At 44.2% G+C, this 142,288-nt stretch overlaps 2 protein-coding genes across 2 annotated transcripts; one reads left to right on the top strand and one right to left on the bottom strand.

Moving 5' to 3' along the window:
* Positions 1-21,132: 21,132 nt before the first annotated feature.
* ube2g2 (ubiquitin-conjugating enzyme E2G 2 (UBC7 homolog, yeast)) lies at positions 21,133-62,286 on the bottom strand. Its single transcript, XM_078551509.1, has 6 exons — positions 62,176-62,286; positions 42,175-42,210; positions 40,052-40,097; positions 25,688-25,806; positions 25,369-25,509; positions 21,133-22,042 (listed from the first exon to the last, which is right to left on the bottom strand). The coding sequence occupies exons 1-6, from the start codon at positions 62,216-62,218 to the stop codon at positions 21,930-21,932; spliced, it is 498 nt and encodes a 165-aa protein (XP_078407635.1). The 5' UTR covers positions 62,219-62,286; the 3' UTR covers positions 21,133-21,929.
* A 121-nt stretch (positions 62,287-62,407) lies between these two features.
* On the top strand, positions 62,408-83,839 carry pofut2 (protein O-fucosyltransferase 2). The gene is made up of 9 exons (XM_078551508.1): positions 62,408-62,562; positions 63,639-63,889; positions 68,123-68,267; positions 70,803-70,913; positions 74,458-74,524; positions 75,376-75,501; positions 75,961-76,141; positions 80,890-81,013; positions 82,561-83,839. The coding sequence occupies exons 1-9, from the start codon at positions 62,417-62,419 to the stop codon at positions 82,712-82,714; spliced, it is 1,305 nt and encodes a 434-aa protein (XP_078407634.1). The 5' UTR covers positions 62,408-62,416; the 3' UTR covers positions 82,715-83,839.
* The last annotated feature ends 58,449 nt before the right edge of the window (positions 83,840-142,288 follow it).

The raw sequence follows: 142,288 nt of genomic DNA, 5'->3' as shown, positions 1-142,288 counted from the left end.
AACACTTCACCTGAATAATATTAATAATGAAAGTATCTAATAAAGGCAAGCGTTTTCCAATTTGACCTATTCATTTGTCAAACGGTGCTGCTAAAAGGCATTTTCTACACTGACTGGCCGGGGGTGCTGTGAAGTATAATTTTCATTTCTCCTCTTTGAACTCTTGATCTATCCATCTTGCTAAAGCTCAGTTAGTTTCCACTTCCAACATTTCCAATTTCCTGCTCTTCGACTCCTCCTTTCATGGCCTCGGGCTGGGGGGAGGGGTAAGGTCAGAGAAATCTGTGCAGGTGAAGTAATCAGGCATTAACCCTTGCCTCTCAAGACCATGCAATTTATGAGTTGTGTGTAAAGTCACCCAGTACCCATCTCACTCCATATTAATTAGGAGAGGTCAGTAAGGGAGCACTGCGCAGCCTACAGAGCAGATTTTTAGCTCTGAGTGTGTAGAACCATGGACCATAAAGGCCATAAAGGAGGTGCAGGAATAGAGGGACCTCAGTGTATACGTACATATATCATTGAAGATGGCAGGGCCTGTTGAGAGAGCAGCTAATAAAGCATATAGTATCTTAGGCTTTATTAATAGGGGCAATAAGTACAAGAATAAGGAGGTCATGTTGAACTTGTATAAGACACTAGTTAGGCCTCATCTGGAGTACTGCATTTAGTTCTGGGCGCCATACTTGAGGAAGGATGTGAAGGGATTGGAGAGAGTGCAGAGGAGATTCACAAGAATGATTCCCAGGATGAAGAACTGTAGCTATGAGGATAGACTGGAGACGTTGGCACTGTTTTTCTTGGAGAAAAGGAAGACACCTGATAGAGGTAGTCGTGATCCTGAGGGGTATGGACAGGGTAAATAGTGAGAAACTGTTCCCACTCAAGGGAGCATCAAGAACTAGAGGGCACAGATTCAAATTAATTGGCAAAAGGAGTAAAAGTGAGATGAGGAAAATTTTTTTTCACCCAGAGGGCGGTTGGAGTCTGGAAGGAATTTCCCGAGAGGGTGTTGGAGGCAGGTTCGATCGGGATATTCAGAAGGGAATCGGATTGCTACCTGAAAAGAGAGAATGTGCAAGGTTACAGAGATAAGGCAGGGGAGTGGTACTAGGTAGAAAGCTCTTTTAGAGAGCCAGTGCAGACTCGATGGGCTGAATGGCCTCCTGCACTGTAAAGATACTGTGATACTGTGCACCTATGTGTTGAACAGGAAGTTATGAATCCATGACCTGGAGAATCTTGCAATGGCTGCAGAGCATGAGATCATGGCTTCTGTATGTAGCTTAAACTGCACACAGGCATGACAAATGTTCTTTACAAACTTTAACTATTGCGGATATCATTTGCCAAATCAATTTCCATATAACACAGTGAAACATGATCAAAGACTCATACAGCATAGAAGGAGATCATTCATCCTATCTCATTGAAAGAGCTTTCAAATTAGTGTCACTCCCCTGTTCTTTCCCCAATAGCCCTGCACTTTTTTTTCCAAATATACATCCAGTTCCTTTTTGACAGCTATTGCTGAATCTGCTTCCACCGCCCTTTCAGGCAGTGCACTCCGGATTATAACTCGTCACGTAAACAATTTTCTCCTCATGCTGGATTTTTTGCTAATTATTTCAAACCTATATCCACTGATTGGTGAGGCCGCACCTGGAGTACTGTGCACAGTTTTGATCCCCTTACTTGAGGAAGGATGTAGTTGCACTGGAGGCAGTTTAGAGGAGGTTCACTAGATTGATTCCAGAGATGCAGGGCTTGTCTTATGAGGAGAGATTAAGCAGTTTAGGCCTATACTGGCTAGAGTTTAGAAGGATGAGAGGAGATTTAATTGAGGTATATAAGATGCTAAAGGGGTTAGACAAAGTAGACATGGAGCAGATGTTTCCCCTTGTGGGGCCTTCTAGAACGAGAGGCCCTAGTTTTAGGCTAAGTGGTGGTAGATTTAAATCAGAGATGAGGAGGAATTACTTTTCTCAAAGGGTCATGAATCTGTGGAATTCACTACCTCAGAGTGCAGTGGATGCCGGGACGCTGAATAAATTTAAGGAGGAGATAGACAGATTTTTAATTAGTAACGGGTTGAAAGGTCATGGGAAGAGGGTGGGAAATTGGAGTTGAGGCCGAAATGAGATCAGCCATGATCGTAATGAATGGCGGGGCAGGCTCGAGGGGCTGAATTGCCTCCTCCTACTCCTGGATCTTATGCTCTTATAATTGCCAATCCTCCTACTGATTTGCTCTGTTGTCGCTACCTGTGATGTGTACTGCTTGGACACCATTAAGCAGCCTTGCAGAAGTTACCAAGGAGTCTTTGTTAACATTACTGAACTATGTACTTATTTACAGCAGACGGTAAAGGTATGGAAAGTACCCCATACTAGGTCCTTACATGTTGCTACCTATCTCTAGACTGACCTTAGCTCTAGGTCATGCACATTCTTACATCACTGTGTAGGTGATACTATACTCAGTCCCATATTAATCCTTTAGGTACCAAATCCTTCTCCTATACCTACAACTGGAAACAGTTTCTCCCTATGTGCTCTATCACCATGTCTCGTAATTTTGAAAATCCCTGTTAAATCTCCCCTCAACCTTTTCCACTATAAGTTGAAAAGCTCCAGCTTCCCCAGTCTCTCTACATAACTAACAACCCTCATCCCTGTTACCATTCTGGTAAATCTCCTCCTAAAGTTGTTGCATTATTCCCATGAGCCTGTAAGAAGGGAAGGCATGTACCATCTACAAGATGCACGGCAACAACTCACCAAGCTCCCTTCCAAATTCACAACCTCTAACACCAAGGAGGACAAGGGCAGCAGGTGCATGGGAACACTACTGTAGTATAAGGGACCAGTATATACAGGGTTGATGTGGGACTGAGTACAGTACCGCCCACACAGTGATGTAAGGAGGCACATGACCCAGACCAGTTGGGTAGAGACGTGTTAAGAAATAGAGATGGAGATAGTTCCGTGCCTGTACCCTTACTGTGTATAAGTATACTACAACTTGTTAATAAAGACTTGCTGTTAATATACAGAAGGCTACTAAGGCTTCCTTAACAGACACGTTCTGTAACCAACACCATTACAACAGCCGCCAACTGCAAGTTCCCCTCCAAGTCACACACAATCCTGACTTGGAATTATGCCACCACTCCCTTACTGTCAAAGTCCTGGAGCTCCCTTCCTAACAGCACTGTAGGTGTACCCACACCACATGGACTGCAGCGGTTCAAGAAGGCAGCTCACCACCACCTTCCCAAGTGCAACTATGGATGGGCAATAAATGCTGAACTTGCCAGTGGCGAATGAACAAAACAGGAGGTATTGCTGAAAAAAAGAGACATACAATCAAAACTTTTCATCTTGCACCTATCAGGATAGTTCACAAGGATTTTCTAGCCGTAACAGGGGAACAACAATTTATACTGCATGAGAAGAGAGTGCAGATTGGTTGGCAAGTGGACTCTGATTGGTGGAGGCATCGCCATGGAGAATGCAGCATGGAGGAGTTAATTGCCCAGCCTTGTTCAAATTCAAACCGGGCAGGTCGACTCTGATTGGTCAAGGCATTGTCCTGGGGAATGAACCAGGGAATGACTGTTCTTTAAGCTTCTGTTTTGTTGACAAAGGCGCAAGGTGAACAGAAACAGAAGATGTTCATGTTGTTAAAGTTGGATTTGAAGCTGAGCCCTAGAAACTAATTGCAATGCACTGTGCCAGCCAATCCCTTCAAACCAGGCACTACTCAAGTATAAAGAATTACTACAAAGTCAAGATTATAAATTGCAACTTGGTACATACTTAAAGTCCTCCGAGAAATGAAAGCTTTCACTGAAACGACAATCCTGCAAATTAGGGCACAACAGAATTTATGAAAGAAAAGAAACTTGCATTTATATTGCGCTAGTCAAGACTGGCATATGTCTCAAAGTGCTTTACAATCAGTGAAGTACTTTTGAAGGATAGTCACCCTAGGCAGCAGCCAATTTTGCGTATGTCAAGCTCCCACAAATAGCAATGTGAAAATGACCAGATAACATAAGAACATAAGAACTAGGAACAGGAGTAGGCAATTCAGCTCCTCGAGCCTGCCCCGCTATTCAATACGATCGTGGCTGATCTCATTTCGGCCTCAACTCCAATTTCCCGCCCTCTCCCCATAACCTTTCAACCCGTTACTAATCAAAACTCTGTCTATCTCCTCCTTAAATTTATAACCTGTGTTTCTTAGGCATTGTTGCTGAAGGAATAAATATTGGCCAGGGCACCAGGGATAACCTACCTGCTTGTCTTACAAACAGTGCCATGGGATCTTTTACATTCACCAGGGCAGGCCTCAGTTCAATGGCTCATCCAAATGATGGCACCTATGACAGTACAGCTCAGTATTGCATTGGAGTGTCAGCCTTGACTTGTGTGCTCAAGTCCTGGAGTGGAACCTGAAGCAGGAACGTTGTCACTCGGGCGAGAGTGCTACCAACTGTGCCATGGCTGACACATAGGTGCAAAGGGAAGCAGGGGATGGGAAAATTTGAATGGAAACATCTATTTGGAACTACTTTGTTGCTTCCATGTGCAATGAGAGCTGTACCAAGTGCTAAATGACATCAAAATCTTTGAAGCCATGCGCTTTGTAAGTGCCTAGATCCAAAAGTTCAGATCATCACATTGTTGGGGTGTGATTTTAGCACAAAGCAGTTTTTCCCTTCCCCTGTGATTTACACGTGAATTTCTGCTTTAGATGAAAGCACCTTGGTGTAAGTACCATCATGGGCTTAAACACTATTCTTGTGGTTTGTGTAAAAGTCCATTAAAAATATGAATGCTTCTCCTCCACAAGGAGATCCACGCTCTCCCATGGAGCTGGGCGGAGAGGGAGTCAGACAGGACACTTAGTGAGGCACCTCTGCTTTTAATCTCCCAGATCTTAACTCATGATACTGTGCTGAATGCAGATATATTGCAGGTGCAGGTATCAACTGTCAATGTTGGAAAGTGTCAGATTTCCATCACTTCAGAATAAGGAACATCAAACTATTTGATATCGTGAAGAAGAAACAGATGAGTCACACAACCCAAAAGAATCAAATCTTATTATGTCTTTAAACAACATCAAGGACTAGGAAGAGAGTATTAGCACATTAGGAGTATCAGGGTTCTTTAAATTGCATGGGAGGAGGGTGGGGAGGAGAAAGGTTTCAACAATTTCCTGTATGATGCTATAAGCATTAGAGCCCCTATGTTTTTGTGTTTCAATGTACATCTGTGTTCAAACAGGCATCCAAGATAAGATTTTGTTTCAGCTGCCTAGAACAGTCTGTCCATAATCCAACAGAGAAGATACTAAAGTCAAATCACTGCATTTCCAATGAATATCACTTCGAGGGACTCAGTAAGATCTTTAGCTGCAAACGTTAAGGCATTCTCACTATTGGATGTTAATCAGGGGCTAAATCCACCTCCTTTGCTGTATTACTGAACATCTCTGTGTAGAATAGAATAGAATCATAGGGGAGAATTTTCCCCATGTCGGGCGGGCCGGTGGGGAGCGAGCGAGGGCAGGCACTGAGCCGATCGCCGCCCGCGATCAGGTCCGCGCCGCCATCTTACGCAGGTGGGCCGATTAAGGCCCACCCAGTGTAATGTGCGACTCCCGAGGAGAGCGGGAGTGGGCGGGCGGTGGAGGAACTGCAATGACAGTCGGGTCCAATGGTGACCCGGTGGCCTGTTTAAATGAAGCACTGGCAGACTTGGAAAGGCTGATCACAACGGCCAGTAGAAGGGCTCACCAGAGGGCTGCAGGAGAGCAGGCCAGGCCGGAGGGTAGGGGAGTGGGTCAGGCCAGGCCGGAGGGTAGGGCAGTGGGTCAGGCCAGGCCGCAGGGTAGGGCAGTGGGTCAGGCCAGGCCAGAGGGTAGGGGAGAGGGGCAGGCCAGGCCGCAGGGTAGGGGAGTGGGGCAGGCCAGGCCGGAGGGTAGGGCAGTGGGGCAGTGTGCCCCTCGGATTTCCGATGAGTGTCTAGCTGCCCTCCTGGAGGAGGTGGCAGCACGGCGGGAGGTCCTTGTTCCGAGGCGGATGCTCCCCCGACATGACCAAACGTGCCTGGGAGGAGGTGACGGGGATAGTCAGCTCCCATGACGTGGTGCAACGCACGTGGGTCCAGTGCTGCAAGCGATTCAACGACCTCTTGCGCTCGGGAAGGGTGAGCACCAAGTTGGCAGAGGTCACTTAATACAGCCGGTAGCCTTTCCCCCCAAGGCCCCTCCCTCCCCCACCCCGCCACAACTCTGAGAGCAGGTACAGCATTGAATCCTTCGCGGCATGTGTCCCTCGCTGGGTGGGCCAGCAGATATTGCCCATGCCTAGCTCACCCTGAGATGGTTGTGCTGAGATGGGTTCTGCACCCGCAGCATGTGGTAGACTGACACCTAGAGTAGTGTTTTGGGGGCTACCTCAAGGATCTGCACCTAGACGCAGTGTTGGAACTGCAAAACATGTCAAAGTCAGGCTGCTGACATGCTGGGAGGGGAGCTTCCAGCTGGCGGGGAACCCATCCATCTGCTGCCCTTGGCATTGCACGCGCTTGTGCATCCTTGCTTTGCAAGGTTAGACCATGTGGTGGCAAATGTGGAGGCAGAATGTGGGCAAGGGGGGGTCAGCCCTGGCTTCTTGGTGTGAGTGTGCGGCAGCTGCGGGGCCACGATTCACTGGAGCCCTGCAATGTTTCACTCGGGTGGGGGTGGCAGAGATGCGATGGGAATCCAGGTACAGGCTGGACTAATCAATGCTCCTCTCTCCTTTCCAGGAGAAGACTGCACACAATGCTGCCGAGCGGATGCAGACTGGCAGAGGCCAGGCCCATAATCACCAGATATGAGCAGGAAGTGATGGAGCTGGAGAGGCGCCATGCGCCCAGGTCCACCGGTGGCGGTGAGGCTGGGGTGCCATGGGGAGGTAAGATTGCCGTGCACTGAGGTCACCATGTGTGTCACAGCGGCCAATGAATGAATGCTCAGTGATTGAAGCTTCCAACATGGGCTGACCATTGATTATGGAAGGAAGAGCACATACTGATCTGGGGGCCAGGGATGCACATTGACATTGTCTCCGCTTGAACTAATCAAATGTCCTTGTTCTTCCTGTCAGCATCACTGCAGCTGGGCCAGGAGGAGGAGGCAGAGGGGCCACCTCTAACATCTGAGGGCCCAGAACAATTAGAATCACCAGCATCACACCATCTCTGCCAGGCAGGCACCAGCGCAGATACAAGCACCTCAGTGGGAATTAGATTGTCGACTATTGTCCTGGGGCACAACGGTGAGGGCACTTCACACTTACTTGAGGTATGGGCGGAGATAGAGAGTGCCCATGGCGCTGGCAGTCGGAGGACTGCAGGGGAGCAGGCACATGCTCAGTCGGTGACTGATGATGTGCCTCTGGAGTCATCCGTGAGGCAGCAGACCCTGGAAGTCCAGCAGGGTATGCGGGAGGATCTGGCGGAGATACATGAGGGTTTGCATGGTATGGTCTCAGTGCTGGAGGAGTCCACACGGAGCATCACCGATGCAATGAGCCTCATGGCCGAGCGCCATGCTTCCTCCATGGAGAGAATGCCGACTCTCACGGAGAGGGTCCTCCTGCAAGCCCTCACAGCGGCATTGACCTTAGCTGGTCAGTGCCAGTGTGGGAGATGGTTTGGGCACCAAGTATCCCAGTTCGGTGCCCATCCATCAATGGTGAGCAGGGAGGTCTGAAGCGACCTCACGTTGGCGCACGAGCTGCCTGTTGTCTCTGTGGGATCCTCTTAGGGCACTCCAGATGAGGGCAGCAGCTCCTCCACCCCTCTGCCAGTGTCCATAGGTCCCATGAGGCTGCGACGACTGGGGAGGTGCCAGCTGTGGAACTGGCCGCTCCCTCCCAGGCGGGGCCAGCACAGGCTCCACGGGCCAGAGGATGGCCGCCAAGGTCATCGGGGCCAACAGGACAGCAGAGTGAGCAGGCTGTCTCAGATGCCAGTGCCAGCAAGGGGACAGTGTCTAGGCGTAGCACCCGTAGGCGTAAACTTAAAGCACCTTAGGCACACCACGGGTTTCTCACTGGTGGTTTTATGTTGCCCTGCTATTAGTTCATGACCACTTGGTGTGATGCGTAACACCTTTGTAATTATTTTTTTCTGAACTGCATTTTGTTAAATCATTACATTTTTATATGTAAACAAGGCTCAGGGTGATTCCTTACTTCTGCAGGTGGACGGGAACCCATGATATTATGAGTGAGTTGTTTGACATTGAGCTTTATTGACAAGGCACATAGTTAATGTCCTAACCAGGCAGATTTTGCACTCGGGTATTGAGGATAAAGCCTGCAGCCCAGGCCTCCGGTTTCTGCCTCTCCTGCAAGTAGGAACTGTTTCTCCTTATTTACTTTATCAAAAACCCCTTTTAATTTGAACACATCTGTTAAATCACCCCTAAATCTTCTCGGCTCTAAAAACAACCACATTTTCTCTAAACTCTCTCAGTGACTCAAGTTCTTCAAACCTGGTACCATTCTAGTAAATCCCCTCTAAGGCCTTGACATCTTTCCTAAGCTACAGCAGAATCAGAGGATAGTTTCGTTTCACCCAAAAATTGACATCCAGCACTGAGCGCTGTTTGTTATTTACCTCCCAGTTTGGTTTCAGCAAATTTTGTCACCCAAAATGGTAATGACTGAACTGTAGTGAGTGGTGCATAGCTACATGACACAAATGATGTGTGTAAAATCAGTCCCAAACATTTCCAGCAGTGCAATCTCCGGGCCTGATAGAGAAGAAGAAAAAAAAGACTTACATTTATATAGCACCTTTCACAACCATCAGACATCTCAAGATGCTATACAACCACCGAAGTACATTTGAAGTGTATTGTAATGTAGGAAATGTGGTAGCCAATTTTCACACAGCCAGTTGCCATAAACAGCAATGTGATAAAGACCAGGTCAACTATTCTTTTGTGGTGTAGATTGAGAGATAAATATTGGCCAGGAAACCAGGGAGAACCCTGCTCTTCTTTGAATAGTGCCATGGGACCCACCAGAGACGGCAGACAGGGCCTCGGTTTAACACCTCATCTGATAGACTGCACCTCCGACACTGCAGCACTTCCTCAGCGCTACACTGGAATGACAGCTTGATTTTTCTGCTCAAGTCCTCAGGTGGGACTCAAACCCACAACCTTCGGACTCAGAGGTGAAAGTGCTACCCACTGAGCCATTTGGACAGGGAAATAATGGCATCACTATATGCAACACTTATTACAATGACATATGTGCTAATTGGAATTTGATTGTGTTTGGTAAAATAAACTCATACAAAACAAGCTCCTATAATCTGCCCTCATCCCGCCAGGATTTGTTTAGTTGAAGACGCACCGTGGGTTATTTTCTAAAATTGTGATAGCTTTACTTTCAGACAGTAATAACACTCCCTCCAGCTAAATTGGACTGGCAGTTCACAATCCAGTATAATCCACTCGAATTTACAACACTTAAACAGGCCACGGCTACGTAGCAGGACCTGAAATGGATTTTGCATTAATGATCACAAAAAGGACATGAATCATCCTGCAAATTATTTCAAGCAGTTCACCCGACAGTGTCTCTTGGGACAATCAAAGCGGTAACAGAAAAATTCCAAAATGAGAATTTTTTTCTCCAGTCTGTTCTGAATGCATGAAAGCAGATCTAGAATTCGCAATGGATTGGGTTAGGTTGGATACATCTTAACCAGATTTGAATTGCTTTGCTGATGTTAACAGTCATGGTTTAGTGGGTGGCACCCTCCTCTCTGATTCAGAGGGTTCAATTCCCTTTTCCAGAGAATTAAGTATAAATTTGCTCTTGTGTGGTACTGAGATAGTGCTGCACTGTCAGGAGTGCTGTTTTTTTAAGATAATTTGTTAAACAGAGACCTTTCAAAACTTCAGGACATCTCAAAGACCTTTTCAATCAATGAGATGTGGTAATGTAAGAAATGTAGCAACCAATTTGCGCATAGCAAGCTCAAACAAACAGCACTGAGATTATGACCAGATAATCTGGTTTTAGAGATGTTCATTGAAGAATAAATATTATTAATAGTCATTTGGCAGTACAGAACTTGAGTATTATTGAAATTCTTGCATCTGTCCTGATGAGTGCAAGACAAAAAGCTTTGACAGCATGTCTTTTACCAGCGATGCTAAATATTATTCATATTCATGGCATCCTGGGTGTGAAATAATACTTAATCTGGGAGGCTGTCTTCATATGACTTCCTCTCTTCAACTGTTGAGGTTTATAAGTAGGCGTTCACTCTTTAAGGAGGGCACAAAGTGATTCGAGAAATTATAGTCAATGCACTTTAGCAAACTAAAAGATTTGAATTAATAGTTTTAATTTCTAACAGTTAGGGCCAAGGGACAGTATCACTATTAGAAGTACCTGGTACAATCTCCATTAACAGTAAATATCTTTGCACTCCTGCTAAACCGAGGGCTTGTAGCACACATTTACCTTCTGTGGTATCACTAAGGACTAAATAGGCAATACTCTTGAGGGATGTATTGCGATAAGGGAAAGGATATACGACTAACACAAGATGGCATTAGAGAGATTAGATTTTACTCTTATTGGAGAAAAGTTTAAGCAGAAACATAATTCAAACTTTTAGCAGAAGGGAGTCTATAATGTGAATGATCAATTCCAGAACTGAGAGCACCTTGATAACCCAAAGATGCTACATGTTAAATGTAACTGTTACTCTTACAGTTGTCTCTGTATGTCATGGACTACCTGTTGTTGCAGCATATGCTCTCTTCAAAATGGACTTGTACCAATTCTTGATATGGCAGGGTTTGCAGAGATAAAGTTTTAAGATTAAAATAGATTTTGTTTTAGAAAGTCAACTTAAGTGACTTGAACTAAGCATAAATGAGATATGTTCTGTACTACCAAATGACTCTAAGTATTACTGAAGAAAGAAACAATTCGAAGCTTTTTGTCTTGCACTCAACGGGACTATGCAGTAGCAACACAAGTGGCGTCGCCATTAACAGGATGCTGCTGTCAAACCAAAAAGATGTTTGGCTTATCACACAAATGAGTAACGTCGTATATGAATTTCAGTGCTGGTGTGATGCTAGGAATGTAGGCCATACGTCCTAAAGACTGGTGGATCTAATCAAACAACATGTCCCTTCAGCTGTGCGCAACAGGCAAGGTACTGACCGCACCCAACAAGCCTGTGCTTGCAAAACTCAAAACACAGTGTCCAACATTAGATGTGATTCTGCGATTAGACAACATTTGCTAAACAATCCTGAGTGTTCTAAGAATTACACTGACAACCAATTTAAGATTATCAGTTGGGCTTGCTGTGTGGCACACTTACGTGCTAGAAACTACATATTACTACACAAAGCCCTGTTTCTTTGCAGATAGAAAGAACATGTACACACACTGCATTTGTTTCAATGAACAAAATAGGTGACAGCCATTCTCTAGTTCATTCCCCAGAGCAATGTCTTGACCAGAATCAACCTGCCTGGTTTGAATTTAAACAAAGCTTGGCAGTTAAATGTCAGTCATCAGTTAACTGGCGCATTCCCCATAGCAACGCCTCGACCAATCAGAGTCCACTTGCCAACTAATCAGCACTCTCTTCTTATGAAGTACAAATTGTTGTTCCCTTTACACTTGGTATTCTTCCGAATTTCCTGATGAGTCTCTTTTTTTCAATATGTCTCTTTTTTCAGCGATACATGAGATAGATGCTATAACATTTTCTCAATCCTACATCCTTGTGAAGATACACCACATAAATAGCAAAAGCTTGCTGCCTCCCCAAACATGCAGGCCAGATATTTAGAGGAATCAACACCTACACCACCATTCAACCTGGGAAGCCAGTTAGAGAATGGTAATGGATTTTCCTCTACCCCCTGGAAGGTTTTCTCAGCCTTAAAAGACTTGTATTTACATGAGCACCATCCACAATCTTATGATGTCCAAGATCACTTGACAGCCAATGATATACTTTTAAAGTGTGGTCACTGTTGCAAAGTAGGAAACTCAGCAGCCAATTTGCACATAGCGAGCTTCCACAAACAGCAATGAGATAATGACCAGATAATGTTTTAGTGATGTTGATTGAGGGAGAAAAATTGTCTGGAGGAGGGTTTCCTGGTTCTTTTGTGAAATAATGTCACGGATCTTGATTTCACTTCAGAGGGCGGACAGGGACCTTAGTTTAATGTCTCATCCAAAGGACCACACATTTGAATGTGCAGCATTCCCTCAGTACTGCACTGGGAATGTCAGCCTGGATTATGTGTTCATGTCTCTGGAGTAGACATAAACCCACATCCTTCTGACTCAGATGTAAGAGTGATACCAACAGCTAACTCTCCAAATGATTTTTTAAGTAACTGTCAGAGCAGCAATATTAAATAACGAGCTGCTGTTATTCCTGTTAATTGGTGCTTCATTATTTACATTATTTTTATGTCATTTAGAAGCCTATTACAGGAGGTGCCTTGGTTTATGTTACTCCCAATAAATGGAGCACAGAATGACTGCCCTCTGTGAATGTGCAAGTCTAGTAGCGTTCACCAAAAGGAAAAATAAGAATAAATTGTGAATTTGTTTTGAGTCAGGCACGGTTTACGATTTCTAGAGTACACTTTCATGGCGACTCCAGGGCACAGTATGAGGTGGAGAGTGACAACGCTGTAATCTATTGTAGACTGCACCAATTGCTGATGTCAAGCTACTGTCATAGCCCTTTCTGTATCTGAAAAAGCAAATACAGTATGGCACTGTATAGTAAACTGTGCAACATTCTACAATGCAACAGAAAATGAAAAAAATAACACGAGTCACACTGAAATAGGTTTAACCTAGACAGCTGAATCCCAAAATCACTCTGTTTTTGGAATGACATTAAACTGCATCTGAGCCCCTTGCCTTCAGCAAGATAACACAGTTGGAGCGTTCAGACTCTTAGACCCTTTGAAGTATTATCCTTCTTTCCAGACATAGCTTTACTAATCTGGCTTTATTAATTTACGCAGACTCAAAAAATGCTAGAATTAAGATTTACACCGAATTGTCATTATGGCATTGTAAAAACAGAAGGATGGCTGTTTGCCAATGCATTATTAATACCAGAACAATTTCATTCAGTCATGACTCATCATGCCTTGTGATTTTTTTTTTCACTTTGGAGAACTTTGTAGCAAGTGGTACTCATTAGCTGCACTATTAATGCGGGGATAACACTGAAATGTCACTGCTTGCAGATGCCCCAGGTTAACCAATATAGTTGTCAGTATGTCAAACTGGGAGCTACTGTCTAAGAAATAACTTGCTTTTATATAGCACCATTCGCAACCTCAGATCACAAAGCACTTTGCAGCCAATGAAGTACTTTTTTTAAGGTTAGTCACTCTTGTATTCTTTATGTAATAGAATGACAATAGAGTGTGGAAATGTTTTCTACCTTACATTTATTTTCCAATTAACTCTATAGTTTGGGGATATTTGCATCTTTCATGCACATGTTTTCAAGTTGCAGTGTCTCATGCTTAAGGGATCTACAAAGGGTTCAGTAGATCAGTAGGTTTCTGTTACGGCTTTGGCTTATACTAATGATATTAAGTTTCCTTTTACCTAGCAGTCTTTCAGAAGATAGGACTAGGGGTCACCCAGAGGGTTTCAATAGTTGCAGACAGAAAAGTTTGAAAACCAATGCCCATCAGTGAGATTATATGCAATTGACCCACTTTCTTTCTATAAGACACAACTGGTTTGTATGATTATAGCATTTGCAAATTTTAAACCCAAATTATCTATCATTGTGAACCAGCCATCAATGGCAGGATGTGGTGATCCTGACTTTGGAGAGAGGAGATTCTTCCATTTATGAAGAGCTTATTTAAAAGAAAGAAATTCATGGATTGCACATAGTTTTCACACTTGTGGAAGTTAATACAGCTAGTCTAAGCCCATTTGCTTGCTCATTCCCTTAATATTGCTCTTAATCACGCAAATATATAATTCGTTTTTAAAAGTTCTGATTGTCCCTCCTTCAGTAATGGTTTGCGACAGAGAAATGCACATTTTAACCACTATAAAGTCCTCTTTAATTCATTCTGTAATTATCTTAAATATGTATCTTCACAATAAAGTCTCACCAGTAATACATGAATCACAAAACGTTAATATGTAGGTACAGCAAATGATTAGGAAGGCAAGTGAAATGTTGTTGTTTATTACAAGGGGAATAGAATATAAAAATAGGGAAGTTTTACAACAGCTGCACAGGGCCTTGGTGAGACCACATCCTGGAGTAGTGTGTACAGTTTTGGTCTCCTTACTTAAGGTAAAACTCCATTAGAAGCAGGTTAGAGGAGGTTCACTCAACTGATTCCTGGGATGAAAGGTTTATCTTATGAGGAAAGGTTGAACAGGTTGGGTTGATGCCCATGAGAATTCAGAAAAATGAGATGATCTTATTTAAACATAAGATTCTGAGGGTACTTGACAGGGTGGATACAGAAAGGGTGTTTCCCCCTTATGGGAGAGACTAGAACTAGGGAACAGAATTTAAAAATAAAGGGATGTCCATTTCAAATGGAGATGAGGAGAATTTTTTTTCTCTCAAAGGGTTGTTAGTCTGTGGAATTCTCTTCCCCAGAAAGCAATGGAAGTTGGGTCATTGAATGTATTCAAAGCTGTGTTAGATAGATTCCCGATGGGCAAGGAAGTCAAGTGTTATGGGGAAGCAGATAGGAAAATGTAGTTGAGGCCACATTCAGATCAGCCATGATCTTATCAAATGGCAGAGCAGGCTTGTGGGGCCGAGTGGCCCACTCCTAATTTGTATGTACTATGACGCCCAAAACTGTGCACAATATTCCAACTGCAGCCTTTGTTCTCGTACAAGTTTAGCATCACTCCCATGTTTTGTGAATAGTCTTGTGGCTCTAGATACAAATCCAAGGACTCTTTTTGCCTTGTTGCGTAGCTTTTATCTAACGTGTAGTTTGCACACTAATGGAACCTTACCTATGACTGATGTTTTAACTCCACCTCAAGTTAAATGAAAGGCTGAACTACAAAAGAAACTGAATGTCTGCCATTGTTCCTTCAAAGGTTTGTCACGAGGGTGGTAGATGCAGAGACAATCAATGGTTTTAAAAGGAAACTGGATGGACACTTGAGGGAAATGAACTTGCAGGGGATAAAGCAGGGCAGTGGGACTGACTGGATTGCTCTGCGGACAGCTGGCATGGACTCGATCGGCTTAATAATTTTATAACTTGGCTTCCTAATGAGGAATCAGCAAAAAAGGGTTAACAGAAGCCTAGAAAATGCTCACCTTTGGAGGAATGATGAAAGCTTTGAGTCATTAATTATTCCTTCCCTGCAGTTGTCAAAATGACCACCTGGATAGTCAGACATGGACATGTCCTCCCATGTAGAAAACCAACAGAGTTAATCAAGCTATCTTCTGACGCCATGAAAAGTTCAATCCGGTTGCACAATAGGAAGGTGAAACTTCAATACTTTTTTCAGGAATGGGCATCAAGACAAATCTAAGCTGGTACAGGGAAAAAGAGACACTCTCTCAGCCCAGGAGGTAGAGACTACTGGGAGCAGTCTTCAGTTTGTACACTCCTGTACAAACAAGTAGTTACTAACTCCAAGTCAAATGATGAGGGTCAAAGCTGAGAAAATGAAGAGATGCACAAAGACTCATCAAGCCACCCTCTGCATGAAACACCTAGAAATTTATTTCATTTATTTATATATAGTATACATTTTTTACACAGAAGAAAAATAAACCTTTTACTGCTGGGTATCTTTGAAACCAGCCAAGAAGTTAATATGAGGTAAAAGCATCCCCAATCTGTAGTCTTTAAACGGGATGAGCAAATTATGGTTCCTTCTGAACCAGTTATTTGTGAACATTGATCTGTCCACCTCTTGTCCTTTAAGACTGTCCTCAAACTCCACCTCTGATTAATTTTTGGTCACTCTCCTAATATCTCCTTCTTTGGCTTGGTCCTCATTTCTTTTCCTTATGCTTTCTTCTATGTTAAAGGTGCTGCATAAATGCAAGATGTTGTTGCTGAGTAACAGCACAGGGAATACAACAGTCCATGCTTTATATTCTGCGTAGGCATTAAGCAGCCCCTAGACAGGTAAGACACAGGACAGAGGTAGCGCAGAGCACTCTAACCTTACAAAGTGCCTGTGAAAAATTAACAGCAGGTGGTTACCACACTCTGCTGTAAATAACTGTATATCTAATATAATGCTTCTCACTGGTACAGTGATGGATGACACCACGTCCTCCCCGACCACCACCCCTCCCCCCCAAAGCATCCTGATTTCTTTTGGATCCGAGGGACTGCAATTTTTACAATTTTCCTTTCACTAATATTTCTACAGAGCAATAGAGAGAACAAAGAATTCATCAGCAGTGTAAAATTCACCTGAAATTTGTTCAGTTATAATTTTGCCTAGTTTGATTCGAAACCAGAAGTGTACAACGGTTAAACTTCGCCAGTTATGACTGAAAATTCAAGATGTTACTCCGTGATGGTTTCATCATGCCAAAGTTTGAACTGAATCACAACAGGAATGTAGCCATGGAGATGTCTTTTTGAAATACAACGCTTCCCAGTTGAACTCGCTACTCAGGCACACAATTCTGCTGTACTACTGGACAGATTTAAAAATATTTCAATCAGCATCAGATGCTACAGAGTGGTCAGAACGTGGAACTCGCTACACAATAGAGTGATTAAGGTCAGAGGAAGTTAGATACATACATGTGGGAGAAAGGAATATAAAGATATGTTAGTAGGGTGAGATAAGAAAGGTGAGAGGAGGCTCATGTGCAATATTAACACTTTCACAGACTGGCTGAACCAAATAGAGTTCATATCATGGAAGCAGGCAATGTAATACAATAAAATGTAACTTCTCCATTTTAATAATGTAGATTCAATTTAATTACCTTTAATGGTAAATATTTACAATGGAGGTTAAACTCTATTAGTCCATTTTATAGGCTACTGTCTACTTGGTCATTATAAAGTAACTAAGATTTGCCATAAGAAGCATCAATAGTATATTTCATAAGGAAGTGATGTGAATGGGGGCTGTGAATCCAGCTAAAATGGTATGACACTATACCAGTGCAAGTGAATTTTATCAAGATCCTGCCCGTGACTCCTGAATTATTTAATTAAAAATTAATTACAGAATCTTAAAATAAAATTCGCTTTCATTGGTATAGCAATATAACATTTTAACAGGAATCACAAGCCTCATTCACAACACTGCCTTACAAGCTTTACTGTGGATTTTGTAATGAACTCAAAATCTGTTGAGTCTAGGGGTCAGCTGAGAAATTAAAAATGGAGTGTTAGATTTTTGTTAGTTTAGGGTATTAAGGGATATGAAATCAAAATGGGTAGATGAAGTCCAAGATGCAGATCAGCCATTCAATGGCAGAACAGGCGCAAGGGCTAATTGTCCTACTTCCGTTCCTATGAATTGTTGGGTCCACCTTACCACTGGCTCCTGTCATTGGAGCCCTGGTTCTTGGCGACTGGGCTAACAGACACAGGTTCCATTACATTACGCGTTAAGCATGGAGTCCAGATTAGCTACAATGCAGAGATGATGTTGGAATCCTGAAACCACCAGTCCAATTTTCAGCATCAGAAATAATGCACCAGTATGGAATTCCATTTCTTGCACTGTATACTCCTTCTGTTTGTGAAGCGAGATTGTCAAATTACTAATAAAATAATAGCAGTTATGTGCTGTGGACTATAGAACACACAAAATTGGACTGAGAAGGGCCCACCATTTCCTTTTGGAAATATGAAAAGCCAGCTAGCACAGGCATGCTTCTTTGAAACTGGGTCCCAGAATACATTGTGTGTAGGTCTATCGAGTTTGCACTTTGCTCAGCCTCAGAAATACATTACTGCAGAATATAATGGGGGCAATCACAGGACAATGGAAATTAAAACACATTCTCAACCTTCGAACACATGGGACATTTCATTAAACATTAAATAGCAATATTGTCCCATCTATCCATGTCTACTGAAAAGCTTTATTGTAGTTCAGCTACAGATTTAGAAGGCTTCTTACCTACTCCATTAGCCCATTGCTACTGGTGTGGTGTTTACAAGCTGCATGCATTACTCCCATTCAAGCTGCTCTGATTGCTGGCATTGTTGATGCAGAGCTGTAAGCAGCAATGCCACTCTAACTGCTTCAGTTACTGGAATTCTAGGACTGATTACTGTCTGATACTTCACTTCCCCAATGAGTTCACCACTAGCATGTTCGCCACTGTTCAACAACTCGAGTAAACCCATATGTCTCCCGAGGAGTCTTAACTTCTGAGGATGACACAAGCAAATGTTTAAATTGACTGTGCCATCAGGAAAAAAAAAATTATTGCCATGATATCTTGCACCATAAAAGGAGAGGGATGCTACTGCTGGAGTAACAGAACTCAGATCCATTTGAAGTGCCGACTGGTAGTGACGAGCTCCATGGGCGAGTTGCAGCCAAGGTGCCACAGCAAATTACAGCCAAGGTGCCACAGCAAACCAGCTTCTACTCTGCCCCAATGTGTCTTAAGCCTAACTCGAGAAGGACATGTCTTAGAGCACCAGTGTGACATTTTTCAAGTGTTTAAGTCTCTAACAATATGGAATTCAGGAGAATCATGTTTACCCAGAGTGTAGAGAGAATTGAGAACTCACTACCTCAAGGAGTAGCTGATGCAAATAGCACATATGCATTTAAAGTTAGATAAGTACACAAAGGAGAAAGGAATAAAAGGATAAGTTGAGAGGGTTAGACGAAGTAAGGTGGGGAGAGGCTTGTGTGGAGTGTAGCCACTAGCATAGACTGAACGGACTGTTTCTGATCAACCTGCGCTAGAGTCAGACTAGGGACAGGAGGGTTGGCTCATTTCTACTGGCCACCAGCACCTTGTTTAAGTGATTTTCAAACTGGGGTCTGCCTTCAGAGACTTTCCAGAGGGTGACTGAAATATGTGAACGTCATGGTGTGGGTCAGGTGAGCACTGTTTATCATTATTTTAATTTGGTCCGTTTGAACAGCACAGATGAGAGTTCACACTTCAGAGAGTTCCACATCAGGTCCAGGGGTCAGCGAGACACTCAGAAGCGATTGCCCAGCCAGCAAAAGGGCCAGGGCAGTTCTGCAAATGGTCACAGAACCAGATTAGAGGGACCTTGGACTGACTGAGAATCCAGAGAAAGGAGACAAGAGGCCCCAGGGACATTCGAAAGTGGATTTGCAGGAACGGGACTATGGGTAGGTAGAGAGGAGACGCCACCTCAGGTTTGTCCAGGGGCATGGAAATGATAATCAAGCTGAACTTTGTTCACCGAGTACAGCAGCTGGGCCTGTGACTGGACCTGGACTAAGCCGCAGTCCAAGCTACTGGCAGTGTCACGATGGCGGAAATGACGCACACCAGGCAGTGTGTCAGCAATAATCCAGTGTGAGAAGGCCTGTAAATAGCAAGACGGGAGAGAAAAAACCCAAAACACTCAGCAGCAGTGCAGCGCATAGGAGGGCAGTGGAGCATTACACCTGAAGCAGCGCCACTGTTCCCAACAGGAGTCACCAGGCCTAATCACACTCCAGGGAGAGTAGGAAGGTGTTGTACAGTGAAGTACTCAACAGGTATGTTGCTAAACCAGTAGGGTTACCTTTCAGTTGTAGGAAAGATAAAAGCTTTCACATCACCAATCACATTAACCCTTGATAAAGGGTTTAACAGGGCACCGATGAACTTTACATTAAGAGTTTTTGCGTTATAATTTAAGTGAAGAGGTCTGAGATTACTGATCCGTTTGAAGAGGGATATTTCAACCAAACAGGTTTGAGAACATTTGTCCTAAATAACCCATGGCTTGTATTGCCACAATTGAGAGCAGTGCTTCTTAAACTTTTTCCCACTGTGACCCCACTTCAAGGCTGAAAATTGCCATGGGGGCTGAGAGAGCCAGGGGTGGGGTGGTGGAGGGGGTGGGGGGAGAGGGCAGGCAAAGAGTGTTAAATCTTCTCAGGGATTTTTAAAACCCTAACTTTTCACTGGCTTTTTTGGAACAGGAATCAGGCATCAAAGATCAGTTATGTAGATCATGTCCACTGTTTAAAAAACAACGCAAGGATTTAATGGGGCTGTTAACATTCAGTTGGAGCTCCATGGCAGCCAATGCTGCCTTGGAACTCACAACACCACAATCTCACCTCGTGAGCCACAGTTTGGGAGGCCCTGGTCTAGAGGCTGTCCTGCCACACTGACTTCCCCTAATGTACGGGCACCATGGCAGATGCTGTTCTCTTTTGTTTCCTGGTATCTGAAAAGTTCCCAAGTTACTGGTGAAGTTGTCATCCTGTCTTTCCGCTAACATAGGCTGCTTCTTACTTGAACCGTAAAAGGAGTGCAGCAGTTCAAGACGGTAGCTCACTACCACCTTCTCAAGGGCAACTAGGGATGGGCGATAAATGCCGACCTAGCCAGCGACGTTCACATCTCATAAATGAATAAAAATAAAAGGGCCAGGGAAAGTCACAGGAAAAACCTGCTACAAACAAAATGTAACAAGCTGCAGTGCGGGCTTGGAGTGGCAGTAAGACATTCTGTCCAGTGAGTGAGGCTACAGATTACAACCAGCATTATTCAAGGCCATACAATAAAACCACTTCAATATCAACCATGAATCAGGCAGGTATGCTGCTCACTTACTGAAGGGAGGAAGTGGGGGGAAAAAAAAAAGTGAGAGAGAAATGTCAAATTGGAAGTGAAGTGAGCCCTAAAAATGCTGGATTTTAGCCTCTTGCATATTGATTTCCTTCGCTCTGCCATTGGCGGCACACACATACGTGCACGCAGCGATGGATATATCGAGTGGAAACCAGAAGCACTTTTAGCAGCATAGGTAATCCATTTGAAATGCCGTTTTTGAGTTCTCCGTGGTTGGGGGAAGGAGGGATTTTCACCAGATACTTGCATCTTCATGTTGCTTTTTATTTTTAACCTCTAAAAGCTTTTTGCAGAGACCTTATATTTCACTCCATTAGAAGGGCCATCTATCCTGGAAAACATCAGCGTGCTGCAACGAGAACAAATGCAAATGCTGGAAAGAGATAGGAGGGTGCCCTGATCGTCTAGTAAATGATGTCCCCTATGCTGCAAAAGTCAAATCATGCTTCCCTCATCTCTACACGGTACTGTGTGCCATTAATGAGTAAGGGAAACTTGTTGATAGTACCCTTCTCCATTGTATACTGCAAAGGCAAGTCCACACAAGAAAAACAAAAACTTCCCAGTTGTGCCTGCATCTCTAACTCTGTCTGCATCCAATAAAGATGAATCAAATTCTAGGGCAGAGAGAGCCTCCCATCACTGTCCCCCAAGATTAAGATGCAAGGTCTTTGGGATCTGCACAGACCAGCTCAGTAGAAATACCACACCTAGTTCCAGTAACAGCAATACTTAAGAGAAAGAAAACTCACTGAGAAACAGTTGGAGCATCTTGTGGGGAAGTTATTTTATCCCTTCAGCTATTTCATCCAAGCAAGTTCAACCTCTATTTGCGTCAGAAATGGAAAATGATAACAGCCGTGAAAGCCACGCTACGCTCCGGTTAAGTTTTAACAGGAGGCCGATAAAGAGGCTGTTCTAATACCAGCTAGGAAAATGGGACAATCCTAACTTTATCCTTGCATATGAAAAGCAGGAGACAAACTGCAATGTGCAAAGAACCATTAAATACTGCAGGCGATCCTGTACAATTGCAATGCTCTCTGGTCAAAGGCCGAGGGATTTCTGCACGGTTTGCTGGGCGATTTTGTAGAATTGTCCCCGATCATCACGCCACATCTTTGAGGCGTCCACATTGGCCCCGCTTTCATCATTAGGCTCTGTAGAAAAAGCAACATTAAGACCGAATAAAATTACAGCAACGATAAGATCTGGAACTGTGGCTTTATTAATAGAGGAGTAGAGTACAAATACAAGGAAGTTTTTCTAAACCTTCATGTGTCAGAGTATTGCCCCAACTGAAATGCTGCGTCCAATTCTGGGCACCACAATTTTGGAAGGATTACAAAACCTCGGCGAGTGTGCAGGGGAGATTTATCGGAGCGAAGGACTTCAGTTATGTGGAGTGGTTGGAAACTGGACCTGTTCTCCTTACAGCAGAGAAGGTTAAGGGGAGATTTACCAAATGTGTTCAAAATCACAAAGGGTTTTAATAGAGTAGGTAGGCAGATACTGTTATTGCTGACAGAAAGGTGGGTAACCAGAGGACACAGATTTAAAGCGATTAGCATAAGAACCAAAGAAGAATTGAGAAAGTTTTTTTTTAAAAATGCAACAAGAGATCTGGAATGTGCTGCCTGAAAGGGGGGCGGTAGTTAAATTCAGTAGCAACTTTCAAGAGGCAAATGGAAAAATTTGCAGGGCTATGGGGAGAGGGAGAGCAAGGGAGTGGGGCTAACTGGATTGCTCTTTCAAAGAGCCGGCACAGGCGCGATGGTCAGAATGTCCTCCCTCCTTACTGTCATATTCTATGACTCCAGCGCATTCACTCTTAAATGACACATGAAGTAGAAATTTGGGGCCAAAGTTTTCGTAAGTTCTGACAGGAGTATGGAAAAGGGCTGTCAAAGCTGTTATAGACGTTGGTACAGCCAAGAGGCCAAAACCCTCCCTGAGCTTTGCAGTATTCCTGCCTCATGCAAATGTTCCCTTTTAATTGATTGTTTTATACCTTATGAATTAAATGTTTAAAACACTGGAGAAGACAGAATATGGCTGTGTAACTCATGCACCACTGATGACCAACATTGCTGAATACATTGATGACTTGAGATAGAAGTACTGTGTACCGTATCGGTCTTTTTATTTAAGGAAAGGTGTAAATGCGTTAGAAGCAGTTCAGAGAAGGTTTACTAGACTGATACCAGGAATGGGCGGGTTGTCTCATGAGGAAAGGTTGGACAGGTTAGGTTTGTATCCACTGGAATTTAGAACAGTAAATGGCAACTTGATCAAAACCTTTAAGATCCTGAAGGGCCTTGACAGGGTGGACGTGGAGAGGATGTTTCCTCTTGTGGGAGAACCTAGGGTCACTGTTTAAAAAATAAGGGGTCGCTCATTTAAAACAGAGATGAGGAGAATTTTTTTCTCTCAGAGGGTCGCGAGTCTTTGGAACATTCTTCCTCAAAAGGTGGTGGAAGCAGAGTCTTTGAATATTTTTAAGGCAGAAGTAGATAGATTCTTGATTAACAAGGGGGTGAAAGGTTATCGGGGGTAGGCAGGAATGTGGGGTTGAGGTTACAATCAGATCAGCCACGACCTTATTGAATGGCGGAGCAGGCTCGAGAGGCTGAATAGCCTACTCCTGCTCCTAATTAGTATGTTTGTAGACATTTGGGGAGATTATAAATTGGTATGAAGTAGCAATGCAAAAATGAAACTCAATTAGGCTAAGAACACAGTTAACAAAGTTAAGACCTACATGCATGCATATGTATTTGTGCATGTTTTGAGGTGATGCATACAAAGTTCACAATCCAAGGTTTTCAGTCACTTACTGATTCCTCCTTCAGCTTCTGTCATTCCTCTTTCTTCCTCTAAACCTTTCCACCCTCATTTACTTTATTCTACCTGCTCCGTTCATTTTCTACATTTAGCACTAGTGTGCTTTAATTTCTCTCCCTGCAGCCAGCTCCCATTCCCATGGTTTTATTTTCACCCAGCTCCTACTTCTCTGTTTATTTTGAACCAGTGATCTTAGTTTGTTTTCTCCTTCCCCACCTCTATTTTCTCATCGTCTTCCTTCTCGTATAGCAACTTTTTCTTCGAGGCTTGCTGGATCCACAATGTGCCAGCAGGCTACAGATATGGCCCAAGCCATTCAGCAACAACATTCAATACTATCTGTATTAATTCTGGAGCACAGCTTCTCGTTTCCTGCCTATATTAACCTCATTTCCTCTGCTTTTGTTCAGTTTAATTTTTATCTTATAACTGCAGGCCTATGGGCACTAGGTGACGGTGTGGTCCAGGTCCACTGTCATTTCTCTTTTCAACCAATCCTTAGTTGCTTTGGGGCCTTTGCATCAGTTTGTGTTTTTTTCATTTTAGTCTTCAATTTTGAAATTGAATATTTAAAATCCCCTCTTCCCTACTCCTCCAGCCACCTGCTCATACCAGGCTCAGCTGCTCACCCCAACACCTAACCCCAAACTAATATGGGGCTCAGCCTCCAAGTTTATTACCTTCACAGGTTTCCCAACCTAAGGCATGTGACCCTCCTTTATTGAGTCCCAGGAGATCGCACATTTCAGATGTTTTGGAAGAGCTGGATACACACAAACATTACGTAGGCTACCCTGACATCACCTTAAATAGTCATTCCCTTCACTGCTGCACAGTGGCTGCAGTGTGTACAATCTACAGGATACGCTTCAGTAACTCTCCGAGACATCTTCAATAGTGCCACCCAAACCCACAACCTCTACCACCTAGGAGGACAAGGGCAGTAAGCACATGGGAACACCATCACCTGCAGGATCTATTCAAAGTCACACATCATGTCGAGATGGGCATATATTGCCATTCCTTCACTTGTTGCTGGGTCAAAATCCTGGAACTCCTTCCCTAACAGCACTGTGGCCGTACCTACACCACATGGGCTGCGGCGGTTCAAGAAAGTGCTTCACCGCTACCTGATCAAGGACTATTAGAGACAGGCAATAAACACTTTTCTGGTCTGTGGTGCTCGCATCCCAAGAATGAATTTTAAAAAAAGGCCTTGTGAAGTGCACTTTGTTCTCAATTCAAATTTATTTAAAGTAATAATTTAAATTTATATAGACATTTCAGGTTGTTTTAAGTGCAGTCACTGTTGTTATTTAGGCAAATGCTGGTTTGGACACAGAATATCCTACAAACAGCATATGAATGAATGATTTAGATAATGTGTATGTAGGGAGAAACTGCTCCCACTGGCAGAGGGGCTGGAGGTTAAAATCATTGGCAAAAAGCATAAATGAAGAAGAGAATTTTTCCCCTTTTAATGGAGCTCCTCCACACTGTAAACAGGGTAGCTCCTCTGAAACACAAGGCAACTGGATCCAATGCTGCACCCAGATTACAAGCCCAGGTCTCGATTATATACTCCACCTCCCCCCACCCTCCTGCAATCCAGGTCAGTAGCAGAATCCACAGTGAACTTTACCTGCCAGCATGCTCACGACCGAGAGGAGGATCTTCTCCACGCTCTGAACGGGACTCCATCGCTCTGCACTGCTCTCGTAACCCATGGGGTCATCGCCCGGTGCGTGCAGGATTGAGATGCAAACCCTCCCATCTGGGTAAACTGCAGCAATAAATCAACTGTCAAATAGGAAAGGTAGCCTATGCGGATTGCACTGTATACATGAACATTTGCAAAGCAACACGATGTACAGACACTCACACAAACAAGGGACAGCCCACTAAATACTTGCTGCAATGATTTGGAGGCACCAGGATTGTACTTAAAACAAATCACTTACCATTCGGGTGAAACATCTCTCCAGTGAAACGCATCTTTGGTGGGCTCAGTGGGTAATCATGCGGGAAACTCAGGATAGCTGGAAATACGCCACCTTCAAAACAGGTGTCTTCAGGGCCCCTAAGCAACAGAACAGGGGGTCAGATTTGTGGCTCATTAATTATGAACAGGGATCACATTCATCGCTCCTCCCACCCCTACCCACCATTAAAGCTGCTAGAGCCTCAGTTCCAACTGCTTAATTTTTAATGGGATGAAACCATCTTTAGTTTCTCCTCAATTCCTTCAAAGGCAAAATCAGAAAGCAAGGACAGGCCACTCAGTCCATCAAGCTCCTTCCAACTCTGCCACCTTGTCACCCTGTGTGAAGGGCACCACGGTCTTGCTCCTACCTTGTTGGTAATGCCAATCAAGTTGTGCTAATATCTCTTTCACCTTCAACCCAACCTCCAACCTGATTCGTGATCCAGTTCCCTTTTAAAAGGTGTGAAGTGACTCCAGGTTGGCTATCTTATCCTAACCTGTCCTGCAAGGCCAACATTCTGTGGAGTTACTGAGAAAATTTTGGAATGTTAAATCTCAATCAACAACGGGGATAGATAATTGAAAGACATAAATGCACCACAAGTCCTTTGTCAACAGGACTAACTGCAATTTTCAGTCATGGTGTAAGTACTTCACTGCTATTTATTCAGCTATTCAAAATGCCAATGGAAAAACCACACCTGTAATTATGCCCTAAAAAAGGAGTAATTTCGTAGATATAAAACCTTAAGAAAAACAGGGGAGTTATAGGAACATGCTGCCAAAGCCAACGACAACCATTTGCATTTAGCATCTTTAATGCAGCAAAACATCCCAAGGCCAAACAGGTCTGTGCGTTTCTCCCTGTCTCCAGAAGAGACATTACACACTGCAACCATTTTCCTTGAGAAAGCTAAACAGGGAGAGTCACCTGGCTGTTCCATTGTGGGAACATCACAGGATAGTTGTCCTGTCCACACCCAATGCACATTTCTTGTTATGGAGTCACTGAAAGAGGCACTACCATTGCTGTAGTGGCTGTGATCACATAATCCCTGGCTCAGGGGTAGCATTCTAGACGGCATGGTAATGCTGGTACTACAGTGGAATACTGGAGTGCTGCACTGTCAGAGTTGCAGACTTTCAGATGAGGCATTGAATAGAGATCTTGCCTGCCCACTCAGATGGATCTTAAAGACATCAGTGTTGGGGCCTCAGCTTTTTACATTATATATTAATGACTTAGATTAAGGGACTGAGTGTAATGCATCCATTTTTGGCTATGATACAAAACTAGGTGGGGCAGTAGTCTGTGAGGACACAAAGAGGCTACAAAGTGATATAGACAGGTTAATGGGCAAAGAAAGTGACAGATGGGGAATGCTACTTTCAAGTGGGGAATTGAAAAAGCAAATTTTTTTGAAATGGTGATAAACATTTAAATGTTGGTGTTCAGAGGGATTTGGGTGTCCTCTTACACGAAACACTTGTATGAAAATTGGCTGCCACGATTGGCTAAAGGGGGAAAGAAAGTCTTGCACTTGTATCGCACCTTTCATGATCTTGGGATGCCCCAAAATGTTTTGCAGTCAATTAAATACTTTTAAAATTCAGTCACCATTGTAATATAGGAAACACGATAGCCAATTTCCACACAGCAAGCTCCCACAAACAACTACATGGTAATGACCAGGTAATCTGTTTTTAGGTACTCCTTGAGGGGTATACATTGGAAAGTGAACCCCTCAGCTCTTCTGCGAAAGGGTGCATGGGATCTTTTACACCCACCTGAGGGGACAGATGGGGCCTTGATTTAATTTCTCAGACTGCACCTCCAACACTGCCCTCCAAGCCCCTGGAGTGGTGCCTCTGAGGCGACAGTGCTACCAGCTGAGCTGCAGCTGCCACAATATAACAATTACTGGAGTTCATTGACTATGAAGCACTTCTGAGGATATCGTGAGGCTGTGCAATCACCACGTAAATCCAGGTTTTGTTTTCTTTGTTTCAGCATGAATCAGGAATCCGAGACACGACCAATGATCTGTCATTTTCCATGTGTGAAGTTTCAAATTAGCATGCACCCATACTCAGGTCAATTGTAGTTGTGAGGAGAGCAATGATAGTGACCCCACTGTCCTCCAGGACAGGAGCAGTGCTTTCAGCATCTACAGAATTGTTTCCACAGAGAACGAGGCCATTCAGCCTGCTGTGGCTGCGCTGCTCTCCGAATGAGCAATGCACCTAGTGCCATTCCCCCGTCTTCTCCCCATAACCCTGCACCCCTGTCAGATAACAATCCAATTCCCTCTTGAATGCCTCGATTGACTCTGCCTCCACCATACTATCAGACAGTGCATTCTAGATCTTAACCATTCATTGCATGAAAAGGTTTCGTGTCTTCACTGCTTCTTTAGCCAATTACCTTGTTCTCTTGTTCTCCTCTTGTTCTCAATCCTTCTACCAATGGGAACAGATGTTCCCTATCTACTCTGAGGCTGTTACTTAGGGTCCGGAAGAGACCACTTAGTCCCCTGAACACTCCACACAGGGACAGAAGGAGCCCATGAGCCCCCAAGCCTGCCACACAGGGACAAGAGGAGGCTAGCCAGCCCACAACCCCTGAGCCCAATACACAGGAACAGGAGGAGGCCACCCAGCCCCCTGAGCCTGCTACACAGGAACATGACAAGCATCAAGAGCATTAATCAGCACCTCAGTAAAATACACTTTGGATTCTTGACTTTACAATGACTACAGGAAAATTGGCCCTTTGGTTGAAAAACAATCATCCGTATCCAAGGTAAGCTTGCCATCCCTCTCAGAGTAGGCCAGTCAACCCTATGAGCCTGTTCCACTGCTCAGATCATAGCTGTTCTGTTCTTTAACTCTGTACCTTGATTCTGTCACCCTCATTACCAACAAAACGCTTAACAATCTCAGTTTTGAAATTTTGAATACACCCCCAGCCTCTGCAGTTTTTTCCGGAGTGGGGGTGGGGACGGGGGTAGAAAAGAGTGTTCCCCATTTTCATTACCTTTTGTGTGAAGAAATGCTTCCTGATATCAGCCATAACCAAACAACCTAGCTCTAATTTTAATGTTGTGCTCCCTTGTTCTGCACTACCCCTACTGCGTCCCCATCTCTGTGTCTATCTTATCAAATCCTTTATAATCGTTTTAAACACCGCAGGTAGATTACCACTTCTTCTGTACACTGGTCTGTGCAACCTGTCCTCATTATATATCCCTTTTACCTCCCTGTACTATTCAGGTGAATCTGTGCTGCACCCCCTACCTGGCCAATATATCCATCCCTGGGGTAAGGTGCCCAAAACTGAACACAGGACTCCAACCCGCTGAAGGAGAGCCTCTCCCCTACACACACATATACACATTTACTTTAAACACCTCGAGTTACTGCCACTGCAGAATAAAGTTTTCATTAAAAGACAGCTTTGGCTTTGAGCAGCCTGGCCAGAGCCTTTGAAACCCCTTCTGGCTTAGGAGGCCAAATGCACTCCCTCATTAACTACTGTTCTCTTCCACCCAGTCACTTCAGATAGGGCTTCATTCTCCGCCCACTCCAGCTTACAGGCATCAGAAAAAGAGCTTTAAAAGCTCTAATTTCAAGGCTTTTTAAGTTAAAAGCACCTCTCTCGCTCTCAAATAATTGTTTTTGATGATTATTTTTCATGCGATACAAGTCAACAAACACAACCTCTTTAGAACAAAAATGCCCATTACACATTCACAACTAGTGGTTATGAACTGACCACTGAAGGTGTGCCACATAGTTGAGGCTCCAATGATAGCATTGTTGGCAACAGCTCTAGAGCTGCTCAGGATTGTCACCTGACCTACAAAGTGTGCAAAACAAGGACAGGAAAAGAGCATCAGGCCTATTCACCACCCAGGTATGGTACAACTGCATGCACCCAACTCTTTTAAAAAAAATCTAAATGGGGTGCAGAAGCAAAGGGATCCTGGGGTACAGATACATAAATCACTAAATGCAGTGACATGAGCTAATAAGGCCATAAAAATGAAAAACACATCTCTACGAGGCTAAAATTGAAAGTGGCGAAGTTATGTTAAGCTTATATAGAAGCTTGATTAGACCACACTTGGAGGTACTATGAAAAGTTTTTTTTTCCATATTATAGAAAGGATAGAGAGGCACTGCAGAAGGTGCGAAAAAAGATTTAGAGGGACGATAACAAGACCAAGAGGTTAAACCTATCAGGAAAGGGCCAAGTGGTCTACTCCTGCTCCTAGTTCGTATGTTTGTAACAGACTATGGTTCCTTACGGTAGCAAAAAGGTAGCTGAGGGATGACCTGTCAGAGATCTTTTATATATTCAAGCGCTTGATAAGGTAGGCAGAGTGAAAATCTTTCCGCTGGTGGGAAATCCAAAACCACAGACCATAAGTATAAGTTGGTCACTAATAAATTCAATAAGGAGTTTAAGAGGAACTTCTTTACCTAGAAGGTAGTTCGAATGGAGAACTTGCTATCACAATTAGTAAATGTGTATGCGCCTGTGTGAGGGGGAGGCTCGCCTGCAGCGGGTTGGAGTTCTGTGTTCAGTTTTGGGCACCTTACCCCAGGAAGGATATAGTGGTTAGGTAGAGAGTACAGCACAGATTCACAAGTAGTAGTTGAGGCAAATGGCACAGTTGCATTTAAGGGAAAGCTAGCTAAATGTGCAAGGGAGAAAAGAATAGTGGGTTATGCTGATAAGGTTAGATGAAGGGTGGCCTGTTTCTCTGCTGCTGCATTAATCTCGCGCAAAATTTACAAAATCAGCTGGTTTGATCTCAGCTGGAGTATTGTGCCCATTTCTGGGCACTACAATTTAGGGAGGGTGTCAAAGCCTTGGAGACGGTGCAGAGGAGATTTACTAGAACGTCTCACAGCCCATTCAACATCCATGCTGCTCCTATTCCTTACATTCTTATGTTATTATGCACCAATGTCCTTGCTAACCACTGGCTGAGTCTTAACTTCCAGATTTCTTTGCATTGTGACCTCTGACACTACCCAAAAACCTTTGTCTTTGGAACAGGAACCAAATGTGCCTCAAACTCGCCCAATTCTAGTTTTGACGGGGGTGGCAGGACAACAGGTGGGGTGATCAACCCGCTTGCAACAAGCAACTTGATGATTTAAATATTATAATGAAACTCCATACCTTCATTTCAACAGTCATTTTATTTTAAGCCACAGGTGGTCAAGTTTCCTGTGCCTCAGGAAACTGGACAGCTTAAAAGGAGATGAGGAATCGAATCGATGAAGTGTCTTTACAGTACTGCTTGTGGGCCAAGAGGGGCAGATGTGCTTCCACCAGGTGCCGAAGGCTACATGTTAAACCACCATCCCACCCCCACCGCACCAACCCCTGCAAATCGTCTGCTCCCCACTTACCACCATCCAAACCCCTCGGCCATCGGACTACCATGGGACCTCCCATGATAGGGGAGTCCCTCCTCCTCAAAGATCTCCTTCTCCCCCACAATCTCTCTCATTCCCACAATATATCTGCTCTTATAATAATATAAGAATGTAAGGAATAGGAGCAGGAGGCGGCCAAGGTGCTCCTCAAATATGTTCAGCCATTTAGTGAGGTCATGGTTAACCTTCTATCTTAGTTACACCTTCCCCATGTTCCTTGATTCCCTTAGTATCTATTAGTCTTTGATTTGAACAGACTTATCGACTGAGCATCCAAAGATTCAGAATCCTTTGAGTGAAGAAATTTCTCCTTATCTCCTTAAGTTGGAGACTGTGATCCCGTGTTCTAGCTTCCCCAGCCAGGGGAACTTTTTCTCAGCATCAACCTATCAAGCTCCTTAAGAATGTTGTAGGTTCCAACTAGATCGCCTCTCATTCTTTTAAATGCTTGGGAAATAGGCCTTGGCTACTCAACCTCTCTTCATAGGACCACCTCCTCATCTTAGGAATCAGTTTGTGCACTTAAGGTGCACTCTCTCCAAGGCAAGTATATCCTTTCTTAGGTATATAGGCCAAAACTCTACAAAGTAGTCCAGATGTGGCCTCATCAAGGCCACTTCTTTACTGCTATGCTCCAGTCCCTTTGTAACGATGATGGATTCTTCCATCGCTTTGATGGACGAGTGTCCAGCAAGTTAAAAAAAGAAAGACTGGTTTACAGTCTAGGTTGATGTTGCCTCCTGTGTAAAGTTAGGCTAAGTCTTTATCTGTATAATTGATTGCAAATACTGCACATGAAGTCAGTGTTGGAGGGATGGATCGAGGTACTAACTTTGTGCCGCACTCACTTGTCCTGAAGGCACTTTACTCTGCCCTCTTCAAATGTTGAAATCGCTTGATGACAGAGACTTCTCCATTTGGCTCTGTCCAAGGTTGTTTTTTCACCCTGTGGAACAAGTTCTTGTGCTCAGCTGGCTGTAGGATACTGCCTTTGGTATGTGGGAATTCTCCATGTGAACCACATGACCGACCCAGCGAAGCTGAGCTCTGATTGCATGCTCTCAATGCCAGGAATACAACACTTTGCAAGAACCTTGGTGATGGGGATTTTGTCCTGTCCCCTGATGTTGCAAATGGATCTCAGACAGCAAAGTTGGAATGCTTCTAGTCGCTTATGTGACACCAGTAGGTTGTCCAAGTCTTGCGCCCATAAGGAAGTGATGTAAGAGCCACTGTATGATAGACTTTGATTTTTGTTCTGAGACAAACTCCATGATCTATCCAAAATCTGCGAGTGAGCCTGCCAAACACTGATCTTGCTTTTGCCAGGTGATGGTTGATTTTGTCGTCCAGTGTAGTGTTATTGGACAGGATACTTCCAAGATAGCAAAACTCCTGTACTGAACGGAGGAGTGTTGTTGTTGATAGTGATTGTGAGGTCTTGGAGGATGTGGCCAGAGGTGGGTTAATACAAGATCTCTGTCTTCTTTAGACCAAAGTGTTCTGAGGCCAGGCCAAAGCGATCAACAAGCAGCTGAATGTCCTACAGAGTATGTGCTATGACAGCACAGTCATCCATGTCCCTTGTAATCAAGGCTAACATACGAACATACAAATTAGGAGCAGGAGTAGGCCACTGGGTCCTTCAAGCCTGCTCTGCCATTCAATATCATGGCTGACCTGATTTTAACCTCATATTCCCGACTACCCCCGATGACCTGTCACCCCCTTGCTTATCAAGGATCTATCTACCTCAGATATTCAAGGACTCTGCCTCAATCACCTTTTGAGGAAGAGAATTCCAAAGTTTTTTCTCATCTCTGTCCTAAATGGACGACCCCTTATTTTGAAACAGTGACCCCAAGTTCTAGATTCTCCCACAAGAGGAAATATCCGTTCCACATTCGCCCTGTCAAGTCCCCTCAGGATCTTATATGTTTCAATCAAGTCACCTCTTACTCTTCTAAACTCCAGTGGATACAAGCCTAGCCTGTCCAGCGTTTCCTCATAAGACACCACTCCCATTCCTGGTATTAATCTAGTAAACCTTCTCTGAACTGCTTCTAATGCAGTTACATCTTTCCTTAAATAAGGAGACCAATACTGCACACAGTATTCCAGATGTGGTCTCACCAATGCCCTGTATAACTGAAGCATAACCTCCCTTCACTTGTATTCAATTCCCCTTGCAATAAACTATAACATTTTGAGAGCTTTGCTAATTGCTTGCTGCACCTGCATACTAACCTTTTGCGATTCATGCGCTAGGACACCCAGATCCCTCTGCATCTCAGAGCTCTGCAATCTCTCACTGTTTAGATAATATGCCTCCTTTTTTATTCGTCCTGCCAAAATGGACAACCTCACATTTTCCTATATTATACTCCATTGGTAACATCTTTGCCCACTTACCTAACCTATCTATATCCTTTTGTAGCCTGGATGATTCATGTACAAGTACACCCAGATACCTATGAATACCAACATTTTTTCCCCCTATTTTTTCCTACCAAAGTGGATAGCTCCACAGCTCTTACTCATTATATTACATCTCCCACATTCTTGCCCTCTCACTTGGTCCAACTGCACCTATCAAGAAGTTAAAGCTAATATTAGATTATAAGCCCCCTCCTTTAATGTTCCCAAAACAAGTAGCAAACCCGAGGAGTAGGAGGATAAGAAAGTCACTGGGATGCCGGCCAAGACCACTTTAAAATCAGGGCCTGGATTCTTCCCAGAGAGTACAGATATTGGCCTAATTGAACTTCAGTGTTAGCTAAAGTCATGGAATGAGGAAACAGCCCTTGGTGAGGTTGTAGAAGGGATAATTACCTTTTCAAATCCACCTTAACTCTTCTCTTTTATGTTTATATAAATGCAGTTGGGAGACATCCATACACCATAAACTCAAACACGAGCCAAATACATGGGGAATTCCACAAGTTTAATTCACCCTATGCGCACTACTTTAGAGCAACATTTGCAAATATTTCCCTCCCTTTCCCACAAGAAAGGGATGAGAGATTTGTGAAAATTATTTTAAATGCAGCTGAAATACAGTAAGCAGACATATAGACATTATTGTAAGTCAGCCATGAAGAAGGGCCAACAATGGGATTCACTGGGGAAGGGGACTGGAGATATGTAATAACAAAAATAAAGGTTTCTAGCTTAATCAGGCCCTGTTAATATACAACTACACTTCCCAATTGCCCATCCAACTCATTTGCAATAAAACAGCAAGTCTGCTCGAAGGGTCACATGTTAATCAACTCTATTTTATGATGAAAAGTAATCGAGCTGAAACATTAACTCTTATTCTTTTCTTCACAGATGCTGCTGAATATTTCCAGCATTTTCTGTTTTTATTCCATTTTATGAGGACTGGAAATAAATTATCTTAAAAAAATCCTTTACCTTTGGGTCAAGTGCAAGGAACCACTGACCCACTCTAATCCCATTCATCATAACTGCAAATTAAACATACTTGCAGAAGAGCTTTCTAACAGGCCAAACTGCTGCCTCTGGCCACACTTACTTGCACTGCCCTTGATTCCTTTCTGTGACATCTAACCTGAAACTGAAATACACAAAATAGTAAGGAACTACCCCATAAACTGGGTAAGAGCAATGTGGGACCTGTTTAATCACTATGTACTCTAGCCAGGACAGGCAGGTAAAACCATCTCCCTCTCTTCAGGTACCATGCCGAGAGGGCGTTGGTGACTATGCACCTCCATGTTAATCTTGCTCTGGAGGTGTGGATCACCTTCTTTGGTGGTACATTCATCCAGCTTGCGAGGCTCTTTAAAAGATATCGTTCCTTGTCCACCTCGAACTCTTTTAACATCAATCTTTCCCATCAGCATCAGGCTTTCCAAATCATGATTTTTTTTAACACGTGTCCAAGAAATTCCAACTGTCTCTTCCTGATCTTTGTCAGCAGAGTTCTTTTGGTTTCAGATTTTACGAGCACTTGTCCAAGATAACTTCATTATTCACCTCAAAAACCACAACTCTGCAGCCTCAAATTTTCTGTGCATTGTTTCACTGATCCGTCCAATACTTGCTTCCATTTGTTAAGATTGGTGCGATGTAGCATTCCAGGATTCTCAGCTTTGTTTTCATGGCTAATTTCGAGTTGATCATAATCTTTTTCCTTTTTTGAAATGCATCTTTGGCCATTACAATCCTTCGTCTTATTTCTTGGTCGCACTATCCATCCGATTAACATACTTCCTAGGTAACAAAATTTTTCTACCTGTGTAACCTTTTCATTCTTCACTGTGATCTTATATTCCGGTAATCTTTTACTTTTTGGACACTACTAGGCATTTTGTTTTCTTACAGTTTATGCTCAGTCCTATCTTCTCACTTTCACTCACCACTCTATTTAAAATCTTTTGCGGCTTCTCTTCAGAGTCAGCAGTAAGAACGGTGTTATTGGTGTAGTTTATATTATTGAAGTTGCAACCTCCAGCTAATAATCCAGGAAGGTCTTCAATCCAAGAATATTTTCACTATACAAACTAAATAAATCTGGGGAGAAAGCATACCTCTGTTTGACCCCGTTTTAATCTCACAAAATCACTTAAATCATTTTCAACTTTTACAGCTGCAGTTTGTTCCCAATAAAGATTTCTTATCACTCTGAGATCTTGGCCATCAAGGTCAAGACACTCTAACATGCTCATCAGTTCTTCATGTTTCACTCATCAAATGCCTTACTATAATCAATAAAACACACAAAAATACATCTTTTTTTCATCTCTATAGCTCTTTCTGATAGCATGCATACTATAAATTTAGCATTTCTCATTCTTATATCTTCTACAAAACCACACTGAAGAACAGAAATTTCTGGTTTTATCTTGCTCTAGGCTCTATTCATCAGTACTCGAAGGAGAGTCTTAGTAATATGACTCAGACGGCAATGGAGTTCACATTCAATTGTTTGGGCATTTTAGGGAGAGCAATAATGTTGATTTACTTAGGTCTTCTGGGATTTCTCCCATGTCATAAACTTCATTAAAGATGAGAGTCAGTTTGTCTATTCCAAAGTCTTCTAAACTTTTAATTTGTTCAGTGACTATTTCATCTAGGCCTTTGGCTTTATTGTTTTTCATCTTATTTATTGCTGTTCTTACTTTGTCTTTGATGATCTTTGGAACATCCATGTTTTTATTTGTTGGCTTTTCTTCTTGTCTGTTGTCCTCAAATAAGTCTTGTATGTATTCAGTCAGTCTTGCAAGCACTTGGACACTTTCCATTATAACTTCCCATGAAGAGAAGTTAAAACCATTGCTTTCTTAAAGATCTGTCTAGATATAGACACCAATTTATTTCCGATCAGTTATAACATCTGAATTTCTGTACCTATCAGAAGGGCACTTCTTCAAATTATCATTAGCTGTGTTTGCACGCAAATATGCTCTTGTTTGCACAACAGCATGGGAACAATGCCCAAACAAAAATGCAGGCACCATACAGTCTGATTCAAACTTTATGCCCCCACAAAGGGATTTTTATTATTGGTTAATTTACAAGAAGCCTAAAAAATAGCACCATGCTGAGATGGGCAGCCTGGAAACTGGATGGTGAAATGGGCCAGCACACTTTGCAAGTGCTAATTGCTGCTCAGTGGGTAGTGCTCTCACCTCTGAGGTACTCCTGAGACTAGAGTACAAAATCTAGGCTCACACAACAGCGCAGTACTGAGTGTTGTACTTTTGGAAATGCCATCTTTCAGAGGAGGCATAAAACTGAGGTCCAGTCTATCCTCTCAGGTGCATGTAAAAAAAGTCCCATGGAATTATTTTGAAGAGCTGGTGAGGTTTTCCTCGGTGCACTACCCAATATTTATGCCTCCACCGAAACAAAATTATCTGAGGTCATTATCACATTGCTGTTTGTGAAACCTTGCTGTGTGCTAACTGACTGCCCTATTTCTTACATTACAACAGTAATTACAAAGTACTTCATTGGCTGTAATGCACTTTGGGGTGTGCTGGTATAAAGGCCAGTCTTTCTTTCTTTTTCTGTGACTTGAGTCCAGCTCTGACTGATGAAAGTCCCTTACAGATCCTATATGAAATGGACTTGGGCAAGCTGAATCCAGTTGTCACAGGGAGTGATTGGAGAGCACAAGCCAGAACTCTCTAAGCTCTCCCTCATGAGCATCCTCAAGAACTTTCTTCCCTACCACATGTTGCTCTGTCCATGTAATTTCAAATCCTAGCCATGATGTTCAAAATTACATGGGGTTTTGATAGAAGAGATGCGAGAAACTGATTCCACTGGCTGGAGGGTCAATAACCAGAGGAGATAGATTTAACGTAATTGCTAAAAGATGCAGCGGGCAGATGTGGAGTTTTTTTTTACATAGCGTTATGATCTGGAATGTACATGAAGAGGTAATGGAAGCAGATTCAATAGTAACTTTCAAAAGGGAATTGGACATAAAGAAAAATTTAAAGGTCTATAGGAAGAGAGTGGGCTTCGTGCGTAACTCTTTCAAAGAGATTACACTGACACAATGGGCCAAATGGCCTCCTCCTGTGCTGTACGATTCTATGACTCTCTAAATGTTGCAAGGTATCACTGGCTTTCAGAAAATTACATATGAACAGGGACAAATCCAAGTTATGACATAGCACTGGAACAATAGCTTGCCAGCTCACCAGTCCCTGCACGCTCCCATATACTTAACTCCATTATTCTACATTCAGAAGTCCTCATCCGAATAAAGGCTTAAATCCAAGGATAATTCCCTTCAATCACACAGTAGCTCAAACTCAATCTACTAAATACGGTCCCACTCATTAACAAACTTTACTCAGAAACCACAGTACATTTTAGAAGTCTTTCTTGATAGAATTGCCTTGCGCCTTCTAATTGCAAAGCCATTTCACTGATTAAGAGATTGGTTTTGTTATAGCACGTGGCATGTCATTGGCCAGCTCTGCCAATTTTTACATCACAAACCTTATTTGTATGGACTTGTTTGTTGAAACTGCTACATTAAGCGAGTTAACAAGTTGTAGGTTCGTTCCAATTTTTAAAAATCACATGGAATACACAAAAATTTTCTTCCTTTAACTTTCCTGGCGCATTATACAAATTTAGCTCAACTTGTCTTAAGTCATATCAATGCCCAAATAGAATCTATTTTAGTCTTTCCCCATAGAATCACAGAAACTCACAGCACAGCAGGCCATTTGAAGGGTCAGTCACATTTCGTTCCTCACCCCTGCTTTTTGTCCACTGCCCTGCAAGTTCCTCACCTCACATAAATCTGTGTATATGAGGTTTCTTAGGCAGAGGATTCAACAGCCAGCAGAAATCAAGTTCCAAATGGAAGGCGGCTTGAGATGGTTAGTCAAAGCACCAAAAGGACAATACAAGGAAGGAACCCAATACCACACAGACCTGCTCTGAGACCTTTTCAGGTCACAGACCTGAAACGTTAACTCTATTTTTCTCCCCACAGGTGCTGCCTGACCAGTTTAGTATTTCCAGCGTTCTGTTTTCATTTCACATAGATAATGCCAGTGCACCAACTTTGAATAGCTTGTATTCATCTGGTGCCTTTAATGTAATAAAGCATCCTATGATGCTTCACAGAAGCGTTATAAAAGAAAGACTGACACCAAGCCATGTAAGGAGATATTAGGGGGAATAATCAAAAGCTTGGTCATAGGTAGGTTTTAAGGATCACCTTGAAGGAGGAAACAGAGGTGGGGAGGTTTAGGGAAGGAATTCCGCAACTTTGGACCTAGCCAGCTGAAGGCATGGCCACCAATGCAGGAGCGATTAAATTTGGGGATGCTCATGAGGCCAGTATTTGATGACCACAGGGATCTCAGAGGATCATGTGGCTGGAGGAGATTACAAATATAGGGAGGAGTGAGGCCATGGTGGGAACTGAAAACAAGGATGTGAATTTTAAAATCGAGGTGCTGCTTAACCAGCTCTCAACATAGGTCAAGGGGCACATTGGTGATGGGTGAGCAAAACTTGGTGCGAGTAAGGACATGGGCAGCAGAGTTTTGGATGACCTCAAGTTTACGGAGGTTAGAAAGTGGGAGGCTGGCCAGGAGTGCAATCGAATAGTCAAGTCTAGAGCTAACAAAGGCGTGGATGAGGGTTTCAGCAGCAAACAAGTTGAGATGGGTACAGTCAGGTGATGTTACACAATGTCAAGCAGCCTCACAATAAAACTCACTTTTCTGAAAGAGAACCAGTGGAAAGATTCCTCCTTTGAATTAAGACTTTTTAATCACCCTTAAAACACTCTAGACAGGCATTCTGGGTTCTTATGGGCTAAACCATGGGAAGTGTTTATCCCAGTTTTTTTGGGAGTTGAAATCAGGAAAGTGTTCATTCCGGGTTTGAGATCCACCGTGCCTCATACACGTGCATTTGAAATTGGTTTATTGTGGTTTGTGTTATGATCACCGAGTAGACCACTGTTATACAGAATAAAAATAACAATACATCAATTTGTTTACCAGCTGCCTGTGTACTACAAAGCAAAAAATGTTCAGCTAGGAACTAATTTTATGTGGTTGCAAACATGGTAGGATTGCAACATTATCTGAATTATGCTAGTTTTCCTCTCTGAACACAAACACAACATATCAAGTTTTGCTCCTCTTTTGACAGATGTCCAATAAGGATGGTGTGGTATGCGTGGCTGTGGTTGCTAGTCCCATTCCCAGCAGATTATGAAGGGAATCATTAGAGGTCTTTATTGTTCACTAGCTTGTTGTCCTGACATTGTGAAAAGCACCAATAGTAATATATTGAACGAGCAAGTTACTTGGGACAAAGGTGTGGGGGGTTGCAGAGAGGGGAGATGAAAAATACTATAAGCTTTCTGTCTTACATGATTAAAGCCTCCCATTCGAAGAAGTTCTCCTCATTGATGGGACCTGTGAATAGCAGAGAACAGAATCACTAGGACACAAACCCTCGTTGAAAGACAATCACTGCCCAGCTGCAATGGGATGGATAAACCAATTTGGAACCTCATTTTGAAACAACTGGATCTCCTGTATGGTGATCGGAGATATGCTGTTATATGAGGGGATTTACCATTAAACATACAATGCATCAACAGAGCCACTGACAAGGTTCTTATTACCTAGAATTTCTGCTGATGTTTAATTGAAATTGAATTACCTGACTTTATTATTTTGCAAAAACAAGTGGTCTTGATTATCTACCTCTATTCATATGTTTTAAAATCTTCTCAATTGTTTCCAATTACACTCTCACTCCATTCCTTTGAGTATTCCCTTGAAGATTAAGGGTGATCTAATTGAGGTGGTTAAGATGATAAAAGATTTGATAGTGTAGATAGAGAGCAACTATTTTCTCTGCTGGGGAGAGTCCAGAACAAGGTGGCATAACCTTAAAATTAGAGCCAAACAGTTCAGGAATGATGTCAGGAAGCACTTCTTCACACAAGGACTAGTGGAAATCTTGAACTCTCTTCTCCAAAAAACTGTTGAGGGTCAACTGAAACTTTTAAACAGAGATTGACATGACTTTTGTTAAGTAAGGGTCACAGAAACAAGGCAGGTAAATGGAGATAAAATACAGATCAGCTGTGATCTAACTGAAGGGACTCAAGGGGCTGAAAGGCCACTCCGGTTCCTATGTTTCAATGGAAATGCTGCAATGGCACCAAAAGAAGATAAAGTTTAAGTGTGACAGGCTTATCTGGGCAGTTCCTATTATAAATGGGGACATAGGAATTTATAATGAAAATATAAAAGAAAGAATAGAATTTGTGTCTGTGGCACTCTGATCCAATTATCCTCAGCCTCCTAACTGCTTTGGCTGATGACTACACTGGTCTTTGACTCCTCACCAGGATATATAGAAAAGTGAAATACAAAGTGTATCAGGCGGTGGTTAACAGCAAGTAAACAGTAATTTGTTTTGGAATTATCCAAGTTGATTGAGCAACGCTCTCTCTATGAAATAACTTGACTGCAATGAAGAAAAGAATGTCCTGATGCATCATGACAAATTCTGCACACTAATTGTTGGGCCTCCCTTTACCTAAAAGAAGTGCATAGCATTTACAGCACCAAAACAGACTATTCCGTTCAACTGGTCCATACCAATGTTTATGCTCCACACAAGCCTCCTTCCACCCCTCTTCATCTCACTCCATCAACATATGCTTCCATTCCTTTCTCCCTTATGTTTATCCAGCTTTCCCTTAAATGGATCTAGGTTTTCTATTCACCTCGACAAAGCATTCCACATTCTACCCACCCCACTGGGTAAACAAGTTTCTCCTGAATTTCACATTGGATTTATTAGTGAACATCTTATATTTACGGCCCCTACTTTTGGATTATTCTACAAGTGGAAACGTTTTCTCTACATCTAGCCTATCAAACTCCTTTTACAATTTTAAAGACTTATATCAGGTTGCTCCTCAACTTTCTCTTTTCTAGAGAAAAGAGACCCAACCTGTTCAGTCGTTCCTGATATTTACAATCTCTCAGTTCTGGTATAATCTTTGTAAATCTATCTGAACTTTCTCCAGTGCCTTTATACCCTTTTTTTTGGAATATGACGACCAGAATGGTCTACCGTGTCCTAAGTGTGGTCTGGCCAAGGTTCCATAACTCCTAGCAAATATCAAGTTAAAAGGGCGGGGTGTTTCCAAGTAAAAAAATTCTCAAAGACACAAGAGACACATTTACAATTAAGTTTGATAATCTTATCGTGAAATAGGTTTCTATTCAAGGGGAAATCCATAACAAAAGAAAAAACCTCCTTCATTTGACCAGTGACTTTATGGTATCATGCCACTGTGAATCCGGTTCAACACAGTACACAAAGAGTCTCATACATACTTAAAGATATGCCTGGTATACATATTTCTTGACAGTACCTCAAATGCAATTAACTGTCTGCAGACACATGGAGGGTGGAGGCGGTTTGGGGGGGGTGGTAATGGAAATTAAACAACGTGGCATTGCTTACCTGCAACAATTCCTTCTGGAGGATTTAGCGTTAATTCTGCAAATGCACAAAACAAAGACGGATCAGACAGAGAATCTCTGAACATCCCCCCTACCCCGGAACTTCTGAACAATATTATGATTCATGCTTTAAACACAAGACTTGAAGAGTAAATGGAAAGAATAGATGCATTGTTTATAATGCAAGGCACACAGCAGGTTCCCATGATATGGTGTAGTCAGCTGCACGTTTATAATACATTACCTGCTCTCTGCAACACCCATCAACACCAGCCGCACAAAACACGCAAGATTGCGGCTGTGTGCTTTAACCGATGCGATTTTAATCCAGTCTCTGAAGTTCTATAAAATTGAGTGAACTGGATGAATTTTACTGAAGCCTCCATAAACTTCGGAAGAGAGTCTGGCAACTATATAGCATCGCACATCAAATCAAATCCTTTACGCAAACACAAACTACTCTTGAACAGTTATGTAGGCTAATTCAGTAACCATCCTGTGTCAACAACCTCCAACTAACAGCAGCAGAAGCTGTTTATTGGTGGTGTTGGCTGAAGGAGGAATGTGTGACAAACACTGGGGGAACTCCTCACTATATTACAATAGTGCCTACATTTCAACGTATTTCACCAGCTGTAAATCACTTTGAGATGGCCTAAGGTCATGAAAGGCACTATATGAATGTACGTTCTTTCTTTCTATTTCAAATCATGTCATTAGTATCGAACCAATCGACGAGGCAGATGGAATTTCAGCTTCGTGTCACTTAGGAAGGATAGCACCTCCTGTGGTAATATGCTGCAGATTTGGCCTAGTTTATGTACTTGGGAAAAGAAGGCTACAATTTTGTCTGTGTGCAACACAAAATACTTCCACAGAGTTTACTGGGTTCCCCCTCTCCCACAGAATGGACTTTAGAGGCTTAAACCAATTCCATAGTACTGACCTGATGCCAGGGATGAGGGGTTTCAGTTATGTGGTGAGACTGGAGGAGCTGGAATTATTTTCCTTAGAGCAGATTTAATAGAGATGTTCATATTTATAAAGGAATTTAGTGAATAAGAAACTAAGACACTTCAAAAAGGAAAAAAAAAGTGCAGGGCTATGAGGAAAGGGCAGGGGAGTGGGGCATCGGATAACTCTTTGAGCCAGCACAGGCACAATGGACCATATGTCCAGTCTATGATTCTACATCACAGGAAATGGTTCATTTCCTAATAAACCTAATTTTATCTGGTGGAAAAATGGTACCATTGATTAAAGGTTAGAATACAGCCAGACAAGTCGTTATAAAACTAAACTAAGGAGTGAGATACATGGCTAGCAGGTTAGGCAAGGATTGAAATTCCTGCAAGGATTGAAATGCTAGTACAGCTGTACACTTTTTTTTAATAAGAGTGGAACTCAGAATAGTGCAATAAAGGCTGGTTATTCTGAGGCTGGAAGGGAGATGTTCTAATGGGACAGGGGACAGGAAGCTTAATTCTGTATCTGGCCCATGAAATACCTGATCAGACACAAAGCAATAAAACAGAAAAAGTGATGCACTCCTTAATACAGATATTTTTGACTTTGATAGGCACAAACATTTATCCCTCCCTAAAAATGTGGTTTCCTTTTGTTTCTAAATAAATAGGTTGTTTATAGGAACTAGGGATTAAATAATCTGTTTAAAAAGGTAAGAGTCCTTTGGGGGAAATTGAGTAGAAATATTGTGATCTGAAAATGACAGGTATGGTAAATTAATTCTTTACATCTGTCTTCAAAAACAAAGACTGGTCAATCACCAGATCCATTAAAATTGCCTCAGGAATCTACAGTGTATGAGGTCGTCAGTAAAGCACGTATAGAAGAGAGTTCAAGGTATTAAAATGTCTATGCAGCACTTAGACACACTAGGACACTTAAGGAAATGTATGATGCCATGATCAGCAGCTTCATAAATTCCTTCAGCATTGAAGTGGCAGCCAAGGGCCAAAGGAAACATAATATTCACATAACGAGGCATGAATAAATCAGAGAAATGTGCACAAGAGCGTTTCAAGAGATGACAAGATTGTTCATCCAGAGTACATGTTACTTGTATATTAATTGTGTTTAATTGTATGCAGATGATCACTTGAGCTCTTATAAATAGACACAGAATAAAAACTATGGTGGTTGGGTTAGGCGGTGTACGTTTCTAATGTATAACTCTGTAAATAAATATAAAAGTGTGTAAAGATTGGCTCCAGTTCTATCCTTTCTGGCTTACTGAACAAAAACACAAAGAACCTGGTTTTTAAAAAATTAGTTACTTAAGGTACTAACTACATAAATAGACAGAGGCTAGGTAGGATATTATCTATTAGGATTCATCAGAAGGTTTTGACAAAGTTCAGCCTGTAAGATTTTTCGAGATGGAGGGTCATGGAATTAATGGCACAATAGCCAGTTGTTTGAAACCACCTTTGCAAGGGAAAGCAGGAGAGGGAGAATGGAAAATGTTCAACCTCAGGAGCTGCGAAGTCCTACTGGGATCTGTCATGGGTCTCTATAATTCACAAGTTGAGTGCTTAACCGGGGCTCACTGGTAACACTCTCACCTCTGAGTCAGAAGTCTGAGGGTTCAAGTCCACTTTTGAGACTTGAGCGCAATATCAAGCAGTACCAAAGAAATGCTGCATTGTCTGAGGTGCCAGCTTTCGGATCAGACATTAAAACCAAAGCTCCGTCTCCCCTCTTAGGTGGACGTAAAAGTTCCCAAGGCACTATTTCGACGAAAAGCAGGGGAATTCCCACCAGCGTCCTGGGAAATATTTATCCGCAACCAACATCACCAAACCAGGTTATCTGGTCATTAGCTTATTGTTTTGTTGGAGCTTGCTGTGTGCAAATTGGCTGCCACGTTTCCTAGATGGCAACAGTGGCTGCACTTCAAAAGCATTTCGTTGGCTGTAAAAGACACTTTGATGACGTGAATATCAATGAAGGAAATTAAAAGGTACGAGAGGATGACTGATAGTTTACTGAAAGTAACTAGTTAAACAAAACTACAAAAATCTTAGATTATCTCAATCCTATAAATATCATTGCCAAAGAGATAAATCACAATCTGGTAGTGTTTTTCCTGAGGTCGAGAGGACTCATGTCATATCTAATAAACTGAATTCAAGTTTCTTGTTCACACCCTGGGCAATGTTATAATACCACATAATGTGCACATACGGTCACATTTCGGTTTTTCCAAGACCGCATTACCTTCCAAACTGAAGTGCTGTAATGACAATTCAAAGAGGACGCAAGGCTAATGCACGGAGATGAGGAGACACTTCTGGAATGGAACTTGGTTGTATTAGAGATAAGGGATTGAGAGACACATGAGGCAATGTTTTGTTTTTAGACTTATACCAGATACATCATTCCTGGTCAAGGCTGTAGTTTCTCTTCTGTAACCTGACAGCTCACTCCCTGAAAACCAAAATGTGATCTTGGATGCACATTATCCAGTATTGTAGTTTTATCCAAGATGCGAACAAGAAGCCTGTTTTCACCTTAGTGTAGATGACCTGAACCTTCTCAATACCTGCTGGACCTCGGAAAAAACACCATCAGATTGTAGAACGGGTTAGTTAAAAGTAACAAGCAGTAGCAAGAGAAAATGCAGGATATTTATCGCTTTGTTATATTAAAAAAGTAATTTTTACTCATAATTCTTCCTAGGGAATAGAAATAACAGAAGACGTAGCCCTTCATTTACTGTATGCACATTATTAATGCCTGCATTAGCACCGGCACTGTAAATCTTATAACGCACAGAATTACATAAGACATATAGCGCAGAAAGAGGCCATTCAGCCTAACCGGTCCATACTAGCTTTTATGCTCCAATCAAGCCTCCTCCCATCTTTCCTCATCTAACTCTATCAGCACAACCGCCCATTCTTTTCTCCCCGATATGTTTATCCAGCTTCCCCTTACATATATCTATACTGCTGACCTCAACTACTCTGTGGTAGTACATGTGAACATTTGTAATGGATCACAAAGCACCATCAGAAGAACTTCCAAAAGTGCTGAGCTGCAGTGACACAAGACATGGGGTGGAAGTGGGACTACTTGGATCGTTCTTTCAAAGAGCCAGCACAGGCACGGTGGGTCGAACGGTTGCTTTGCAATCGAAAGATATTGTATAAAAAAAGACAGGCATTTATATGGCACCTTTCTCGACCTCAGAACATCCCAAAATGTGTCACACATAATACCTACTGAATAACTCTACAGTCTTTCCATTGGAAGGGTGATATCCTGGCGCTCATCTGCCCACCAGGCCACAGTTAACATGGTCAAGGAGACCATAAAATTGTGACTGGAAGCTGCAGTGTGGGGGAGGGGAATGGGACTTGCACACGAAATGCATGAAGATGATTCCCTTGATGTACAGACTACCAGCAGCAACTCTGACCGAGCAGACAACTACCCGGCACATTTGAATGTTTACACTGTCGCTTAGCTTGCTTGGGATGGGGAGAAAGAAAGCGAAACGTACAAATTGTTGCTACATACTGGTTCGGGGAAGAGATGTGTACAGTGGCCCTAAAATTCACTGCGGTAGTCAGCACGTTTACTAATGCACACTGCTGTTAGTACTTAAATAACCCAGAATCTGTGGCAAAGAGATGTAGCTCTTGTGGCAAAGAGATGTGGTTCTTAAGTCTCTGGCCAATTTAAGCTGCACCACTTTCATCTCCATGAAAATGGCTGCTCATCCTCCTCCCCCACTGTCAGATTCAGGAAATTATTGCGTTTGTATGTTAATTCCCAATTAAATTCACCACTGAAAATTAGGGCTTGTACTTAACAATGTAAAGACTGTGTCATGACATGATTTATGCTCTTGCAATGCCATTCAAGCTGCTCAGCTCAGAAAGGGGGAACAACTGAAAGTGTAAAGTCTTATTCCTACATGCAGTAAATTCTTTCTAGAGGATTTTTAAGTTTTAAGTCTTAAAATTTCTTACTTTTTTGTTGTCCTTTTTTCTCTCTAAATCCAATCTTCCCTTCCCTCTCTACCTGATTTGATCGTAATTCACCCAATTTCCTTCTCTATCATTCCTCTGTTTCTCAATCCTTAAATCATATTAAATCCCATCATTCACCAGGGTCCCAGGTACCACATTACCCTTGCCACATAGTTTTCAGCTCACACTTCCAGCAATCGACAGTGCAAAGAACATTCCAGCTGAAGGGTGGGGGAAAAAAAATTAACTAATGGGGCATGCCACAAGGTGCCCTGCTCTGGCCATTATGCCATCATTACTCTCATGGGGAAAGGGAGGAGAATGGAGTGTAAATGACTTGCTTCCACCTTTCCATTGGTGGGGGTGGTTTGTACAATGTTCTTGTGAAAAACAGATGAGGAATTTTTCATTATATAGTCTTCAATACACATCGGAGGGGAGTAGACAGTCACAATGTGCCAGAATCCTTTGTAATGACTGTTAGGGCAACTCGTTGGGTTTTGCGTGACTCAATTCATCCTCCAGTTGCAGGTTATAATAATAGCTTCCCTCAAACAGCTGGATTAACAATAAAGCATATTATTGAACCACTCAACCCATTAAAGCTGACACACAGCAGTCCTTTCAATCAACAGCATTGAGTTACTCAATCTAACCACACGATCAAAGAAACCAATACAAATATGTAAACAGCTCCTGGCCTATGGAGAAGTAGCCTTTCCAAAACTTCACTTCTTCAAACAGCTGTCACAATAAAAATTCGAGTAAGTCAGGAGCAGAGACAACTTGCAGAGTTAAAAAAAAAAATCCAGGTCTTAGAAGGTACAAGCCCATGCATCAGAGTCTGGGTTTTACATGTATATGCTGTACCTAGACCAAGGAAAAAAGGCTATGCTATATGTAAAATTAATTTGACAATTATTCAATGAGGCTAGAAAGCTGAAAGAACTCATTCCACCAGCCTGGTTAATAATTCTCCCAGGAAATTTTAACTTTTTTTTCAAATTAAGAAAGCAGTAAGATGCAGACAAGATAAATCGACAAATAATGGTTAAGTCAATCATCACCTCTGACTGACTATGAGTGATCTCATGGGGATAAAGGCACACAGACAAACACACACAATTTGTGCAGTTGCATTCCCCTGCATTAAACCCTCAGTCACGTTCCCCCCACCCACCCCCCAAAGTGGCCTCACCATTGGTGACATGACCATTGGCACCACACCCAGTACAATAGGATCCCCGTAGCAGGACACAAGGCAGGCTTCAGGTTTGGACCATCGGAGCCCATCTGGTTCTCAGGAGCCTCAAAACAGCAGTCAGTAATCACAGTGCACAAGAAACTTTATCCGTGCGTTCAGTATAATAACTGAGCAAGAAGCGTGGGAGTTGAAATCAAACTCTAATCCCAAACTGTGGAACCACGTGTAATGTTTACTATGTAGAGGCAGGTCAGATGATCTGCTACCGTCAGGGAAAGTGAGTGGCCTCGTCTAGTGCCAGTTTACTTGGGGACATCTGCCATGACAGTGTAATCATATAATGTCCCAGCCACAAAGGGACTGGTGAAACAATGAGATTTTGCACTGAATTCTCAAGTTTGACATTCAGAACGTTTCCATAATGCTTTGGAGCTAATCTTTCTTTATAAAATTACAGTTTTGTAAATCACCAACCGTGACAAACTTTTGTACAAATGACTACTGTATGCTCAAAAGAAAACGCAGCACCAAAAAAGACAATCACTCCTTTACTTCAAAGCCTAAGGGTGAAACATTAGTTACATACTCTAAATCCCTAATTGAACATTACATACACTGATGACTAAAATAACACATGCCCCAACTTGGTAAATTTTTGGGCGGGGGGAGTGGGGGGGTGTCAGTTTTAACACCCTGTCACTTCACCTTCACCCTGTCGTGCAGCTCATTTACATTACTTCCCTCTAAGTTAGCAAATTGAGAGTTTTCGTCCTGCTCGAGGGCTTGGAGCTATAATCTAGGTTGGCACTCCAATGCAGCAATGAAAGAGCGCTGCACAAAGAGTGATCTTTTGGATAGAACGTTAAACCTGCCCTCTCAGGTAGACACAAAAGATCCCATGGCACTATCTCAAAGAGGAGCAGGTAAATTTTCCCTGGTGTCCTGGTCAATATATATCCTTCAACCAACACCTAAAAACAGATTATCTGGTCGTTATATGTATCACATGTGGGAGCTTGCTGTGCACAAATTGGCTGCCCGTTTCCTACATCACAACAATGACCACACTTCAAAAGTGCTCCAATGGCTGTAAATGTTGTGCAAGTTTGCTAAATAAAAGCAAGTTCTTTCCAATTTGCACAGAAATAATTCCAATAAATGAGTAGAGTATGAACAGTTTCAATATTTCATGTGAAGGAGACAAGGCTGTTACTGGTCAGTCTGTTTTCTATTTCAAGCTGTTCCTGTTCTTAGTTCATATTTCTAACATGGGCTGTTTAAAAAAAATAATCTGTTAAAACCAAGAATCCTAGGCTCATTCACATTGCAGCAACCAGTCTCCAAATTTCCTGTGTGCAGATGTATTAAAGTCTCTTCTCAAAGATTATCAACTGAATTAAGCAGGGTTTGTAGAAGTCTAGTCTAGTAATTGTACAGTACTACACAAGGAATCAGGATACTCATTGATATTTACAGTAAAAATGAGAGGAGGAACTTTTATTTATATAGTACTGTCATGCTTCATGATATTGCAAAGCATTTTGTGATGAATTAATCCTTCTTGGAAGTGCAGTCACTCTTGTTTTGCAAGCTAAGTGCCAGCGAATTTGTACTCACTGAGTTAAGTTAATGATGTTGGTGGTGTGAGCTGTGGCAAGAATCTTGGCCAGGACACTGAGGAGACTCCCTACTCTTCTCAGCAGTGTCGTGATGTCTTTTACATCCAAACAGGTATGTGGGGTCTCATCTGAACATTGCATCTGATGGATGACGCCTCCAACAATGCAGCAGTCCTTGGGTACTGCACTTAAGTGTCAGCTTAAGTCTCTGGAGTGGGGTTTGAACCCACAACTGCCTGATTCAAGAGGAAAGGGTGCTACCCACTGAGCCAAGCTGACAATTAGCTTCACACTTGCATCAAAGGTCAGACTGCTACCATAGCCTCAAGCTTTCATTTGAAAAAGTATGACACAGCAAGTAAATGCAAGATGCGGTTTGGCAGAAGTCATGCATTTCAGAAGATCTTGGAAGATATCCGAAGTGCAAGCGTGAAGTATGATATATTCGAGGCATTAATGTTGATTGCCACACCATCTAAGTAGCCAAAGTATGGCTTGATTGTGCAACAGTAAGTGATCAAGAACACAGATGCTGTACTTGTCAAATCTGTTATTTGCCAAATTGTTACCACACTTGGCAAACCAACATGAATGTCAGGTGGAGGCATGATCAGTTGTTATGATGCTCCAGAGTTGAACATCCACCTATATCCAACACACAGGCTCACAAATAAAGAGCAGCAATTTGGATCGACACTATGGCACTTTGTGGAACCAAATAATGGAGGGATTCCGTTTCTTTTTAAAAAAAATATAGGCTAGGCTGCTTATTTTGAATGAATTCCATATAGGGGCATTCTTTAATCAGCACCCAATTAAAAAGGTTTAGTTCTTGTCATCTTAAAGGTTGTGTTTCACAATCATGGCCTTAGAAAAAAGTATGTAACAAATAAAAGATAATAGTAAGCATTCCGAATAATTTAACCCCATTTCTCTTTCTTTTCACATCTCCCCCAAATATTCCTGTTAAAGCAATAAATTGGCTAGACTTGAACTAGACTCTTGTCTGTGCTGAATTGAACAGCCAGAGATACAGACAGGAGCGTCCCGAGTTTAATGACAAAATGTAAATCTTGAGCCCTTGCATGGCTGGCTCAGTAATGGTTCTCTAGCAGAAACTTCTCCACTGTTTCCCATTCCTAGCAGTCAGCAATTAAACAAAACTGGTGGTCAGATACGAATCCCAATTGCAGTCAGATGGCCATGTCTCAGTTTACAAATGTAACACAAGAGGAATGTGATACTGCATTTGTGATCAGTGAAAAAAATCAGATGAACCTTGTATTCCGATCAGGCCCTGAACAAACACAGCAAGGAACCACACGTTCAGGGGAAAATGAATGCAGGAAGGCAGTATGAGAGGTGACAAGTAGCATGATCAGAATAACAGGTTTCCAACACATTTTACAGGTGAGAAAAGGATTAGAAAGCCTTATGCCTAGAACAGGGTTGGAACAGCTGAAAGGCCTGGCACTGATAGTACATCAATATTCCTGACCTCTACCACCAAGGAGAACAGGGGCAAGGGACGTATGGGAACACCATCTGCAAACTCCTCTCCAAAATCACTTGGAACTATATTGCTGTTCCCTCACTGTTTCTGGGTTAAAATCCTGGATCGCCTTCCCTAACAGCACTGTGGGTGTACCTCCACCACAGGGACTGCAACAGTTCAAGAAGGCAGCTCACCACCACCTTCTCAAGGGCAATTAGGGTTGGGCTATGAATACTGACTTTACCAGCAATGCCCACATCCCATGAATGAACGAGAAAAAGCAGGAGGTGTATTCCAGTGCACTTTATACTGGTAGAGGGTCTCAATTATATAAAAGCATATGGTACAAGGAGCTCTTTGAAGAAGTATCAGGATCCAAGGAAACACATACTGAAACTTTCAATCTAACAACTATCAAACAGTCTATCAGGTTAAAAAAAAGTCACAAAAATGTCGACAACTACATTTCTTCTGATAAGGTGATAGTAGGCACAGACTGAAAGTGTCTCTGTTCTAGTACCCCCATGGTTAAACGGCCCGCTGATGGGCTCACATGAAAACAAATCACCCATGCAACTGGTCGGAGTTCGGGGTGGGGGAGGAACGACCCCAACTTGAGTTCACATCTTTACAAAAGGATGTCACAAAACAGGAGAGAGAACTTTGTGGGGGAGGAAACCATTTACCCCAGTTTCAGCCTAAGCAACACAAGGGGCTGAGAAGGGGAGGTGGAGAGAGAGAGGGAACACCATTTTACAAACTCAGTCCTGGGAGCTCACTCATCTCTATTTGACAATCAAGCAGTGTTACAGACACTGCTGCCACAAAATATATCGCGGTGCAGTGCACAATTGGTGGGAGCGCATGAGGAGGTTAGACAGGCAGATGTTAGTACAATACATCTCCTTGAGTAAAACTGAAATAAACCAGCTGCTAGAATTAAGGATGATATCCAGCAGTTACAGAGCTGATCTGATAAAGCACGAGATTATACAAGGCACAGCAGCACCCTCTGGTGACAGAAATAAACTGCCACAGGAATTACAGCCAATAGGATTTCCCGTTTCACACAACTGACTTATAATCCATTCAAGTGATTCTGTGAACACTACCGATTGGAAAGGATTGTGTGCCAGCTCAGTTGGTAGCACTCTCAACTCCGAGTCAGAAAATTGAGAGTTCAAGATCCACTCCAGGACCTGAGCTCAATAATCAAGGCATAGTAACTGAGCAAGTGCCACATTGTCAGGGGTGCCGCTGAACAAAGACCCTGTGTCACCATTCTGAAGAAGAGCATGGGAATTCTCCCCAGTGTCCTCACCAATATTTATCCCTCAGTCAACATCGCAAAGACATTGCTGTTGAGATCTTGCTGTGGACAGGTTGGCTGGTACCTAACCTACATCACAACAGTGACTGCATTTCAAAAGTATTTCATTGGTTGTAAGGCAGTTTGGGACTTCTGGTAATCATGAAAGATGCGATATAAATGTAAGTGTTTTTATTAATTCAACTACTTCAGCATAAACTCTCCCAGTCTGCAGTAGGCTAGTTTCACAAGTACTAACATGCATTGCTAAGGCTCTAGTTACATAGGGACTGAAGGAAGTCATTTAGCCCCTCAAGCTGGTTCCACCATTCAATGGGATCACGGCTGATGTGCAACCTGACTCCATGCATCTGGATTTGCCCCATAGCCCCAACAAATAACAAAAATGCATCAGTTTCAGGTTTAAAATTAATAATTGACTTAACATCAATTAGCATTTCAGGAATAGAGTTCTAAACTTCCACTATCCTTTGTATGTAGAAGCATTTCCCAACCTCACTCCTGAAAGGTTTGGCTCTAATTTTTATATTATGCCCCCTAGTCCTACATTCCCCAACCAGCAGAAATAATTTATACATCTACCCTTTCAGTTCCCCTTTAATACCTCAAAAACTTCGATCAAATCTCCCCTTGACCTTCCAAGGAACGCAACCTTAATTTATATAATCTCGCCTTGAAGATTAACCCATGGAGTCCAGGTCTCATTCTAGTAAATCTACACTGTACTCCTTCCAAGGCCAATATATCCTTCCTCAGTGGTGCCCGGGCTGAACACAGTGCTCCAGGCGTGATCTAACGGAGCTGTTTTGCCTATAGCATAGAACATCCTAAAATCAAAATCAGAGACTTTGAGGAGGAGTGGTACACAGTGACATGCCCAGTGAAGTCTGCAAAGAGAAATTATATTTATTCACTCAACATTTCACACATGCGGCACAATTAATCTGTGTGGGGCCAAATCCTTACTTATTCTTTCATGGGATATAGCCTTTGCTGGAAAGGCCAACATTTTTGCCCATCCCTAACTGCCCTTGAAATGAGTGGCTTGCTGGGCTATTTCGGAAGGCAACTAGGGGTCAACCACATCACTGGGGATCTGGAGTCTTTCCCTAAAGGACATTAGTGAACCAGATGGGATTTTATTGCAATCTATGATAGTTTCACTAGACTAGCAATTTAATTCCAGATTTTATTAATTGAATTTAAATTCCACCAGCTGCCGTGGTGGGATTTGAAGCTGTGCCCCCAGAGCATTAGTCTGGGCATCTGGATTACTAGTCCAGTGACATTACCATCACCATCTCCTCAAACCAATACAAATGGCCTTGTTCTGAAAGGTGTGAAAATTACTTCCCAATATATAAAACACAACTGGCAGAAATTCAACCAAGTGCCTCCGATGATACAAGAAGCACAAGCAAAGAATAAGTAACTCAGAAGCACCATCCGTACAGTGTGGATGGGAAAGCTGCAGAAATCATAAGGGTCTTATTCAAGAATGAATTACAATGGTGGACGATGGGGATTTTTAATGATGTTGATTGAGGGACAGCTACTGGCCAGGACATCAGGACAAACTCCCTTGCTCTTCTTCAAAATGCTCAAGCCTCTGCAGCGGGCCTTGAACCCACAACCTTCTGACTCATGGTCAATTTGTCTCCTTATCCCTAAATGTTTTGATGACTACATTGAACTGTCAACTTGAACTCAAAACATTACCAAACAGAACCATCCAACAGAGCAGATTATCATCACCCTCAATTACTTTGACACTCTTATTATGTAATTATTATAGAAAGTCATTTGACGTGGTGGGGATGAGAGTGGAGCTTTATTTACTGTCAGGTTAGTCTGGGTGGAAGGGGAGGGGGGCAAGGAGAGGGTAAAAGTCAAAGTGCAGGAAGGTTAGGTGGCTAGTTTGATGGCTATTGCCTTTTTCATCTTGTAGGCCCAATATCAGTTATTGAGAACAGTCAGATTCTTAGAATTCAGCAGCAGTTAAACCGCATTTAACTGGAACTGCCATGATTGCTTTCTCAAATTCAGCTCCTGTTGCAAAGAATAAGTCAAAGGCTTTAAAGAATGATCCTAGAAAAACAAGCTACTGCAGTTCACCACATTTGGGACTTTAATTATCCTAATATAAACTGGGATAGTAATACTATAAAGGACAGAGAGGGGCAAGAGTTGTGAATGTGTTCAGGAGAATTTTCTTGATCTGTATGTTTCCGGCCCAACAAGGAAGGAATCTTGCTGAATCTGGTCCTGGGGAATGAGGTGGGTCAAGTGGGTCGTGTGTCAGTATGGGAACATTTAGGGGACAGTGATCATGGTTTGGTTGGCTATAGAAAAGGACAAGGAGCAATACAGAGCAAAAATTATTAATTGGGGAGGGCCAATTTCAGTGGGGTAGAACAGATCTGACCTAAATAAATTGGTATCAGATATTGACAGGTAAAACTGTAACTGAACAGCAGACTGCCTTTAAAGAGGAGAGGGTTCAGGTACAGTCAGGGTACGTTTCCATGAAGAGGACAGGTTTGGCAAGCAAAGCCAGAGCTCCTGATGATGAAAAAGATAGAGAGAAAGATGAAGCAGAAGAGGTTGGGGGAAGGGGGAGCGTCATATGATGGGTTGATAATGCAAGCGAGAACCCGGCTGAGTATAGGAGTTCAGAAGACAAGTGATAAAAATAAGGGAAGCAGAGAGTATGAGAAGAGACGGGCAGCTAACATAAAAAGAGAACCCAAAAGCCTCCTATAGGCATATAAATAGTAAAAAGGTACTAAGAGGAGGAATGGGCTCAATTAAGAACCAAATACATTTAAAGATCTTGGCGAAAGTGCAAAATGAGTACTTTGCATCTGTCTTTGCAAAGGAAAAAGATGCTGCCAATGTCATAGTGTAAGAGGAGGAGGTTAAGACACTGGATGTGTTTAAAATTAATAAAGAGGAATTAGAAAGGCTGGCTGCACAAAGTTGAAAGGTTACCAGGGTCAGATGAGGTGAGTCAAGGATACTGAGACGAGTAAAGCAGGAAAATGCAGAGTCACTGGCCATAATCTTCAAATCCTCCTTAAATACAGGCATGGTGCCAGACGACTGGAGAATTGCAAATGTTACACCTTTGTTCAAAAATGGGGGTAAGGACAAGCCAGCAATTATAGACCAGTCAGTTTAGCTGCAGTGGTGGGAAAGCTTTTAGAAATGATAATCCATGACAAAATTAACAGTCACTTTGACAAGTGTGGATTAATTAAGGAAAGCCAGCAATGATTTGTTAAAGGCAAATCGTGATTAACTAAATTGATCAAATTTTTTTGATAAGGTAATGGAGAGGGCTGATGAAGGTAATATGGTTGATGTAGTGTACTTGGGCTTCCAAAAGATGTTCATTAAAGTGCCATATAATAGACTTGTCAGCAAAGTTAAAGCTCATGGAATAAAAGGGACAGTAAAGGATACAAAATTGGCTGAGTGACATGAGGCAGAGAACAGTGGTGAACAATTGCTTAGTGGACAGCAGGAAGGTATACAGCGGGGTCCCCCAGGGGTCAGTACAAGGACTGTTGCTTTTCTAGACTTGGGTGTACAGGGCACAATTTCAACATTTACAGATGACACAAAACTTGGAAGCATTGTGAACTGTGAGGAGAATAGTCACAAACTTCACGAGGGAATAGGCTGATTGAATGGGTGGACAAGTGGCTGATGAAATTTAAAACAGAGAAATGTGAAGTGATACAGTATGGTGGAAAGAATGATGAGAGGCAAAACAAAATAAAGGATAAAACTCTAAAGTGGGTGCAGGAGCAGAGAAGCTGTGGGTATGTGCGTGCAAATGCAGGGTAGATTGAGAAAATGCTTAAAAAGGCAGGGAGGAGCCTGGGTTTTGGCAGAGTACAAAAGGAAGGAACCTTTATAAATCACTGAAACAAAAACAAAAATAGCTGGAAAAACTCAGCAGGTCTGACAGCATCTGCGGAGAGGAACACAGTTAACATTTTGACTCCGTATGACTCTTCATCAGAACTAAAGAAATATAGAAATGAGGTGAAATATAAGCTGGTAGAGTGGGGTGGGACAGGTAGAGCTGGATAGGGGGCCAGTGATAGGTGGAGGCAAAGAAGAGATTGCCAAAGATGGCACAGACAAAAGGACAAAGGGGTGTTGACGGTGGTGATATTACCTAAGGAATGTGCTAATGGTGACATTAAGAGTAGAAAGCAGGACAAGCAAGTGACAGATAGCCCTAGTGGGGGTGGGGTGGAAATGGGCTAAAAGATGGAGATAAAATGATAGATCGAAATAAATTTAAAAATAGGTGGGAAAAGAAAAATATCTTTATAAAAATTATAAATTATTGGAAAGAGGGGGATCGGAAAGGGGGTGGGGATGGAGGAGAGAGTTCATGATCTGAAGTTGTTGAACTCAATGTTAAGTCTGGAAGGCTGTAGAGTGTCTCGTTGGAAGATGAGGTGCTGTTCCTCCAATTTGCGTTGAGCTTCACTGGAACATTGCAGCAGGCCAAGGACAGACATGTGGGCATGAGAGCAGGGTGGTGTGTTGAAATGGCAAGCGACAGGGAGGTCTGGGTCATGCTTGCGGTCTCTAATGTAGAGGAAACCGCATTGGGAGCAGCAAATGCAGTAGACTAAATTGAGGGAAGTGCAAGTGAAGTGCTGCTTCACCTGAAAGGAGTGTTTGGGCCCTTGGACGGTGAGGAGGGGGGAGAAGTAAAGGGGCAGGTGTTGCACCTTCTGCAGTTGCATGGGAAGTTGCTGTGGGAGGGGGTTGAGGTGTAGGGGGTGATGGAGGAGTGGACCAGGGTGTCCCGGAGGGAACGATCCCTGTGGAAAGCCACCAGGGGGGGTGAAGGGAAGATGTGTTTGGTGGTGGCATCATGCTGGAGTTGGGGGAAATGGCGGAGGATGATCCTTTGAATGCGGAGGCTGGTGGGGTGATAAGTGAGGACAAGGGAGACCCTATCATGGTTCTGGGAGGGAGAGGAAGGTGTGAGGGCGGGTGCACGGGAGATGGGTCGGACATGGGGAAAAACCTCTTTACGCAGCATGTGGTTAGGATCTGGAATGCACTGCATGAGTGTGGTGAGGCAGATTCAATCGTGGCTTTCAAAAGAGAACTGGATAAGCACCTGAGAGAAAAACAATTTGCAGGGCTACAGGGAAAGGCTGGAGAATGGGATTAGTTGATTTGCTTTTGCAGAGAGCCAGCAAAAAACAATGGGCTGAATTGCCTCCTGTGCTGTAAGCATTAATGGTTTCTTCCTCCATGATCAGTAGGGTGCAAACCCTGTTTTCCATGTCACCTCCTCCCACCCACCAGCTAACACTAACACATGATTTCAAACTCCAACACTGTTGTCTTTTATGTCAGCTGCATCTCAGTTGGTAGCACTCCTGCCTCTGGCAAGAAGATTGTGGGTTCAATTCCCACTCCTGAGACTTGAGCACATAATCTTGGGTGACACTCTTGGGCAGTGCAAAGGGACTGGGGAGTGCTGCACTGTCAGAGGTTCTATCTTTCAGATAAGGCATTAAACAGAGGCCCACTCTGCCCTCTCAGGTGGATGTAAACAATCCCTTGGCATTATTTCAAAAAAAAAGCAGATGAGTTCTCCCTGGTGCCCTGGCCAATAATTATTCGTCAACAAACATCAATAAAAAAATGTCCACCTGATTGGTGAACTTGTTCTCACATTGAACAACAACTCAATTTCTCCAAATGAAAGGTGCTGCTTCGGGAACCCATATGGCTCTTAGCTATGCAAGCTTTTTCACATGATATGTGGGACAGTCATACTTGGGCCCCTTCCTTTACATCGCTTCTGGTGGCTGTATTGGTGTCATTTCCTGCTCCTTGCCTGAACTGGAAAATTTCAACTTTGCTTCTAATTTCCACCCTTCCCTCACCTTCACATGGTCCATTTCCAACACTTCCCTTCCTCATCTTCTCTATCTTCATTTCTGGCCATAGGTTACTGGGCATTATCTACTATAAGATCACTGAGTCCCACAGTTAACTTGACGACAGTTCCTCCCACCCTGCTTCTTCTAAGGACTCTATTCCTTTCTCCTTCTCGGTCACACCTGTTCTGACAATGGTACCTCCCATACCAGTCCTCCTGATAGATCTACCTTTTGCCTCAACTGAGGATTTCTTTCCACCTTAGTTAGCAGGACCCTCAACCAAGTCTGTCCTCTTTACCACACTTCTGCTCCCTCCCAGAACCGTGATAAGGTTCTCCTTTCGCCCCATTAGCTCCATATTCAATAGATCATTCTTCCTCCATTTCTCCCACCTCCAACATGATGCCACCAAACACATCCTCCCCTCCACTCCCCTTTCAGCATTACTTCGACAGTACCTTCCAAATCCATGACCTCTACCACTTAGAGGTACAAGGGCAGTAGATGCATGCGAACACCACCACCTGCAAATTCCCCTCCAAGTCACTCAGCATCCTGACTTGGAACTATATCGCTGTTACTTCACTATCACTAGTTCAAAATCCTGGAACTCCCTTCCTAGCAGCACTGTGGGTGTTCCTATAACACATGGACTACAGAGGTTCAAGAGGGCAGCTCACCACCACCTTCTCAAGGGCAATTAGGGATGGACAATAAATGCTGGCCAAGCCAGCAATCCCCACATCCCATGAACGAATATTAAAAAATTTCTGAAGGAACTGCACCCTCTGCGACACCCTGGCCCATTCATCAATCACTTCAACACAAACACAGGAGATGCAACACCTGCCTTTTTTCCACCTTCATTCCCACCCTTTTTTCCCACCTTCATTCCCACCGTCCTGCATGCCAAATCCAGTGATTTACTTGTACTTCTTTCAATTTAGAATGCTGTATTCAAAGCTCACGATACAGTCTCCTCTGCACTGGAGAGATCAAACAGATTGAGGGTGACTGCTTTGCTGAACACCTCCATTCAGTTCGCAAGAATGACCGTGATCGCCTGTCATTCTAATTCTCCACCCCATTCTGACTTTTCTGTCCTTGACCCTCGTACACTGTACCAATGAAGTTCAATATAAGCTCAAGGCACAGCACCTCATTTTTCAATTAGGCACTTTGCAACCTTGGATATATATCGAGTTTGACAATTTCACCTCATAAGCACTGCTCCCTTGTTTTCACCCAAACAGCAACTGTTGGTAATGATTCTGCCATTCCCATTTACACCACTTTCGGTCACACCTTTCTTTCGTTACTTGTCCCATTAACACCTCTATTTGCCTTGCATCTTCATTCCCTGTCATTTAATCACGGGACATCACTCTGCAAATCAGCATCATCTGTAGAGAGAGAAACAGGAGTTAACATCTCAGGTCGATGATCTATTATCAGGACATCAACTTGAAGCATTAACTCCACTTCCCTCTCCACAGATGTTGTCTGAACTGGAGTACTTCCAGCGTTCTGTTTTTATTTGATTTCCAGCATCTGCCGTATTTTGCTTTTGTAGCACTAAAGCAGAGGTCATCTGGTCATGATCACATTGCTGTTTGTGGGAACTTGCTCCATGCAAATTGTCTGCCTTGTTTTCTACACTATAACAAGGAGACATTTCAAAAGTATCTCATTGGCTTTGAGACACCCTGAGGTGCCACTTAAAATGCAAGCCTTTTTTGTTGGAAAGTCAGAAGTTTGGTTCATGCTTTGCATACAGAAACTAAATTCTATGCCAATATGCAAAGCAACCACACCCATCAATCCCACTCTAATTTGGGGTTTGTGATCATGATGATAATCAAACCTGGAATGTTCTCTGGCATAAATTAGCATTTAGCAGTAAGATAAAAGCAAAATACTGCCCATGCTGGAAATCTGAAACAAAAATAAAAATAGCTGGAAAAACTCAGATCTGACAGCATCTGTGGAGAGGAATACAGTTAACGTTTCGAGTCCGTATGACTCTTCATCAGAACTGTGTTCCTCTCCGCAGATGCTGTCAGACCTGCTGAGTTTTTCCAGCTATTTTTATTTTTGTTAGCATTTAGCAGGGTGTTAGCCTTGGGTCAACAGTAGCACTCCTACCTCTAGAGTCACACCCAACATATATTAGGAACCCATTGAAGGTCCAATTGAGGGGGACATTGGAGGATTTCCCCATCCCCCTGCTCAGGAGGGTGGCGACAAGGAAACTCCCTCAGTCCAATTCAGAGGGTAAGGAAACTCCCTCAGTCCAATTCAGAGGGTAAGGAAATTCCCTCAGTCCAATTCAGAGGGTAAGGAAACTCCCTCAGTCCAATTCAGAGGGTAAGGAAACTCTCTCAGTACAATTCAGAGGGTAAGGAAGCTCCCTCAGTCCAATTCAGAGGGTAAGGAAACTCCCTCAGTCCAATTCAGAGGGGAAGGAAACTCTCTCAGTCCAATTCAGAGGGGAAGGAAACTCCCTCAGTCCAATTCAGAGGGTAAGGAAACTCTCTCAGTCCAATTCAGAGGGGAAGGAAACTCGCTCAGTACAATTCAGAGGGGAAGGAAACTCCCTCAGTCCAATTCAGAGAGTAAGGAAACTCCCTCAGTCCAATTCAGAGGGGAAGGAAACTCCCTCAGTCCAATTCAGAGGGGAAGGAAACTCCCTCAGTCCAATTCAGAGAATAAGGAAACTCCCTCAGTCCAATTCAGAGAATAAGGAAACTCCCTCAGTCCAATTCAGAGAATAAGGAAACTCCCTCAGTCCAATTCAGAGAATAAGGAAACTCCCTCAGTCCAATTCAGAGAATAAGGAAACTCCCTCAGTCCAATTCAGAGAATAAGGAAACTCCCTCAGTCCAGTTCAGAGGGGAAGGAAACTCCCTCAGTCCAATTCAGAGAATAAGGAAACTCCCTCAGTCCAATTCAGAGAATAAGGAAACTCCCTCAGTCCAATTCAGAGAATAAGGAAACTCCCTCAGTCCAATTCAGAGGGGAAGGAAACTCCCTCAGTCCAATTCAGAGGGGAAGGAAACTCCCTCAGTCCAATTCAGAGGGGAAGGAAACTCCCTCAGTCCAATTCAGAGAATAAGGAAACTCCCTCAGTCCAATTCAGAGGGGAAGGAAACTCAGTGTCCAAAATGCCTGCTCAGTGTTGTGGGTGCGATCCCCGCGCCTCCAGACTGAGCTCCGAGGTGGTTTGCCTGGTTAAACCGCCACCTTCGGCCAGGAACAGGGTCCCATTATCCTCCCGGCCGAGCCGCTGCTGAGGCCTCGCTCTCTACCCCGCCGCCCCCGGGGCCTGGTGGGGGAGGCCCTACTCAAACCGCGGCCTCTCTGGTACGTCTCGTCCCCGGGCTCACTTTCTTTCCCCGCCCGGTCCACCCTCTTTCCCACTTACGCTTGTACTCGGCCATCAGCCGCTTCAGCGCCGTTCCTGCCATCGCCGCGACCGTTAACTACTCCGCAGATTGTGCGGTGGGGGTGGTTGGGGAGGGGGGACCGATTACACCGCAGCCACTTCCGGCCGGGGGACCGATTACACCGACACACCGCAGCCACTTCCGGCCAGCGCCGGGCCCGGGTCCGGACGCTTTTCTTTCAGCGACGCAACGACCCCGCTCCCTCCTCCTCCCGCCAACATGGCGGTCTGGCTGCGTCTGTCCGCTTTCCTCTCCCTCCTCCTGGGCCTGGGGCCGCCCGGCGGGGCCCAAACGCCCGGGGACGGCGGCGCTTTCAGCCCCGGGCAGACCGGCGGCGATGGCGTCTCGGCGGCCCAACACCGCAGGTAACCCCGGTAATAATACCCCGCACGGGGACAATAATACTCCACAGCGGCAGTACTAATGGAGAGAAAAGACAATACTACTCCGCAGGGGCAGTAATAACGGAGCAAAAAGACAATAATACTCTACAGGGGCAGTAATAACGGAGCAAAAAGACAATAATACTCCACAGCGGCAGTAATAACAGAGAGAAAAGACAATACTACTCCGCAGGGGCAGTAATAACGGAGAGAAAAGACAATACTACGCAGGGGCAGTAATAATGGAAAGAAAAGACAATAATACTCCACAGGGGCAGTAATATCGGAGAGAAAATACAATACTACTCCATGGGGGCAGTAATAACGGAGAGAAAAGAATAATACTTCACAGGGGCAGTAATAACGGAGAGAAAATACAATAATACTCCGCAGGGCAGTAATAACGGAGAGAAGAGGTAATAATACTCCACAGGGGTTATAATAATGCTCCACAGGGATCGTAATAATGGAGAGAAGAGGTAATGCTGCTGCACAGGGGCAGCAATAATGGAGCGAAGGGACAATTATACTCCACAGAGACAGTAATAACGGAGGTAAGGGACAATAATATTCCACAGGAACAGTAATAATGGGGGGAAGGGACAACTATACTCCACTGAGGCAGTAATAATGGAGGGAAAGGACAATAATACTCCACAGGGACAGTAAGAATGGAGAGAAGGGACAATAATATTCCACAGGAACAGCAATAATGGAGGGAAGGTGCAATAATAGCACACAGGTTGGTAATAAGTTGATAAGGAGCACTAAGTACCAGGTGGGGTGCAACATATATAAGATAATAGGTGAATTAAGCTATAATATATTAAAAGTTCGAAACGTGCATGCATTGCCTATCAGTTTTTTTCCCATTATAAAGGATCTAAAAAACGACAAACCTGTCCCACCTTCCTATTATCTCTCAGTTGCCTCCAACCCCACCCACCCCCACTCATTTTCAGTAATGGAGAAATCAAACCTATATCAGGAATGCACTTCAGATGATAAAAAAGGACATAAAATGTAGCCTGTCATGGGAGTGTTCTGTGTCCCTTTAGGTATCTATTATATGATGTGAATCCACCTGAGGGATTTAATCTTCGGCGGGATGTCTATCTCCGTATGGCATGCTTGACAAAGACACTGCTGAAGAGTGAAGATTGGGTGCTGGTCCTCCCTCCCTGGGGGCATCTCTACCACTGGCAGAGCAAAGGTCTTGAACAAGTTCGCATTCCCTGGTCTGCATTTTTTGACGTGCCAAGCCTTAATAAGAACATCCCCATCATTGAATATGAACAGTTCATTGCAGGTACCTTTAACCTTAACCAGCCTAGGGAAATTCTGATTGCTTGCTAAGTATGGGACAAATGTAAACGATGAACAGGAAACGTGATCTCACTTTATTGAGAACTTCCAAATTAGTTTGGGGCTGTTTAATGTTTTATTCAGTACATAATTCCTTCATAGTTCCTTCCATGGTTTGGGTCATGGGTCAAAATATTTTTTTCTTTTCGAGGGCCCTTGTTGAGATTTTCTCGGTCTACTTCTTGTTTTTTTGGGGGCTACCTTTTGGATTTCGTGGGCTTTATTTTTACTCTTAGGTAATGTAGTCGTGCAATATCACCTGTATTTGTGTTTGAATTTTTTTTTAGAGCTTCCTTCTTTAGATAGGCAATGGGAATCGGGGGGAAATCTCTCCGCTGGTTGGAGTCATACCTAGCACAAAGGAAGATGGTTGTGGTTGTTGGAGGTCAATCATCTCAGCTCCAGGACATCACTGCAGGAGTTCCTCAGGGTAGTGTCCTAGGCCCAACCATCTTTAACTGCTTCATCAATGACCTTCCCTTCATCATCAGAATAGGGGATATTTACTGATGATTGCACAATGTTCAGCACCATTTGCAACTCCTCAGATACTGGAGCAGTCCATATCCAAATGCAGCAAGACCTGGACAATATCCAGGCTTGGGCTGACAAGTGGCAAGTAACATTCACGCCACACAAGTGTCGGGCAATGACCATCTCCAGCAAGAGAGAATCCAACCATCGCCCCTTGATGTTCAATGGCATTACCATCACTGAATCCCCCACTATCAACACCCTGGGGGTTACCATTGACCAGGAACTGAACTGGACTAGCCATATAAATACTGTGGCTACATGAGCAGGTCAGAGGCTAGGAATTATGCGACGAGCAACTCACCACCTGACTCCCCAAAGCCTCTCCACCATCTACAAGGCACAAGTCAGGAGTGTGATGAATACTCCCGACTTGCCTGGATGAGTGCAGCTCCCACAACACTCAAGAAGCTGGACAGCGTCCAGGACAAAGCAGTCCGCTTGATCGGCACCACATCAACAAACATTCACTCCCTTCACCACCGACGCACAGTAACAGCAGTGTGCACCATCTACAAGATGCACTGCAGGAACTCACCAAGGCTTCTTAGACAGCACCTTCCAAACCCACGACCGCTACCTAGAAGGACAAGGGCAACAGATGCATGGGAACACCACCACCTAGAAGTTCCCCTCCAAGTCACTCAGCATCCTGACTTGGAAATATATCGCTGTTCCTTCACTGTCACTGGGTCAAAATCCTGGAACTCCCTTCCTAACAGCACTGTGGGTGTACCTACACCACATAGATTGCAGCGGTTCAAGAAGGCAGCTCACCACCACCTTCTCAAGGGCAATTAGGGATGGGCAATAAATGTTGGCCCAGCCAACGAAGCCCACATCCCGTGAATGAGTAAAACAAAATGTAGTACATATACCAAAGACTGTGGTGTGTGTGTATGTTATTTTTATACATAATTAAAGCTTCTTGAATCTGTTGAAACCCTCATTTATGCCTTTATTACCTCTAGGCTTAACTATTCCAACACACTCCTGACTGGTCTCCCACACGGGAGAGAGATTGGCATGGTGGTCATGTCACTGGACTAGTCATTCAGACTCCCAGGCTAATACCCTGGGGTAATGGGTTCAAACCCCACCTGGCAGCTGGTGGAATTTAAATTCAATTTTTAAAAACCTGGAATTAAAATCTAGACTCAGTAGCTAATTTCCTTTTGGAAAGGAAATCTGCTGTCCTTACCTGGTCTGGCCTAAATGTGACCCCAGACCCACAAGAATGTGGTTGACTTTTAACTGCCCTCTGAAATGGCCTAGCAAGCCTCTCAGTTCAAGGGCAATTAGGGATGGGCAACAAATGCCGGCCTTGCCAGCTACACCCACATCCCGTGAAAGAATAAAGCAAAAAGAACATTCTACCTTCCTTAATCTTGAGGTCATCCGAAATTCTGCTGCCCGTGTCTTAACTCGCATTCCCCCATCACCCCTGTGAACGCTGACCTGCGTTGGCTCCCAGTAAGTCTTGATATTAAAATTCTCACCCATGTTTTCAAATCCCTCCATGGCCTCACCCTACTTGAATCAGTTTTTTGTCCTTTCATTCCACCATTCAATACAATGCAAGCAGATGGAATGGAAATTGGTGGAATTGTGTTTCCCCCCCCCTCAACAATGAGGTGGGTAGTTTGGGCAGTACAGAGCTGTTGCAAGGAGGCTAGAAAGAAGTCCACAGCCACTTAGGTAGAAATTTTCAGATGCAGCCGGACCAAAAGAGATAAAATGTTGCACCTCTTTAGTGAATAGGAAATCATGTGCCAAGGTCAATTAATATGTCAGGAGCACATAAGTAGAATATTGAGCTAAAATTTTCTCTTGGTGCCCCCTTCATGTGCTAATTTACTGCATCAAAGAGACATGACAAACTACTTTTCCTGTTGCAACATGCACAAACCTGATGTATCAACCAATTTAAGATCACAAGGAAAGTGTGCACTATCTATTATGCATTTAATTGTAATCATTTCCTCTTTCAAAATGGATTGACACTTTCAAACTAAGTAAAGAAGCCCACACCATTCTCCTGTCCATGTCTCCAAAACTCACTCAAGAAGATTCTATGAAGATCACTGGTGGAGCAGTGGATAAATGCATTGTGATCTGGCAGTAATTATGACTCCAAGCCTGCGCTGAGTTAGTCAAAATCAATTGGGAATATCACAGTTCTGAAGAAGAGTCATATTGAAATTGACGTTGACTCTGTTTCTCTCTCCCTAGATGCTGCCAGACCTGATAGGTTTTTCCAGCACTAGGTTTTTCCAGCACTTTCTGTTTTCATTTCAGATCTCCCAACATCCGCAGTATTTTGCTTTTATTTTAGTGTAGATCACAGTCCGTTTCCCTGTCACAAGGTAGGCAATGGCATAAAGAAAAAAAACATTCTTGGTTGCCACTCACAGTACGTTAAAGATAAGAGCCCCATTCGTAAGCAAGTTAGAACACGTACATACAGCTCACGTTTTTCATGAAATAAACGACAATTTCGGTACATGTAAGTTATATTTTGCTGTAACGAAATTAACGTATAATCACCAATTTTCTGTCACCTTAATAAAATATCGAAAAGGGAAAAAATGGTACATTTTAGGAATTTGGGAACAGAAGGATTTTTCATCCATTAAAAGGAGAAGTCCCAAAAATTGCACTACCTCCAAGTCAATGGACATTCCTGTCTCATGAAACCACATGATAGGAACATGTATTTATAAAATCTAATTCCCTTTTGAAACATCAGAACCTTCCTTTACTGCTTCACAAAACAGACAGAACACCATCTGGAGAACACCAAGGTTTCTTCGACAGCACCTTCCAAACCTATGACCGCTATCATCTAGAAGGACAAGGGCAGCAGACAGTTGGGAACACCACCACCTGGAAGTTCCCCTCCAAGCCACTCATCATCCTGACTTGGAAATATATCGCTGTTCCTTCACTGTCGTTGGGTCAAAATCCTGGAACTTCCTCCCTAACAGCACTGTGGGTATACCTGCACCACATGGACCACAGCAGTTCAAGAAGGCAGCTCACCACCACCTTCTCAAGGGCAATTAGGGATGGGCAATAAATGCTGGCCTAACCAGCCGACACCCACATCCTGTGAATGAACGATTAAAAAAAAAAACAAGTTCCTACCTGATAATGGAATGCCAGCTGTTGATAAATTTGCTGAGTTACCATTACCAGTGAACAAGAAAGAACGAGGCTGATGGAAAAGAGTATCAATAAATAGTACTTTTAAAAACCACCTTGGCCCTGGGTTGCAATGTGAAAATAGTTTGCCCCCAACCTCCCACCTTTGCTGCTCCTCCAATCACAGATTCTGTCTCTGGAAGAGTACTATGATCGGGAGATACAGAATCTGAGATTGGTGGAGCAGCATCTCACAGATTCTCTCTCTCCCATCATGCCTGTGCCAGCACTTTTAAACAGATGTCCTATTAGTCCTGTACACCTGCTCTTTCCCCAATTGCCCTGAAAATTTTTCCTTTTCAAGTACTGATCCATCTACCTTTTGAAAGTTGCTATTGAATCTGCTTCCACTGCCCTTTCAGGCTGTGCATTCCTGTTTCAATGATGCCTTGTTGGTTCTGATTTCCCTTTGTGATGTCTCTCTCTGTTGCTCACTCAGAGTCTGGCGGTCCCTTCATACAGCAAATCTATGTTCTGCAAGGATATGCAGAAGGCTGGACAGAGGGCCACTGGGAAGAAAAGGTGGATGAACGGCTCTGCATCGAGGATCTCGCCTACAGGAATGACAGACAGGGATTTTACAGGTATTTGGAAGACTTGTTTGTGATTCGTATTGGAATGCAATATAGCGTTCATTCTTTATTTCTTTCTTTGATATCAGCCAAGGCAGGAGTGTGATGTAACATTGCAACCTTTGGGGTCTGTCTCATTTGTGTGGCAAGGCTTGTTGAATCATAAAGCACAAAGAGGCCAATAGGCCCATCGTGCCTGCGCCAGTTCTTTGAAAGAGAAATGAGTCCCTCTACGCTCCTCTTCCCCTGTAGCCCTGCAATTTTCTTCTAAATATTTATCTAATTCCCTTTGAAATGTACAGAAAAACAAGCAAGCATTAAAACGATGAAAGAAATGGATGCAGTTTGTGTCCATTCAGCTACTTTTTGGAGGAGCAGTGCATTACAATGGCTCAGACCCTTCTTATCTCTTTTATAAAACACTTTATCTTGAATATTCCTTTCTGCAATTCTGGTAGCTGGACAATTGGGAATGACTTTTATTTGTTCCCCCCCTTTGTCATCATGTTAACTTCAACTAAAAATCAAAGCAACTTCACAGGTCAGAGACCTGCTGTGCACTTCCCTCATTTTCTGTTTTTATTTCTGATTTTCAAGCATCTGCAGTATTTTACTTTAGCAAATTAACGGATACTGATTGCAAGTCTGCACAAGTGACACACACAATTATTGAACTAATTGCGAGCAAGAGATTAAGTTAATTAGTGGTGATTGTTTATCCCACTGTTGGAGGTGAGCTTTCATATATAATTTACTTCTCAAATAATAAGATCCTTCACTGAAAACCAGATATCTCAGATTTAAGCACATGCACAGTAATAGTACATAAAACATACAGCTAAAAGGTAATAATGGTAACCAGGCTCAAGGATGGTTGGCTGGGGATCCAAACATGTTACAGTTCTGATTGCTTACCTTGCAACTAATTTTTATACATTTGTTTCACCTGATAATCAACACGATTCTGCATTAATATAATATAATTATATTATAAAAATACAACTCCGAATAAGAAAAATGTTATTGGTTGAGAATGGTTCAATTACATTTATTTTAATTGCTTAGTTTTCCCTTTTTCTTTCACCTTATCAATAGTTTTGCATATATAATTCCTATTTCATAAGTCTCTCTTTGATTCGGTGTCATTTCACACCAGTTTTCCTTTGCAGAACTCAGTTTATCCCCACAAGTATCGTCAACTGATCAAAGTTCTCTAAGATATATGAATCAGTACACACTGGCGTTTTCTTTTGACTAAGTTGACTGAAGTGACTAAACTTACGGTTGCTTTATGATCAGCCATGGATCTATAGTCCAGTGATACTTTAAATTGACTTAACCTTCTCTGCTTTACAGATAAATGTTAAAGGTTAATATCATTACGCTATCGAAAGAAATCAATAGCAGTATAACATTAGCAGACTTCAGGACAGCCTGATTAACCCTTACCTTGCCTAGAATCCTGCAAGCGAGGCTATCGCAGCTTGGCCTTGTCTTGAGATGGCTGAAGGCTGAGAAGACATTCTGGGAAAGCAGCCTGGTAATGTTTAACCCCACGAGTATAACCATTACATGGACATAGGTTGGTTAAAGATTTCCTGTATAAATTTTCCATCATGGTCACTGGTCCAAGTGATTTAATATTACAGAGAACCTCAAAAACTTCTTTTGGAACGAGCTGAGAATTTAAGTACAGATTTGTAACCTGCGGCACTTGCTCATTTGTCTGCTGACTTTGCTCAAAACATGGTTATTTTACAAACTCTCGGAAATGGGAGAGCACAAAGCTTCTGGCATAATGATCAGTGAGTTTATCAACGGTTGAAATATTTAGTCTGTATCCCAGACCCATTCCCACCCAGATTGTTTCATGCATAAAGTCACTTTTCAGTTTGTAGGGAGTGTGGGTGTCCCAAAGTGTTTTACAGTCATTGAAGTAGTTTTCAAATTATAATGTAGGAATTGTGACAGCCAGTTTGCACACAGCAATGTCCCACAAACAGCAGCGTGATAATAATCACATAATCTGCCTTTGGACAGATGACAGATTGTCCCATATGACGAACCTTTTTCTGTGTGTGCCCAGATTTCAGAGGCACCAAGAGACATTAAACCAAGTCCCTGTCCGTCTTTAGGTAGATGCAAATGATCCCACGGCCCTATTTTGATGAAGTGCAGGGGAATTCTCCCTCGTGACCTGACCAGTAGTTATCCCTCAACCAACATCAATAAAGCAGATTATTTGATCCTTATCACATTGCTGCTCCATGGAGCTTGCTGTGTGTAAATTGGCTGCTATGATTCCTACATTACGACAGTGACTGTACTTCAAAATAAATTTCTTGGCTTAAAATGTTTTGGATTGTCATGAAAGGTGCCATAGAAATGCAAGCCTTTCTTCCTCAGGCGTATAATGCACAGCCTGTTACTTCGAAGCAACTTGTGCTAACAAGAAGGCCAGCAGCTGTGAAACCTGAGGAAGTAAAGGAGTTTGTGATGTTAAATTGTGCCACTAACCTCAATTTGCATCTGTTTCTGTTCTGACAGGGGTTGGTTTTGGGGCTATGAGGAGACGAGAGGCCTCAGTGTTGCCTGCGTGTCTGTGCAGGGCTCAGCTTCTATCATGGTGCCAGTTCTTCTGAAAAACACCACAGCACAGTGAGTGAGTGACCACGACTGAGAGACTGTAAAATATATTTATTTCGACATTTCTTGGGTGGATCTGTCGATGTTTTTTTTTTTTAAAAACCCCCGATGCTTATTTCATACCAGTGCAAGAGAACTCTTTTAAAAAGTAGAATAAATCAGTGTTCATCTGACCAGGCTGAAGGGACACTTGAGTGTTGGTTAAGTACCAAGGAATGTGCATGTCCAGCACTGTGTCAGACCTCTGCTTCTTCTAGTAAAACTCTTGCCCTTACGACTTTCTATGTGAGGATCTGGTAAAGAAAGACAAAATACCTGCATTTCTTTGGCGCTTTTCAAAACCTCGGAATGTCCCAAAGTGCTTCACATCCAATGAAATCCTTTGCGGTCTACTCACTGCTGTAATGTAGGAAACATGGGAGCTCATGGGAGCATAGCAAGATCTCACAAGCAGCAATGAGGCAATGGGAATTAATAAGGGTGGAAAGGTGATGGGGATACTTGTTGATGAAGCCAGAAGGAGGAACTCAAAAGCAGACGAAGGAATTGGGCTGATGAGAGCTGGGTAGTCACCATACGTGCAGATACCCCATCGTAGTTACATCTGGTGACAATTTTTTTTAAAGTGCTGAGAAAACCCCTGTCAGAGGAATCTTGTTGAGGAACACAAGAAATAGGAGTAAGCCAATCAGCCCCTCGATTCAACAAGAGCATGGCTGATCTGATTGTGACCTTAACTGCATAACCTCCCCATAATCTGCCCCCCATAACCCTTGACACCCTAATAGATCAAAAATCTGTCTAACTCATCCTTGAATGTACTTAATACTCAATATATTCCACTGCTCAGTGGGGAGGGGGAGATTTCCACAGACTAACAACCCCCTGAGAGAAGGAATTCCTCCTCATTCCTGTCTTAAATGGGATTCCCCTTATTTTGAATCTGTGGCCCCTAGATTCCCCCACGAGCGGGAAATATCCTCTCAGTACCTACCCCATCAATCCCCCTCAGAATCTTAGATGCTTCAATAAGATCACCTCACATTCTTCTAAACTCCAGTGAGTATTGGCCGAACCTGCTCAACCTTTCCTCATCAGAGAACCCCTTCATCCAAGGAATCAGCCTATTGAACCTTCTCTGAGCTTCCTCCAATGCAAGTATATCCCTCTTTAAGTAAGGAGACCAAAGCAGTACTCGAGGTGTATATGTGCAACATTTTGTACTTACACTGTCTCTTCAGTTCCTTCTTGAAATATATTTGTAAGTTAGCAGGGAATATCCCCAAAACTCAAATCCATCTGTATTGTCAGACAAAACCAAAAAACACTAGAAGAGCACCTCTTACATATGCCATCAACTTCAAGTCTTTGATTTTGAAAATGTTTTCAAATGCGTTGCACAAAAACTGATGTGGCAGTACTCCCCAAAATGGATAGCATTTGTCCCGCTTCCCAGAAGGAGACACCTCCAGCAACCATAATGGCATTGCAGTTTGCAATCTGTCTGCTCATCATCACAACTCCCTGAAGATTTGGAAGTGTGGATGAGCAAAGAGGGACCATGTTGTGACTTAATCTGGTATTTTCCTGCAATGGAAGCAGTTTGGGGAATGTGGGGAATTTTCCTTTGAGGAGCAGAGGATGTTGTGAGGTGGCAATACCCTTTATCCAAGTCACAAATGATGTCCTTTTATCTGCAGCGTAAATGCTGGCATTTATCTGTTTCTCTGCTGTAGATTCTATGTAACCCAAATTGACTGTGACCATTGTGCACTATCCCTCTTCATCTTTCTTAAACTGTCTGTAATCTTTCACATGGTTGACCACACCATCTTTATCCAACACCTCTTTTGCATTTGAAAAGAGGATGCTGGAAATCAAAACAGAAAATGCAGGAAAAAACGCAGCAGGTCAGACAGCATCTTGCCCAGCTGTTTAGGAGCTGGTTCAGTTTACAGTCTATCCCGTTGCGGCCAGAAAATCTCCTTGCAATGGCTTCTCTTCCCACTCCTGCACCATTATCTCCAGAGTGCGCCAAGGATCTATCCTTGGTCCCATATTTCTCATCTCCATGCTGTCCCTCAGCAACATCACCCAAAACCACAATGTCAGGTTCTACATGTGTGCTGACCATGCCCAGCTCTACCTCACCTTTACCTGCTGTGATTTGTGGCAGTGCTTGTGTCAGATCCAGTATTGGAGGAGTGGAAATTTCCCCCATGTAAAATCAGAACTGATAGGTTCTGTGTTTTTACAACTATTGCAGATGTAAACACAAGATTTTTAGGTAGATAGATGTTTATGATAATTCTTTTCCTAAAGTATCTTTTAGCAGTTTGCGGGGCACGGTGCAATATTAGCAGTTTCATCAGTCTCCAAGCCTAACCAACTGTTACCACCTCTTAACTTTGGCTGCATCCATTTGCCTGCCATCATCTCCTTTGACCCCAAGTGGAGTTTCAACATGTCTTCCATTGCTACATTTAAAAAAAAATTTGTTCATGGGCGTCACTGGCAAGGCCAGCATTTATTGTCCATCCATAATTGCCCTTGAACTGAGTGGCTTGCTAGGGCATTTCAGAGTCAGCCACGTTGCTGTGGATCTGGAGTCACATATGGACCAGACCAAGTAAGGATGGCAGATTTCCTTCCCTGAAGGACACGAGTGTACCAGATGTGTTTTTACAAAAATCTGGTAGTTTCATGATCATTATTAAAGAGACTAGCATTTTATTCCAGATTTATCAATTGAATTTAAACTCCCTGTTTATCAATTGAATTTAAACAACTGAACTTGAGTCTCTGGAGCATTAGTCCAGGCATCTGGATTATCAGTCCTGTAATATTACCACAATGCTGCTGTCGCCAATAATAATATCTGCCACCAGGGAATTTAATTTCTTCTTTCTGTTGCAGCGTACAGCACTTTAGCACCCTTTAAAGCATTCCCTCCTCAAGACCCAATACTATTCCAGTGTCTGGGCACGGCACAGGAAAAGTGTGGGACAATCCCCTCACTTTTAACCTCGGCCTCCATCTGTTTCGATTTCTTACTTGTCTCCCATTTTATCAGCATTACTGTTGTCATCATTCTTCTGAATTCCTTGTGGTTCTTTTGAATGTACTGTTTCTCTCAGTTGCTCCTTCACTGTGTTAAAATTAGAATGCCCGATGCAATCTCTCACTGTAACTCATTCTTTCTCTGGCCTTCAATATTTTCTTCTACAAACCTCAGTTTTGAGGCCACCTGATTATTATTTCCTGATCTAACTTGCTGTGTGCAAATTGGCTGTCACAATTCCTACATCAGCGTTGACTACAATTCAACAATATTACATTGGCTCTAAAACACTTTGGGACGTCCTGAGGTTGTGAAAGGCGCTATATAAATGAAAATTCATCCTTCTGGTTCTTTAAATGCTGTATTGGGTTTGACCTGATGTACCGGCATATGGTGTAGGGTGAGCTGGATATCCAGCATTGGTCATCAAAGCATTTTATTACATGTTTCATGTTATAAGGCTGCTTCCTGACCAGATAATTGATTATGTTCCAGGTCTGTAATGTTAGACAGAGCAGAAAACCTCCTTCATGACCATTATGCAGACAAAAGTTACTGGGATGTGAGTATTATATTGCTGTAGATGCAATTTGGGGATTTAAGCACTACAATCAAAAAAAGGAAGACTTTTTCTACAATCATAGGGTTAAAAACCTTCCTCCTCACCTACCTTCTGTCTCACCTATTACTTAACACTTGTTAAATTATACAGAAACAGTCAAATTCAACCATACAATTGCAATAACAATCTCCTATAGCCCTTCCAAGATCTCTGTGTTTCTCCAATTCTGGCCTCTAGAGCATCCCTGATTTCTTTTCCGGCGCCATTGGTGATCATGCCTTCAGCTGACGGGCTCTAAGCTCTGGAATCTTCTCCCTTAACCTCCCTTCACCTTTAAGGCGCTCCTTAAAACCTACCTCCACCTGCCCTAATATCTCGTCCTGTGTCTTAACATTAAATTTTGTTTGATAGCACCTCCAGTAAAGTGTCTCGATGTTTACAATGTTCCTGGCACTAGGTAAATGCAAAATGTTGATGCTGTTGCTGTATGGTTTCCTCAAGCCTGTGGCCAGTGGTTCATCCTCGCATGATCCTTGGGACATTTGCAGATTACACCTCAAATCTCCACATTATTTCGTGGTCCGTTTTTTTTGCACTCAGGAATCCAGCAGCAGCAGTTTGACATGTTTTATCTTTTAAACTTGTTAATAAGTACATCTGTTCGGCTGAGCGGTCAATTATGTCAGATTGCTGTTTGTGGGATCTTGCCGTGCATGCATTGGCTGCCGAGTTTCCTACGTTACAACAGTGATCCCACTTCCAAAGTACTCCATTGGCTGTTCTGGGACGTCCTGAGATTGTGAAAGATGCCGAACAAATGCAAGTTCTTTCTTCCTCCCTGCTCCTCACAGGCTCGGAGAAGCATGGTGTTCGCGAAACATTTACGTATTGTCGGGGATGAATTCAGGGCAACATACCTCAATTCTACGGATGAACTAGACAAGACTGTTTACAATGAGGATTGGACAAGGATGAAGGTGAGCTGCAACAGACAAACTGCCTCACTTGAGTTAAGGTTGTGTTAGAAGGCACAGAAATGTAGAACTGAGTTTACAATGGGATTGAACAGTATCATTTCATCTTTGGGATCAATAGGATGCATAACTTTAGGTTTCCCTATTCCAAGAAGAAGTTGGTGCCCTGACCAATATTTATCCCTCAACCAACACCTAAAAACAAAATATTCAGTTATTTATCCTGTTTGTGGGAGCTTGCTGTGCATGTATTGGCTGCATTACAACAGTGACCATCCTTAAAAAGTACTTAATTGGCATAAATGTGTTGTGGGACATGGTGAAAGGTGGCGCATGAGCACAAATATTTTTCAGAGCAGTGCAATTATGATCCAGAGATTAAAAAAACCTTATGTCGTTATGAGCACTGGAACATGCAACACTATAACTAACCCTGAGTTTCTGAATTCCCTTTTGTTGCAGGTGAAGTTGGGCACGGCCAGTGGGGGCCCGTACTTGGGCGTGCACCTGAGGAGAAAGGACTTTATTTGGGGCCACAGGAAGGATGTCCCCAGCATTAAGGGAACCGTCAAGAAGATTCACAGCCTCATGCAAGAGCTGAAATTGGACAAAGTGTTTGTGGCGACAGACGCCAGTGAGGATGGTAATAATCCTGTGTCGTCCGGTTACCACCGGTTGGGCGTTCCTGATCAATGATTCTCCAGCCTGCAGGTGCTGAGCACCAACAGTGATGGTGCCAAGGTCAAGGAGATGCTGTTTTTCCTCACCTCATTCCCTTGCACTCATTTTGTGCACCCTTCTAATTTTTGTTTAAATTCACCCAGCACGATAAGGCAACTACCCATTAGTCCACATGGCGATTGGATAGAGACTTAATCCTGCCAAATTATCAATCTCAGTTTCATGGGCTGATGGTTTTCTTGGAACAGGAGGGGGCAATTCTGCCCCTCATACCTGTTCTACCATTTAGTTAGATCATGGCTAATCTGTATCTTTACTCCATTTACCCACCTCGGTTCCATATCCCTTGCTACGCTTGCTCAGCCAAAGGCTATCAATCTCAGTTTTGAAAGTTTCAAACTGACCTAGTTTAGTGCTTCCTGACACCACCCCTGAACAGCCTCGCTCTAATTTTAAACTTATGCTTGCTCCCTTGTTCTGGACTGCCCCCATCAAAGAAAATAGTTTCTCACTATCTAGTCCTTTAATTATCTTAAAACCCCTCAATCAGATCACCCCATAATCTCCTAGACTGAAGGGAATACAAGCCTAGTCCATGCAACCTGTTCTCGTAATTTAACCCTTTTTCATCCCTTTATCATTGGATGAATCTTTGCTACACCAATTCCAAGGCCAATGAGGTGAGGTGCCCAAAATTTAACACAGCACTTAAGATGGAGTTTGGCCGGAGTTTTATATAACTGGAACAGAAGCTTCCACTGTTTCGTATTCTAGCCCCTCAAGAGAAGGGCAAACGTTCCATTACCCTTTTTCTCCTGGTACATTGCTAGTTTTGTGTTTTCTGTATTTGGGCCCCTAAACTTCCTTTTTAAAAAAAATACAGCTGGGAGGACAGAGTGAGAGTTCCAGCGAGAATCAGGGCTTTGAAAAAAAACCGGTGCGAGGACAGAGCGAGAGTTCATTAACATCTTATTGTGTTTACTTAAATTCCAATTTCGGTGCAGTAAATAAATAATTCGAGGCATGGCAAAGCTGCTCATACCGGTTGAGTGCACATCCTGTATCACGTGGGGACTCCAGGACGCTACCCATGTCCTGGATGACTACATGTACAGAAAGTGCCCCCAAATGGAAAAACTCGAGCACCGTATCTTGGAACTCGAGGAGCAGCTGGTGTCACTGAGGAGCATTCGTGAGGATGAGAGCTACATGCATATAACGTTTCAGAAGGTAGTCAGCCCACAGCTTAAGAAAGAGCAGGCAGGAAGGGACTAGGTGGCCCTCAGAAAGAAAGACAAGGCAGGTGGTACAGCAGACCCCTAAGGACATCCCACTTTCTAACAGGTACTCCATTCGGAGTACTAATGGGGGAAGTGATCCTCTGGATAGAGCAAAGAGAGTCATGACCAGGGAACCATGGCTGGTTCAGCTGTGCAGGGAGGACAGACAAAAGACAGGAGAGCAACAGTGGTAGGGGATTCTATAGTTAGGGGAACAGACAGGCGCTTCTGTGGTTGCAGACGTGATTCCAGAATGATATGTTGCCTCCCTGGTGCAAGGGTCAATGGGTATCACCGAGTGGCTTCAGAGCATTCTGGAGGGTGAGGATGCACAGCCAGAAGTTAAGGTTCACATGCGTACCAACGATATAGGTAGAAAAAGCGATGAGGTCCTGCAGGCTGAGTTCAGGGAGTTAGGAAAGAGATTAGCAAGCAGGACCTCAAAGGTAGTAATCTCCGGATTACCTCCAAGGCCACGTGCTAGTGAGTATGGAAATAGGAAAATACACCAGATGAATGCATGGGTGGAGAGATGGTGTAGGAGGGAGGGCTTCAGAGTTCTGGGGCATTGGGACCAGTTCTGGGGAAGGTGGGATCTGTACAAACTGGATGGTCTACACCTGAATAGGACCGGGATGAAGGTCCTTGCAGGGAGATTCGCTGGTGGTGTTGGGGAAAGTTTAAACTAGATTGACAGGGGGATGGGAACCTGAGGACAGATTCAGATAGGACAAATTCAGAACAGGGAGCGGGAGCTGGAAAATTAGTGGGTGACTCTAAAAGACAGAAGAAGCACAGGTTAAAAGGTTTACATCACAGGAATTTGGCAATGTTAAAAGGTATTTATTTAAATGCAAGGAGCGTAGCAAACAAAGCCGAAGAGCTGAGGGCACAGATGGACACATGGCATCATTGCTATAATGGAAACTTGGCTTAAAGAGGGAAAAAGATGGCAGCTCAACATCCCTGGATGTTTTCAGGCAGGATAGAGAGGGGGCTAAAAAAAGGGGGGGGTGTGTAGCATTATTGGTTAAAAAATCAAATACAGCTGTGAGGAGGGATGTTGTAGTAAATGGATCATCGAATGAGGCCATATGGGTTGAGCTCAGGAATAAAAAAGTGGGTAGCCACATTCCCAGGAGCATACCATAGACCCCCCCAAATAATGAGATGGAGATAGAAGACCAAATATGCAGGTAAATTACTGAGTGCAAAAGCAATAAGGCAGTAATAGCTGGGGCCTTCAACTACCCTAATAGCAACTGGGACACGAACTGTGTAATAGGCACAGAGGGCACAAAATTCTTGAACTGCGTTCAGGAGAACTTTTTTAGCCAGCACGTAACAAGCCCAACGAGAGGGAGTGCAATTCTAGATTTAGTCTTAGGAAATGGGCAAGCGTATGAAGTAGCTATGAGTGACCATTTTGGAGATAGTGACCATCATACAGTTAGATTTAGTATAATTATGGAAAAAGATAAAACTAGAACAGGAGGAAATGTTCTAAATTGGGGAAAGACACATTTTACGACGCTGAGGGGGGATCTGGTGAAAGTGGACTGGTTACAGCTGCTTGAAGGGACATCAGTGACAGACCAGTGGGAGGCATTCAATAGCAAGATTCTACAGGCACAGTGTAGACATGTCCCCACAAAGAAAAAGGGCAATACTGCAAGCCTAGAGCCCCCGGTTATCTAGAAGTATACAAGGTAAGATAAACAGAAAAAGAAAGGTTATGACAGTCATAAACAACTTAAAACTATAGAAAGCCTAGAGGAGCATAGAAAGTGCAGGAGTGAAGTAAAAAAGGTCATTAGGAAGGCAAAGAGAGGATATGAAAAAAATATTGGCTGGTAAAATCAAAGAAAACCCAAAGATGTTTTACCAGTACATTAAGAGCAAGAGAATAACTAAGGAAAGAGTAGGGCCTATCAGAGATGTACATGGTAACTTGTGTGCTGATGCTGAAGATGTGGGCAGGGTTATCAATGAGTACTTTGTCCCTGTCCTCACTAAGGAGAGGGATGATGCAGATATTCTAATTAAAGAGGAGGAGTGTGAAATATTAGACACAATAAGTATAGTGAGAGAGGAAGTACTGGAGGGACTGACATCTTTGAAGGTGCATAAATCACCAGGGTCAGACGGATTGTATCCCAGGCTGTTAAAGGAAGCGAGGGAGGAATCAGCGGGTGCTCTGAGGATCAGTTTCCAATCCTCACGAGATGCAGGCGAGGTACCAGACGATTGGAGGTCTGCAAACATTGTACCATTATTTAAGGGTGCAAGGGATAGACCAAATAATTATAGGCCGGTCAGTCTGACTTCAGTGGTGGGCAAATTATTAGAATCGATTCTGAGATGCAGGATAAATTGTCACTTAGAAAGGAACGGATTAATTAGAGATAGTCAGTGTGGTTTTGTTAGGACAGAAAGACAAAGGGAGTGTTAATGGTAGTGGCAAAGGCCTTCTATCCAGCTTCAACTGCTCCACACCCCTCCTTAAACAATATAAACTTAATCACATTTCTACTTCTCTGTAGCTCTGAAGAAGAGTTATACGGACTCGAAACGTTAACTCTGTTTCTCACTCCACAGATGCTGTCAGACTTGCTGAGTTTTTCCAGCATTTTGTTTTTATTTTGGATAGGCTGGGGTTTTCCTTGGAACTGAAGAAGCTGAGGGGTGACCTGATTGAGGTGTACAAGACTACGAGGGGCCTGGATAGAATAGACAGGGATGCCTTGTTTCCCCTAGCGGAGAGGTCAATTATCAGGGGGCACAGATTTAAGGTGATCAGTAGAAGGATTAGAGGGGACATGAGGAAAAACTTTTTCACCCAGAGGATGGCGGGTGTTTGGAATTCTCTGCCTGAATTGGTGGTGGAGGCAGAAACCCTCAACTCATTTAAAAAGTACCTGGATCTGCACCTGAAGTGCTGTAACCTGCAAGGCTACGGACCGGGTGCTGGAAGGTGGGATTAGAACGGGCAGCTAGATTTATAAAATGTTCTTTTTTGGCCAGTGCAGACACGATGGGCTGAATGGCCTCTTTCTGTGCCGTAACTTTTCTATAGTGTTTTACACCTCTTGCCGGCCTTTTCAGAGCAGCAGTGGTGAAGGTTAAGGCAAAGAGCAGATGCTAATGATCGAAGGGAGTATTTGTTGTTTCTGTGCCAGGCCGGGGTTTGATGGAATTGAAGCTGAAATTCCCATTCACAACTCCTGTACATTTTTCTTTATAAGGGAGCAACCAGCTCAAAATACATTAATTGGAGTGCAGATAGAGTTTGTTAGTTGCAAAGCCTTTGTAAAAATAAAGACAGTGCAAAATGTAAGGAAATTAATATTGTCTGATGTTGGTGTGCATTCTGTTACTCCCATTCCACTGGAATTGGCCATGACCATGTTTAACTTCTTTATCCTTTTAGAGCTGATGGAGCTGAAAAGCCTTCTCCCAAAGATGATTCGATTTGAACCGACCCAGGCGGAGCTACGACTATACAAAGACGGGGGCATCGCAATTATTGACCAGTGGATCTGTGCTCATGCCAGGTAGAGGCAAGGGGCTGGGGCACTTGCTATCTAACGGGAAAACTGCCAAATCGGCACAAGTCAGGCTGGGCTCTGCCTGCTCTGACTGGCTCAGCATCACGTCAGCCATCAGGGAAACTCTGGGGACTAAATAAAGACAGAACTTCATTTAAACAGGGCATTTCACATCCTCTGCATGTCCCAAAGCATTTCACAGCCAATGAAGTACTTGTAAAGTACAGTCACTGGTGTAATGTCAGAAAAACACATCAGCCTGTTTGCACAGAGTAAGTTCCTACAAACAGCAGTGGGATAAATAACCAAATAAGCTGACTGAGGGATAAATATTGGCCTGGACACTAGTTAGAACTCTCCTCTCTTTTAATAAGACCTTTTCCTTCGAACTAAGAGGGAAAACAGAGCCTTGGTTTAACATCTCAGCTGAAAGACGGCACCTCCGACAGTGCTGCACTGGGAGCGTCAGTCTGGATTTTTGTGCTCAAGTCTCTGGGGTGGAACTTAAACCCACAATCTTCTGATGCAGAGGAAAGAGTGCTTGCTACCCATTAAGCCACAGATTAATTTTTCTACGCGTTTTTCACAGTTTTCTGCAGTGGTTTTACTGGATCCTGAATAAGCTGCGCTGATTCTTAAATATTTTAATTGAATTCTCCAAGCGTAATTGCACATGAGAATGGCACATTCAGTACATCTTCATCTCTACTGTAGGGGAGAAAAAGCATTTCTACAGGCATGTCCTTATTAGAGGGAAACCCCAATCCATGTATATATAGGGTGAATTAGGGAAACTACCAGTCCATTGGGCATTACATTATGGTGCTTTGATTATAGAGGGGTTTTGGAGTGTAGGTGGGGGAAGATGACTGTTGCAGTGGACTCTACAAAAAAGGAAAACAACATAAGACCTCCTGGCTTCAAAAATCTCCCACTCATAGATCCTTCCCTGGAATGGTAAAATCTTTCCATCCGTGCATTGCCGCTGTAAAGTCCCGTCAGAATCATACTTCACCGAGCGTATACACAGGCTGCTCAGCCTGTGACATCTGCCTACCCGCCAGCATCAGGCCCTGGGGCTTGATATCGCAGCCAAGGGCTTCATGTATCTTTTAGGCTTCAGAAAGGAGACAAGGAAAAGGAATGTGCTGAGAAAGAGGGAGAATGTGTAAACATGTGACAGAGCAGTGAAGGGAAACCCAAGTAAAAGAAAATCACTGCCGTTGTAATTCATTATAAAGTACTTGCTATAGAATCTTACAGCCCATTTAGCCCACTGTGTCTGTGATGGCTCTTTGAACAAGCTATCTGATTGGTCCCATACTCCTGCGGTTTATTTCCTTCCCAAATATTTACTGAGTTTCCTTTTGAAAGTTACTGGAGAATCTGTTTCCACTGCCCTTTCAGGCAGTGAATTCCACAGTGTGACAACTAGCTGCGCAAGCAGATTTCTCCTTACCTGCTCTCTGGTTCTTTTCTCGGTTACTTTAAATCTGCATGCTCTGATTCGCTAAATACAGTACCACATAATTAATCCTTTGCTTTTCCTGAAGGTACTTCATCGGAACGTCAGTGTCGACATTTTCATTCCGTATCCACGAAGAACGGGAGATTCTCGGCTTCGAACCCAAAACCACTTACAACAGGTTCTGTGGTGATGAAGAGAAGGAGTGCGAGCAGCCCACACACTGGAAGGTTGTGTACTGAACAATGAATGGGCGCACAGTGTCACAGCAATAAATCCGCCGTGAAGTGATCAGAGCTACCATACACAGTTTTGAACGGACATCACTCTTTACAGGAGGTCTTATCTACAATTCAACCGATTGTTTAAAATTATATTTTCCTTTTTGGCCCCATCAGAATACACTATCGTCATGCTGCTCTCTGTTGCCGAGGAACCAAGTGTCCCAAAGGCAAACATTCCCAGAAGGGGCTTATGTTAGATAAGGATTGTGAGGTGGTTTGCCCTTGCCGGTGGACAGACATACAGTAGATTATTTCCCAAAGTAGCAGCACATTTCCCCTCTCTTTCTCTCTCTCTCTCTCTCTCTCCCCCACTGGAAATTGTTCAGTGGGGTGTAGTGAAGCTCAACAGAACTTGCTCCATTAAAAGGGTAAGACGAGGAAATTCAGCATAGGTGCAAGAAGCAGCTTCGTGTCTCCTCTCTTGACCTCCTTCTGTAAGGCAGCTCCCAGGAATGCTTACACAAACAGGAGAACGTTACTGCTAGGCAACATGCTCCTCTGCCAGTTCCATATCCTTCCTGTGGCAAAGCCCTAGCGCAGCACTGATGAACTCAATTACAACCTTTAGGCTTTAAAGATACAAAGGACATGTTTTACAAATGTCAGCCTACCTATACAGTATTAAGATCAGAGACACTACCTGCTAAGTGCAGTTGCCGATTTAATCTGGTTGTCGGTGCCTACAGTGGCCAATGAAACTGACCCCCAAGTGCCCGCTCTGAGTTCACCAGAGCCTGCCATTCTCTTTGTGCCTAATAAAGGAAAGAGCTTGAGCTTTGGTTACCATTTCCAATCCCGACAGATGTCATTCATTGAGTTTTAAACACTCAATGTCCGAGCATTAGATTACATTTCCTCGGGCCCAAGTTCATTAGAATTTTCATTGTTCAGTTTTGCAGTGTTTGTGATTCTCGGGCATTCATGTAGAGAACTATTCCGCAACCAAAATTCATCTCCAGCGCATTCCAAAACAGGGTTCAATCCTTTGTCTGTCCGGTTTCCCTTTAACCCAAGTATGACCTACGAACACCATGTTTGAGGTAATATTCTGAATTAAGAGGGCGAAGACTGACTGGGCCAGGAGCCTGAGGACTCGAAACGTCAACTGTGCTCTTCGCCGATGCTGCCAGACCTGCTGAGTTTTTCCAGGTATTTCTGTTTCTGTTTTTGCCTGATTCACACAGCCTTGACTACAGAGGGAAGGTGACCTTGGTACAGTTGCACTAAAACCACAGAAACACCTGTCTACTTTGGCACTGACCATCTCCCAGAAAGGAGTGGTAACTCTGAACTGCTGAAATCTACTTAACAGAACCTGCCTGGCCTGTTAGAAATTGTCAAACACTAAGTATTTTATACTTCCATTGTATAGATCATGGGATATTATATACCACTTTATATTGTAGAGTATAATATTTACAGTGCTTTATTGTTTGGAGTTTTATTTTAGATGGATTCTACTCATTTGTAGGAGGCAATGTTTTGCTGTTGCTGGCTACCCTTGAGTTGATTGTGATTGTATTTAATGGAAAGCATTGTGGAGGCAGGTGTGTGTTTAAAAAAAAATAAATAAAAATACTATTGAAATGCAGCCTCTAGAATACCTCTGGACAATCCGGTCCTCTCTTTGAATACCAAGGTTGACTTGTAAAAAGGCTGCTTTAGGACTCCAGAATATTTCAAACACTTGTTTTACCTGATTTTTTTTAATCCATTTCGTCATGGATGAGACTGTCTTTCCTCCCATTTTCTTCTATGTTTTATAAAGTCTTTTAAAAGTTTTTATAAAGTCCATGTGGAGACTTTATGGGCCGAATCTTCTGAGGAGTGGCAAACACCTTCAGATTGTTAGTCCGCCTCCTATTTACTTACCTCGCACAGGAGCTCCACAATTCTCACCCAGTCTTCAGAACCATCCTCCTCAGAAATGTGTTCCGGTAAGTTTAAATGCCTTGAAGCCACTTTGAGAAGCTGCGGAGAGAAGTTAAGTGTGTAAGGTGAGGGGGTAGGGTGGCAGGTGTGTGGATGAGCGGGGTAGGTTGGGTCAGTAGTTTAGTTACCCAGGAGTTAGATTTGCTTTTAATCCTTCTAAATTTTCCTGTGTAACTATCCTGATAACTGAGTCGGAACTTTCTGCAATATCTGACTCTTAACTCAGTATTTCAGATGGCTCCAGGCGCAGGATAGTTGCCCGTTGGAGGTCCAAACCTCCTGAGCAATTCCCACGTAGTGAGTGCGAAGGGTGGCGGAGGGTACCTCTGAGCTACGACCATCTGTAGATGGGAAGCTCTGGGCCAATGGTTCCCCCTTTTGTCTGTGTTTCCATTCTTGCTCAGTTATCACTTCCGGCCCTGTCTGTGATATTTTGGAACTTGCTATATAGCTCACCAGCAGAGGTCACATCGAGAACCGTAGTTTGAGAAACAATCCCAGTCCACGTTTGTGTAAGTCCAGGAGCACACGGGTTCTCTGCACTTTGCAACATGAATGGCCAGAGCACCCTTGCTATTCTGACCTTTGATATAATCAATGACTATTTTATAAAGTGTCTTGTGCATTAATTTTTCTAAAATAAAAATCTAGAAGAACTGGTATCACTAAAGTTCACACATCATACCTTTCTCTTCCCCAATATAACTGGGCTGAGTGGCAGTGAAACAGCCAGCAGAATTTTAACTGAGCTCATCAGGAAACCTCTGTCCAACTAACCAACCCCAAGTTTAGAATTCTCCAAAGATGATAACTATCCAGTAATAGAATAGTTAACTACAACTGTACAGGGCTTTGAGGAGACGGCACCCACAGTACTGCGTACGGTTTTTGTCTCCTTATTTAAGAAGGGATAGCCTTGCGTTGGAGGTAGTTCAGAGAAGGTTCACTCAGTTCATTCCTGGGATGAAGGGGTTGTCTTATGAGGAAAGGTCAAGCAGGTTAACCCAATGCTCCTTGAGTCTAGAAGAATGAGAGGTGAAAATTGTGAGGGGATGTGAGAGGGTGGATGCCGAGAGGATGTTTGCCCTTGTGGGATAATCTAGAGCTAGGGGGCACAGTTTTAAGATGGGAATGAGGAGGAATTTCTTCCCTCAGAGGGTTGTAAATTTTTGGAATTCTCTTTCCCCAGAGAGCAGTGGAGTCTGGGTCATTGAATATATTCAAGGCTGAGTTAAGATTTTTGAATGATGAGGGAGGGGAGGATTAATGGGGGGGTATGGCCGGGTGGAGACTGGAAAGTGGAGTTTGAGACCACAATTAGATCAGCAAGGTTCGAGGGGCCTTATGGCCTACTACTGCTCCTATTGCTTATGTTCACCCTGTGTATAAAACTCCTCGATTCAGTCCAGACTCCCTACACACCAGTAAACGATGAAAATGCGAGGTTATTGGCGGAAAAGGAAAAGTTTGCAGGGCTGTGGGGAAAAGGCAAGCGAGTGGCAAAATGAGAATTGCTCTTTCAGAGGCCCAGCACAGATGTGATGGGCTCTTCCTGTGCTGTAACTATAATTCTATGAGGAAAGGTTGTCTAGCCTGCTGCTGTTCTCTCTAGAAAGGAGAAGGCTGAGAGGTGATCTAATAGAGGTCTTTAAAATTATGAATGGATTTGATAACATAGGCATAGAGAAGGTGTTTCTACTTGGGGGGGAAGAGACCGAAACTAGCGTTCGTAAATATGGTGGTTTTCAATAGGGAATCTGAAAAGTTTTTACGCAGAAAGTGGTAAGAATATGAAACCCGCTACCACAAGGAGTGATCGAGGCGAAAAGCATGGACGCTAAGGGGAAAACTGGATAAGCACAAGAAAGGAATAGGATGGCTTGGGGTGCATGAAGAGCAGGAGGAGACTTGCATGGAGGATCAAAGGCAGCACAGACCAGTTGGGCAGAATGGCTGTAAAAACCTATGTAGGAAGGCAGATCACTAGACATGGTCCACAAAGGATTGTAGGCATTGATCTCCATTTGAGAGAGACAAGTGGTTATAAAGCTTGAGAGGCACCAATTCTGCATCAAGCATGGAGCAAGGCAAGGAGGCATTCTGCAGGAATCTAAATGACCAGTGGGGAATATCAATGGTGAAGCGGCGAGTTTTAGTTTTCCTGCCTGCGGATTTCCTGTTCCCATCTGTGTGCGCGCTGAGCCTTTCCTGTGGGAAGGGTTAACCTTCATGCACCATAAGGAACCTGCTGTACACTTGTATCCCAGTGCATCCCCATTGCTCCCAGAAACTACCATGGTCAGTTTGATGAGACATCTATCTTTGGTTGTAGCTCTGGCCGCTCGCTGCCTGTCATAAAACCACAGGACGGTTACAGCACAGGAGACGGCCGTTCAGCCCTTCAAGCCTGTGCTGGTTCTCTGCAAGAGCAGTCCAGCTAGTCCCACTCCCTTGCCTTTTCCCGTAGCCCTGCTGTTATTATTTCCTTCAAATATTTACCTCATAATTCCCTTTTGAAAGCCACAGTTGAATCCATCTCCACCAAACTCTCAGGCAGTGCGTTCCAGATAATAAACACTCGCTACGTATAAAAATTCATTTCATGTCACCCCTGGTCCTTTTGCCACTCGGTGCCCTCTGGTTTGCCGGTCCTTCTGCCAACGGGAACATTTTTTCTCTCCGTCTATTCCGACCAGACCCCTTCGTGATTTTGAACACCTCCGTCAAATATCCTCTCAGCCATCAATGACCTAAGGAGAACAGCCTCAGCTTTTCCAATCCACCCACATAACTGAAGCCCCCTCATCCCTGGAACCATTCACGTAAACCTTTCCTGCACCCTCTGTAACGCGGGCACAAAAAAAAAAGCCTTCTTAACGATAAGTATATATGGACACGTCACACGTGTGTAATAGAAAGAGAATCTCATACGGTCTCAGTAGTTTAGACTTTGTTTTTCTGAAATTAACGCACGACTACCTTTTTTATTCACAGGAAAAACCGGACTGCCAGTTACTGGTAACTGCTGCGTGCCTGATGGGCACTAGGTGGCAGCATTTTACTAGAAAGGCACTGACGCTGTGCAGGATCAGTGAGTAAATTGGTAGATTTTACATTGTGCTGTCACTGGGAGACGTGCCTGCCACAAACCTGGCTGCATAAATGAGAGTCAGAGTTTACAGTGTGTAACTATGGAGAAGATGTTAGTAGAATATTATAAAAATGATGATTTATTTACGGTAGCTTAAATGGTAGTCATTTTATCAGCTTGTATGACAATATTCCATTAACATTTCTTTTTTCACAGTGTTAGATAACCCAGTACGTCACCCTCCCCTTATTTTCTTTATTGCTGTCTTCTGTATTTTCTAGGGAGGAAACATCCTTTTTAAACTCTTCACGCCAATTCCTAAAATGTGTTCAGGTGTCCTTCCTCTAGCAGTATGTTCGCACTCCTGGAGTGCTGCTTTGGGCTGCAGTAGAGCGCTTAAGTTGGAGTTTGGTGACTGGGGGGATTTAAGGGTTAATTTCTATCTAAAATCTAGCCTGCCTTTAATTTAGTAATTAACTAAAAGTTGCTGTTTGGGTTGGAAGAAGGTGAGTTTCAGGCCAGCTTTAGAACAGGGTTTATACAGGCTCTGTTTGCAGCTATAACTAGTTAATTAGATAACCGGCTTAAACAGGTTTTCAGAGGCTAGATTAAAAAAGTATAAAAACAGGACATCTTATAGTGTTGACTTTGTCTGCACTGGAGTGCTGCTTTGGGCTGCAGTAGAGTGCTTAAGTTGGAGTTTGGTGACTGGGGGAGTTCGGTGAGGAGGGAACAAGGTGATCCTTTGAGTACCATGAGTACGGTCGGGTAAGTATTTACTACTTTTACCGCTTATAGTTTTTAAAGTCTTATTTTGTGGTTCATCGTTTGTAAGGACTATATTCTGTAACAATGAGGAGCAGGGGAGAAGGGCCCGAGAGTAACTGATGTTATTTGATATTAAGTATCTTCCAAAAGGTTTAATTTAATTTAAAGGGGTAAGTCATGGCAGGAGAGCGCAAAGCCATGTTGTGCTCCTCCTGCTCTATGTGGGAAGCCGGGAACATTTCCAGTGCCCGGGGCCAGCATGTGTGGGGTAAGTGTCTCCAGCTGCAACTCCTGGAAGCCCGGGTTTCGGAGCTGGAGCGGCGGCTGGAGACACTGTGGAGCATCCGCGAGACGGAGAGTATCGTGGAAAGCACGTATAGAGAGGTGAACATACCACAGGCTAAGAGTCCACAGGCCAGGAAGGGAATGTGTAACCACCAGGCACAGCAAGAGGACTAGGCAGGCAGTGCAGGAATCTCCTCAGGCTATTCCCCTGCAAAACAGATATACCGCTTTGGATACTGTTGAGGGGAATGGTGTCTCAGGGGAAAGCAGCAACAGCCAAATTCATTGCACCACATTTGGCTCTGCTGCACAGGGGAGGAGTAAAAATTGTGGGAATGCAGTTATAGGGGATTCAATTGTAAGGTGAATAGATAGGCGTTTCTGTGGCCGCAAATGATACTCCAGGATAGTATGTTGCCTCCCTGGTGCTAGGGTCAAGGATGTCTCAGAGCGGCTACAGGACATTCTGAAGGGGGAGGGTGAACAGCCAGTGATCGTGGTACACAGTGGTACAAATGACACAGATGAGTAAAGGGATGAGGTCCTAAAAGCAGAATATAGGGAGTTAGGAAGTAAGTTGAAAAGTAGGACCTCAAAGGTAGTGACATCAGGATTATTACCAGTGCCACGTGCTAGTCAGAGTAGAAATAGCAGGATATATCGGATGAATACGTGGCTGAAGAGATGGTGTGAGGGGGAGCTTTTCAGATTCCTGGGACATTGGGACAGGTTCTGGGGGAGGTGGGACCAGTACAAACTGGACGGGTTACACCTGGGCAGGTTACACCTGGGCAGGACCGGGACTGATGTCCTAGGGGGAATGGTTGGTGGAGGTGGGGGGCGGCGGGGGGGGCTTTTAAACTAAAATGGCAGGGGGATGGGACCCAACTGTAGTGGTGATGTTGGGAATGGCATTAAACAGGAAATTAGAGACGCATGCAATAAATGAACATCTGTAATTATGGGTGACTTTAATCTGCATATAGATTGGGCAAATCAAATTAATAACAATACCGTAGAGGAAGAATTCCTGGAATGTATACGGGATGGTTTTCTAGGCCAATACGTTGAGGAACCAACTAGAGAACAGGCCATCCTAGACTGGATATTGTGTAATGAGAAAGGAATAATTGGCAATCTAGTTTTGTGAGGCCCTTTGGGGATGAGCAACCATAATATGATAGAATTCTTCATCAAGATGGAGAGTGACATAGTTGATTCTGAGACTAGGGTCCTGAATCTTAAAGGAAACTATGATGGTATGAGGCGCGAGTTGGCTATGATGGATTGGGAAAAGTTACTTAAAGGGATGACGGTGGATAGGCAATGGCAAACATTCAAAGAGCGCATGGGTGAACTGCAACAATTGTTTATTCCTGTCTGGTGCAAAAGTAAAACAGGAAAGGTGGCCAAACCATGGTTTACAAGGGAAATTAGAGATAGTGTTAGATCCAAGGAAGAGGCATACAAATTGGCTAGAAAAAGCAACAGACCTGAGGATTGGGAGCAGTTTAGAATTCAGCAAAGGAGGACTAAGGGATTGATTAAGAAGGGGAAAATAGAGTATGAGAGTAAGCTTGTGGGGAACATAAAAACTGACTGTAAAAATTTCTATAGGAATGTGAAGAGAAAAAGATTGGGGAAGACAAAAGTAGGTCCCTTACAGTCAAAAACAGGAGAATTTATAAAGGGGAACAAAGAAATGGCTGACCAACTAAATACATACTTTGGTTCTGTCTTCACAAAGGAGGACACAAATAACATAACAGAAACGTTGGGGAGCACAGGGTTTAGTGAGAGGGAGGAACTGAAAGAAATCAGTATTAGTAGGGAAATGGTGTTGGGGAAATTGTTGGGATTGAAGGCCGATAAATCCCCAGGGCCTGGGGATTTATCCCAGAGCACTTAAGGAAGTGGCCCTAGAAATAGTGTATGCATTGGTGGTCATCTTCCGAGATTCTATAGACTCTGGAACAGCTCCTACAGATTGGAGGGTAGCTAATGTAACCCCAGTATTTAAAAAAGGGAGGTAGAGAGAAAACAGGGAATTATAGACCAGTCAGCCTGACGTCGGTAGTGGGGAAAATTCTAGTGTCCATTATAAAAGATTTAATAGTTGAGCACTTGGAAAACAGTGGCAGAATCGGTCAGAGTCAGCATGGATTTACGAAAGGGAAATCATGCTTGACAAATCTACTGGAATTTTTTGAGGATGTAACTAGTAGAGTTGATGAGGGGGAGCCAGTGGCTGTGGTTTATTTGGACTTTCAGAAGGCTTTCGACAAAGTCCCACATAAGAGATTGGTGTGTAAAATGGGATTGGGGGTAGTGTATTGAGATGGATAGAAAACTGGTTGGCAGACAGGAAAAAAAGTGTAGGAATAAATGGGTCTTTTTCCAAATGGCAGGCAATGACTAGTGGGGTACTGCAGGGATTGGTGCTGGGACCCCAGCTATTCACAATATATATCAATGATTTAGATGAGGGAGCTAAATGTAATATTTCCAAATTTGCAGATGACACAAAGCTGGGTGGGAGGGTGAGCTGTGAGGAGGCTGCAGAGACGCTTCAGTGTGATTTGGACAAACTGAGTGAGTGGGCAAATGCATGGCAGATGCAGTATAATGTGGATAATTGTGAGGTTATCCACTTTGGTAGCAAAAACAGGAAGGCAGATTATTGTCTGAATGGCTATAAATTGAGAGAGGGGAATGTGCAATGAGACCTGGGTGTCCTCATACACCAGTCGCTGAAGGTAAGCATGCAGGTGCAGCAGACGGTAAAGAAGGCAAATGGTATGTTGGCCTTCATAGCGAGAGGATTCGAGTACAGGAGCAGGGATGTCTTGCTGCAATTACACAGGGCCTTGGTGAGACCACATCTGGAATATTGTGTGCAGTTTTGGTCTCCTTATCTGAGGAAGGATGTTCTTGCTATAGAGTGAGTGCAGCGAAGGTTGACCAGACTGATTCCTGGGATGGTATGAGAAGAGATTGAGTTGGCTAGGATTATATTCGCTGGAGTTCAGAAGAATGAGGGGGATCTTATTGAAACCTATAAAATTCTAACAGGACTAGACAGGGTAGATGCAGGAAGGATGTTCCCAATGGTGGGGGAGTCCAGAACCAGGGGTCACAGTCTGAGAATATGGGGTAGACCATTTAGGACTGAGATGAGGAGAAATTTCTTCACCCAGAGAGTGGTGAGCCTGTGGAATTCGCTACCACAGAAAGTAGTTGAGGCCAAAACATTGTATGTTTTCAAGAAGGAGTTAGATATAGCTCTTGGGGCGAAAGGAATCAAAGGATATGGGGAGCAGACTATTGAGTTGGATAATCAGCCATGATCATGATGAATGGCAGAGCAGGCTCAAAGGGCCGAATGGCCTACTCCTGCTCCTAGTTTCTATGTTCCTATGTTTCTCCTATAAGGGGAGAGACAATGTTAGATTTAGTAATGAGGAATGAAGTAGATCAGAGAGATGAGTTAGATGTGGGTGAGCACCTCAGGCCTAGTCACCGTAATATGATGACTAAGAAAGGGGAAAAGTTTGTAGACAAACAAGGACATATTGGAAGAGAGCAGATTTTATAAGACAAAGAGTAAGGTGGAAAGGGAAACTGTCCAATAAGATCAACAATAGGATTCTTCTAAAAGAGGAGATTGCAGAAGTAATACAATCCATTAGGTAAAAAAAAAGTTCCGGTTTGTCATGGATAGATAGAACCACAGAATTGTTACAGCTCAGAAGGAGGCCATTCAGTCCATCATGTCTGTACCAGCTCTCCGAATGAGCATTTCACCTGCCTTCTCCCCGTAACCTTGCAGATTGTTTCTTTTCAAATAATCATCTAATTCCCTCGAGTGCCTCGATTGAACCTGCCTCTGTCACACTCTCAGGCAGTGCATTCCAGACCCGAGCCACTCGCTGGGTGAAAAAGATTTCCCTCGTGTCACTCTTGCTTCTTTTGCCAATCACTTTAAATCTGTGCCCTCTCGTTCTCGATTCTTTCAGAAGTGGGGACAGTTTCTCCCTATCTACTCTGTTCAGACCCCTCATGATCTTGAATATCTATCAAATCTCCTCTCAGACTTCTCTTCTCCAGGGAAAACAGTCCCAACATCTCCAACCTGCCCCGTCAGCTTCAATAAATTATGCGGGTATACACCCAGGTCCCTCTGCTCCTGCACACCCTTTAGAATTATACCCTTTATTTTCTATTGTGACTCCATGTTCTTCCTATCAAAATGGATCACCTCACACTTCTCCTCATTGAACTTCACCTATCTGCCCATTCCATCGACTTGCCTATGTCCTTTTGAAGTTCTACACTGTCCTCCTCACAGTTTACAATGCAGCCAAGCTTGGAAACAAACTAAAATTGAAAAATAGGGCGTATGGGACATAAAGGTCCCACAGCCCTGATTCAAAGAAAACCAAGTGAGTTCTTCTTGGTATCCTGGCCCAATATTTATCCCTTAACGAACATCACTGAAAACAGATAATCTGGTCATTATCTCATTGCTGTTTGTGGGAGCTTGCTGTGCGCAGATTGGCTGCCACGTTTCCGACAAGACTGACAAATCTTCAAGAGTTCTTTATTGGCTGTAACGTGCTTTGGGACATCCCAAGATCTTAAAGGTGCCGCAATATAAGTCCTTCTTTCACTCTGCAGGTCGCTTGTTCCTCAGAGCCCAGCTGTAATATTGGTTTACTGGTGCAAGCGCGTGCTGGTGACAGATTTAAAAGGGAAAATGAATAGCTAGTTCTGCAGCAGAAAACACCATCACACAACAAAGTAGCTCATTTTTCATCTAACTGTGTTTCCTGAAGCAAAGCATACAAATAACATCGAGGCATTCTATTCCAACAGAGTCACTCTGAATATACGTGTCCAATTTACATTGTAAATACAATTAACAACATATGTACTTAAAATCACAGAATCACAGTGCAGAAGAGGCCCTTCGGCCCATCGACACGTGAGAAACACCTGACCTACCTACCTAACCCCATTTACCAGCACTTGGCCCATAGCCTTGAATGTTATGACGTGCCAAGTGCTCATCCAGGTACTTTTTAAAGGATGTGAGGCAACCCACCCTCATCACCCTCCCAGGCAGTGCATTCCAGACCGTCACCACCCTCTGGGTAAAAAAGTTTTTCCTCACATCCCCACTAAACATCCTGCCCCTCACCTTGAACTTATGCCCCCTTGTGACTGACCCTTCAACTAAGGGGAACAACTGCTCCCTATCCACCCTGTCCATGCCCCTCATAATCACCATTGGATTTAATCCATAGCTTCATTTCAGATAAAGAACATGACATAATTTGTATTTATTTTTAAGAGTCTGTCACCGCAAAGCATGTCAAACTTGTACGGTAGCATAGCAGTTATGTAAATCCAGAGGTCTAGACCTAATGGTCCAGAGACTCGAGTTCAGATTCCTTCGTGGCAACTGGGAATTTAAATTTAGTTAAAGACATAAATCTGCAATAAAAAGCTGGTATCAATAATGAAACTATTGGATTCTCACAGAAACCCATCTGTTTCGCTTAGGGAAGGAAATCTGCCGTCCTTACCTGGTCTGGCCTACATGTGACTCCAGACCCCACAGCAATGTGTGGTTGACTCTTAACTGCCCTCTGTTCCAGCCTAGCAAGCCACCCCATTGTAAACAAGGGCAATTAGGGATGGGCAATAAATTCTGGCCTCGCCATCAACGACCACATCCCATGAATGAATAATAATAAAAAGCACATGTCTGCTCCCTGCATCTCTAACCCAGGGTGCCCATAACGGTTAAAGTAAATACTGCATGGCAGGACAGCAGGAGGAGTGAATTTATAATAGGAGATTATTTAAAACACTTAAGATTTAAAACAGAGATGAGGAGGAATTTCTTCTCTCAGAGGGTGGTGAATCTGTGGAATTCTTTACCGCAGAGGTGCTGTAAAGGCTGGGTCATTGGGTATATTCAAGGCTGAGATAGACAGATTTTTAAACAGTAAGGGAATCAAGGGTTATGGGGAAAAGGCAGGAAAGTGGAGTTGAGGATTATCAGATCAGCCATGATCTCATTGAATGGTGGAGCAGACTCGATGGGCCGAATGGCCTACTTCTGCTCCTACGCCTTACGGTCCTGTGATAAACATATAAACAGTATTACTTCAGCCTGGACATCACCGTGTTCTGATAAAGGACCACCGACCCGAAACGTTAACTCTGTTCCTGTCTCCCGCTGAGTATTCCCAGCATTTTCTGGTTTTTATTTTACGCTAAGGTGTAACGTTCGTGTGATTTGGATTGGCTTGAACAGAGCATTCATTCATGAAGCTGCCCGAAATGCGAGCAACGTAATGTCCAGGAAAAGGCTGGCGTGAGTTAAACAGCACAGCTGATAGCGTAAAACCCTGTTTGGCTACGAAGACTGCCGCGGAAATGCTTCTCTCCGTTTCATTGACAGAGGTGCTACGATGGAGATTGATCCTGAGTGATAATCACAAACCCAATCCCTTGAGTCACATCCTAAATGGATTATACGTCAACATTAATCAATGGGACTGAAATATTTACACAGTTCAAAGAGGAATCCGCTCTCTCTAATAGATCAACCCTAACAGAAGATATCCTGGCAAATTCAGACAAAGATCATAGTTCCCTCCTGTCAAATGAATAACTGCGTTCTGATTTAAAAGGCAAAAACAGAAATGCTGATAAGATGCAGCAGATCCATCAGTGAAAGGGGAATAGACAGAAGACACCTTTCAAGCCACTGACTAACCCTCCTTGAGTATCTTCCTGCTCACAACTCAACTGAGTTTATTGCCTTTCGCCTTTGGGTGTTAATGTTTGAAATTTAAAATCAGCACAAGAGGAGATAGGAAGGAACCAGACGAGGTACATAATGGGGTGGAATCGTCCCAGATTTGCACAAAGTGCTGTAGCGGGTGGGGGGGGGGGGGGAAGACGTTTTTCCCGCCGGCCGCAATGGCGGCTTCTCGCGCCGTATTGTCCCATTCCCGGCGCCTCCCACCTCATTGATAACGCATTCCCGGGGAACAACGCCAGATCACTGGCAGGGCAGCCTCTGAGTCGCTCGCCCTGCTGTCACCCCAGGTCTGCAGTAATCCAGGCGCCATATTTAAAGGGCACCCCTGCCTAGAGCAAGCACGGTCACCAATCCAGCAAGGGAGGCAGTGGCAGCGGAGGTCAGTACCAATGCCCTGCAAAAGAGGACAGCCACCCAGTGCCGAAAGAGGATGAATGATCTTCCATTCGCCAGGGTAAGTCACTCTTCTCATCACTCTCAACTCACACACTCACAAACCCATCACACATCCACAGGGCCCTCACTCACTGCCAGTTCAAGGGACATCACCATTCACTCTCTCACACACACCTTCATCTGCCCTGCGGACTGTGTCCTCATCCTGTCCATGGCACCACTCACCACCCGCACATGCCAGGCTTCCTTCTCATCTGGCCTGGCAGATGACCTGCTTAAACTCTCTCCATTTGTCTTCATGCAGGACAAGCTGGCACACAACAACAGGGGGAGGTCGCAGACTGGTGGAGGAATGCCTGACATCAAGGTCCTCACAGACTTTGAAAACAGAGTCGTCCAGCTGACCGGCGATGATCTGGACCGTTCCTATGCTGACGCTCGGAAGAAGAATCTGATGACTCCCTCATTGAAGACCTGTCACGGCTCTCACCCACACCCTCCACCAGCACAGAGAAACACTCCTAGGTGGGACCTAGCTTTAGAGTAGCCTCACAGTCTGGTGAGCACATCGCACTGTCTGATCCACAGCAGGTGGATGCAGGGACTTCCCAGGTCCCCGGCACTCGGAGGGCTGCTGGAGACCAGAAACCTGCTGAGTCCGAGTCAGGTGACGAGCCTCTGGACTCGGTCATGTCACAGTTGCCGGAGCTGCAAAGGCAAGCTCAGGAACATCAGGAAGGGATGTCCGCTGCACTCCTCAGATTGCAAGGCACCATGGAGAAGTCTGTCCACCTTCACTCTGAGGTGATAGTGCCGACATGCCAACACAGCGAGGTCAACACTGGTAGGATGGCGGCCGCCATGGAGACCTTGGTTCAGGACATTGCTCCTGCACTGCTGCGCGGGCTCAACTCCATCGCTGATGCCATATTTGCCCTCCAACAGTGTGTACATGAGAGGGGTGCGGGGCAGCTCGATCTCACTCCAGCTACCCCTTCTCCTCAAGGAGTCAGCCTGGGGCCCCTGGGCACCCATAGGGGGGAGGATCAGCAGGTGCACACCCCGGGGACATCCATCCAGGTGACTCCGGGAGTGTTCGACCCATCCGAATTCCCTCTTCCTGTGACCTCTGCAGCTCCAGCTCCACAGGCCAAGGAGAGCCTCACAGCAGGACCCCGAGAGCAGGCCGGGGACCTTCAGGTCTTGGCCCTCCAGAGGTCATCACAGGTTGTCGCAGTCAGCAGGCTGCCTCCACCTCCACTGTGGATGTCTGGGGAGCACCAAGACGTAGCGGCAGGGTTAGGAAAGTTAAGAAGATGTAACTCTTTTCGAGTCAAAACAATAAACTAAATTAACAATAACAAGGGAGAAATTAAGCACGGCCCCTAATTCAGGTCAGCTGTAAAACCAAGGACAAAGTTTAAAGGAAACGTTAAGAAGATGTAGTTGCACAGCCTGGGCATGGGTGTTAATCACTTGTGCACAATGTTCACTATTGTCAATAAACTCCCAAGAATGTCTCCCTGCCTATGGCTCCTTGTTCTGATGAGCAGTGTTCATGTCACTCAGAGGTGAAACCTTTCTGCACAAGATAAAGGCAGGTGTCTCAGTCCAAGGCCTCTTCCCTGTTCTTTGTGCAGCCTGCAGACCACAGTGATGGTCCAGCCTCACACTCCCTGGGAACATTATTGATGCCTGCACCTCGATGGTGCTGGCTATTGCTGCCAGAATGTCGTGGGCACGAGTCACAGAGTTCCATCATTCTCTCTGTGCTCTCAGCACCTTTAAGGTGGGGCTGGCCCCCATCTCTTCAGCATCTGTGACCAGTGACGCTGTGCTTCAGAAGGGCTCAGGTGCTGAAGGCAGACAAAGGATCAGGTGCTTCTAAAGTTTCACAGCTGCGTCTCTATATGACCCTGAGCACTGAGTGTTTTGGCACTGCCACCAGTCACACATGAATCAAACGTTCACAGATGCAAGGTGAGGATGTCAGGACTGTCCTCACTGCATCTCGTCACATCCTCCATGAATCTAGCGGCTATGAGGGCCTCCCGTGCATGCCTGTCCTGTCTGGCTAGTGCAATTGCCGGCATCCTTGACTTCGAGGACCTCATCATCGTCATCCCCTTTGACATCCTCCTTAGGGAGGAGACGTGCAGCTCCTCTCCCCATTGTAGCGCCAGGTTGTGGAGCACCCAGCAAGTGACAATGATGCGCGACACCCTCGGTGGACTGTGTTGCAGCGCTCCACCAGACCTGCCAATGCTCCGGAACCTCATTTTCAAAATGCCTATAGTTTGTTCCACCAAAGTCCGGGTTGCAGCCTGAGTCTCGTTTCACCGTCGCTCTGCTGCAGTCTGAGGCTGCTGCACGGGCATCATCAGCCACGGCCTCTGTGGGTAGCCATTGTCCCAGAGGACCCAGCCCTGCAGCTTCTGTGGACCCTGGAAGACTCCAGGGATCTGAGACCTGCTAAGGATGTAGGGGTCGTGGATGCTGCCTGGAAACCGTGCACAGACCTGCAGGATGTGTTTGTGGTGGTCACACACCAGCTGCACATTCAGTGAGTGGAAGACCTTGCGGTTGATGTAGTTGACTGCTTGTTGCCACGGAGACCTGAGCTCCACGTGAGTGCAGTCGATGGCATCCTGCAGCTGTGGGGAACCCGAGATCTGGGCAAATCCCAGCGCTCTGGCTTCCTGGCTTTCCTGATCCTGGGTGAAATGCACAAAGTTCTGTACCTGCGTGAAGATGAAGTCAGTGACCTCCAGGGTACACTTGTGGGTGGAGACTTGTGAGATCCAGCACAGGTCACCTCTGGAAGGAGCCACTGGTGTAGAAATTGAGCGCCGTGGTCACTTTCACGGCCACCGGCAGTGGATGCCCTCCATGTCCCTGTGGCACCAAATCCCACAGTGGGTGGCAGATGTGACCGACCAGTTCCTTGGACATGTGCACTCTTCAGCGACACTGGTTCTCACTCATCTGCAGGAATGACAAGCGCTGTCTATAGACCCTGGGCCTAGCAAGGTGCCTATGAGTGACGTCTCCCTGTGGATGTTTATCTGTGTGCTCAGCAGGCCCTGCCACCCCTTCATCCTGAGGGAGGTGCTCCTCCCTTTGCTGAGCCAGGTGCCTCCCCTGCCCTCTTCTCCTACTCTGGTCTCTGTAAACCATGAGGCACACCCCTAAATCACCAGGCTCCATGATCCTGATGGTCTCCTCCCACAGGGTCAAAGAGAGAGACACGTGGGTTAGCATATGTGTCCTAAGAACCTCTCTTGGTTAAGCCTGAAGGCCCCTTCATGCATGCAGGAGAGTCCTGGCCACCACTAGGATGACCAGTGTGTAGTGCGCTCATTGACTGTCCGAAGACCCACCCACCTCAGTCCCACTCCACCTGACCGATTGGCTGCAGCTTTGCCCGCTGGACTGCAGGCTGTGCTTTCAGCTCAGGCACAGGCATTCTCCTAACCCACACTGCAAGGCTGCACTGTTAGCTTGGACCATAATGGAGACTGGTCCAAACCTTAGTAAAGACATAGCAAGGGGCTGTGAGCCCCTCCACCAGTGACTGCGCATTGGCCAGCTTTACCAAGGGGATTGTACAATGTGCTCAGTCGGCAAACTGTTCTGTTTCCCCCTAAAACACTCTTTAATTTGCAGTCTGTACCTGAGAGGTGGAAAGTTCTGGAGCATCTGGTGACACTTTCACGCTTTTGTGTTGCTTGAGTGGGTGAGAAAGCTTCAGAGGCCCAGCTCCCAGCGAGTCAATGGAGCTGCTGCTGAACGTCTCAGCTGTGGGAGAATGACAAACTTTTAACAAACTTTTCCAAGCTCGTGGCCACTTCCCTCACCCCCTCCACCCCTCTCCCATCCCCCGGCATGTCCTTGAGTCTCCCCTTCAGTCTGTCTGTTCTGCCTTGCCCCCACCCCCCACAACCCATGGCCCCCACTTCCACACCTGCTGGTCTGACCCGCACTGGAGCCCTGGCCCTGGCCCCGGTCCTGAAAGCCAGCTGGGAGAAAGCGACTGCAAATGCGCAGTGCCTCTTCCTTCATGTCCTACGGGCGATCCTCACGAGCGCTGCGTAAGGTCGTGTGCGCACTCACCTCCGAGTTCCCCTCGAAGTTCGGCTTGCCAGGTGTGTGCCTTCTAAAGGCAGTCGTGAAGCCACACCAACACGGGCGGTAAATTTGACGTGGGGGGGATGATTCTGGCGAGCAGGGTGACGCAAATCTATTAAAATGACATTCCAGACGTGCAGCGGCAAGAAATGCGTCCCGCCAACGACGGGGAGCGGACGATCGCAAACTGGCTTCATGGCGGCGAAGAACCGAATGTTGGCCTTTTCTCTCCCTGATGTCCACCCACCCCACCCACCGTGACGCCCGACGCCAATGGGGCTGGAAAATTCCGGCCAATGCCTTGATTAAAAGTGTGTGTAGTGCTGAATGTGGAGAAATTTGTTTCAAGTAGACTGGCAAAATCAATTTGGCTTTTTTTTTAATGCCTGGGGGTGACAAGGTACATTTGTCAAATCACAAACCAAAGTGACTTGAAAATGAATGAACAAAACACTGGGCACATTATTTCAAGCTGGAAAAGCAAAATTTCTGGATGGCGATGCCTTATCTCGGTGTTAATGAGCCCTGTTTAAAAGACAGATCTCACAATGTTAGAACCACCTGTATTTATATATAGTACCTTTAACGTAGCTAAGTGGCCCAAGGCACTTCACACAACCCTCACCAAACAAGGTTTGAAACCGAGGTGTTGGTAGGACAGGCAACGAGATGGCCAGTCAGAGAGGTAGATTTTGAGGAGCGTCTTGAAGGAGGAAGGCAGGATAGCGAGGCGGAGAGATTCAGGGAGGGAATTCCAAGAATTCCACCCGCGGTCGTTGACAGGGCCCTCAACCGTGTCCGGCCCATCTCCCGCGCATCCGCCCTCACGCCTTCTCCTCCCTCCCAGAAACATGATAGGGTCCCCCTTGTCCTCACTTATCACCCCACCAGCCTCCGCTTTCAAAGGATCATCCTCCGCCATTTCCGCCAACTCCAGCATGATGCCACCACCAAACATATCTTCCCTTCACCCCCCCTGGCGGCATTCCGTAGGGATCGTTCCCTCCGGGACACCCTGGTCCACTCCTCCATCACCACCTACTCCTCAACCCCCACCTATGGCACCTCCCTATGCCCACACAAAGGATGCAACACCTGCCCCTTCACTTCCTCTCTCCTCACCGTCCAAGGGCCCAAACACTCCTTTCAAGTGAAGCAGCATTTCACTGGCATTTCCCCTAACTTAGTCTACTGCATTCGTTGCTCCCAATGCGGTCTCCTCGACATTGGAGAGACCAAACGTAAACTGGGCGACCGCTTTGCAAAACACCTGCGGTCTGTCCGCAAGAAAGACCCAAACTTCCCTGTCGCTTGCCATTTTAACACTCCACCCTGCTCTATTGCCCACATGTCTGTCCTTGGCTTGCTGCATTGTTCCAGTGAAGCCCAACACAAACTGAAGGAACAGCACCTCATCTTCCGACTAGGCACTTTACAGTCTTCCGGACTGAATATTGAATTCAACAACTTTAGATCTTGAACTCCCTCCTCCATCCTCACCCCCTTTCCGTTTCTTCCCCCTCCCTTTTGTTTTTTCCAATAATTTATATAGATTTTTCTTTTCCCACCTATTTCCATTATTTTTAAATCTATACCTTTAATGCCCTGTTAGTCTTCCCACCCCACCCCAACTAGAGCTGTACCTTGAGTGTCCTGCCATCCATTCTTAATTAGCACATTCGTTTAGATAATATCACCACCTTCAATACCTCTTTGTTCCTTTGTCTGTGACATCTTTTGATTATCTGCTCCTATCACTGCTTGCTTGTCCCTACAACCAAACCCCCCCCCGCCCCCAACCTTAAACCAGCTTATATTTCACCCTTCTCCTAATTTTACTCAGTTCTGTTGAAGGATCATGAGGACTCGAAACGTCAACTCTTTTCTTCTCCGCCGATGCTGCCAGACCTGCTGAGTTTTTCCAGGTAATTCTGTTTTTGTTTTGGGAATTCCAAGTGCCTGAAGCCCAGGCACGCCAGCGGTCAGTGGAGCGATTAAAATCAGCGACGTTTCAAGAGGCCAGATTTAGAGGAATGCAGGGTATCTTGGAGGGTCGTGTGGGGCTGGAGGAGGTTACAGGGGTAGGGAAGTGCGAGGCCGCGGAGGGATTCGAAAACAAGGACGGGAATTTTAAAACCGAAGCGTTTCTTCACCGGAAGCCCGTCTAGGTCAGCGAGCACAGAGGAGATGGGTGAACAGGAAAACAACTTGCATTTATACGGTGCCTTTAATGTCATAAAACTTTATTAAAAGATGTCATTAATAAAAATGGGACATCTCTCACTCCCCAGAGGTAATGTGTCCTGAATATCAGGGGGATTAAAACAAGACAATATTCAAACACAACTAATGGATCAACATTAGGGACCAGAAAAATAGCTCGAATTTCTGATCTTTCAGTCGTCATGTATGCCACATGTCATCAAAGTTGATTTTATTTAAAAACCAAAGCCAAATAAATATTTAAATGTCGAAGAAAATTAAATTCTAATTAGATTCTTCCCTTAATATATGAAAACAGGAAGACTTCTGTGATAAACTATTAGTAGGAATCATTCTGATTTTCTCCATAATAGACTCATTGTCAATGGTAGTGTTAGATTACTCCTCAATACCACTGTTAACTGGCTGCTTAAATACAGGTGATGGCACGATGACATTTATAGAACATTTAGGGACCATTGACTGTTTTGCATCTGTTTCTAAAACTTGGGTTTTGATATAACAAGAACAGAGTGAAGATACACTATAAAGGGATGACAAGCGTCATGTAGCAGGTAGAAAGGAGAGACAAAGCACAAAGTCAGGGGCACAAGCAATTAGTCTGGTTTCTGGAACAGGGAGTCTAAGAATATGTTTTAACATTCTGGTACTGAACAAAGACAAGAACAGTAATATGGATAAATTGGCTTGTCCCTCCTCGCCAATGCTCCCTCAATGACACTGATCTCACTACTGAAGGGTAAATTTTTGGCCAAAGACTGTGAGGAAAGGCACGTATAGGTTTACCAATAGTCATTTGGTAGTGCAGAACTTTGAGTATTGCTGAAAAAAGACATTTTGTCGAAGTTTTTCGTCTTGGGCTCATCAGGACAATCACATGAATACCAATGTCAGGGGAAGGCAACAACTTTATACTGTATGAGGAGAGAGTGCTGATTGGTAGGCAAGTGGACTCTGATTGGCAGAGGTGTTGCCACGGAGAATGTACCAGTTAATGGTGACTGACTGTTAACTGCCAAGCATCATTTAAAATTTTGAGAAGTTTCGACAAAATGTCTTTTTTCAGCAGTACTCACATATAGGTTATTAAATAAATAAGCCATTTGGATGGTACGGAGCTAAAAAAGTTAGGATCAACACACATAGTGGGTTAAATTTGGTGGTCTCTGAAACTGGGCACACAATTAACCCACATGTTGACTGAAACGCAGGCAGGCAGCATTCCAATGCATTCCAAAGCATGCCTGCTTTCCTAAATGATTTCAGCATCCGGCCAGCACTACCACACTGTCGATTGGTTCTCTGCTCTGCAGTCCAGCCAATGTCATGAGTGGCAAGCACCCAGTTAAAGCATTGATTAAAGCCAGGCTGCAACTCTTAAAGGGGAAGCAGCTGGAGCAACCCTGTGAGGGCTGAATCTGACCTGGGAAAGGCAGAAGAAAGGGACAATTGTGTGAGGGTGCAGGCTCCGCTGGAGGTGTTGATAGAGGGGTGGGGAAATGAGGAGGGATGTCCTGTATCCACAGGAGGCTCTCCAGGTACATGCTCAGAAGGTAGTGCGAACAGATAGCCATGGAGGGCACATCAGGAATTGAGCCCTGAGGACCTGGATGCAGAGCCGCAAGAAGTTCGATGACCTCGCATGAGTGGGCAGGGTCAGTGAATGCAACTTCAAATGCCACATCCCACCAGCTGCATCACTCACCTCACACACTGCCCAGTGCACCACAGCCCACCCCACACATCACTCCCCCACCAACAATCTCGATCAGTCAGTACTCATACCCAACTGTCATACGCTATGCCTCACCCTCACATGTTTAGCTTTGCTGCAAGTTCCACACTCTCATCTCACACCCTCTGACAGTGATTCAACCATGACAGGCCCATCACCCAAACACATTGACAGACAGATCACCCAAACACATTGACAGACACATCACCCAAATACATTGACAGACACACCACCCAAACACATTGACAGACACATCATCCAAACACATTGACAGGCCCATCACCCAAACACATTGACAGACACATCATCCAAACACATTGACAGACACATCACCTAAATACATTGACAGATACATCACACAAGTACATTGACAGATACATCACACAAACACATTGACAGATACATCATCCAAACACATTGACAGATACATCACCCAAACACATTGACAGACACATCACCCAAACACATTGACAGACACATCACCTAAATACATTGACAGATACATCACACAAGTACATTGACAGATACATCACACAAACACATTGACAGACACATCACCAAAATACATTGACAGATACATCACCCAAATACATTGACAGATACATCACCCAAATACATTGACAGATACATCATCCAAACACATTGACAGACACATCATCCAAACACATTGACAGACACATCACACAAACACATTGACAGACACATCACCCAAACCCATTGACAGACACATCACCCAAACACATTGACAGACACATCATCCAAACACATTGACAGACACATCACCTAAATACATTGACAGATACATCACACAAGTACATTGACAGATACATCACACAAACACATTGACAGATACATCATCCAAACACATTGACAGATACATCACCCAAACACATTGACAGATACATCATCCAAACACATTGACAGACACATCGCCCAAACACATTGACAGACACATCACCCAAACACATTGACAGACACATCACCCAAACACATTGACAGACACATCATCCAAACACATTGACAGACACATCACCCAAATACATTGACAGACACATCACCCAAATACATTGACAGATACATCACCCAAATACATTGACAGATACATCACACAAACACATTGACAGACACATCACCCAAACACATTGACAGACACATCACCCAAACACATTGACAGACACATCACCCAAACACATTGACAGACACATCACCCAAACCCATTGACAGACACATCACCGAAACACATTGACAGACACATCATCCAAACACATTGACAGACACATCACCTAAATACATTGACAGATACATCACACAAGTACATTGACAGATACATCACACAAACACATTGACAGACACATCACCAAAATACATTGACAGATACATCATCCAAACACATTGACAGACACATCATCCAAACACATTGACAGACACATCACACAAACACATTGACAGACACATCACCCAAACACATTGACAGACACATCACCCAAACACATTGACAGACACATCACCCAAACACATTGACAGACACATCATCCAAACACATTGACAGACACATCACCTAAATACATTGACAGATACATCACACAAGTACATTGACAGATACATCACACAAACACATTGACAGATACATCATCCAAACACATCGACAGACACATCACCCAAACACATTGACACATCACCCAAAAATGCTGACAGACACATCACCCAAATACATTGACACATCACCCAAACACATTGACAGACACATCACCCAAATACATTGACAATTACATCACCCAAACACATCGACAGACACATCACCTAAACACATTTACAGGCACATCACCCAAACACATTGACAGACACATCACCCAAACACATTGACAGGTAAATCATCCAAATACATTGACAGACACATCACCCAAACACATTGACAGACATTTCACCCAAATACATTGACAGATACATCACTAAACACATTGACAAACACATCATCCTAACACACTGACAGCCCCATCATCCAAACACATTGACAGACAAATCATCCAAACACATTGACAGACACATCATCCAAACACATTGACAGACACATCATCCAAATACATTGACAAACACATCATCCAAACACATTGTCAGACACATCATCCAAACACAAAAACAGAATTACCTGGAAAAACTCAGCAGGTCTGGCAGCATCGAGGAGAAGAAATCAATTAACGTTTCAAGTCTTCATGACCCTTCGGCAGAACTGAAGCGTAGTTAGGAGAAAGGTGAAATATAAGCTGGTTTAAGGTGGGGGGGCGGGGGGAGAGAGAAGTTGAGGGTGTGGTGATTGTGGAGATAAGCAAGCAGTGATAGGAGCATATAATCAAAAGATGTCACAGACAAAAGGATCGAAGAGGTGTTGAAGGTGATGATATTGTCTAAGAAAAGTGCTAATTAAGAATGGAAGACAGGACACTCAAGGTACAGCTCTAGTGGGGGTGGAGTGGAAAGACTAACAAAGTTTTAGTTTTAGATTTAAAAATAATGGAAATAGGTGGGAAAAGAAGAATCTATATAAATTATTGAAAGAAAAGGGAGTGGGGAGAAACGGGGTGGGGATGGGGGGAGGGGGAGTTTAAGATCTAAAGTTGTTGAATTCAATATTCAGCCCGGAAGGCTGTAAAGTGCCTAGTCGGAAGATGAGGGTGCTGTTCCTCCAGTTTGTGCTGGGCTTCACTGGAACAATGCAGCAAGCCAAGGACAGACATGTGGGCAAGAGAACAGGGTGGAGTGTTAAAATGGCAAGCGACAGGGAGGTTTGGGTCTTTCTTGCGGACAGACCGCAGGTGTTCTGCAAAGCGGTCGCCCAGTTTGCGTTTGGTCTCTCCAATGTAGAGGAGACCGCATTGGGAGCAACGAATGCAGTAGACTAAGTTAGGGGAAATGCAAGTGAAATGCTGCTTCACTTGAAAGGAGTGTTTGGGCCCTTGGAGGAAGTGAAGGGGCAGGTGTTGCATCTTCTGCGTGGGCATGGGGAGGTGCCATAGGTGGGGGTTGAGGAGTAGGAGGTGATGCAGGAGTGGACCAGGGTGTCCCGGAGGGAATGATCCCTACGGAATGCCGTCAGGCGGGGTGAAGGGAAGATGTGTTTGGTGGTGGCATCATGCTGGAGTTGGCGGAAATGGCGGAGGATGATCCTTTGAATGCGGAGGCTGGTGGGGTGATAAGTGAGGACAAGGGGGACCCTATTATGTTTCTGGGAAGGAGGAGAAGGCGTGAGGGAGGATGCACGGGATATGGGCCGGACACGGTTGAGGGCCCTGTCAACGACCGTGGGTGGAAAACCTCGGTTAAGGAAGAAGGAGGACATGTCAGAGGAGCTGTTTTTGAAGGTAGCGTCATCAGAACAGATGCGATGAAGGCGAAGGAACTGAGAGAATGGGATGGAGTCCTTACAGGAAGTGGGGTGTGAGGAGCTGTAGTCGAGGTAGCTGTGGGAGTCGGTAGGCTTGTAATGGATATTGGTGGACAGTCTATCATCAGAAATTGAGACAGAGAGGTCAAAGAAGGGAAGAGAAGTGTCAGAGATGGACCATGTGAAAATGATGGAGGGGTGGAGATTGGAAGCAAAATTAATAAATTTTTCCAGGTCCCGACGAGAGCATGAAGCAGCACCGAAGTAATCATCGACGTACCGGAGAAAGAGTAGTGGGAGGGGGCCGGAGTAGGACTGGAACAAGGAATGTTCCACATACCCCATAAAGAGACAGGCATAGCTGGGGCCCACATCACCCAAACACATTGACAGACACATCAACCTAATACATTGACAGACACATCATCCAAAGACATTGACATACACATCACTCAAACACGTTGACAGACACATCATCCAAACACATTGACAGGCACATCATCCAAAAACATTGACAGACACATCGCCCAAACACATTGACAGACACATCACCCAAACACATTGACAGACACATCACTCAAACACATTGACAGACACATCATCCAAACACATTGAAAGACACATCACCCAAGCACATTGACAGATACATCATCCAAATACATTGACAGACAAATCACCCAAATACATTGACAGACACATCATCCAAACACATTGACATACACATCACCCAAATACATTGACAGATACATCACTCAAACACATTGACAAACACATCATCCTAACACATTGACAGACACATCATCCAAACACATTGACAGACATATCACCCAAACACATTGACAGCTGCATCACCCAAACACATTGACAGACCTGTCATCCAAACACATTGACAGACACATCACCCAAACACATTGACAGACACATCACCCAAACACATTGACAGACACATCACCCAAACACATTGACCGACACATCATCCAAACTCATTGACAGACCCGTCATCCAAACACATTGACAGACACATCACCCAAACACATTGACAGACACATCATCCAAACACATTGAAAGACACATCACCCAAGCACATTGACAGATACATCATCCAAATACATTGACAGACAAATCACCCAAATACATTGACAGACACATCATCCAAACACATTGACATACACATTACCCAAATACATTGACAGATACATCACTCAAACACATTGACAAACACATCATCCTAACACATTGACAGACACATCATCCAAACACATTGACAGACACATCACCCAAACACATTGACAGCTGCATCACCCAAACACATTGACAGACCCGTCATCCAAACACATTGACAGACGCATCACCCAAACACATTGACCGACACATCATCCAAACTCATTGACAGACCCATCATCCAAACACATTGACAGACACATCACCCAAACACATTGACAGTCACGTCACCCAAACACATTGACAGACACATCACCCAAACATATTGACAGACACATCACCCAAACATATTGACAGACGCATCACCCAAACATATTGAAAGACACATCACCCAAACATATTGACAGACACATCATCCAAACACATTTACAGACACGTCATCCAAACTCATTGACAGACACATCATCCAAACACATTGACAGATACATCACCCAAACACATTGACAGACACATCATCCAAACACATTGACAGACATATCATCCTAACACATTGACAGACACATCATCCAAAAACATTGATAGACATATCACCCAAACACATTGACAGCTGCATCACCCAAACACATTGACAGACCCGTCATCCAAACACATTGACAGACACATCACCCAAACACATTGACATACACATCACCCAAATACATTGACAGATACATCACCCAAACACATTGACAGACACATCACCCAAACACATTGACACACATCACCCAAACACATTGACAGTCACGTCACCCAAACACATTGACAGACACATCACCCAAACATATTGACAGACACATCACCCAAGCATATTGACAGATACATCATCCAAACACATTGACAGACATATCATCCAAACACATTGACATACATCACCCAAACACATTGACATACATCACCCAAACACATTGACAGACACATCACCCAAACACATTGACAGATACATCACCCAAACACATTGACAGACACATCACCCAAATACATTGACAGATACATCACCCAAACACATTGACAGACACATCACCCAAATACATTGACAGACACAACACCCACATACATTGACAGACACATCACCCAAACACATTGACACATCACCCAAACATGTTGATAGACACATCACCCAAATACATTGACACATCACCCAAACACATTGAAACATCACCCAAACACATTGACAGACACATCACCCAAATACATTGACACTCCATACATTTAAATAAATACTTTTAACACTCCACCCTGCTCTCTTGCCCACATGTCTGTCCTTGTCTTGCTGCATTGTTCCAGTGAAGCTCAACACAAACTGGAGGAACAGCACCTCATCTTTCGACTAGGCACTTTACAGCCTGCCGGACTGAATATTGAATTCAACAACTTTAGATCTTGAACTCCCTCCTCCATCCCCACCCCCTTTCCGTTTCTTCCCCCTCCCTTTTGTTTTTCCAATAATTTATATAGATTTTTCGTTTCCCACCTATTTCCATTATTTTTTAATTTATACCTTTTATGCCCTGTTAGTTTTATTTCACCCCACCCCCACTAGAGCTGTCCTGCCACCCATTCTTAATTAGCACATTCTCTTAGATAATATCACCACCTTCAACACCTCTTTGTTCTTTTGTCTGTGATATCTTTTGATTATCTGCTCCTATCACTGCTTGCTTGTCCCTACAAGCCCCCCCCCCACCCCCCGCCACTTCTCTCCCCTGACCCCCCCCACCTTAAACCAGCTTATATTTCACCCCTCTCCTAATTTTACTCAGTTCTGTAGAAAGGTCATGAGGACTCGAAACGTCAACTTTATTCTTCTCCGCCGATGCTGCCAGACCTGCTGAGTTTTTCCAGGTAATTCTGTTTTTGTTTTGGATTTGCAGCATCCACAGTTTTTTATTTTTATTACATTGACAATTACATCACCCAAACACATTGACAGACACATCACCCAAACACATTGACATACACATCACCCAAATACATTGACAGACACATCACTCAAACACAATGACAGACACATCACCCAAACACATTGACAGCCCCATCACCCAAATACATTGACACACACATCATCTAAACACATTGACAGGCACATCATCCAAACACATTGACAGACACATAACCCAAACACATTGACAGACACATCATCCAAACACATTGACAGACACATCATCCAAACACATTGTCAGACACATCACCCGAACACATTGACAGCCCCATCACCCAAATACATTGACAGACACATCATCCAAACACATTGACAGACACATCATCCAAACACAATGACAGATACATCACCCAAACACGTTGACAGCTCCATCACCCAAATACATTGACAGACACGTTATCCAAACACATTGACAGACACATCACCCAAACGTGTTGATAGACTCATCACCCAAACACATTGACAGTGCGGGAGAATAAAATACATCTACAGGATAACAAAGGGTTAAGTGGTTAAACCATAGTGGAATACTACAACGAAGTCTCCTTGCACCAGTAGCAGACATACCTGTGCTGTCAGCTATTGTGAAGGAAGAAAAACAAGTATCATAATCAAACTACCAAGAGTCCTTGAAACAAAGTTAGGATGTCTGTTATCAGCACATGAGACAGGGCCTAGTCATGCTATCTGTTGTCTGTCCAGATGACTAGTCGCCAGATGGGCTACTCAAGGTTTTGTGTAACTACTCAAAGTTTTTGGGTAATTATAAACTAAGACAGAACAATTGTATGCATGCCAAAGATAAAATTTCAATGTTATTAATTACGCACGCTTTTACTATAACTATGTGTGTACTGTGATGCTTCCTCAGAGTGCCGGCTAGCTCCGTTGTATGCTGCTGGGCTCTCCGTGATATCATGATTCAATAAAGGCTTCCAAGACAAACCTCCTGGGTCCGAGTGTTCACTCCGTTTTCCGCGACAAATTGGCGACGAGGATGGGATCCGACTGAAGTCCAGTAGCCTCTTAAGTTGAAGAGGTGATTGAAATCCTGGGCCGTCGGATCTCTAAAAAAGAACCCTCGCGGAGAAAGGGAGGAATAACTCTCCTAAGTTAGGGAGAGTACAAACTGCATCCTAGCTGAGAGGGGGATTGCAGTGAAAGAATCCTAGCTGAAAGGGGGAGTGCTTGAAAAAGGGTAGCTACCGACCAGACTCAAAAGACCCAAGGAACTGGAGGACTTGTTCAGGAACTCTTAAACACTGGTGAGCGCATAGGGTAGGAAACGCTCCGCGCTGTTAATTGTGTTTTCTTTTCAGAAAAATGGGAGGTCGCAACAGCAGAGCGGGCTCTGCCACTCCCCCCGCTTCGCAAAGCACTAAGAACAAACTGAAACCGGCGAAACCGGAGCTTAAATCAGGAACTTTGAAGATGGGCAAGAAAACGGAATGAAAAATAGATGGAGGTAAAAAAACAGCAGTAGTAGTATACCCAGGGGTTTGAGTCCCCTGGAGGTGAAAAGTAAGTAATTTCTGTGTTTTCTTTTGTGTCCATTATGGTCCTGAAATTGTCCAATATGTTTCTGATTGGGTTAAATGGACTCAAAGTGAAGGTTCCACCAGCTGGAACTTTTAATCGGGACAAATTGAGTGCTTATAATATGTTTTAAGGGAGGTAGATAGTCCGCTACTGAATTTTCTGTAACTTAAAAAAAAAATGAATTGATGTAAGTTACAAGAGCTGTTTGTGCTGAAGAGAGAGAGAGAGAGAGAGAGACAGGGTAACCCTAGGGGGTTAATGAGCAATTGACAAGTAGCAGCAGAGAAAATGTGAGCTTTCGTCAGTTTGATTGTCCCTATAGATGGAGCCTTCAAGATCCCTTTATTCTCCCACTGCTACTCGAAGCTTCGTTTAGAGTTAAGTTCAATATTATAGGAGTATCGATACCTACCTTTATCTATGTGTTTGTTTGTGTGCAATGAAGCATTTGTATGTGAGCTTTAATGTGTTTTGTTCCCTGAATTGTCTTTTGTGTGTGTGGTTGAGCACTTTAGAGTCGAAAGCCCCATATTAGATTAAAGGAAAAGTTTATTCAAATATTCCAAAGTTTTGAGTATGAGGTTTGAGTTGAGATTTCTGGCAAAAATGGTAATTTGAAGGTAGTGTAAAGATAAAACAGGGCTTGCCTTTGTTTGAGATGAACCAACCCTTGTACCACCCCCCTTGTAGACTAGTAAGGAATAACCCTCATCATCAGCTTCCAAACTGATTGGGATTAATACATACGAGTTAGTATTCTAAAATTCTGAGAAAAAGAAATTACTTGAAATTCAGAAGGATTCTAGGAAAACAAATAGACATAAACACAAGGTCTAGATGGTTCCAATGGATAAAAAGGGGTTTCTTATGAAGAGATGAATTAAATATTAAAGGAAATCTGCTTTCCAAAAGCACTGGAATTTGAATTTGGGACAATCTTGAGATGTAAAGTGCAGTGTAATTTAACAGGTTACCTTTGAATCACTAGGATGCTATCTAAGATAAAGAGTGTGTCGATAAACATACTTAAATTATAACTTGTATACAAATCATTACACATGAAAAAGAGATTGTTTTAATTCTGATAGTGTAAATTACAGTTCTTACAAAGTTTAAAAATTTGAGGTTTGGTTCTTGATAAAGTTCTCAAAAGGGAATTTTCTTTTTAAAAGGTCTGACAACAATTGGCACTAATTCAAATGCTGCAAGCTTTTGTGTTTGTAAGTCTGTACCCAAAATATGAAGCTAAGCTCAAGACCTTGACAAAGTTTGGCAGAAATCCAATTTTTGGCCGAGTTAATGAATCTGGGATAATTCTAAAAGAAAAGGGTCAGACACAATTTAGTGGGTTACTTTTAAGACAAAAAAATCTTTGAGAAGAAGAAAAGGAAGCAAAACATGTCAATACCTGATTTCTGTTTTAAAACTGTTATGAGAATATTTTATTTATTTTTAAGTCTCTCCAGACAACCTGAACAAGATAAGATGGTAGCTGTTGCAAGTGTAATATGGTATGAGAAAAGTAGGAGAATGAGTCAGGGAAAGAGGACGTAATGTACAAACTGTTTTAAGGGAAATGAATTTGATAATCTGGCCATCAACTGAGGCATTGGAACTGCACAGGGGGAGATAAGCAAAGATCTAGAGACAGAGATCCCCGTTGAAATGGAATAGTTAATATGGCCTAAAGAGTAAGGAAACATTTTCAACAATCAAGACAATCAAGAGACTGAACTCAAGAGAACCTTAGGATGATTGTGGTCAGGAAAGAAAACTTAGAGATAAAACTATGTGGAATCTGTAGTTCAGGAATTGAAACGTAAGGAGAAATAATACTTAACAACAATTTACCACAAGATGGATACAGGTAAAGGGAAAGCTGGAAAAAGGCTAAATAGATGTATTACTGATTATATTAATGTGCCTGTGAGCTACAAAAACTAAAACCACAGGATTAACACATTGATGACAGGCAGAGTTAAGCGGTTCCCAGAAAGAAGTGAAAATACTGAGCCATTGAAAGATAGGATAAGAAGGCGCACTGTAGAGTTGTTTAAGGAATTGAGGCCTGACATGAGACAGCAGCAGGAGGGAGTAAACTGGAAGGAGTGAGGGCGCCTACCCAGATGGATTCAGAACAGGGAACTAATTTCACAGGGAGAGACATTAAAGAAGTGTGTAATTTTATGGAGATTAAACAGAAATTCCATATTCCTTACCACCCCCAGAGTCCAGGGATGGTGGAAAGGATGAACTGAACATTAAAAAAAACATCAATCAAGAGACAGGGAACAGCCCAATATTCTAATGCGCTGTGGGCTACCACAAGCAGGACCGACAGGTTCATCCCATTTGAAATGATAACAGGTAAGGGCCATGCAATTACCTGAAGGTATTATAGTAGGAGGTGTAGGGCCACAGAAAGGAAAAATACAGCACAATGAAAGGGAATTAAGTAGGCAATTACATGAGTTGAGAGAGGAAGTTAGAGACTGACAGATGATTAAGGATATGGAAACAGGCAAATCCAAAGAGCAACAATGGACCATACCAGGTAATTATGACAGGTGATACATGCGCACTTGTAGATATGAGAACGGGAAGAAAATGGAGGCATTACACACAGTTAAAGATACATGACAATTGACCAAGCGGTAACCCAGAGAATGGGAGCCGATGTTAATGTCTCCACAGATCTACGATCCTGGTCGTGGGCCTATCAGTACTGGCAACAAGGTTGGGGATCATCACTGCTCATCCTGCACCGCAGGAGGAACTTTGGTACAGCACGGACAGTGCCGAATGCGACACGCAACGAGGAATGATAAATGTAACAGTAGGAGAACAAGTGCTTTCAAATTGTAGTAAGGGTTTGCTTCAGATCGGGCGTGGGAGGTCTGCCCAAAAGAACCACTACCCAGCCACCTCCCACCTCTACTTTCACAGTCCGAGTAGAGATAATTGAAGACCCTCAAACCACACCGACAGACCCATCTTGTCTGACTATGCATCCAGGACCAACGATTGGTTTGGTACTGGTTAATCAGAAGTTCTGTATGATAATGTACACCATGAGCTGGTACCCATAGTCTTGAATGTATCTGGTGTCGTCCTACCCCAATGGTGCTCAACCCATACCCAAGCACTCTATACGGCTCTGACGCGCTAATTGATGACTGAAGCAGTTCAGTTCAATGGCGAGATGCAATCAGGCTTGGGAGGGAACCGCGTTAAGCACAGCCTGATAAATGATGCACTATGATATTCAATATAGGGACATCATTGGTTAATCCAAAGTCTGGCTACCGTGCTGAAAAGTCATGCAGGGACTATCAATAAATTAATTGAAATAGGGAAAAATATTTCAGACGAAGCGAGCAGAAATGATGTATGCGACACCTATGGATCTTGGGCACTGGAACAAGCCCGAGAAAATTTAAGACAGACTAAAGAAGGGATAGTCCCTTTATGGGTAACTAATGAGCATCTATTGAATCTCTCACGACACAAGAATCATGACTTGACCGGTTGCCAGCTCAGGGGTTTAACATGTGTATGTAGAATGAATGTTGAATGTATAGTGAATAGTAATATGCTAATAGGCATTGTATTAGTAATACCTGTCATACCTATGTCAATGACATAACCCAGGCAAGACGCCCACAGTGACTGCTGGTATGGGACCCCAGCCATGGGGTCCATTTGTGCACCTACAAATGGACTTTATACAAATGCCTAAATGTATGGAATATAATTATGTTTTAGTTCTAGTATGTTTGTTCTCGTGATGGGTGGAGGCGTATCCCACCCGACGAAATGATGCTGTTGTTGTTGTAAAATTGTTGTTCATTTTACTGCTAAACTGATAAAGGAACTGTTGAAGGCCTTACAATGCAACCATCACCTTTCCTGCCCATACCACCCCCAGTCTACTGGAGTGGTGGAAAGACAAAATGGTACCCAGAAAAACAAACTAGCTAAATTATGTGAAGAAACCAGTTTGAAAGGGCCTGAAGCTCTACCCTTGGCGCTCATGACTATGCGCTCTCACCCTAACTGTACCACCTCCCTCTCTCCTTATGAAGTTATAATGGGACGTCCTATGCACCTCCCAGTGACCCCACCCTTGTCTGCTAGGGAAATGGACATCCACGCTATGGATGAGGGAATGATAACATACTGTATAGCGCTCACTAATTCTCTCAAGAGCTTGCATATACAGGTAGTAGAAGCTCAGAAAAAGCCCACCATTGAAGATTGCCATCAATACCAGCCCGAGGACCTAGTCCTAGTAAAGACCTTCAGGAGAAAGAACTGTTTGGAACCTCGATGGGAAGGGCCTTTCCAAGTCCTGCTCACCACCCATATGGCCGTGAAGGTTGAAGGACGCCCTTGTGGATCCACGCATCGCATGTCAAGCGGACGCTGACCTCGGATGGAAATGCTTGTGCAAGAGCTCTTAACTGAGCCGTCGGAATGCTGACTCTGATTTGGATCCTGTCCTGCGTGGTCCTTGCGGGGGCATGGAATACCAATTCTGCGGTTCAATGAATGCAGGCCATAGCCTCGCAAGTTCATCGGACTAAATGTTGGATTTGTACTCATTTTCCTCTATGGAAAACAGCAGCTGAATTGCATGAGAGGGTGGAAAGGACCCTACCTTGTGCTGCTACCAACTCGAACAGCCCTGAAGATTAAAGGGAAGGAAGATTGGGTCCACGCCACTCGCTGTAAAAAAAAACATTGTCCGGCAGTCCTATAACCGTCGTTACCAGTGAACTAATTTGCATTATGTATCGGATATAGCCTTTTGCTATATTCTGTCTTTTTGCTATATTCTGTGAAGTATACCCAAAGGATTCTCACCCCAACACCTTTTTGTCTTTATGCCGCGCCTATGCTAGACAAGTGGGACAGGGCGCCTGTTGGATATGTGCCCAGACTCCCCAACATGGAGGTGAGTCAAGCACCTATCAGGCAAAACCAGTGACTGAGGAAGAAGTGAAGGATCTCACAAATTTCCACACCCAGTCAGATGATGCAGAATCCAATATGTTCAGGGGATGGTTCTGTCGCTCTCCACCTGCTAATGGGTGGAACTATACAAATCATGGGATAAGAATCAAGCCTCCTCAGGAGCCGATAAACGCCACCTGTTGGTGTTTGAACCTTGCAATCGGTACCTATAACCTGGGAAACAGTAGTTGCAAAAACACCATATCTACTAGCCCTGGTAGTTATGACCCTCAAAATCCTCTGAATGGTACGTACTGGGTTTGTGGGGAAAAAGCATACCGCTGGCTGCCTGGGATGCCGCAATTATCTTCCTTCTTTAATCAAGATAACGGAAGTTTGGGCAAGGGCGCTACCGCTCCCACCTGGAGTGGTTGCTGCTACCTAGCATATTTGAATCCCTATCTTCACTATATAAGTAAATTAGATATTCACCCGCATCAGCGTCTACATCACCGTGACGTCTCGGAATCTGAACGATTCTGGATGATTGCTATCCCCTCTTATGGAGCTGCTTGTAATTCCCGAGAGATTATCAACCTGGCAGCTGCACTTGGAAAACTAACAGTGTCTCTGCTGGATTAGGAGGAGCTCCAGTTGTCCCTCAAATGATGCGCACTAGTCCCAGTGAGGCCCACTGGTGGGAAAAAAAAGCTTCATCCTGCCGGAGATCGGCCTTTTCCTTATGGTTATGAATCCCCATATGATAATGAAGATACTATTCCTCATTGGTGTTAATCTAGAAGATTAACAAGGAGGGATTGTGGGAGAATAAAATACATATACAGGATAACAAAGGGTTAAGTGGTTAAACTATATAATGGAATATTACAACTAAGTGTCCTTGAAACTAGGCCCATCTGTTTTCTCACTAGCACATAAAATAATAGGCTAGTCGTGCTATCAGCTACCTTCCCAGACTAATGGGCGCCAGATGGATTGTGCAAGTGTCAGATGTGGTTGTAAACTAAAAGAACTATTGTGTGCATGCCAAAAGATATGTACTTTTTTGCTATAACTATGTGTGTACTCTAATGCTTCTCAGAGTGCCGGCTAGCTCCATTGTATGCTGCTGGGCTCTCCATGATATCATGATTCAATAAAGACTTCCAAGACAAACCTCCTGGGTCCGAGTGTTCACCCCGTTTTCCGTGACAGCTCCATCACCCAAATACATTGACAAACACATCATCCAAACTCATTGACAGACACATCATCCAAACACATTGACAGTCACATCACCCAAATACATTGACACATCACCCCAACACATTGACAGACACATCACCCAAACACACATTGACACATCACCCAAACACATTGACACATCACCCAAACACATTGAGAGACACATCACCCAAACACATTGACACTCCACGCTGCTCTCTTGCCCACATGTCTGTCCTTGGCTTGCTGCATTGTTCCAGTGAAGCTCAACGCAAACTGGAGGAACAGCACCTCATCTTCCGACTAGGCACTTTACAGCCTTCCGGACTGAATATTGAATTCAACAACTTTAGATCTTGAACTCCCTCCTCCATGGGCCCCCTTTCCATTTCTTCCCCCTCCCTTTTGTTTTTGCCAATAATTTATATACATTTTTCTTTTCCCACCTATTTCTATTATTTTTAAATTTATACCTTTTATGCCCTGTTAGTCTTATTTCACCCCACCCCCACTAGAGCTGCACCTTGTGTGTCCTGCCACTCATTCTTAATTAGCACATTCTCTTAGATAATATCACCACCTTCAACACCTCTTTGTTCTTATGTCTGTGACATCTTTTGATTATCCGCTCCTATCACTGCTTGCTTGTCCCTACAAGCAGCAACCACCCCCCACCACCCCCCCCACCCCCCACCACTTCTCTCGCCTCACCCCCCCCACCTTAAACCAGCTTATATTTCACCCCTCTCCTAATTTTACTCAGTTCTGTTGAAGGGTCATGAGGACTCAAAACGTCAACTTTATTCTTCTCCGCCGATGCTACCAGACCTGCTGAGTTTTTCCAGGTAATTCTGTTTTTGTTTTGGATTTCCAGCATCCGCAGTTTTTTATTTTTATTACATTGACAATTACATCACCCAAACACATTGACAGACACATCACTCAAACACATTGACAGACACATCATCCAAACACATTGACAGACACATCACCCAAACACATTGACAGATACATCATCCAAACACATTGACAGACACATCATCCAAACACATTGACAGACACATCATCCAAACACATTGACAGACACATCACCCAAATACATTGACAGATACTTCACCCAAATACATTGACAGACATATCACCCAAATACATTGACAGACACATCACCCAAATACATTGACAGACACATCATCCAAACACATTGACAGACACATCACCCAAATACATTGACAGACATATCACCCAAACACATCGACAGACACATCACCCAAACACATTGACAGATACATCATCCAAACACATTGACAGACACATCATCCAAACACATTGACAGACACATCATCCAAACACATTGACAGACACATCACCCAAATACATTGACAGACATATCACCCAAACACATTGACAGACACATCACCCAAACACATTGACAGACACATCACCCAAACACATTGACAGACACATCACCTAAATACATTGACACATCACCCAAACACATTGACACATCACCCAAACACATTGACAGACACATCACCCAAACACATTGACACACCACCCAAACACATTACCAGACACATCACCCAAACACATTGACAGACACATCACCCAAACACATTGACAGACACATCACCCAAACACATTGACAGACACATCACCCAAATCTATTGACAGACACAGCACCCAAATACATTGACAGACACATCACCCAAATACATTGACAGACACATCACCCAAACACATTGACAGACACATCACCCAAATCTATTGACAGACACATCACCCAAATCTATTGACAGACACATCACCCAAATACATTGACAGGCACATCACCCAAACACATTGACAGACACATCACCCAAACACATTGACAGTCCCATCACCCAAATACATTGACAGCTCCATCACCCAAATACATTGACAGACACATCATCCAAACACATTGACAGACACATCACCCAAACATATTGACAGACACATCACCCAAACACATGGCACCACACTCTCTCTTGCAGGAAAAGGCTCCACAGCACATAACCAGAGGGAACAGGAGCTAACCAGAGGGCCAGACACGCCTGCTGACCAATACTGAGACACTATTGCTGAGGTTGTGGCCAGTAGAGATGGTGAAACCATCAAGGACAATGATATCTTCAAACCTAATCCTCCTCCTCATTTCCCCCCTCAACCCACAACCTCTTCTGATTTACAAGCTGTAGATGATGAAAGAATACACCTCTTACTTTCCCCTCGCTCACTGCACCACAACCTTACCCATGTCTCTTTGATCTTTCGGGTACCCAAGAGGTCCGTCAGTGGAGGAACAGCAAAATGATAGTGATGATGAAGAAACATAGTGTAAATCTGGGATGAATCCACCCTAAGTGCAGTAGGTGGGCAGGAGAAACAACATTTTACCTGCCGGCAGCAATGGCTGCTTTTCACACATTAATTGTGGATTTCTAGGATAAACGCCATGGCGGGCTCTCATTCGCCCACCGCGCCATCACCTCGCCACTTCATCATGCCAGGCACCACATTTAAAGTACAACCGCGCTCAGTGCTTCCAGCCCAGGACTGCAGCAATTAAGATATGGCCCCAAAAGGCAAGAAGACTGCAGCTCTCGAGAGCCTTTTGGGAGTCGTGGAGGCCCCGCTGTGTTGTCCTCTACCCCCGCTCTGGCTGCAGGAGGGGCAGCTACATTACCACTCCGGCTTGGGAGGCAATCGCAGTGGTGGTCAGTGTCAATGCTGCACAGAAGAGGTTGGCCATCCAATGCAGATAGAGGATGAATGATCTCATACGTGCAGCTAGGGTATGGAATCCATCTCATCACTCTAAACTCACACACTCAAGCCCATCACACATTCACTAGCATCTCACTCACTGCCAGCTCAAGGGATATCACCACCCATTCTCTCACACACACACCCCCACATGTCCATCTCCTCTGGAGACTGCCTCCTCAGCCCTCACCATCTTGAGGCCACTTGTACAGACCAACATGTGCCCCCACGCACACCCTGGGATACCCTCCTTCCCCAGTACAGCCCTCGCCCTGCAGCCTCTTCCCTTGCCTGAGGCCACTTCTCCCCCTTCCCCAAGCAAGCCCTAGCCCTACAGCCATTGAAAAGTCACCCACAGATGGCTGATCTGGTAAGTAGAGACCTATTAGTGAGCCCCCCCTAAAAGTGATGTGGTGCTGTCTGTGAAGCCTGGCGCTGATGACTGTGAGTGCTGCCCGAAGCAAGGTAGGCAAACAATTCTTGAAGTCCTGAGTGAAGTGCAGCTCACCAGATGCATGCCTTATATATGCTGCTGTGAAACATGCGGGTGGATGATCACAAAATTGAGGCTGGCAGGAGTTCTGGAGCAGGGGGGAAGCCCGGCTGCAAACCATGCTTGGGCCTTGGGCAGGAAGGGGGAGTCACCTCCCTCAAAGGCTCCCTTTCCACATCTGCCCCATACCAGCCCCCAAGGTGTGCCCCCTGCGGGTGCTCCCGCCCACCCAGCCTCTTCATCAAGAACTCCAGCCACCTCTCCCCATCCTCTGCTCCCCCCCCGCCCTGAGACCACCCACATTTACCCGGTGCTGGAGAATCTGAGGACCACTTGTAGTCCCCGTCCTGACCATTGCAGCCACCGGCGCTGTTGGGACCACAAGCCTGCTGACCAATCAGGTTGGCCGGCAGCTCTCTGAAGTGGGATTTTTGTGTTAAATGGACCCGCGCCTGTTGGTGAAGGCAAAACGAAATCACAGAGCCTGTCCTTGCTGAGAGAGTTTATTGACTTCGTCCAGAGTCAACACTCATCAAACCCGCCTAGTGTCTCAGCTATCCCCATTTATGTGTTCAATACCCATCATCTGTTTTCCTTAACGATGTATTTGATGTTAACATTGGCATTCTGCCCGAGTGAGGTTGTGGAAGGAAACCAGCTGGTTATGCTAAACCTATAGAAAGCACTAGTTCATCCCCAGCTAGAGAATTGCGTCCAGTTCTGTGAGACACAATATGGGGAGGGCCTGAAGGCTTTGGAGAGGATACAGGAGAGATTTACTAGAATGGTTCCCAGGAGACGGGATCGAATTGACATGGATAGATTGGAGAAGCTGGTGGTGTTGCCCTTTGAGCGGAGAAGGGAAATTTGATAGAGGTGCTTAACATCATGAAGGGTTTAGATAAGAGTAAATTCCAGTGGCTGAAGGGACAATAACCAAAAGGGACAGATTAAAGGTTATTGGCAAAAGAACCAGAGGCATCATGAGGAAAATATCTTTTATGCAATGAGTGGCCTTATTAAGATTTGGAAAACATCGCCTGATGGGCTGGTGGATACAGATTCAGTAGTCGCCCTCAAAAGGGAATTGGGTAAATACTTGAAGGAGTGAAATTGCGAGGATATGGAGAAAGAGCAGGAAAGTGGGACTAACTGGATTGCTCTTTGAAAGAGCCGGCGCAGACTCAATGGGCCAAATGGCCTCTTTCTGTGCTGCACTACTCTCTGATCCAATGCAGTGATCTCCTGAAGGATGTCTGAACGAATTACAAGTCTGGCATTAAAGCAGCAGTGTGTCCACACGATATACACACCAAACAAACTTCAGTGTGAAAGCCAAACAAATTCCCCACATCCCTAAATATCAACAGTATTACTCTCGGAAAGGAATTTGGAATGGTGACGGTACTCCCGTGGGATTGCAAGCAGCAAGTACTCCCAAAAGAAACCAAGGATGTTAAGTTTTTACAACAGGAGCTGTCAGCGACTGTTATCCATAATGAGGTTATTATCACTTCTACAATTAAGGGAACTGGGGCAGTGTGTAGGGGGTTGTTATTTACACTGTCACCCATTGCATTGCTGTTGTTACTGGAACTGTAGATGCTGGTCAGATACTGAGAGACTTTCAAGTCCCCTCTTGTAATATACACCTCCCCAAAATGTTCTGTCAAAATTTATACTTCATGTTTTAATTTAAAACCAGACATACTTTAAAGAATAAAACTGTTCATATACTTTGGAAATCATGACACATGAAGAAACTTCGTAGTCCTATTGATTTGGACTTTCGGTTGTTAAACATTGTTATAGTTTATATATATTTTGATAGTGTTGCATCAAGGTTTAAGAGGTTTATTTTCCTAATGCACCGACTTTATGGTAGAAATACCAGCAGTGCTTAAGGAATGGAAATACTTAGAAAAGAATTTCCCATCCTAGAGATCCACATGCTCCCAATTCTTGGGGGGTTAGACTGAAATCCCAACCCTACAAGATTCTAACAGTCTAGTGTGTTCACTCTTCATAGTTGACCATGACATTATGGTCAAAGGTGGCCATGACATCAACTAGAATTCATTGAGTTAAGTTTCAGGGGTAATGTGTTAGAACATGAGAAATAGGAGCAGGAGTAGGCCATTCAGCCCTTCAAGCCTGCTCTGCCATTCAACGAGATCATGACTGATCTTCTACGTCAATACCATTTTCCTGCACTATCCCCGTATCTCTTGATGTTTTTAATATGTAGAAATCTATCGGTCTCAGTCTGGAACATACTCATTGACTGAGCCTCCACAGTCCTCTGGGGCAGAGAATTCCAAAGGTTACCACCCCCTGAGTGAATAAATTCCTCCTCATCTCAGTCCTAAATGGCCTTCCCTTTATCCTGAGACCGTGTCCCCACGTTCTAGACCCCCTCAGCCAAAGGAAACATCCTTCTTACCCTGTCGAGCCCTGTAAGAATTTTGTATGTTTGAATGAGATCACCTCTCATTCTTCTCAACTCCAGAGGATAAAGGCCCAGTCTGTTTAATCTTTCCTCATAGGACAACCTCTCCATCCCAGGAATCAATTTAGTGAACTTAGATGACTGCAAAGATGACCAAATCCAATTTGAGCGCGAACAGATCTGCTGCATGTTGGACACACATGCATCCTCAGTTCGGAAGAGGTGCTTGTGGCTCTGGACTCGCAAAGCTCACGTTTCCTCTTGGCCAGTGCGACTCTATCCTGTCCAGTCTCGGATGAGGCTGCATCATGCACTGCGATCCTGTGTGTGGTTATCCCATGTCTGACCAGTGATGTCGAAACTCTTCAGGGAGACTTTCAGGGTGACCTTGAGGCACTTTTTCTGGCCTCCATGTGAACATTCCCCTTCAATTAGCTCACCGCGGAAGAGCTTTTTTGGCAAGCGCTCATCAGGTATTTGGACAACATGTCCTGCTTATCCTATCTGACCTCTCTTCAGCAGTGTGGATGCTGGACATGTCGGTCAGGGAGAGAATCCCACTATTAGGAACGTTGTCTTGCCATTTGATCTTGAGTAGACTCTGCAGGAAGCTCATTTGAAAGTGGTGTAGCTTGTTTGTGTTCCTGGAGTAAATTGTCTACATCCCACAAGCATACAAGAGTGCAGGAAAGACAACCACTCTTTACTTTTATTGAGGGACTAATTGCTCTTCACTCCCAGACAGTTTTTCATAGCTTGCCAAAGTCAACACTAGCTATTCTAACAGTAACAAGATTTGCTAGCACTTAATCTACGCCTGGGAACAGAAGTGCACAATCACTGCACATCAACCCATTACATCCTCACAGAGGACTAAGAGGAACTAACTCTTCACCCACCATTAGCACAGCTTGCAGAGGAGGTCCCGAATAACCGCGTCCCTTGGAATTCTGCTCAGATGCAAAACAAAAATCGAAGATGCTGAGTAGGGGTTGCTGGAGGATGTACTGGGTTTCAGAAGATCAGGGACTTGTCTGTTAAAAACCACACAATTCCCCCAAGTCTTTTCAGCGATCACCAGGATCAAATACATTAGATCTGCTCTCCATCTCATAATTTTCTATGTGCCCTGTTGTTACCTCATCAAAAAAAGAATGGAGAAAGAATAATGAGATGGGAAGTTGAGTCACCTTTGTGCTGTAGTTTGTGGGTTATCCTATTTCATTAACTGTGTCCTCCCCTCCTTCTCCTCTGTCATGTCAACCGTCAATTCCAATTGTCATCCAACCCAATGTAGTGTTTTTGCATTCATGATTCATCCTTCTGATAATAGACATTTAACCTCAATTCTTCTTAAAGCACAAAAACTGAATCATTGCATCTCTACCCCCTCCAAAGGAGCACAAACAAACCTTTGCTTTGCAATTCTTCAAAAGCACGGTCTCTTTATGTCTCTTTAGTCCAGCACCTACAACCTGTCTTTATCAATGGCTCCACCTTTTAATGTTCCATCTATTGACATTCTTGATCTCGTTATCCCCTGTTATCCATGATAGACTTCCACGCACCTTCTAACCTTATTCCAAGGTGTTCAATATCCTTGTGCCAAAAACCTCTTTTTCCATAGGCAACCTTGACATTTTGAAAAATCCAAATCCATTGAAGACTTGAATACTGCTTCAATTCCGACACCTCCTCGGGCATTGCTGGACATGTCGCACAAGAAGAAGCTCATCATGTGATAGGCAATTCTCTTACCCTGAGTCTCTGACACTTCTTTCCATATCTCTAGATTAGATCAGTACAGTGCTTCCCTGAACTTTCCAGCTCTAAGCTCTCAGTTGTGGCTCAGTGGTAGCACTCTCGCCTCAGAGCCTGACACCATGGGTTGGATCACACAATCCAGGCTGACACTCCTAGTGCAATACTGAGGGGGTGTTGCACTGCCACAGGTGCTGTATTTTTTGGAAGAAATATTTGCCCTGCCTGCCTTCTGAGGTGGATGTTAAAGATCACCTGCCATTCTCTAAATGGACCTCAAGTCCCCTATGATTCAGAGTGCACCTCACTCTCCCAGTATTTCAATAAGTGATAGTGAAATCCAGAAGTCAGATCCATGAACCCATACATAGGTTGCTGGAATGCCTCAAGTGACTTGATTCCAGTGCAGTACTGAGGGAGTGCTGCACTACCAGAGGTGCCATTTTTCAAATGAGACATTAAACTGAAAGATAAAAACAAAAAGCTAAAAGCTACTGCGGATGCTGGAAATCCAAAACAAAAACAGAATTACCTGGAAAAACTCAGCAGGTCTGGCAGCATCGGTGGAGAAGAAATCAGTTAACGTTTCGAGCCTTCACGGCCCTTCAATACCATCTACTTTTTCAGGTGGATATAAAATACCCCATGTCACTTCTAAAGAAGAGCAGAGGAGTTCTTCCCAGAGTCCACCCAATATTTGCCCTCAAACAACATTATTAAAACATTAAAAATTATTTGGTCATTATCTCGTTGTTGTTTTTGGGAGCTTTCTGTATGCAAATTGGTTGCTGTGTTTCTTTCATTACAACAGTGATGGCACTTTAAAAAGCACTTCGGTGGTTGTAAAGCGCTTTAGGACATAGTGAGCTCATGAAAGGTGTAAGTAAATTCATTCATTTTGCTTTTCTTCACAAATAGTTATGCAGAAAAAAGACAGTGGAAGCCTGAAAAGAAGCTAGATATGTAACCTGAAAGCAGAAGGTAGGTAGCACACACTATTCATTCCATCAGTGGTCGCAATACATCATGGCCTGCATGCCATGAACATAGGTGGGAATCCTGTGGTGAGTAACATACCTCCTGATACCCCAAAGCCTGTCTACCATCTACAAGGCACAAGTCAAGAGGGTGCAGCTCCAACAAAACTCAAAAAGTTTGACACCAACCAGGACAAAGCAGCCGGCTTGTGTGGCACCCCATCCACCACCTTAAATATTAACTCCCTCCACCACCAACAGTGGCAGCATCTACAAGATGCACTGCAGCAACTCACCAAGGCTACTTCGACAGCACCTTCCAAACCTGCCACCTCTACCTCCTGGAAGGACAAGGGCAGCAGATAGATGGGAACACCACCACATACAAGCTCCCCTCCAAGTCACTCTCCATCCTGACTTGGAAATATATCATCGTTCCTTCACTGTCGCTGGGTGAAAATCCTGGAACTCCCTCCCTAACAGCACTGTGGGTGTACCTACACCACATAGACCACAGCAGTTCAAGAAGGCAGCTCACCACCACCTTCTCAAGGGGCAATTAGGGATGGGCAATAAATGCTGGCTTTGCCAGTGACACCAACATCTCATGAAAGAATACAAAACAGTCCATCTAGGCGCCTCACCTCTGTTTGGGTCCGAGCACGTCGGTCATGTCAATGTCGCATCGATCACCGAGTTATTAAAGAACATGCTAAATGTTGGACTAGTTTACACTGGTCATTCTGGATCTTACTACTTGCAGCATCAGCTACCCTGGCCTTTCAAAACTTCAAATGGTTGGGAAGACAAAAGGGTCGGTTACATTAGCATTGCAACAAAATCCTGATTCTACATTTATCAGATATTTAAAAAGAATATTTGTGAGTTATTGAACTATCATCAATGGGATTAAAACACAGTTAGAAGGCAGTACCTGCCTGTATCCACCCATGCAATGTCACTCAGTCACTCCATCAGATATCATTAATCTTAAATAAATAAACATAGCTGAGAATAATTTTTGATCGATTTGTTATTGCTCTCTAGTGCTTTCATTCTCAATTTTATGAATATATGTAACAATCGGACGTGCATTATTCAGTTACCCAATTAATACCCAGGTTATAAAAAAATGTATCTGAAAGTATTATAATAGCATGCTTGCAGGGGCTACTATAACCCAGCCCATTGCCTCAGGGAATGAATCCTGGTGTTACTGATTGGTGTTACAGCACTAAAGGAAGCCATTCAGCCTATCATATAGTGGGTCCCCCAATGAACAATTCACCTAGAGCCATTCTCCCACCTTCTCCCCATAAACCTGCACATTCTTCCTCTTCAGATAATAGTCCCATCCCCTCAATAGCCTTGATTGACCCTGTCTCCACTAGATTCTCAGACATTGTTCACTGCGTGAAAAAGTTTCTCATGTCTCCGTTCCTTCTTTTGCCAATTACCATAAATCTGTGCCCTCGCATTCTTGATCCTTCCACCAATGGGAACAGTTTTCTCCCTATCTACTCTGTCCAGACCCCTCAGGATTTTGAATATTTCTATCAGATCTCGTCTCAGCCTTCTCTTCTCCAAGGAAAACAATTCCAGTTTTTCCAATCTCTGTATGTAACTAAAGTTCCTCATCCCTGGAACCATTTTCGTGAATCTTTTCTGCACTTTCTCTCATACCTTCACATCCTTCCTAAAGTGTGGCCCCCAGAACTGGATACAACACTTCAGTTGCTCCCAGACAGTGTTTTATGCAGGTCTATACATGTTTAATGCACTGCAGGAATTCATCAAGGCTCCTTCGACAGCACCTCCCCAACCCACGACCACTACCAACTAGAAGGACAAGGGCAGCAGACAGACGGGAACACCACCACCTGGAAGTTCCCCTCCAAGCCACACACCATCCTGACTTGGAAATATATCGCTGTTCCTTCAATGTCGCTGGGTCAAAATCCTGGAACTCCCTCCCTAACAGCATTGTGGGTGTACCTACGCCACAGGGACTGCAGTGGTTCAAGAAGGCAGCTCACCACCACCTTCTCAAGGGCAATTAGGGATGGGCAATAAATGCTGGCCCAGCCAGTGAAGCCCACCTCCCATGAATGAATAAAAAAATATATAATTTCCTTGCTTTGATACACCATGCCCCATTAATTAAGCCTACTAATATGAAGTATGCTTTATTGACCACTCTTAGCATGTTCTGCCACCTTTAATTATTTATGCACATATACAATCAGGTCCCTGTTCTCCTGCGCCCCCTTTAGAATTGTACCCTTTATATTATATTGTCTCTTCACATTCTTCCTACCAAAATGATTCACTTCACACTTGCCTGCATTAAATTGCATCTGCCACTTGTCCACCCATTCCACCAACCTGTCTGCATCCTTTTGAAGTTCTATACTGCCCTCCTCACAGTTCACTGATGCTTCCAAGTTTTGTAACATCCGCAAATGTTGAAATCGTGGCCTGTACACCAAGGTCTAGGTCATATCTCAAGAAGAGAGCAAGGATCCTAACACTGACCCCTGGTGGGAAACTCCACTACAAACCTTCCTTCGGTCCAAACAACAGCTGCTAACCACTGCTTTCTGTTTCCTGTCGCTCCGCCAATTTTATATCACTGTTACTACTATCTCTTTTATTCCATGAGCTCTAACTATGCTCACAAGTCCTTTCAGTTGCACTTTATCAAAAGCACTTTGGAAGCCCATGTACATCACATCAACATAGAAATAAAAAACAAAGACAGACTTGCACTTACATAGCACCTTTCATAATTTCAGACCATTTCAACACACTTTACAGTCACCAGAGTGCTTTTTTGAAGTAGTCACTGGTGTAATGTAGGAAACGGTCAATTTGCGCACAGCAAGCTCCCAAATACAGCAATGGCCAGATCATCCGTTTTTTTTAGCGATGTTGGCTGGTAAATATTGGCCATGACACAGGGAAATTCTCCCTTGCTCTTCTTCAAAATAGTGCCAAGGGGTCTTTTATACCCACCTGAGCGGGCATCCAAAAGATGGCACCTCTGACAGTGCGGAGCTCCCCCAGCATTGCTCTGGAGTGTCAGCCTAGATTAAGGGGACCCATTTGAGGCAATCTTCTGCACATTGGAACAGGGAACAAATGTATATATGTTGGCAGAGCCCTGTTTTGCCCGGGGTTGGTGAGTTCTGAGATGGAGTAAAGTCCGTTTATAGGGAAGATTCCACCATGTACAACAGTGGGCACTCCACACTCGGGTTGATTTTGAAAGCTCGAAGCTCTGAAATTTTTGAAGAGAGTTAGAAAATGGAGAAGATTGAGGAAGGAGCTCCGGGTATGGATAATGTAGACACATGTTGGCTATTTAATTGGTCTTCGAATGTAGAGCTATGGAAATGGCAACCAAGCAGTGTCAGCTGTGGCCCAGTGGTAGCAGCCATGCCTCAGAGCCATATGTTATACGGCTGATATTCATCCCTCAACCGACATCACTAAAACAGATTACCTGGTCATTAGCACATTCCTGTTTGTGGGAAATTGTTTTCTGCAAATTGGCTGCCAGATTTCATACATTACATTGGCTACATATCAAAAATACTTCATTGGCTGTAAAGCACTTTGGGGCATCCTGAGGTCATGTCAGTGCTGTATAAATGCAAGTCTTCCTTCTTTCACCCATATGAAAATCCATCTGCTACTCCTTAGCCCTTCCATGTAAGATTAAGTCTTGAGGGAGCAGTTTCTCTGTTCCTTGCCTGCATTGAAATGCCCCAGATTTGCATCTGTTTGTTATGCCTTTCCTTTAAAGTGTTGGATGGGGTGTCTTTTCAAGTTACACTCTTTATTGCTGTACACAGGGTTGCATCTTCCACGTTCTCAGTGACCTGTGATGATAATGACTCAATGGCTCCCTGAGTATTGCAGTAAGTCCGCTGGCTCTGACGGGATCTCCCAGTATGGGCTCTCCTCCTACACTCAACAGGCCAGTAAACCTCAGGGTTAATTGCGCCGTTATAAAAGGCAACAGCAAGTCATTAAAATGGTGGCAAGAACTGTGAATGTACTCGAAAGAGTTACATGCAATCTGTTGATAACTCAGAAGAGTTACACCAATACGTTGCAGAACGGCTTAGAATGAGTATGAATATGAGTGAGGAACATGTACTTGCATCAAGCATTATGGACACCATTTAAATTCACAAGACCATTATTGGATATGGGAACCGATGCGGCTAAATGGAGTTGAGGTAGAGCTTGAGCATTTAATTAGATTCCGGAACAAGCTCAAGGAGTTGAATGGCCTACTACTGTATTCCTTATTCCTTAGCAACCATGGACAACAAATGAAAAATATATCAAATTGAAGGGTGGGGTAAGGGCTGAAGGAAGAACGAAACAACCAAAAATAATAACAAAATAAAGAAAAGGGCACGCGCTCAAGTGTAAAATAGCGCCTGATGAGGTCAGGCGAGCGTCCCGATGTCATACCACACTCACGCGGTATTTCAGTCGGCGCCCGCCAACAATTAAGAGGGCAATTAAGCCCTTTAAAGTGGTAATTGTCCCCGATTTTTCGTGGTCTGCCCAACCTCGTGGTTGGCGGGCGGGCCAATCGCCAGGCGACCTTTGCATTTTTCATGAAACCTCATCCAAGGGCGGGATGAAGTTTCCGTTATTAAGTTTTTAAAAAGTCTATGGACAGCGTTTTTATAATGTATATGTTCAGGTGACTGTTTGTGATGCTTGGACATTTTTGTTCCGATTTTAAAATCTTTGTTTAATACTTTTGAAGTCTTCAGCTCCCTGAGGCAGCTCTCTGCCTTCAGGGAGCTTTCAGCCCACGCTCGCCCGCGCCTGCGCTAACGTCAGCACCCGGCCTCCACCCGCCCCCACCCTGGCAGCGCTGAGCATTTCAGCGCACGCCAATTAAAGGCCAGCCAGTGTGAAATCGCGGCCGGGGGCCAATCGCGGTTGGCAGTCCGTTCCCCAGCTGCTCCCAGGCCCGCCGATCGCTCCCGCCCACCGACCTGAAAATTCTGCTCCTAATTTTGCTCCTGAAAGGCCTGACTCTCATTTTTAGACCCCTAGCCCTAGACTCCCCAACCAATCGACCCTTTCTGCCCTCTTTATGGAGGGGTGGCAGTGGTGTAGTGGCGTTGTCTCCGGACTAGTAATCCAGAGACCCAGGGTAACTCACGGCTGATGGTGGAATTTGAATTCAATAAAAATCCGGAATTAAAAGTCTAATGATGATCATGAAACCATTGTCGATTGCCGTAAAAACCCATCTGGTTCACTACTGCCCTTTGGGGAAGGAAATCTGCCGTCCTTACCCGGTCTGGCCTACATGTGACTCCAGACCTCAGCAATGCAGTTGACTCCTAACTGCCCTCTGAAATGGCCGAGCGAGCCACTCAGTTGTATCAAAACTGCTAAAAGGTCAGTCACTGTGGGTGTACCTATGCCACAGGGGCTGCAGCGGCTCAAGAAGGCAGCTCACCGCCACCTTATCGAGGGGCAATTAGGAATGGGCACTAAATGCTGGCCCAGCCAGCGACGCCCACATCTCATAAAAGAAGGAAAATAAAACTCGAAAGATTCAATCAAATCGCACCTCAGCCTTCTAAGTTCCAGGCAATGCACCCCTAATCTGCGCAACCCCTTCCCGTAAATTAACCCTTGGGGTGAGGGTATGAATGAAGGCCACGTCAATATTAATGCCCGAAACGAATGCTTAATAGTTAAACAAAGAAAAGGCATCAGTGCAATAATGAAGCTCTGATATTGAACAGAATATACCAGGCCATTATTACACTGCACAACAGCATCAGAGCAGGCCGACAATGATCGCTTCAGCAGTTTCCACGCAATGTTTGCACTGAAAAGAAAATGGAAACTAATAAAAACTGCATTACCCTGAAAAATGAGCACGGCCTGGCCGCACATTCAGAAACCACACTCCATTATTCCAAGATGTGTTCTGTCATGTGGAGTTCTCAGCTGAAGATTTATGGGAGGCTCTTGCCAGCGCACAATATTGCACAGAAATAATTGTAATATTTTATGGATGGTTTGCAGCGGGTGGGACTCAGTATTGATGGTGGTGCCGCTCGCACATTGTTGAGGAGAATAAATTGAAGCTGGATCCATTTGCGGCCAGCAAGCAGCATCGTTTTCTGTTTTTCTTTACCAGTTCGGGACACACGGGGTGCAGCTGGGTGCAGTCAGAGGATCAGGTCCTTTAAAGTTCCAGCCGAAAACCTTCCAAACTTTCCAACAGCAACAAAAGAAGCGAACGAAAGCTTGAATTCAAACATTATGAATTGCCCACCTCTGTATCCACAAACAGAATCAAGAGAGAAAGTTTAAGCCCTTTATCATGGGAGAGACTTAAGAAACATCAAGGTTGTCGATGGGTGATTTTCCCAGATACGGTTCTGAACCCTTAATGAAAGCATTTAACTGGCTTACCCATCCCTGATTTTCCATTATATGGTGCTTCAAGCAAAGTTTCCTCTTAGAAAGGACTCCTATGTTCTTTAACTCCCCATGTGCATCATATAGAGCTCAATAATATTGTTTAATCTCTCTTGCTGCAATCATACGAATGAGGAGCTGGAGTCAGGAGTAGGCCACTCAGCCCCTCGAGCCTGCTCCGCCATTCAGTAAGATTATGGCTGGTCTGATATTAATCTCAACCCCACATTCCTGCCTATCCCTGATAACCTTTCACCCCCTTGCTTATCAAGAATCTGTCTATTCCTGCCTTAAAAATATTCAAGGACTCTGCTTCCATTGCCTTTTGAGGAAGAGAGTTCCAAAGACACTCAACCCTCAAAGATAAAATTTTCATCTCTGCTCTAAATGGGAAACCCCTTATTTTTAAACGCTGACCCCTAGTATTATATTCTTCTCCATCTTCTCCACATCCACCCTGTCAAGGCCCCTCAGGATCTTATATGTTCCAAACAAGTCACCTCTTACTCTTCTAAACGGATACAAGCCTAGGCTGTCCAACCTTTCCTCATAAGACAACCCGCCCATTCCAGGTAGTAGTTTAGTGAACCTTCTCTGAACTGCTCCCAATGCATTTACATCCTTAGTTAAATAAGGAGACTAATACTGTACACAATACTCCAGATGTGGTCTCACTAGTGCTTTGTATAACTGAAGCATAACCTCCCTAATTTTGTATTCAATTTCCCTCACAATAAACGATAACATTCTATTAGCTTTCCCAATTTCTTGCTGTACCTGCTTATGAGCCTTTTGTGATTCATGCACTAGGACACCCAGATCCCTCTGCATCCCAGAGCTCTGCAGTCTCTCACCATTTAGATAACATGCTTCTTTTTTATTTTTCCTGCCAAAATGGACAATTTCACACTTTCCCACATTATACTCCATTTGTCAGATCTTTGCCTACTCACTTAACCTATCTATGTCCCTTTGTAGCCTCCTTATGTCCTCTTCACAACTTACTTTCCTACCTATCTTTGTGTCATCAGTAAATTTAACAACAATACCTTTGGTCCCTTCATCCAAGTCCTGTGGCACACCACTCATTACACTTCATCTTGCCAACCAGAAAAAGACCCATTTATGCCTACCGTCTGTTTCCTGTTAGCTAGCCAATCGTATGCCAATATGTTACCCCCTATACCATGAGCTTTTAGTTTTCACCATAGCCTTTGATGTGGCACCTTATCAAATGCCTTTTGGAAATCTAAATACAGTACATCCACCGGTTCACCTTTATCCACAGTGTATGTTACTTCTTCAAAGAATTCCAATAAATTGGTTAAACATGATTTCCCTTTCACAAAACTATGTTGACTCTGCCTGATTACTCTGGATTTTTCCAAGTGGCCTGCTCTAGCTTTTCTACATTCCCTGCTATAATGTCTTTAATAATAATTTCTATCATTTTCCCTATGATAGATGTTAAGCTAACTGGTCTGTAGTTTCCTGCTTCCTGTCTCCCTCCCTTTTTGAATAAAGGAGTTACATTCGCGATTTTGCATTCTAATGGAACCTTCCCCGAATCCAGGGAATTTTGGAAAATTAAAACCTACGCATTAACGATCTCACTAGCCACTTCTTTTAAGACACTGGGATGTTTAACTCAGTCAAACTTGTCAACCCACAACTCCAACAATTTTCTCAGTACCACGTCTCTGGTGACTGTAATTTTCCCAAGCTCCTTCCTCCCCTTCATTTCCTGATTTACTGCTATTTCTGGGATATTATTTGCATCGTCAGTAGTGAAGACTGATGCAAAACACCAGTTCAATTCATCTGCCATCTCCTTATTTTCCATTATTAATTCTCTGGACTCACTTTCTACAGGGCCAATGGTCACTTTGTTCACTCTTTTCTTTTTAAAATATTTATAGAAACCCTTACTCTCTGTCTTTATATTTCTAGCTAGCTTTCTCTTGCACTCTAATTTTTCCTTCCTTACCAATCTTTTGGTCATTCTTTGCTGTTTATTTTTTAATATTCTGTCCAATCTTCTGACCTGCCACCCATTTTTGTGCAATTATATGCTTTTTCTTTAAGTTTAATACTATCTTTAATTTTTTTTTTAGTTAACCACAGATGGTGGGTCCTCCCTTTGGATTTTTTCTTTCTCTTTGGAATGTATCTATTCTTTATTCTGAAATATCCACTTAAATGTCCAACACTGCATCTCTATTGACCTAACCCCTAACCTAATTTGCCAGTTCACTTTAGCCAGCTGTGCTCTCATGCCCTCATAATTGCCCTTATTTAAGTTTAAAACATTAGTCTTGGACCCACCCTTCTCTCCCTCAAACTGAATATAAAATTAAATCATATGATGATTGCTGCTAACTAGGGGTGCCTTCACTAAGAGGTCATTCATTAATTTTATCACATTGCACAATATCAAGTCTAGTATAGACTGCTCTCTGGTTGGTGCCAGAATGGCTGTTCTAAGAAACTATCCCAAAAATATTCGATAATCGTTAATATGCAAATTAAAATCCCCCATGTTTGTCACCGTACCTTTCTGACAAGCTCCCATTGCTTCTTCCTTTATATCCCGCCCTACTGTATGGTTACTGTTAGGGGGTCTGTACCCCACTCCCACCAGTGACTTCTTGCCTTAATCATTCCTCATCTATACCTAAACCATTTCTACATCCTGGTTTCCTAAACTTGGGTCATCTCTTTCTAGTGTGCTACTACCATTATTAATTAACAGATCCACCCCTCCACCTTTTCTTAACTTCCTGTCCTTCCTAAGTGTCACATACCCTTCAATATTCAATCGATGTCATCCTGCAGCCATGCCTCTGTAAAGCAGTCTCAGTTCATCTGTTTTGTTTCGAATGCTACATGCATTCAGATACAGAGCCTTTAGTTATGTCCCTTTATTACTTTTGTGCCCTCTAGCCTTATCTAGCTGATTTACTCTTAGATTTGTACTTCCTGCACTCTCTGTGCCTTCCTGTCATGGTTTGTTTATCATTTCCCACATTAATACCTTCCTTTCTTGTCTTTTCTCTACTCTTTGATTTACCACATCTTCCCAATTTGACCCCTTGCCCCCACTATTTAGTTTTAAACCCCCTCTACTTCCCGATTTATGCAGCTCACTAGGACACTGGTCTCAGCATGGTTCAGGTGTAGATCGTCCCAACTTTCCCCAGTGCTGGTGCCAGTGCCCATGAACCGAAACCCACTTCTACCACCCCAGTCTTTGAGCCACATATTCATCTCTCCAATTTGACATACCCTATGCCAATTTGCACCTGGCTCAGGTTCTGCTCCCCTCCTTGGATGGCTTCCTGTACCACAGTGCCATGGTCAGTCTGTTCATCCACCCTGCAGTTCCCACTCTCATCCAAACAAGCTGAGAGAACCTCAAATCTATTGGACAATTGCAAAGGATGAGGCTCTTCACTCTCTTGCCCTTTGGGTCCGCTTACCTGCCTCACTCGCAGTTACATCCTCCTGTCCCTGGCCACTGACCAAATCAGAAGACCCTATCCTAAGTGGTGTGATTGCCTCCTGGTATAAAGCATCCAGGTAACTTTCCCCCACCCTGATGTGTCACAGCGTCTGCAGCTCAGCCTCCAGCTCAATGACTCTGAGCCGAAGCTCCTCGAGCCACAAACACTGACTGCAGACATGTTTGCCCTGGATCACAATGTTATCCAGGAGCTCCCACATGCTGCAGCCTTGACACATCACCTGTCCTGCCATCCTTAATGTGTTTTACATAATTGCTTAATTATATTATTTACTTACTTCTTTTCCTTTTTGATATATTTTACTAACCTTACCACCAGTTCGTATACTATTTTAAACCTTAGGGCTGGAATAGACCTTAACCACTTACCAGACACTCACCAAACAGTTAGCTCCTTTCCCTGTAATAGAGTAAAAACAAAATCCGACTGAGTGAAAAAGCAGGTAAAGCAAAAGGAAATGATCTCCCTCCTTCCCCTCCTCACCTTAGTCTACTTACACAGTACTTTCCAGTCACTGCTAATTACAGACTAGTCTAGATTTCTCAAGACCAAGATTAACACTTTAAACTCCCCCATTCAGCCAACACCCAGGTATGCACTCAGCTGCAGAGCTGCACCCGTTTGCCTTATCGGCATTTAAGAACCCTGAACTTATATTGAGAAAGGCGGAGCTAGAGAAAGCAGGTTCAGCTAACCAGCTGCTCAGCTCTCTCAGCAGAGAGTGTGTTTACCCTGCCTAAGGCTGGAGGAAAGAAACAAACTCAGGACGGAATCGTCCCAGATTTGCACTAAGCGCGGTTGCGGGCATGGATAAACACGTTTCACCGCTGGCCGCACTGGCAGGTTTTCCCGCCATATCGTCCCCTTCCCAACTTGTCCCGCCACATTAATAATGCATTCACTGGAAACACTCCGGATCGCTGGCGGGTGGGCTCAGATTTGCCCGCCACATCGTGACCTTAGCACTTCCTCACTCCGAGCACCATATTGAAAGCGCACCATAGCGCAGCCTACTCCAGGTCTACAGGCCAGGACAGCTCCAGGTGACAGGTAGCCCCAAAAGCAAAGGTGACAGCAGCCCCCAAATTTAACAATGTCTCTTGGTGGGGCCTGCTGGACACAGTGGAAGCCGCCGTGATGTCCCCTACCCCTACTCTGGCTGCAGGAGGTCCACCAGAGTCGTCAATCCAGCCTGGGAGGCAATGGCAGTGGCGGTCAGCACCATCAGAGCACAGAGGAGGTCAGCCATCCAGTGCAGGAAGAGGATGGATGCTCTCATCTGTTCCACCAGGGTAAGTCAACCACCTCATCACTCACAAACCCATCACACATCCACAGGGATCTCACACCTCAAGGGACAACACCACTAACTCTCACACACACCCTCACAACTCCATCAGACTCATATTCTCTGGAGCTCACATCCTCATCCCGTCCATGGCTGCGCTCACCACACAGACATTCCACACAGTGCCATGTGTCCTGCTCACACTCTCTCCCTCTGTTGTCACGCAGGAGAATCTGGCTTACATCAGCAGGGAGAGGTCCCAGACCGGGGTTGGAGTGACCCACATTAGGCCCCTCACTCACTTTGAGGAGCGTGCCACCGCGCTGACTGGTGAGGACGTGGACCATGATGGAGCGACGGTGAGGTCGGTGGCAAACACCCACCTGAGGATCCTGCACCACATCATCCCCCTCTCAACGCAACTGTGAGTGTCTCTCTCTCTCCTGCTTTTGACTCTGCTGCCATGCACTAATTATCTCTACTTTGGTTCACCGGGAGCTCTGCAAAGCGACCAACACCTTCAGCCAGCCAGTCCCTCAGCTCCATCATGTTCTGATCTCCTCCAATGAAGATCTGGGAATAAGACGTGTCACAGCGCTTACCCACACCCTCCACCAGTGCAGAGACACACACCTCGGTGGGACCTAGATCTAGAGCAGGCTCGGGTTCACAATCTGGTGGTCACCGCATAGACACATGTCCACAGCAGGAGGAGGCAGGTTCAGCCGAGTTCCCCTGCACCCAGAGGACTGCTGAGGATGAGGCATCTGTGAGGTCCGAGTCAGATGATGAGCCTCTGGATTCGGCCTCCCAACTCACCCCGGAGAGTCAGCAGAAGGCGGGGGAACACCTCGCAGAGCTGTTGGAAGCCCTCAACACAGTGGCCTGCGAGTTGGAGGGGTGTGTCCGCCTGCCCTCTGATGGAGTGGTGCCCACATGTGTGCGTATGGAGATCTCCATGAGATGGATGGCAGATGCCATGGAGACTCTGGTCCAGCAGAACACGAAGATGCATGCAGAGCTGCACTCCATTATGGGTGAGTTCCTGCAGTGGCAATGCGAGGGGGAAACAGGGCACCTCGACACCCCTCCATTCCTCTCAGAGAGCCAGGCCGGGCCCTCGGGCACACAAAGGGAGCAGGAGCTGCAGCTGGACATCCCTGGTCATCCACTCAGGAATCTCAGAGGTTGTCCTCTCCGTCCGAGTCCCCTTGGCCTATGACCCCCCCCCCTCAACCTCGTCTTCTGTCACCACAGAGAGAGCGGCTGGCCCACAGGAGGGCAGCCAAAGCAAGCCTGCCAAGGCTCGCCAAAGTCATCGGAGGCAACAGGGCCAATCATTGCACAGGCTGTCTCCGCCCCTGCTGCGGATGTCAGGGTAGCACCTAGAAGAAGTGGTAGGCCTAAAAAAGTTAAAAAACTCTGATCACAAGTGGTTGCATGGGTGAACACATTTTGTCACTTTATAATCTGAAATATATTCACTTTCACTGAATAATGTGGAATGTTGTCTTTCAGCTTCATTGACAGGCTTCACGAGTCCTCCCCCTGCATCCCCTCTGCCACCACCACTAGCAGTTCAGCTGCATGCAGCCAGGTCACAAGTGGTTCCGGAGGGAGAAGTGTATGTGTGTGGCAGGGCCTTTCGGAGCCTCATGGAAGCACTCTGCTATGGATGTGGAGCCTTCCTCCATCACACTCATCTCAATGTCCTGAGCGTTTTCAGTGCTGCCTGTTGGGGTTCTCTTTCTGTTGTCCATCTGAGCTGACCTGCATCTCCGCCCACCCACTGATCACACTCCCATGCAGCATCTGTGTCCAACACGAGGCTCCGCTCACTTTCCATTTGACAAACGTGGTAGTCATCAAGTTTCTTTTTTATTTGTTCACGGGATGTGGGCTTCGCTGGCTGGACCAGCATTTATTGCCCATCCCTAGTTGCCCTTGAGAAGGTGGTGGTGAGCTGCCTTCTTGAACCGCTGCAGTCCATGTGGTGTAGGTACACCGACAGTGCTGTTAGGAAGGGAGTTCTAGGATTTTGACCCAGCGACAGTGAAGGAACGGTGATATATTTCCAAGTCAGGATGGTGAGTGACTTGGAGGGGAACTTCCAGGTGGTGGTGTTCCTACTGCTGCCCTTGTCCTTCTAGATGGTAGTGGTCGTGGGTTTGGAAGTTGCTGTCGAAGAAGCCTTGGTGAATTCCTGCAGTGTATCTGGCCAGCTCCCTGGTCCTTTCCCCTCCCCAAGTCCCCCATATCCTTTCCTCCATCACTGTTGACCCCCCTGGCATCAATTTCCACCTCCCCACCGTCGCCTACCAACCCAAACCCTTGGCAATCCAGGATGTCTAGGTGATATCAGGTGCACCTTCTTGAACCCACCCCCCCTATTGACCTCCCCAACCTCCTCCTCCCCACGCCCAAGGTCCATGTCTGCCTCCAAGTCCCCACCAACCACCCTCGCATGTTCACCTGGACATGCTCCCCCTCACTCCCAGATACCCTCCTCCTTTTTCCGAACCTCATCTCCTGACACCTTCGTTCCCCACCCCCCAGCCTCACCCGCTGATTCTCCCCCTCCCAAATTCATCCCCTTGACACCTTCGTTCCTCTCCCTCCAAACCTCACCACCCCTCCTCCCCACCCCCGGTACACTTTCCTCTCCCACCCCACCCTCCCACTCCCCCATTACACATTCCTCCCCCACCCCACCCTCCCACTCCCCCATTACAACTTCCTCCCCCACCCCACCCTCCCACTCCCCCATTACACCTTCCTCCCCCACCCCACCCTCCCACTCCCCCATTACACCTTCCTCCCCCAATCACACCTCGAGCTTCCTGTCCCTCCCACACTTTGCCGATCAACCATGGTATCCCATGGCCAAGACAGTGATGTTCTGAAGCAGGCCTGAAGCATCAAGGGAGACCTGCCAATTTCCGAGATCCATTTCGCGGCGGAGTCACATGCATCAGGATCCACCCAGCATGTGGTACACGTGTTCCTCCAGGGTCTGGTAGCTGGAGGGCTCCAGCGTCTTCTGCTCCTAGGACGTCCGCGATCTGAGCGAGACCCCAGCAGTAAGTCCCGGCTTCTGCACGTCACACTTGTCCAGACGTGTTCTGGGCCGGTGTGTTTTCCTGCCAGCGTAATGGTAGATCAGGCGTTGCGGGAGACGGTTCCGGCCAGGCCTTACTTTGCACCCCATTAGCGGGCTCGTGCCGGCCTCCAGCGGGACTCACGTTCCACCATGGCGGGCACCGTCAGAAGGTCCCGCTGTGATTTCACGCCAGCGTGAAACCGATTTTTGCCCCTCACGCCGAATTCTCCCCGCTGCCTGTCATGACACCCACCACTGATGGGACCGGGCAATTCCGCCCTTAGTCTACCGACACAGTACTTTCCAGTCACTACTAATCACAGGTGAGACTAGATCTTTCAACAACACAATTAACACTTTAAACTGCCCACTCATCAAACTCCCAGGTATGCACTCAGTGCCAAAGCTGCACTCATTCGCCTTAGCAACACTAAATAACCCTGTATTTATAGTAAACTTCTCTATATTGCTCTCAGCCAATGCCTTGTCAGTTACCTCCTAGTTGAGGTGTGTTATTCGTCGGATATCTAATTTCTCGTTGAGTTTTACGAGTTTTTTGCAGAGCACGTTTGCTACTTTTTTGGAGTTCTGTAGTGCAGTTATGGAATGATCAGATAATCTGGAATCCCTCAAGTTGCTTCCAATGTCAACTGTGTCAGTAACGATGATGCCAAATTACATCAGCATGGTCAACGTAGGCTGCTTTAAGCAGTTCTTACCGAACTGCCTCTTCTTGTTAAAGGTCATTCACAATGAGCAGTTGCCCACGACGGAGTGAGGGTCGAATTAAATGGATCCACTGGGTAGGATTTCTGAAGACCCGAGAAAGGCAAATGGAAGTGATTATCGGCGTGAGAAGAGACTGGTGGACAGAGGAGGATGAACTGGTGACAGGAGGCTTGGGCTGAGAGTAGGAGATACCACAGTATCAGGATACAGAGGGAAAGTGATCAAGGCAGACGGCTGGGGATTTCATTAGACAGGACAATGGGGTTGAGAGCAGGAGACATCATAATGACAAGAGGCTGGCAACTGAGGGCAGAGGA

The sequence above is a fragment of the Cetorhinus maximus genome, chromosome 11 (assembly GCF_964194155.1).
Source record: "Cetorhinus maximus chromosome 11, sCetMax3.hap1.1, whole genome shotgun sequence".
Lineage (NCBI taxonomy): Eukaryota > Metazoa > Chordata > Chondrichthyes > Lamniformes > Cetorhinidae > Cetorhinus > Cetorhinus maximus.
This window is presented reverse-complemented; position numbering and strand designations above follow the sequence as displayed.

Coding starts and splice junctions, on each gene's coding strand:
- ube2g2 (XM_078551509.1), bottom strand. CDS start 62,218: ATGGCAGGAACGGCGCTGAAGCGGCTGATGGCCGAGTACAAGC. Junction 40,098..42,174: donor TCCAGAAGGAATTGTTGCAG/GTAAGCAATGCC, acceptor TGCTATTCACAG/GTCCCATCAATGAGGAGAAC. Junction 22,043..25,368: donor GGTCGTGAGCATGCTGGCAG/GTAAAGTTCACT, acceptor CTTTTTCTACAG/AGCCTAATGATGAAAGCGGG.
- pofut2 (XM_078551508.1), top strand. CDS start 62,417: ATGGCGGTCTGGCTGCGTCTGTCCGCTTTCCTCTCCCTCCTCCTGGGC. Junction 63,890..68,122: donor ATATGAACAGTTCATTGCAG/GTACCTTTAACC, acceptor TTGCTCACTCAG/AGTCTGGCGGTCCCTTCATA. Junction 75,502..75,960: donor AGGATTGGACAAGGATGAAG/GTGAGCTGCAAC, acceptor CTTTTGTTGCAG/GTGAAGTTGGGCACGGCCAG.